A 144,179-nucleotide genomic window follows, 5' to 3' on the forward strand; every position below is an offset into this window, starting at 1 on the left:
ATGATGGGGCCTGCTGCCGTCTTGCCAAAGAGAGCAAGCAGCTCCTCAGTAGGCCAGCAGCATAAGGGGATGAGACAGAGTGAGAACGGCTAAAACAGAGGTACAGCGCATGTTCCAACGCAGGATACCGGAGGGCCCAATAATTTTAAACAATAAAAAAAAGACTTATCCTTTGCCCCACAGCGAACCCAACAGCTGTGCACGAACATGCACCAGACCGTTTGGGTTCAGCACAATCTCCATCATAAATTTCAGTGCCGACCTCCCAGCCTATTAACAAGCTCCGAAAGGAGTCATAAATTGGAGGCAAACGGGCTCCCCAGTCCCTCCCTACCACCAGCACTTTGAATATTGCAGACTGTCCCGGAGGCGTCGGGATCCAGACAGCCTCTGGGATCACAATTTTTAAATCACACCAACACCAGGTGTCGACCCCTCCAACATTTGAAAATCTGGCCCCAAGAGTCAAAGCGGCAACGCACTGTAAACTGTGATACTTTAAAAGTCAACACAGCCTCCCACAAATTAGCAAATGAACATGATGTGAGCACTCATTAATTCCAAGGCTACCACTGGGTTAAGGATGTCTTAAAGGTGCTGCTATACTCTCAAGGGGAAAAATGTTGGCCTTAACAAGGATCATTTTGACTTTGGGCATTGTCCTCTCAGGTGGATGCAGAAGATTCCAGGGCACTATTTCGAAAAAGAGCAGAAAGTTCGTCCCAGTGTCTTGGTCCAATATTTATCCCTCAACCACCATCACTAAAACAGATTATCTGGTCGTAATCTCATTGCCGTTTGTGGGAGCTTGCTGTGCGCACATTTCCTATAATACAACAATGATAACACTTCAATAGTATTTCATTGGCTGTGAAGTGCTTCGGATGTCCTGAGGTGGTGAAAGGGATTGTGTAAATACAAGTCTTTCTATCTATTGCTTTTCCTTCTGCTTTGTGTTGTTATTGGCAACTGTCAATGCTTTTCGCACTGGATTCTGCACCCTGAACGGTTTTGGTGAAGGTCACAATGGAAACCATGTCATCTCCAACATCGACCTGCACCCTCCAGCGCCGGCAGACCAGCATCTTCTTCAAGGCCCGTTGAAAATCCCGGTTGAGGAAGGCGTAGAGCAGGGGATTGATGGTGGAGTTGCAATATCCGAACCAGGTGATGACTTTAAATACACAGTTAATGGTGGTGCTGTTGAGCTGTGAGCCATGCACTGCGATGCTGATGTTGAATACAAAGTAGGGGAGCCAGCACAGTACAAAGACTGATATGATGATACTCATGGTCCTGGTGGCCTTGTGCTCCAGCTGTAGGTTGTCCTGCCGCCTGCTGTCGGGGTGATAGTGGAGGTCGAGCGCCTGCGACATGATCCGTACTGCCTTCAGGCGGGAAGCTCGGTATATGAAGAAGTACATGGTGCACATGATCAGGAAAGGGATATAAAAGGCCAGTGCGGAGGCCACAATCGCGAAGGTCCTGTTGGTGACAAACACGCACTCCCTGTTGCTGTCGACGTCCACACCCGGGATTTCATTCCAACCCTGCATCACTGGGAGAAATGAAATCATGGAGGAGTAGACCCAGATGGTAATGGTCATGGCAATGCACCTGCAGGAATGGAGGAAAAGTAAGCCGAGTATAGGAACGATCCATTAGGTCTCATTAGCACAGAGAGCTGTTTCAACATTAATAAACAGGATTTTTAAAAAAAGGTAAGCAAACTTTTGCTCAGCTGGTGTGACACCAGTTTCCAGGGATGGCCTCACACTGCCTGTCTAATGATATATACAAAGTGTAATGTTAACTTTGGTATGAAGCAGTTTTATTATATCAGCTTTGGCTCTGTTGGTGGCACTCTCACATTTAGATCAGAAAGTCATGGGTTCCAGTCTCACTCTCAAGATTTGATTTTATATGTAATCTAAACTGATGCTCCCAGTGCTAAAAAAAACAGCAAGTGATCATGAGATAATCTGAAAATCTGGTGCATTCAACTGTGTAGCCCTCCCTCAGTACTTCACTGAAGTGTCAACCTGGATTATGAACTTTCAATCTTCTGATTCAGAGGTGAGAGTGCTCCCAATTGAGCCACAGTTGTCCTCAATTGTACCCTGCCAAAAAAAATCTAGTCATTGTCAGTGTGCAGACCATGTTTGCCTAAAGTCATTGATCCTAAAAAAAAGTACTTAATTTTATGTGAAGTGCTTTGAGATGTTTCAACAGGAATAAAGATCCATATAAATGCAAGTATCTATTTTAACAGAGCAATCTAAATATTATACTCTCATTGAATGATGGGTCTATTGATTCCCAGTTCTGTTTTGTTTAATAGAAAAGAATTTTGAAAACAAAGAACAAAGAAAATTACAGCACAGGAACAGGCCCTTTGGCCCTCCAAGCCTGCACCGATCCAGATCCTCTATCTAAACATGTCGCCTATTTTCTAAGGGTCTGTATCTCTTTGCTTCCTGCCCATTCATGTATCTGTCTAGATACATCTTAAAAGACGCTATCGTGCCCGCGTCTACCACCTCTGCTGGCAATGCGTTCCAGGCACCCACCACCCTCCGCGTAAAGAACTTTCCACGCATATTCACCCTAAACTTTTCCCCTCTCACTTTGAACTCATGACCCCTAGTAATTGAATCCCCACTCCGGGAAAAAGCTTCTTGCTATCCACCCTGTCTATACCTCTCATGATTTTGTACACCTCAATCAGGTCCCCCCTCAACCTCCGTCTTTCGAATGAAAATAATCCTAATCTACTCAACCTCTCTTCATAGCTAGCGCCCTCCATACCAGGCAACATCCTGGTGAACCTCCTCTGCACCCTCTCCAAAGCATCTACATCCTTTTGGTAATGTGGCGACCAGAACTGCACGCAGTATTCCAAATGTGGCCGAACCAAAGTCTTATACAACTGTAACATGACCTGCCAACCCTTGTACTCAATACCCCGTCCGATGAAGGAAAGCATGCCGTATGCCTTCTTGACCACTCTATTGACCTGCGTTGCCAACTTCAGGGAACAATGGACCTGATCACCCAAATCTCTCTGTACATCAATTTTCCCCAGGACTTTTCTATTTACTGTATAGTTCACTCTTGAATTGGATCTTCCAAAATGCATCACCTCGCATTTGCCCTGATTGAACTCCATCTGCCATTTCTCTGCCCAACTCTCCAATCTATCTATATTCTGCTGTATTCTCTGACAGTCCCCTTCACTATCTGCTACTCCACCAATCTTAGTGTCATCTGCAAACTTGCTAATCAGACCACCTATACTTTCCTCCAAATCATTTATGAATGCCTCTTTATAGTGTCAAAGCATGAGATCTGATGACCCTTACCTTCCGCGGGACATACGTTTTGGGTAGTGATAAGGCGTAGCCACGGAACAGTAACGGTCCAAGCTGATGAAACAGAGCGTGACGATGGAGGCTGTGCAAAACATCACATCGAAGGAGATCCACACCTTGCAGAACAAACGGCCAAACATCCAGATCCCAGTCACTTCATAGATTATGCTGAACAAAGAAATAGATACCTTTAATCTAGGGTATTCAAAATTATGAAGAGTTTTGATAGAGTAAGTAATAAGAATGGCAGGAGTTGTCATTAACCAAAAGACACGGGGTTTAAGAAAATTGGTAAAAGAGCCAGAGGGAAGATAGAAACACAGGAAATCTTCTCTACGGTCTTCCTTATCAAATCATAGAATCATGGAGATTTATGGTACAGAAGGAGAGCATTCAGCCCATTGTGTCTGTGCTGGCTGAAAAAAAGCTATCCAGCCTAATCCCACTTTCCAGCTCTTGGTCAGTAGCCTTGTTAGTTATGGTACTTCAAATGCATATCCAAGTTTTATAAGTGTGACGAGAGTTTTTGTTTCAACCACCCTTTCAGTTACAGAAACACACCACTTTCTGGGTGAAAAAATTACTCTTCAACTCCCCTTATATCCTTCTACCAATTACTTGAAATCTGTGTTCCCGAGTTATTGACCTCTCTGCTAAAGGGAGTAGGTCTTTCCCATCCACTCTATCTGGGCCCGTCATAAATTTACGTACCTCAGTTAAATCTTCACTCAGCCTGCTCTGTTCTAAGGAAAACTACCCAGCCTATCCAATTTCTCCTCACAGCTAAAATTTGCCAATCCTGGCAACATCCTCTCCTCTGTACCCTCTCTAGTGTTATCACATCCTTCCCGTAATGCAGTGACCGGAATTGTACACAGTAGTCTGTGGCCTAACTGGTGTTTATACAGTTCTAGCATAATCTCCCTGCTCTTATATTCTATGCCTTTGCAATTGAAGAAAAGTACCCTGTATGCCTTCTTAACCACCTTTATCTACCTGTCCTGCTACCTTCAACAATCTGTGGATACACACTCCAATGTCCCTCTGTTCTTCTACATTTCTCAGTTTCCTACCATTTATTGTGTACACCCTTGCTTTGTTTACCCTCCCCAGATGCATTACCTCACATTCACCTGGACTGAATTAATTTTGCCATTTTTCTGCCCACATTGATATCTTACTGCAGGTTACAGCTGACATCCTCATGACTAAGCACGTGACCGATTTTTGTATCATCTGCAGACATCTTAATCATGGCCCCTACGATTAAGTCTAAAGATGAAGATTTTTTTATGCAGTGAGATGTTCTGATCTGGAATCTCTGAAATGGACTGCATGAAAGGATGTTGGAAGTAGATTTAATAGTAACTTTCAAAAGGGAAGTGGATGGAGAGTCATTTACGGCACAGAAGGAGGCCATTCAGCTCATCGAGTCCATGCCGGCTCTCCACAGAGTAATCCAGTCACTCCCACTCCCCTGCCTGACCCCATCGCCCTGCAAGTTTATTTCCTTCAGGCGACCAACCAATTTCCTTTGGAAATCATTGATTGTTTCTGCTTCCACTGCCTTCGTGGGTAGTGAGTTCCAGGTCATTACCACTCGCTGCATAAAAAAGTTCTTCCTCATATTACCCTGCATCTCTTGCCCAATACCTTTAATCTGTGTACCATCTGCTAATGGGAACAGTTTTTCCTCGTCTACCTTATCTAAACCTGTCATAATCTTGTACACCTCTATCAAATCTCCCCTCAATCTCCTTTGCTCCAAGGAAAACAACCCCAGCTTTTCCAACTAACTTTGTAGCTATCCCCAGAACCATTCTGGTAAATCTCCTCTGCAGCCTCTCAAGGACCCTGACATCCTTCCTAAAGTGTGGTGACTAGAACTGGACGCAATACTTTAGTTGGGGCCTAACCAGAGCTTTATAAAGGTTCAGCATAGCTTCCCTGTTTTTGTACCCAATGAATTTATGAAGCCCAAGCACCCATATGCATTGCTAACCACTCTCTCAGTATGCCCTGCCACTTTCAAAGATCAATGCACATGCACCCCAAGGTCCCTCTGTCCCTGCAAACTCTTTAGAACTGTACCATTAAGTATATATTGCCTCACCCTATCCCTTCGCCAAAATGCATCACCTCACACTTCTCTATTAAATTCCATCTGCCACTTGTCCGCCCATTCTGCTAACCTTCTAAGTCCTGTTGCAGGCAATTTGTACCTTCATCGCTGTTTGCCACTCCTCCAAGTTTGGTATCATCTGCAAATTTTGAAATTCTGTTCTGTATTCTAAGATCCAAGTCATATGTATATAATATTCTTGAAAAAAGAAAAAAATTGCAGGGCTATGGGGAGAGAGTGGTGGCGTGGGACTAACTGGATACCTCTTTCAAAGAGTTAGCACAAACACAATGGGCTGAATGGCCTTCATCTGTGCTGTATTAATCTGTTAATATTACCCCACCCCAAAGGAATCGACGTTGATATTAACATTGACACTCTACACACGCACTTACCTAAAGGGCATAACCAGACATGCCACCAACAGGTCTGCTGTCGCTAGGGAGAGGATGAACATGTAGGTCACTGTTCTCAGTCTCTTCTCCAAAGCAGGGCAGATAAACACCACCATGTTTCCCAGCAGTGTCACCAGGTCCACTGTTGTCAGCATTATCCCAACCAGCACCTCTTGGTGGGAGATCTGGATGTGGGAAGCATTCCCATCTCCAAGAGAAGCCAAAGGAAACAGGCTGTGGTTGGAAGAATTACCCACTTTCCAAAGAGAATTCATGATTCATTTTCTACAAACAAATTGGAGAAAGAAACACTTGAATAGAAAATTCATCCTGATATAAAACACAATTACAAGCAGAAATTAAGAAGCGACAACCTCATTGTTTACTATAATTATAACCCTAATACTATTAGTACTAATACATTGCTAATACACTATTGCCAATATTATAATTACTAATACACTTACTAATATTATTGATTATCTCAATAAAAGATGAATCAAAGCAATGTTTTACTTACCCTGATGTATAATCCAAAAAGCATATGAGGTGGTTTATTTGTGCTGCTAAAGTTATGTATAAAGGTAGTCAGGAATACAACCTCTGCTTAATGAACTGATCTCTGAGAGTGGTTGTGAAAATGAAATTCACTTGAAGAACTACATTACCACCTAAACCTGGGGTCCACTGAGCAAATTGAACAAGATAACATTAGAGTGGAGGAACATTTATAGAGCAGAGTATCGCAGGCAACCTGCTGTCTTCACCAATGAGAGTCAAACAGACAACAGGCAGTTATTTCCGTTCACACTTTAAAAGCAGCCCCCACCAATCAAGCGCTTAGGACGTCATTGCTTTAATAAAATTCACTTTGTGAACCTGAAATTGACAAAGCACAGATAGCAAGGCTGTAATGTAAAATGATCCGAATTGTGATTCACAGTGAAGAAGGAGCACAGCTGATCAGAGTGATGTTTTTTTAAAAGACACAGCCTTTGAAGAGACTGTGATTACTGAAATAGAAACTATATATTTGATATCCTGATGGTAAATTATTCCTGGATAAGTCTGGAGTCTTTTACTGTTCGGATCATGAACCCACACAGGAAACAATACAGCAACTGTTTTATTGATGGCACTTGAGAGATAAATATTAGCCAAGATGTCAGAACAACGCCTTTACTCTTCTCTGAAATACGGCCATGGAATCTTTTACGCCCATCTCCAACAGAGCGCTGACTCCACTGTACCGACCTATCAGCCTGAATGATGTGTTAGGGGGTGTTAAAGAAAGTCAAAAAGACTTACATTTCTATAGTGCCTTTCAAAACCTTAGGGTATCCCCAAGCACTTTACAACTAATGAAGTACTTTTTGAAATATCAGAAACACAGCAGCTGATTTGCGCACAGCAAGGTCCCACAAATAACAGATAATAACCAGATAATCTGCTTTTTAGCTGGGAAAACAGGCAAACACCTCTGCTCTGCTTCAAATCATGTCATGGGACCTTTTACATTCACCTGAGAGGACATACCAAAGACAGCATCTCGAACAGTACAGCACCCCCTCAGTACTGTACTGAAGTGACAGCCTGGATTATTTTCTTAAGTCTCTGGAATGGGGCTTCAACTCATACCTTTTAATTCAGATGCAAAGAGTGCTACTTCTGATCCAAGATTGACACTTAATAGGACACTTAAAGTGGAGTTATGAGTGGTGCTAGAGGGTGAGGTTCAAACACATAGAAGGAGCGAAAGCACAGGGACTGTTAGAATGTGAAGTCTAGTGGGGGAGTGGGGGGCAGCCTCATTAAGTGAGTGGCAGAGAAAGGCTGATCCAGAAGTAAGCCAGTTTCCGATCAGGAGGCTGATTTGTTCCGCCAAGGGAAGGCCATAATTGTATACGAGTGAATGAACATTTTGTGAGGTGAGAAGTGAAAGGAGCCTCACGAGGAGGGGATTGCAGGGTGAATGTGGAAGACAATGAAATGAAGATGAGGTTGAGAAGATTAGATCCGCAGGTGGAAAGGTCATCAGTAGAAGGGAATGAGACAATTGAGATGACGAGTGGAGTAAACCTGTGTTGTGTGCAGCGTAAGATACCCATTGCAGACAGTGAGCCATTTCAGTCAGGGTAAGAGCCTAAGTTGCAGAGGGAATGGAGTACAGTAGAGGTGTATTGCTGAGTGGGGCTTGGAAACAGGATGGTTGTGGAATAGTTATGGAGAGTTGGGTAAGGGAGTCAAATATAGGAAAAGGGAATTATTGAATAATGAATAAGAGGCAAAAAATTTTAAAAGACTGATAGAATGTCTCAAAAGGGATGGAATGCAAAGGGATAGAAGTTAAATTACAACTGTGCAAAGCACTGGTGAGACCCCATCTGGAATACTGCCTTCAGTTCTTGGCACCACACCTCAGGAAGGATATATTGGCCTTAGAGGGGAGTGCAGAGCAGATTCACCAGAATGATACTGGAGCTAGAAAAGTTAGATTACAGTTTGCATAGAGTTTGTATTCCCTTTGTATTGAAGGTTAAGGGATAATTTGAGGTTTTAAGCATGGTTTTATGATTTCATATTTGGGTAGATAGAGAGAAACTATTTCCTGTACTGGGAGGGTCCAGAACAAGGGGGTATAACCTTAAATTTAGAGCTAGGCTGTTCAGAGGTGATGTTAGAAAGCATTTCTTAACATGAAGTGTAACAGAAATCTGGAATTCACTCCCCTAAAATGATATTGAGGCTGGGGGTCAATCGATTTCTGTGAAGGAAGGATATTAAGGGTTACAGAATCAAGGCGGGTAGATAGATGGAGTTAAGGTACAGATCAGCCACAATCTAGTTGCATTCCACTTGAGCTGAATGGCCTACTCCTGTTCCTCTGAATGACTTAACATACTTGGGATCACGGATTAGAACAACAGAAAAGGATATTAACACCAATACATGTGAAGCTTGGTTAGCTTGCAATCAAATGAATGGAGTCTGGAAGTGTAAAGAACTGCAGGAACAATAAGATCAAGATATTGAGAAGCAGGGTGTCAGTGCAAGAGATATGGGGCTGGATTTTATTAGCGTGCCTTCCGACATGGAAATGTCGCTGCATAGCCCCTGCGATATTACATGCGGGGCTGATTTAAATAGAGGGGGCGGGGCAAGCAACGGCGTCCAGTGCTGGCGCCAGCGCAATTTTTAAAGGGCTTCAAGCCGATGTAAAATTTTAAAGGGACCAGCACATTAAATTTCAATAAAAACATTAAATTGAACATAAAAATGCTACTTCCGTCCCCCCAATGATCAAACAATAAATTTATTTCCCACTCCCCCACGAAAAACCATTTTTGAGTTACGACCTTTCAACCCCAAACTTTGCACTCTTTGCCCTTCAACCCCTTTCCACCATCCCCACACCCAATAAACAATGTTTTTCCCATTCCGCCACCCCTCCCACCCTGAAGATTTTGTTCCTCCCCCCTTCCCACCAGGTTCTTGCCTCAGAACTCCGTAAGGAGCTCTGAAGGCACGTGAGGTACGAACGGCAGCCGTAAAATTGGCATGGTACGGCCACCGCCGGCAGATAAGTGCATTTACATATAATTTAGGTTGATTTGAATATGTAGATGAAGGTCCAGCCGCCAAATTGCAGGGGAGGGGTGGGGGCCGCACCGAGGTCCCCCTGCTGCCGGTAATATGCGGCGGGCCCTTCTTGACGTTGAGGTCGAGGCAGGCCTCTCCCCGCAGAATTTTATGGCCCCCCCTCCCCCCCGCAACCCATGGCATCGAGGGGCTCGTAAAATCCAGCCCATGGTGCTGACATTTGAACGTTTACGAATAAACTAGATGGCACCTACACAAGAGTGTTGCTAAAAAGCCTTAGATATCAGTTGGAATGATCATATCCCCAATGCTATACCATATGGAAATTTAGACAGAATAACAACAGTAACTAAGCATAGAAGGCTGAAACTTGCTGGTCATTCCTTTAGCGCAAACAAAGGAATGGGTTTCAGAATTAAGGTTTTGAAATAAAAGGGGAGATTGACCTAGAATCAAGTACAATACTTAACTTGTACAGGAGACAGAAAGTTCTCCCATAGAGGGATTACCACTGTGCATGATGAATGAAGAAGTGTGGAGGAGAGTCATAGGACCACCGCCCACAGTCAACTGGTGAAGATGAAGTAAAATAGAGAAGGAATGGAAGACCAGAAGGAAGATAGGAAATGATGGAGCTTATCAGCCAATATGCAGATACAGTGGAGCAGAAGCAGGAAAGGTTTTAGCAAGAGTACTTGAGGTGCAAGATGATGGAGCAAATGCACGTTGTAAAGATTAGAAAATGGATACAATTTTTTCACGCACATACATAGATACCTTGGGATCTCCAGAAAAGTGCAAATCTAGCCATAGAGATAATTAAAATGTTACATTCTCATCTGCTTTTAAATCCCTCTGTGGCCTCGCCCTACCCAACTCTGTAAACTCCTCCAAACCTACAACCCTCCCACAACTCAGTAATCATTTCTTTTACAGATTATAAAGTTGCTTCTTGTTCTGCGAAGCTGAAATGAAATGGAAACTTTCGGTCTAATTTGCAGTCCATTGATTATAGCATTGAACTAGCATTTATCAGCAATATAGATTTGTTTCCATGTTCTTTGCATGAGATTGAGGTAATCACTGGTATTTTATTTTTTGTTAAGAAACAACAATGCTGTTCTTCGAAGATGGACCATAATGGATTCATTACCTACCAATATCTTGTTCTTTAACAGCTTCTGAATATACATGCTCTCTATGCACTGATGGTACCACTTCCAGCAAGTCTTTTATCTCAGAGCCCAATGCAGTTCTAGTGAACTGAACAGGCTTTATTAGTGTTGCTATCGTCAAAGGAAGCCTGTGGAATATGTTCCTCCCATTCCTAGCCATTAGTCTGATGGAGATCTTAATGTCATGGCGTATAGGTTGGAAGATTCAGTGAGGGAGCAGCTATGAAAGGTTACTGTTCATATATTCTATTCTAGTGACACCGGTCTAAGGTCAATATTAAGGGGTTGGATTTTCCGCCACTGTCTTGCCTGAAATCATACTGGATGACACGGGAAAGAGGGTGATATTCAACAGTGAGGCCCACCACTGAAATTCCTTCTCCCAGCCCATGCCGGAGCATCTGCAGACTGCCACCTCCTCACCCGCCCAACACCAAAGCCAAGTGGAAGAGAAGGAAAGAGATTGGCTACATTTTCCCCTCCTGTTAGTCTCTGTTCCCTTGGACCACCAGGATAGCGGTAGGAATGGACACAAATGGAGGGAAGGGCAATCAATAGTGGCCTCCTTACCATCCAAATACTTACCCTCTGAAGATCTCAGTCTTCACATAAGCCTTCAAAGAATGAATTGGGCCAGTCCCTGGGACCCTGTGGCCCCTTTAACATTTCCTCCCACTTCTGTTGCAACATCGCCTTTATTATCCTGAGGGGCACAGGCAGCGGGCTCCCACTTGCTGTTGGAGATCCCACCAATAGGCCATTAAGTGTACCTAATGGTCTCCAGTGCAAGAACCTGGTCTGGCAGCTGGACAGTAAGTGGAGATTTTAACATTTATTTTCAGGATATGGATATCCTGTACAAAGCTAGCTTTAGTTGCCCATCCCTAGTTGCCCGAGGGTGTGTCTTTGTGAACTGCTGCAACTCTTTATGGAGATTTGATACAACTATTTGGCTTGCTAGACCACTTCAGAAGGCAGATTGGAGTCAACCACATTTTTGTGAGACTGCAGTCATATATAGGCCAATTCTTTTCTTTTGGGCCTCCTTATCTCGAGAGACAATGGATACGCGCCTGGAGGTGGTCAGTGGTTTGTGAAGCAGCGCCTGGAGTGGCTATAAAGGCCAATTCTGGAGTGACAGGCTCTTCCACAGGTGCTGCAGAGAAATTTGTTTGTTGGGGCTGTTGCACAGGCCAATCCATGTAAGGATACCTACACCCTCCAGTATTTTACCAACATAACCTTACCATTCCTCACCAAACACTCCAAAGATCATGCCACGGAGCTGAGTGGTGAGGGAAAGCACATCAGCCACTCCAGCTGTGATTTTCTGTCAGTTCATTTTAGTGGGTAGAAAATAATGGACTGGGATGGCACAATTTGGAGAGAACAAAAATAGAAAATCTTCCTTCTAAAGTCTTTGAGTTCCCAGAGTAGTGACATGATCCAACAATCAGCTGTTATTACTTCAAACAGAAAACCCAATGAAGCAAGCTCTCAAGAGAAGGGGCAATGGTTGACAACAGGCAACTTTTACTGCCGAGCACAGTTCATTGTCACCTTGAATTAAACCTGGGATCTGTCTGGCCTGTATGAATCATCTAATCACTTCCTCGTAACCAAGGGAGTTAAGTAGGGGGGAATATAGAGAGTCCCAACCATCCCACATTGGGCATGGACAGCATAGATCTGCTTTTAATGGGGCTTTTTTGTTAGAAAAATTCAGATTATGGGCATTGAGACAGAAGTGTTTTAAATAATAAAAGGGTTGGACAGGGTGGATAGAAGCAGACGGTTTCTAGCAGTTGAGGGGTCTCGAATGAGGGGCCATGGATAAAGAATAAATATTTGAGATTTAGAATAGAGAACAGGAGAAACCTGCTCTCATAGAGTTGAGGGGATGTGGAGTTCACTTCAAGGGTCAGTGGTTGAGGCAGAAACTATGTCAATATTCAAGGTTAGATTGGACAAGTGGATGAAGGAAAAGGGAGTGAAGGTATATGAGAACAGGTTAGGTAAATGTAATGAGGACTATTTGCTTGCATGGAAGGTAAACACTAACATGGACTGGTTGGGCTGAATGGCCAGTGAAATTACAGTGTAGAATTCAGCACTGCTTGACAGTCCCACTTGGAGTGGCTGCAAGATTGCTGGCATAGGAACTGGTAACTGTCGTAGGAGAGGGTACTGTATGGAGGTTGAAAATAAATCATGGTGGTCAGCAGAGCAGAGACAATTATACTCAGTGTTCAACCTGACTGGGTGCCTTATACTGACATGGAAAAGTTCTCCATTTTCCAGCACTAAAATCACTTACAGTGATTAAATCATAAATTCAAAATAGTCACATAAGTTGGCAACAGCAGTCAAGGCTACTGTTCAATTTTGGTGGCCTGTCACAGACAAGCTGCAAAAGAGACTTACAAGACTAATCCCAAATATAAATGGTATGACTGATGATAAAAGATCAGAGACACCTGGGAGATGAAATTGGTCTTTAGTAGTAGCAAAAACCAGGCTCATATTGAATCACAGGCCCATTTTTGTTCCACCGTTTGTCTTCAATCTAAAAGAAAATTGGTGTAAGATGGGCCTGCGATTTGCTATAAGATCATTTCACACTGCTAGCATGGACCAATTTCATCTCTGATCTTTCATCCACATCCTTACCCTTCACATTTGGGACTAGTTTTGCTGCTTATTTGCACACTCTCTCTGTGATGGGTTACCAAAACTGAACACAAAATTTGAAGTTCAGTCTGAGCAGTGTCAGCAGTGGCTCAGTGGTTGTGCTCTTGCTTCTAACCCAGAAGATTGAAGATTCAAGCTCCATGTCAGAGACTTGAGCACATAATTTAGGTTAACACTTAAGTGCAATACTGAGGCAGTGCTGCAATGTCACTGTTCGGTGATTTCAGATGAGACGTCAACATACATACGAATTAGAAATAGGAGTAGGCCATTGACTCCTTCAAGCCTGCTCCTCTATTTGATAAGATCATGGCTAATCTGACTGTGGCCTCAACTCTACTTTCCTGTCTCCCTGCTATACCCTTAGACTCCCATGTCAATCAAGAATCTAACTGACTCAGCCTTAAAAATATTCAATGCTCCTGCCTCCACTGCTCTCTGGGAAAGAGAATTCCAAAGACTGACAACCCTCTGAGAGAAAAAAAATTCTCTGCATCTCCGTCTTAATTGGGAGGCGCCTAATTTTTAAACTGTGTCCCCTAATTCTAGTCTCTCCCACAAGGGGAAACATCCTCTCAGAATCCACACTGTCAAGTCCCCAATAAGGTCACCTCTCATTCTTCTAAACTCCAATGGATAAAGGCCTTTCCTCATAAGATTAACCCCTCATCCCAGGAATCAGTTGAGTGAACCTTTTCCAAATTGCTTTTAATGCAATTATATCCTTTCTTAAGTAAGGAGACGAAAACTGTACTCAATACTCCAGATGTGGTCTCACCAACGGGGTTTAGATTTTAGAGATACAGCACTGAAACAGGCCCTTCGGCCCACCGAGTCTGTGCCGACCATTAACCACCCATTTATACTAATCCTACACTAATCCCATATTCCTACCACATCCTCACCTGTCCCTATATTCCCCTACCACCTACCTATACTAGGGGTAATTTATAATGGCCAATTTACCTATCAACCTGCAAGTCTTTTGGCTGTGGGAGGAAACCGGAGCACCCGGAGAAAACCCACGCAGACACAGGGCGACTTGCAAACTCCACACAGGCAGTACCCAGAATTGAACCCGGGTCGCTGGAGCTGTGAGGCTGCGGTGCTAACCACTGCGCCACTGTGCCGCCCACTTCTGGACAATATTTATCCCTCAATCAACGTCACTAGAATCAGAATATTTTGTCATTTATTTCATTGTTAACTATGGTACCTTGCTGTGTGAAAATTGGCTGCTTTGTTTTGCCTGATTATAATAGTGATTACACTTCTAATGTACTTCATTCGCTTGGAAGCACTTTGGGATATCCTGAGACAGTGAAAAGTGCTGTAGAAATGTGAGCTCTTTCTTTCGCGGTACATCCTCAGCACACGCTCTGTGGAGGGAAATTGTCTCTCTTCCCCAGAATTCTCCTTGCGTTTCACATCGCTTCTGTACATATCTAGTCATTGAAAGTGAAGAGTCTCCTATTCTTCTCTGGCACTTAATCAAGTCTCCCATTGCTAACTTTAATCGTTGAGTATAATTTTCTTTTGACCTATGTGTAATACTGTATATTTACCAGAGACAGGGGTCCATGTCAGCCACTCAAGCCTCTCACTGTCATTGTTAACAATTGAAAATTGTTGCCAAGATAGTTCTTTTTAGTCATTAAAATTTGAATGCCAGGACAGCGAGCTGTATAATTTGTGAGGTAGCTTTTTGTGGTAGGGCTTTTAACCAACTGCTTGAACATTGCCACCTCTTCCAGCTGAACTCTGATAGAGTGAAAGCATTTCTATAGTTGCCAGGAGACACAATTCAGTCGCAATAACTGAAGGGAATCAGTCACTCAGAATGATTTATTAATGGTAATAAGACAGTGAGATGGGATTAAATCACAGATAGTCTATCCCCACAGTCCTATAGGATGAGCTTGCTGCTTTAATGTATTAGATTGAAATTGCATTGTGCCATGCTAGTAGAAAATGGCTAAATGCTTACTGTTATAGCATGCTTGCTTTTAAAGAAGGGTTTAGATAAGTGGATGATTTAGTTAAAATACCAGATGCAGGCCCTTCATATCTTCAATGCTATCTGGGCACATTTTAAATTCAATGTTTTTGTTGTGAAATGATTCATTGGGCATGCCGTCAGCTTGTGACTGAAAGGACGGGATTTGAAGTTATGGGTTGGGACCCCAATGCCAGGATCAAATGGGGGTCCCAACCCCACACTGTGTGGTGAACAGTCACCCAGCAGTGATTTTCCCTGAAATTGCCAATTAGTGGCCAGATTAGGGATGGTGGGTGGGCTCTCGAAGCTGGAGGGTTAATAGGAGACCCTCCAGCGTGGAAGGAGCTACAGCTTGTTGTTGTAGGTAAGGGAGAGGAGGATGCCTCCATATTGAGGTGCCCTCTCAGCAACTTTTAATACTTTTGAATTTAAAAATGGCCACAGCTGCCACAGGGTGGCCTGTGGTCAGGTAGGTGGGGAGGCCCTCAAGGTCTGCCTGGAGTGCTGGCCCCCAGTCTGCCTCCAGGAGGCCACCTCCAGGCAGCTAGCCTATTCCTGATGCTGCAGGGGCTCCGCAGGCTGACTGAAAAATTCCAGTCAACCTCGGATAATTGGCCTTAATGACCATAAATTTACCTGAATTGGCTACCCACCGGTTGCGGGTGGGTAGCACTTCCGCCCCCAATCTCACCTCCAGGAAAATGGCCCGGGCGGGATGGTGCCAGCAAACCGGCATGCCGGCCTACAGGAATTCTGCCCAAAGTTTCAAATGTAGGATTTTCCTTCATTGTTAGCTCTGACGAATTATCAATTTCATGGTAAAGATTTCATGTTGCACGAGGTGAGATGAGTGTGTCGTGTCAAAACTTTCAAAGGTGCATTAGAATCTAGAGTTCACCTCTGAGATCCTACATGTTTTGCTTCGCATTACATTTGGATTCTATGGATCAAATCAGATAGGATTGGATTGGATTGGATGTTTGGATTGAAATCACCCAAAATTAAGATCAAACTCACAGACGGAAATTTTAACCCTCAAAAACTAGTGGGTTTGGGTCGGTCGAAATGTAAAAATTTAAAAAATCTCACTTCCAAATTCAACCAACCTTGTACCCACCCACTTCCAGTTTTAAAAAAGGCGACACGGTGGGGCCAGGCAATTAATCCGTTCCCAGGAGATGGGTTATTCATTTAAATACTTTCATGAGGCTGTGTGCCTCAGATTTTATCTCTATTCCAAGTTAAATCCTGGATGTTTGGATTTCCTGGGCCTCGGGAAACCCATCAGCTAAAGGGAAGTTGCGTGGCAGAGTTAAGTGCATTTCTGACACTGCTGGTGGGTCAGGAGGTGCACAAGAGTTTCCTCCCAGCCCTTCAAGCTAACCAGCTTCTCCCCAGCAATTAGACCAGTCCCTCCTGCTGTGATTGTATCCCCTTTATCATGATAAAAAATCCATCCTCCATAATTGGATCATTGTCCCCTCATGAAACCCACCCCCCCCCCCAACACAATAGGACCCCCTCCACCTCCCATCACTGCCCTCGATTTGTTCACAAACTCCCAAGAGCACCCACTAACCCTACAAGCCACGCTGCCCTTGTGATCTCTATCCTAGCAACATGAATTTTCTTGCTACTAGGCTGTGGCCCTTTCTAGAGCCAGTGTTCTCAACCTTTCTGCTTCTGAGACCGCCCCCCCCACCTCCTAAGTTACAAAAATTCCACAGACCGCCTGTAACACAATTTTTTTTCCCTGTTTAAAAATAGTTAAAAACAGTTATGCAATTAAACACATTTATCTATTATTTTTGTTTTACCGATTAATATGCATCATGTTGCTGCGCTGAGCAACAATTCTGTTTTCGACGAGCACATACACATGCAATGTTTCCCTGGCTTAGTTTTCATTGCAGTCATTCCTGAAAATCCAGCTTTATATAAGTGGGTTTTACTAAATGAGCCCAACGCTTTCAGTGCTGCAGAAGAAACAGTGCTGTATTCATCGGAGCATTCACATCAATATGTCTCCAGCAGTGTTTCACTGAGCTTGGTCCGAGGGAGCTGTCTGGTGAATTGCCAGTGAGCTATTCTAACAGCTTTGCTGGAGCAGAGGGTGGCAGTTTAGGTTCAATAACCTCACTGGTGTGTAGCAGAGTCCTGGAAAATAAGGATTTGTTGAGTAGAACAGAAAATTGTGCTACCAGCTGTGGTTTGATTATGATAAAGTCAACGTTTCTTGGATGAAAGTATATAGAGCTCAAACATATCCATAGTTACCCCCCACTGTCACCGGAGCAGACTGACAAGGAAGGAGACCCTCCACAAGGCTGAATAGGTTGGCAGTGCAATTTCTGCTTTTTTAATAACAAAAAGGCATCAAACAGAAAGGAGAACACTTTAAAGTATAAAAAGTTTATGTTGAGACTGTTAGTGTAAGCTTTTTTTACAGTTGCAAAAAAAAAATCCCATCTAAACTTCCTGACTTTTCCCTCTTTTGCAGTACAATAATAATTTTAATGCAAAGCTCATGCATGAAAAAAATACATCTGCATTCTATCCTTTTCATACTTTTTTCTCCTTCATGGATGTGGGCATTGCTGGCAATGGCAGCATTTATTGCCCATCCCTAATTATCATTGAGAAGGCTGTGATGAGCTTCTTGAACTGCTGAAGTCCATGTAGTGAAGGTGAACATAAAAACATAAGAAAGAGAAGCAGGAGTAGGCCATTAGGCCCCTCAAGCCTTCTCTGCCATTCAATAAGATCATGGCTGATCTGATCGTAGCCTCAACTCCACTTTTCTGCCTGTCCCCCATAACCCTTGACTCCCTGTAGGTCAAAAATGTGTCTAACTCAGCCTTGAATATGTTCAATGACCCAGTCTCCTCTGCTCTCAGGCGAAGAGAATTCTAAAGATTAATGACTCTCTGAGAGAAGAAATTCTTCCTCATTTCCATCTTAAATGGGAGACGCCTTATTCTGAAACTATGCCCCTGGTTCTAGATACCCTGACGAGGAGAAATATCCTCTCAGCATCTACCCTGTCAAGCCCCCTCACAATCTTGTATGTTTCAATAAGATCACTCCCCATTCTTCTAAATTTCAATGTGTATAGGCCCAACCTGCTTAACCTTTCCTCATAACACAGCCTCTTCATCCCAGGAATCAGCCTAATGAACCTTCGATGAACTGTAAGCGTATATCTCCTTAAGTAAGGAGACCAAAACTCTATGCAGTACTCTAGATGTGGTCTCACCAATGACCTGTATAGTTGTAGCAAGATTTCCCTACTTTTATACTCCATCCCCCTTGCAATAAAGGCCAACATTCCATTTGCCTTCACAATCACTTGATGTACCTATATGCTGTTTGTGATTCATGTATGAGGACACCCAGATTCCTCTGTACCGCAGCATTCTGTGGTCTCTCTCCACTTAAATAATATTCTGCTTTTCTATTCTTCCTGTCAAAGAAGATAACCTCATATTTTCCCACATTATGCTTCATCTGCCAAATGTTTGCCCACTCAGTTAACCTATCTATCTCCCTTTGAAGACTCTCTGTGTCCTCCTCACAACTTGCTTCCCCACCTATCTTTGTATTGTCATCAAATTTGGCGACAATACTCTCTGTCCCTTCATCCAAGTCATGGATATAGATTGTAAATAGTTGAGGCCCCAGCACTGATCCCTGTGGGACTACACTAGTTACAGTTTGTCGACCTGAAAATGACCCATTTATCCCAACTTATTGTTTCCTGTTAGTTAATCAATCCTCTATCCATATTACCCCCAACACCATGAGCTCTTATCTTGTGTAGTAATCTTTTATGTAGCACCTTCTCGAATTCCTTTTGGAAATCCAATACACTACATCCACTGGTTCCCCTTTATCCACCCTGCTCGTTACATCCTCAAAGAACTCTAATACATTTTTCAACATGATCTGCCTTTCAGAAAACCATGTTGACTCTGCTCGATTGTATTATGAATGTCTAAATGTCCTGCTATTTAAACGTTAATGATGGATTCCAGCATTTTCTCAAATAGCAGATGTTAGGCTAACTGGCCTATAGTTTCCTGGTTTCTGTCTCCCTCCTTTCTTGAATAGGGGCATTACATTTGCAGCTTTCCAAGCTGCTGGGATTTTGCCAGAATTGAGGGAATTTTGGAAGATTACAACCAGTGCAGTCATCATCTCTACAGCTACTTCTTTTAAGACACTAGGATGCAAGCCATCAGGTCCTGTGGACTTGTCAGTCTTTAGTCCCATTAGTTTTCCTTGTACTTTTTCTCTAGTGATAATGATTGTTTTAAGGTCCACCCTCTCTTTTTCCCCTTGATTTTCTTCTATCGTTGGGATGCTTTTAGTGTCTTCTTGCTCAAAATCTCTGCCATTTCCTTGTTTCTCATGATTATTTCCTCAGTCTCATCCTCTCAGGAACCAAGATTTACTTTAGCTACTCTCTTCCTTTTTATATATGTACAGAAGCTCTTTCTGACTTTTTTATATTTCTTACTAGTTTACTCTCATATTCTAATTTCTCCCTTTTTTTAGCCATCCTTTTCTGGTTTCTAAAGTTTTCCCAATCTTCTGGCCTACCACTAATCTTTGCAGAATTGTACACCTTTTCTTTCTATTAGATACTATAACATTTTAAAATTAAAAATACATTTTCAAATCCTCTCTGGCCACAGGAGAGATACCTGAAGACTGGAGGACAGCAAATGTGGTGCCATTATTCAAGAAGGGTAGCAGGGATAAACCAGGTAATTACAGATCGGTGAGTTGGAAAAATATTGGAAAAAGTTCTGAGGGACAGGATTAATCTCCACTTAGAGAGGCAGGGATTAATCAGGGATAGTCAGCATGGCTGTGTCAAGGGGAGATCGTGTCAAACTAACTTAATTGAATTTTTCGAGGCGGTGTCTAGATGTGTAGATGAGGGTAAAGTAGTCTACATCTAAGGTCCCGTATGGGAGATTGGTGAAAACGGTAAGAACCCATGGGATCCATGGCAATTTGGCAAAGTGGATCCAAAATTGACTTAGTGGCAGGAGGCAGAGGGTGATGGTCGAGGGTTGTTTTTGCGAGTGGAAGCCTGTGACCAGTGGTGTACCGCAGGGATCAGTGCTGGGACAATTGCTGTTTGTAGTGTACATTAATGATTTAGACATGAATATAGGAGGTATGATCAGTAAGTTCACAGATGACACGAAAATTGGTGGTGTCGTAAATAGTGAGGAGGAATGCCTTAGATTACAGGACAATATAGATGGGCTGGTAAGATGGGCGGAGCAGTGGCAAATGGAATTTAATCTTGAGAAGTGTGAGGTGATGCATTTTGGGAGGACTAACAAGGCAAGGGAATATACAATGGATGGTAGGACCCTAGGAAGTACAGAGGGTCAGAGGGATCTTGGTGTACTTGTCCAAAGATCACTGAAGGCAGCTACACAGGTAGATAAGGTGGTTAGGAAGGCATATGGGATACTTGCCTTTATCAGCCGAGGCATAGAATATAAGAGCAGGGAGGTTATGATGGAGCTGTATGGAACACTGTTTGGGCCACAGCTGGAGTGCTGTGTACAGTTCTGGGCGCCACTCTATAGGGGGTATGTGATTGCACTGGAGGGGGCGCAGAAGAGATTCACCAGGATGTTGCCTGGGCTGGAGCATTTCAACAATGAAGAGAGACTGAAAAGGCTGGGGTTGTTTTCCTTGGAGCAGAGAAGGCTGGGGGGAGGGGGGTGGGGAGCGGGGGGGTGGGAGGGAACATGATTGAGGTATACAAAATTATGAGGGGCATTGATAGGTTAGATAGGAAGAAACTTTTTCCCTTAGTGGAGGGGTTGATAACCAGCATGCTTAGATTTAAAGTAAGGGGCAGGAGGTTTAGAGGGGATTTGAGGAGGGACTTTTTCACCCAGAGGGTGGTTGGAATCTGGAGCACACTGCCTGAAGGGGTGGTAGAGGCAGGAACCCTCACGACATTTAAGAAGTATTTAGATGAGCACTTGAAACACCATAGCATACAAGGCTACAGGCCAAGTGCTGGAAAATGGGATTAGAGTAGTTACGTGCTTGATGGTCGGCACAGATACGATGGGCCAAATGTCTTTTCCTGTGCTGCATAACTCTATGCCTCTATGACTCTACATACTATCCTAACTTCCTAACTTAGCCATGGATTTTTCATCCTTCGTGTGGACTCTCTATGGAATATATCTTTGTCAAAGTTATGAAATATCTCCTTAAATGTCTGCCACTGCTTATCTACCAACTTACCTTTTAAGCTATTTTCCTCGTCCACTTTAGCCAACTCTGTCTTCAAACCCTTGTAATTGCCTTTATTTAAGTTTGACACTAGTTTCAGACCCAAGTTTCTCACCTTCAAACTGAATGTGAAATTCTATTCTGTTATGATCACTTTTCCCAAGAGGATCCTTTATTATGAGATCATTAATTAATCCTGTCTCATGACACATTACCAAGCCTAAAATACCCTATTCTCTGGTTGGTTCCACAATGTATTGTTCGAAGAAACTGTCTTGAATACACTTTATGAATTCATTCTTAAGGCGACCATTGCCAATTTGATTTGTCCAAACTATATGAAGATTAAAATCTCCCACGATTATTGCAGTACCTTTCTTACAAGCTCCCATTATTTCTTGATTTATACTCTGTTATACAATGTAGCTACTGTTAGGTGACCTATAAACTACTCCCACCAGTGACTTCTTTCTCTTCCTTATCTCCACCTTAACTGATCCTACATCTCGATCTTCTGAAACAAGATCATTTCTCAGTACTGTCCTGATCTCATCATTTATTAACAGAGCTACTGCACCTAATTTTCTTTTCTTCCTATCCTTTTGAAATTTCAAAATACCCTTGAATATTCAGTTCCCAGCCTTGGTCACCTTGCAACCAAGGGTGGAATCTTATGTGTGCCGTGGTGTTCCCAATGGCGGTGCCAGAAGTTGTCATATTTTCCACTCCCACCGCAAATCCAGTTTCTCCATGTGATTTTGTATTTAAATCAGCCATGTGGCAACAGGCACAGGATACACATGGGATCATGTGATGGGGGCAACATTTCATTGGTGGAACCTGCTGTCACTGCCCCAAGCATTATGATGGCAACATTTATAAAACATTCTGTGCTTGCAGCCGCAAGGATTAGCAGCCTTCCTTTTATGTAAGTATCTTCAGACTAACGTAAAGCTTTTACTTCAATCAGAATGTTTTTGCCTCCCTTATTTTGTGAAAGTCACCACTAACTTCACATAATTTATTTTACCTGCGGCCAAAGTGAATGACATGGCAGCCAGTAGTCAGCGTCCCATCCAATGGTTCATTGATGCACCCCATCAAGGAAAGGTGAGAGGTCCTCTTCCCTGCAGATGGAGTCCGAAGACCCTCCCACCTCACCAAGGCCGCCTGGATGGAGGTAGCGAAGGAGGTCTCAAACCATGGGGTAACTCTTAGAACATGGGTGCAGTGCCACAAGCGAATCAGTGACTTGCTCAAATCAGTGAGAATAAAGGGTACTAGCGAGGCTGCTCCAATGATTTCTTCCATGTCTTTGTGTCTTTAAGGCACAGGGTATGCAAGGAATGCAGTGGAATGTGTGAGCAGCCTTTTACTATTTACTAAATTATGAAGATTGACATTGTTTATGTGATTGGATGTGCTGTGTGAGAGCCAATGCAGAATGAGTGATGTTGTTCTGAAGATGCAAAGATGCTTCTATCTTTTTTGTTAAGTTTTTTTGAGGACTCATTTAAATTGTGGAGATGAATTAATTGGAAGGCTGCAGATTTCATAAATGCTGGACTTTGCTTTATTGTTGACTGCGATGTTGTTTGAAAACAACCTTTGCTGGAAATCATGTGCTTTGGACCTCAGTAAACAACAGAAAAATTGGTGACCTGGGAAATATGTTTACAGAGAAGCCACTTGTCAAGGTTAATGGAGGTCAGGAGGTTGACTTTCTGTTTGGGGTTTGGATATTGTTTCCAGCTCATTTGGGGTGTGAACTGTTTTGAAGGTGTTTTGCCTACCAAGGAAAAAGAAACCACCCTGTTCACCTCTTTCTCTACCTCTTTGAAGAAACCCTGCAAAGATCCACTGTGGAAGAACTAAAATCCCTGGTGCTGCATCTCTCCTGAGAAGCTGTAAAAACCTGCCAGATTAATTCTCAACACCACCTGCAAAGAACTGCTTTAGAACAGATCCCAATGACCTGTCTCCATATACCCGGATGTCAGACCAAAAGGGACAACTGAATTTCTTCCATACCTTCTCTTTTTTCTTCAAGAATTAGCAAGTATTTGGCCAAATGTTTTGTCTTTTTTTATAACAGACCTCTGCAGAGAGAATTTCTGTATTTTTTTCTGTGTGTGGAGTGGGGGGGGAGTTTTAAAAGAGAACTTTCATATTTCAATCTGTGTGTTAATGCTTTGCATCGTTAATGGATAAGTCTTGTTTTATAATAAACTGATCATTTTGTTGTTTATTAAAGAAACCTGGTTGGTGTATTTTATTCTGGGATAAAGTGTAGAATATATGATTGACCGCATCGGAAACTGGGTATACATTTAAATATATATTGTGACCTGTGGAGAAGTGGAACTAGAAATGACAGTGCACTCCTTCCACCTTGGTCGTAACAATGTTAATGCATGTATGCAATGGGTGTGATGCATCATTTGCTATGTCATTAAATATGCACTGTCTGTTGCAGAATAAACAAGACCACAACCAGTGTCAGCATGCTAAAATGGGAGGAGGGGCACCTAACATAAGGCTGCTGACCCTGGCTGTGGAAAAGGCTTCGGAGATTGTGAGAGAGGAGGGAGACAGGGCGAGTGGAGATGGTGAGGCAGGAGCCACAAGGCGTTAGCATGATGTGTCATCTCTGCTCTTGCAGGCATATGTGGAAACTGAAGGAAATTGTTTGAACTCATGTGAAGCACATGCTTAAAGTGCCTTTGTTTGTGTTTCCACTGCAGATGCCTGCACCCAATTCACAGAACACCATGTGGCCCAAGAATCCTCCTCTGGGGGGAAGAAAAACACATGAACATACGAATAAGGAGCAGGAGTAGGCCACTCAGCTCCTCGAGCCTGTTCCACCATTCAGTAAGATCATGGCTGATCAGATTGTAACCTCAACTCCACATTCCCGCCTACCTTCTGCAATTCATGCACTAGGGCACAATCTCTCACTATTTAGATAATATGCATCTTTTTTATTCTTCCTGCCAAAATGGATAAAAATATTTAAAGACTCTGCTTCCACTGCCTTTTGAGGAAGAGAATTCCAAAGACTCACAACCCTCTGAGAGGAAACATTTCTCCTCATCTCTGTCTTAAATGGGTGATCCCTTATTTTTAAACAGTGACCCCTAGTTCTAGATTCTCCCACAAGGGGAAACATCCTTTCCACATCCACCCTGTCAAGACCCCACAGAATCTTATATGTTTCAATCAAGTTGCCTCTTACTCTGCTAAACTCCAGTGGATACAATTCTAGACTTCCAACCTTTCCTCATAAGACAACCCACCCATTCCAGGTATTAGTCTAGTAAACCTTCCCTGAACTGCTCCGAAGCATTTACATCCTTCCTTAAATAAGGAGACCAGTACTGTACACAGTACTCCAGATGTGGTCTCACCAATGCCCTGTATAGCTGAAGCATAACCTCCCTACTTTTATATGCAATTCCCCTCGCATTCTGTTAGCCTTCTTAATTACTTGCTGTACTTGCATACTAACCTTCTGCAATTCATGCACTAGGGCACAAACTCTCACTATTTAGATCATATGCATCTTTTTTATTCATCCTGCCAAAATGGATAATTTCACCCAGAGGGTGCACCGTCAATCACATCTTCTTCCACCTCCGCCAGCGCAGATACATCCACGCGGTCCGTGGGAGGTGGGGGGGTTTATGATTAGAATCTGGGTCACAAACTGGTGAGCATGACACAGTCACGTCCCAGAAGCTGACAGCGCCTGTGCCAGCCGGGTCCCCTAAGAACTGGGGACCAGGGCCCTGCTCATCCCCACACTCATGATGATCCTCTGTTTGTTGCTATGAGAAGTCTGCTGGTTGTGCAGCAAAGCCATGTGGAAAATATGTTGGAGATGCCCGAGGTCATTCGTGGCTTTGCGCATGCCATGGAGGAGTCCATGTAAGCCATGACATCTGCCATGTCTCAGACATTTGAGCATATGGCTTCCTCAGTCAAGAGTTTGGTGAGCTCCGTGGTGAGTCTGGTTGACCACTCGAGCCATATGCGATCTGACCTGTACTCCATCACTGTTGCCATGAGCTCCATACAACAGAGTCTAAGCGAGAGGGGGATGACGAACCTGGACCTCCCACCAGTTGCTCCTTCCCCTCAGGAAGACAGGTAGGTGCTATCGTGCGAACAGTTGGAGGAGAAGAGAGTGCCAGCTGCTCCGGAGTCTTCCTCTCAGGACACTACCAGGGTAAACGGCGTCTCATCCTCCCCCCCACCCCGCCCCCTCTTGACCCCTTACCACCAGCAGGCGAGCACATGGGAAAAACTAAAGCACCATTGCTGCAGACCCCCAGTGGGATGGAAACATCAAGGCCCCGTTCCTCCAGAGGACGCCCGCCATGGTCATCCACAGCAACAGGGCAGTGTACTGAGCAGACTGTCTCCACCTCAGCTGCTCATGTCAGGGTAGCACCTAGATGTTGTGGCAAAAAAAGAAAATTGAAACAATTTTGATCATAAAGGTGGAGCAGGTGATGTACAAATTGTCACGATTGCAAAAATGTATTAAAACATTTTTATTCCATGCAAAATTGGATCCACTCTCGATAATGTTTTGCTTGGTTACAGATGAATACTGTTACGAGTTTTGTTTTTGTATCGAAAACTTAGAATTCTGTGTGTTTTTAAAAACTGAGGAAAGGATTTTTCTCTGTGGACATTGATTACTGAAACTTGGTGGGTTTGAACTGAGTGAAATACACAGACTGTAAGGCACCTGTTTCCAAACAACTCAGCAGCGGAATGACAGGTCAAGATTTATTGTTGTCATGTGACTTGATTGTTGAAATTAGTTTCAGTTCTGGATTGTGAAAAAAACCCAGTGAGTTGGACAAGGAGCAGGCAGTTGAAATCTGGATGTGATTTGCCTGGAGACTGGAGAGAAGACCTTTTTCCAGAAAGGAAGACTTACATCTCTTGAAAGGAAATCCTGCATTTGCAATATGGCTGTGATCTGCCTGGAGAGAGAAAAAAGACCCAGGAAAAAAAAAGAGTCACTTCTCTCTAGAGGAAGACTGTTTTTTAGAGAAGAAACCCCTGTATGTCAGAGGTAGCAGGTTCCTATTGCCTCCAGTCTTTGAAGAATCACTGCCTTAAGAATGGTTCCTGTTGCCTCCTGTGTTTTGAGAGATCCTGAAATCTCAAGAAAGCTTCTACTGCTAGACTGCTACTTCAAAACCCAAGCACAAATGTGAGGGAATGCATTTTGGAAGGTCTAATGCAGGTGGGACGTATACAGTAAATGGCAGAACCCAGTATTGACAGGCAGAGAGATCTGGGCGTACAGGTCCACAGGTCACCGAAAGTGGCAACGCAGGTGGATAAGGTAGTCAAGAAGGCATACGGCATGCTTGCCTTCATCGGCCGGGGCATAGAGTATAAAAATTGGCAAGTCATGCTGCAGCTATACAGAACTTTAGTTAGGCCGCACTTAGAATATTGCGTGCAATTCTGGTCGCCACACTACCAGAAGGACGTGGAGGCTTTGGAGAGAGTACAGAAGAGGTTTACCAGGATGTTGCCTGGTCTGGAGGGCATTAGCTATGAGGAGAGGTTGGATAAACTCGGATTGTTTTCACTGGAACGACGGAGGTGGAGGGGCGACATGATAGAGGTTTACAAAGTTATGAGCGGCATGGACAGAGTGGATAGTCAGAAGCTTTTTCCCAGGGTGGAAGAGTCATTTACTAGGGGACATAGGTTTAAGGTGCCAGGGGCAAAGTTTAGAGGGGATGTGCGAGGCAAGTTCTTTACACAGAGGGTGGTGAGTGCCTGGAACTTGCTGCCGGGGGAGGTGGTGGAAGCAGGTACGATAGCGACGATTAAGAGGCATCTTGACAAATACATGAATAGGATGGGAATAGAGGGATACGGTCCCCGGAAGTGCAGAAGGTTTTAGTTTAGGCAGGCATCACGATTGGCGCAGGCTTGGAGGGCTGAATGGCCTGTTCCTGTGCTGTACTGTTCTTTGTTCTTTGTTCTTTGTTCAGACCTGTTGCTACACCTGCTGGAAGACCTGTGTGACGCCTGCTGCAGTTAATTTGCAGTGAACACTTACCCATCACAGACTGTACATCAACCTCGCCTGTAGAGAAGTCGTGTGGCACTCGACTATTCGACTCTGGGACACGTCACTGCACCGAAAACATCCTACCAGAACGTGATAAACTCAATCATTTCATTTTTTTTCCTTTTCATTCCTAAGAAACAGCTGTAAACCAAAAAATCCTTTTCCACAGTTATCCTTTTTTAATGTATGTGTGTATGCATATGGGTTAAGGAAATAAGGAGTTTTTCATAGAAACAGATTTATCTCATTCGTAGTTAAGACTTATAGAGGGTGATGATATTGGCATCGTGCATGTGCTGTGTTTCCGTTCCCTCATCCCAGCACAGGCAAAGCAGTTCATGGAGTGCTGAGAGTACAGCAGGCTTGGCACTCTTGATTATTTCAGGGGTAATGCCATCCTTCCTGGGGGCTTTTCCATTGGCAAGAGGATCAATGGCTTCACTGAGTTCCGATTTTGTTGGCTGTTCATCCAACTCATCCATAACTGGCAGAGACTGGGCTGCATTGAGGGCGGTGATTGCAACAACTACCGTGGAATCTCCCTGCTCAGCACAGTGGAGAAAGTCTTCACTCGAGTCATTTTAAACAGACTCCAGAAGCTGGCTGAGCGTGTCTATCCTGAGGTACAGTGTGGCTTTCGAACAGACAGATCCACCATTGACATGCTGTTCTCCCTTCGCCAGCTACAGGAGAAATACCACGAACAACAGATGCCCCTCTACATTGCTTTCATAGATCACACCAAAGCCGTTGACCTCGTCAGCAGATGTGGTCTCTTCAGACTACTAGTAAAGATCGGATGTCCACCAAAGCTACTAAGTATCATCACCTCATTCCATGACAATATGAAAGGCAAAATTCAGCATAGTGGTGCCTCATCAGACTCCTTTCCTATCCTGAGTGGCGTGAAACAGGGCTGTGTTCTCACACCTACACTGTTTGGTATCTTCTTCCCCTCATCAGAGAACTCCTCTTTGCTGACGATGCTGCATTAACATCCCACACAGAGGAGTGTCTGCAGAGACTCATCGACAGGATTGCAGCTGCATTCAACGAATTTGGCCTAACCATCAGCCTCAAGAAAACGAACCAAAACAAGAAATGCTGGATTCACTCAGCAGGTCTGGCAGCATCTGTGGAAAGAGAAGCAGAGTTAACGTTTCGGGTCAGTGACCCTTCTTCGGAACTTCGGAGTTCCGAAGAAGGGTCACTGACCCGAAACGTTAACTCTGCTTCTCTTTCCACAGATGCTGCCAGACCTGCTGAGTGAATCCAGCATTTCTTGTTTTTGTTTCAGATTTCCAGCATCCGCAGTATTTTGCTTTTATTCAAGAAAACGAACATTGTGGGACAGGACGTCAGAAATGCTCCATCCCTCAATATCGGCGATCACGCTCTGGAAGTGTTTCAAGAGTTCACCTACCTAGGCTCAACTATCACCAGTAACCTGTCTTTCGATACAGAAATCAACAAGCGCATGGGAAAGGCGGCCACTGCTATGTCCAGACTGGCCAAGAGAGTGTGGGAAAATGGCGCACTGACACGGAACACAAAAGTCTGAGTGTATCAAGCCCGTGTCCTCAGTACCTTGCTCTATGGCAGCGAGGCCTGGACAACTTATGTCAGCCAAAAGCGACACCTCAATTCATTCCATCTTCGCTGCCTCCGGAGAATCCTTGGCATCAGGTGGCAGGACCGTATCTCCAACGCAGAAGTCCTCAAGGCGGCCAACATCTCCAGCATATACACCCCACTGAACCAGCGGCACTTGAGATGGCTTGGCCATGTGAGCTGCATTGAAGATGGCAGGGTCCCCAAGGACACATTGTGCAGCGAGCTCGTCACTGGTGTCAGACCCACCGGCTGTCCATGTCTCCGCTTTAAAGACATCTGCAAATGCAACATGAAGTCCTGTGGCATTGACCACAAGTCGTGGGAGTCAGTTGCCAGTGATCGCCAGAGCTGGCAGACAGCCATAAAGGCGGAGCTAAAGAGTGGCGATTCGAAGAGACTTAGCTGTTGGCAGGAAAAAAGACAGAAGCGCAAGGAGAGAGCCAACTGTCCAACAGCCCCAACAAACATTTTTATCTGCAGCACCTGTGGAAAAGTCCGTCACTCTAGAATTGGCCTTTATAGCCACTCCAGGCGCTGCTTCACAAACCAGTGACCACCTCTAGGTGCTTACCCATTGTCTCTCGAGACAAAGAGGCCAAAGAATGTTAAGACTTATTATTTCTTTTCTAATAAATAGTTATTGTTGTTGTTGTTTAAAGAAATCTGGTTTGGTGTTCTTTATTCTGGGGGACAAATAGAGTGTCTAATTTGGCTATTCTTTGGTAGGTGGAAAATGTTCTTGATATGTTGTGACCTGTGGAGTAGTGGGACTGAAGTAACAGTGCATTACTCCCGCCTTGGTCGTTACGATACAAAGAGGTTTTTTGGAGGCCTATGGCAGGAATGCAATGGCACTTGCAAAGCAGCTCAGGAAATGTCCAGTGTCCATATCTCACTGGAATTTAAGCCTTCACTCTTCAATGATGGCTGTTTTCCTATTGATGTTGAATAACTTTTTCCAATACTGTTATGTCTTACTTTTGTTTTCTATGGTCATAACTTAACGGTGCTTGCAGTGGTGTGTCCTCGCATTCAGCATAGCTCATAGATGATTTCGAATGCCAATCATGTGGAAGTGCAGCAATGCTTTGTTAAGATTGCAGAGATAAATAAGATCTCATGCAAAAGGGAATTTCTGCAGGGAATAGTTATGTTTCTCTTCCCAACGTTCCTTGATGATGTGGCTTATTGTTGGCTGAAACATGCATAAATGAGTTTCTCCCTGATGTCCCTTTGCATGCCTCTCCATTACCCTCATATCGATAACAGCATCAATGTCATTGTTGTCCTCTTCGTCACCTTCTTCATAGTCATCCTCATCTGAGGAGGATTGGTGTTCCTCCTGTTTCTCTGCCTGCAGAATGTTACCGCATCTAATTGCAAGGCTATGCAAGGCACAGTGGAAAAAATTATTCGTGACACCCTCTGTGGCGCATGCTGAAGAGCCCCTTCAGACTGATCAAGGCAACAGAATCGCATTTTCAGCATGCCAATGGTATGTCAATGATGGCTGTGGTAGATGCGTGAATGACATTGTACCTCTCTTCAACAGCTCTTTGGAGATGATGCACTGGTGTCATCAACAATGTACAAAGGGGGTAACCCTTTTAACCCAGGATCCATCCATCCACTTTAGCTGGTTCCTCGAAAACTGCTGGCAGCTGAGAGTTCCTCAAAATGTAGGAGTCATGACAGTGCTCTCGGAAACGTGCACAAACATGCATGATTCATTTCCAGTGGTTGAAAACCAGTTGTACGTTTAAAGAATGGAAGCCTTTGCAATTTACAAAGACAGCAGGCTGGCCCCAGGGAGCTCCAATGGCCACATGAGTACTGTTGATCACCCCTTGCACTCTAGAGATTAGATTTTTTAGATTAGATTAGAGATACAGCACTGAAACAGGCCCTTTGGCCCACCGAGTCTGTGCCGAACATCAACCACCCATTTATACCAATCCTACACTAATCCCATATTCCTACCAAACATCCCCACCTGTCCCTATATTTCCCTACCACCTACCTATACTAGTGACAATTTATAATGGCCAATTTACCTATCAACCTGCAAGTCTTTTGGCTTGTGGGAGGAAACCGGAGCACCCGGAGAAAACCCACGCAGACACAGGGAGAACTTGCAAACTCCACACAGGCAGTACCCGGAATCGAACCCGGGTCCCTGGAGCTGTGAGGCTGCGGTGTTAACCACTGCGCCACTGTGCCGCCCCTAGAGAAGCCAGTGATGGCTACAGAATTTGCTGCCTGGCTGTCCTTGTCTACAGGTAAGTAGATGAAATCATTGGCACATTGAAAAAGGGCATTGGTCACCTTTTTGTTGCACCTGTCAGTCGCAGACTGCAAGATGCCACATATGTCTCTCATGGATCCCTGGAAGGAGGCACTGGAGAAAAAATTGAGTGCAGCAGTCACCTTGAGGGCAACTGACATGGGATTCCCACCGAAGCCAAGTCATGCTGCAGGATCCTACAAATTTGTGTAACCATTTCACACAACATCCTGAGGCATCTCTGGCATTGCCTCTCTGACATTTGAAGGTAATTTGTCCTTGTCCTGAGGATGTGATGACATGTCAGTGCTGGTCTTTGATAAGACCATTCCTTGATTTTATCATTCGGAGCGTCCTCACATTCCTGTTCGGTCTGTTGCTGGCGCTCAGGCATCGTGAGTTGAGGGAAAAGAACTCTCCTTATGCTCTCCCTTTCTTCTTCTTACCATGGTACTAGACAATTTGGGTGCATGAGTCTCATTTCGCTGTGGCTTTTCTGAACAATAAATAAAAAGAGTGGCAATTCAGCCCTCTGTTGCTCGTGAGCTGAAACAGCGAGACAATGAACCTTATATCTGCCTTCAAATTGCAGCCAGGTCGAAGACAACACCCACTGTCATTTGTCTCCTCCCACTCACCTTGCAATCCTTGAGTGTCCATGTGATTCCCATTATCGTTGGAGAAGATAGTCCGTGTGGAATTTAGGGAAAGTCTTTCCACCTTCCAACCTCCTCCTGCAACCTTCCAGCTTGAACTCACCCAATGTTACTGTTTCCCTTCCCTCCGTTACCATTGAGCCTCCCCCCATTACTGTGCACAGTGTAATCATCAATGTATTCATGCCACCCCTCCCCCCGTTCCTACTCCCGTTACTACCGACATGCCGACTCCTACCCTTGAACTTCCTCACATTGAACTGACCATTGTCACTGAGTCCCATTCCCCTCCATATGAAGAGTTGACTACCTACCCATTAGTCTTGACCTTTCCCCCCTCCAGAATCCATTTGCCTCTATTGACTGTGATCATTCCCGCTGCTCACCAGTACCCTTAATTTGCCCCACAGCTCCCCCACATCGACAGTGCTCATCCCTCCTTTTATGCCCTTGCCAAATATCTTCACACTGTGCTGATCTAATCCACCCATCGCCCCCGCAGCTGACAACATGCAGCTTCACCATCAACATCAATCACTCAACAACCTGGATGCTCCACCCTCCCCTGCTCCTTGATGCACATTATCAACTCCAACCTTCCCTCCCCGACTACTCTACCCTGCTCCTCCATGTGGCCCCCAGCCATGCTGTCGCTGCCATCCCCTGAGATGATTACTCTTTCCTGGTGCCAAGCCTGGAGGCAAACATCCATTCCAATGCTGGCGTTAGTTTAGCGGATGAGTTAAATAAAAGAAGAGCACAGACCCGAGACTTGACTGCACAAATCCGACTTCATAAACCAGGTGGCACGGGAATATCGTTCATTGTTCACTTAATCCGGCAGGTAGGACTAAATTGTAACTATGCGTATGGTAATGAGCATTCATTTTATTTAAATGAATGCAAAGCTGCAATCTGTCACTGTACTTGGGGAACCACGGAACGCCGAAAACCCACTGCCGACTTAATTCCTCTAAAATATCCTGCCGTCAGAAATATGAAAAAACACCTCCCACTTAGTTATATCATCTCACATGCCACCAAATCCACCGTGATGGACTGCATAAATTCCACCCCCCGTCAAGCCTCTGTAATGGCTGTTATATCATATCCATTCATTTCTATTTGTCCCACCAATTCACCTATTTTCTGACGAATGCTGCCATGCATGCAGATAAAGAGCCTTTAATTCTGTCTTATTAGCATTTTTCCAACACTAATCCTATTTGCTACTGCAAACTAATGTTTGTACACCCTGTCCTTCCCACCCACATTGCTGCTAGGGAGGGAGTTCCAAGACTTTGACCCAGCGACAGTGAAGGAACAGTTATATAGTTCCAAGTCAGAATGGTGTGTAACTTGAAGGGAAACTTGTAGCTGGTGGTTTTCCATGCGTCTGCTGCCCTTGTTCTTCTAGGTGGTAAAGGTCACTGCTGTGGGTCCACCTTAACAGGCTGTAAGTGAAGGCCACAGGATCACAGAATTGTTACAGCATAGATGGAGGCCATTCGGCCCATGGGGCAGAATATTGTTTTCAGCAGCAATATTTCACACGGTGGCTCATTTAAATGGAGGGCACAGAAGGCCGCCCCCGATGATATAAAGGGGGCAGCTGCACCATCCCGGGCACCACCGGCATCCAGCGGCACCACACAGGTGCCAGTGCCATTTTTAAAGGGCTTCAAGCCATTACCGGCATTTGTAATATTTAAAGATGTTGCAACAATTAAAAGTGGAAATGAAATGTAAATGTAAATTTGAAACCCCTGTTCACCCACCCCCCCGCCCCCCCACTGAGTAAACAGTAAATCAAATGACCTTTCAAGCCAAAAAAAAACACCTTTTGCTATGCCAAACTTTCAGCGCTCAACTTCAGCACCTTTGACCCTCAACCCCTTCCCACCATCCCCACGACCAATCGGAACGGTTTTCATCACTCTCCCTGCCCCCCTTGACCTGAAAATGTCAGTCTTCCTCCTCCCCCCAACAGTGTTATGCCTCGGACCTCTGTACCTAGATCCGAAGGCATGGGAGTTCTGGTGACCAGCCAGAATATCGGGATGGGACAGCCATCAGGTTAAGCCAAGTTAATTTGCATTAATTTAATTTGATTTTAATATTAAAATGAAGGCCCTGCCGTCAAGTGGCGTGGGGTGGGGGGGGTGTGGGGTGTGGCCGTACTGAGGCCTTGTGCCACCGGGAAAATGTGGCGGGGCCTTCCCAGCGTCGCGGGTTGTGGCGAGCCTCTCCTGGAAGAATTTTCTGGGCTCCCTCCGCCACGGCCCCCTGATGCCGAGGGGCTCATAAGATCCAGCCATCATGCCTGCATCGACTCTCTGAATGAGCAATTCACTTAGTGCCATTCCCCGCTTTTTCCCCATTACCTTGCACATTCTTCCTTTTCAGAGAACTATCTAATTCCCTTTTGAATGCCTCGATTGAACCTGCCTCCACCATACTTTCTGGCAGTGCATCCAGTTCCTAATTATTTGCTGTGTGAAAATGTTTTCCTCATGTTGTCATTGCTTCTTTTGCCAATTGCCTTAAATCTGTGCCCTCTCGTTCTTGATCCTTGCAGGAGTGGGAACAGTTTTTCCCTATCAACTCTATCTATGATTTTGAATACCTCTATCCAATCTCCTCTTAGCCTTCTCTTCTCCAAGAAAAACAGTCCCAACTTCTCCAATATATCTTTGTAAATGATGTTCCTCATTCCTAAAACCATTCTCGTGAATCTTTTCTGCACTCTCTCCAATGCCTTCACATCTTTCCTAAAGTGTGGCACGCAGAACTGGATGCAATACTCAAGCTGCAGCCGAACCAGTGTTTTATACAAGTTTAACATAACCTCCTTGCTCTTGTACTCTATGTCCCTATTAATAAAGCCCAGGATACCGTATGCTTGTTAATTGATCTCTCAACCAATCCTGACACCTTCAATGACTAATGTACATATACACCCAGGCTGCTCTGCTCCTGCACCCCTTTAGAATTGCACCCTTAATTTTGTATAGTCTCTCCATGTTCTTCCTACCAAAATAAATAATTTCACACTTCACATTGAACTTCATCTGCCACTTGTCCGCCCATTCCTCAACTTGTCTATGTCCTTTTGAAATTCTACGCTATCCTCCTCACAGTTCACAATGCTTCCAGGTTTTGTATCATCCATATCACTGGAGGAAGTGATGTTGCGTCACACATGATCAGGAAGTCGTGGGTGTTTCCCAACAGAGTAAGATGTGAATAGATGTGCTCATGTAGTAGCTGTGTGTGTATATATGTATATATATATATATATATGTGTGTGTGTTCCAGTTAAGTTATAATTAAAACCCACGTATTCTTCTGATATTAATTCTAGTTCTGTGAATCTTACAATAGTTCACATACCAAAGGAACAAGTAATATTACAGTTGTGGGTCTGGATAGTGCTGTTGAAGGAGCCTTGGCAAGTTGATGCAGTGCATCTTGTAGATGGTACGCACCCCTGTCATTGTAGTTCAGGGAGTGAATGTTGAAGGTAGTGGATGGGGTGCTGATCAACAAGCTGCTTTGTCCTGGATGGTGTCAGGCTTCTTGAATATTATTGGAGCTGCACTCATCCAGTCAAATGAAGAGTATTCCATCACACTCCTGGCTTATGCCTTGGAGATGGTGGAAAGTCTTTGGGGAGACAAGAGGTGAAATACTAGCTGCAGAATAACCAGCCTCTGACCTGCTCTTGTTGAATAGCTGCAAATGGAACTGAACACTGTGCAATCATTAGTGAGCATCCTCACTTCAAACCTTATGATGCAGAGAAGGTCGTTAATGAAATAGCTGAAGATGGCTGCCCAGATGAATTGCTGCAGCAATATCCTGTAGCTGAGATGATTGGCCTACAACAACCACAACCACCTTCCTTTCTGCTAGATGTGACTCCAGCCAGTGAAGAGCTTTCCACTGATTCCCATTGACCTCAATTTTACTAGGGTTTCCTGATGCCACCCTCAGTCAAATGCTGCCTTGATGTCAAGGGCAGTCACTTTCAGCTCACCTCTGGAATCCAGTTTTTTTTACATGTTTGGACAAAGGCTGTAATGAGCTTTGAGCCAAATGGTCCAGGCAGAACTCAAACTGAGCATCGGTGTGCAGGTTGTTGGTGAGTAAGTGCCACTTGATAGCACTGTCAATGGCACCTTCCATCACTTTGCTGACAAGTAAAGAGTAGAATGATGGGGCCGTAATTGGCCAAATTAAATTTATCCTGTTTCTTGTGGGTAGGACATCTCTGGGAAATTTTGCACTTTTTCAGGTAGACTGACATGGACAATAACCTTTGTCTAAAGAGGAAGGTAATTATAACTTTCCTTTCAGCTAAAATTTCCTCTCACTCATTTCAATCTGAAATAGCAACAATGTGTCCACAATCACATGCTCCTACTTTCTGAAATTTTCATTGGACCAGCTTGACCATAAATCACAAGACATTGCCCTTCCCAAACCATTCTCTTTATTCTCTCCATTAGTCAGTCATTTCCGGTATTTCTCTCATGCCAACTGGGATGGCAGTGTCTTAAGGTCATGACCTGAGGAAAAAGCAGTGGTGGGGCATGGAATCTGATGCTTGAACCTTCTTGTTTGAGTTAGGATGGGGTGGAGAACAGTGAGGGAAGATTGGGAATGACTGTATGAGTTCAGAGGAGGCTGGCATCTCTGTAACTGCTTAGAATTGGCCGTGGGGAGTTTTCAAAATAACTTCCAGCGAGTAGTATGGATTTTATGGATATATGATTGAACATTAAAGGCGCTATATAGACACAAGTTGCTGTTACTGTTTGGAATTGATCGCACAGAGAATAAATCAGGACTGATAACATCAGTAATTTTAAGAGCAAATGGAACAAGGATTTGTGGAGAAAATCAATGCAGGCCAATGGGCAATGAACTGTGACTGTGTCTTTGAACTTTAGGGTCACCTAGATAACCAAAATGGTCTTTTCCAGTTCTATGATCCTTGGTTTTAGCTAGCATTTCTAAGCCTAGGCAGCATTTTATAAACACTTGAACTAGACTCAGCGTTCATTTTCTGATTGCAGTTCTGCTTGAACCATTTTGGGAATCATTCAACTAATTTGGTATGAGGTGCTGCAGTGCAGCCTGCTGACAGAGAATTAGTACTGCATGAAGAAGACAGTGCAAAATCCTGCATGTCACAACAGTCAGTTAGTTTATGTTCTTCCAGAAGCGGTTTTAGCTTCTGGAATAGGTGAGCAATTCTCTCCAACGTTTCTAATCACTAAACAAAGCAGTGTGGCTTACAAAGCATTTTGAAGTAGCAGGAATTCTCTCTTGATGGATAGATGATTGAAATAAAGCATATACCAGAAGGCTACAGGTTCACTGACGCAAGACTAGATCAGTAAATCGGGCACCCCAAAGTGCTTTACAGCCAATGAAGTATATTTAAAATAGAGTCACTCTCGTAATGTAGGATACGTAGCAGGCAATTTATGCACAGCAAACAGCAATGTTGTAATGACCCAGATAATCTGTTTTTGTGATTTTGATTGAGGGATAAATTCATTGTTCTTCTTTAAATACAGCCATGGAATCTTTAGTGGGGGCAGACAGGCCAATTTGATATCTCATCCAAAATGCAGCATCTCCAACTGCACTGAAGTGGCAGCATTGATTTTCATGTTTTAAAACTCAGAGTAGGAATTAAACCCACCACTTTCGGATTCAGAAGCAAGGCAGCTACCAACTCAGCTATAATGGACACCTAGCCACCACTGATCCTAGGCTATCAGGAGAAAAATTAGCCCAGAGATCCTTCTCCTGGCTGCAGTCCAGCCCCCATTGCTCAGTGCATGAGTGTAAGTTTGGGACAGAGCCTGGATTGGGCTTCAGTGTGGCGCCCTTTATGTTTGAACAGTCACATCAAGTGAAGCAAGTTGTGGGAGGGCATTGGAGACCCACTCAACTAATTTTTAAAAAATTCTTCCATGGGATGGGGCATCGCTGGCAATCCTTAATTGCCCTTGAGAAGGTTGTGGTGCATTGCTGCAGTCCATTTGGTGTAGTTACCTCTAAAGTGCTGTCGGGAAGGGAATTCTAGGAACAGTGAAGGAACGGTGATATAGTTTCAAGTCAGGATGGTGTGTGGCTAGGAGGGGAACCTGCAGGTGGTGGTGTTCCCATGCAGTTGCTGTCCTTATCCTTCTAGGTAGTAGAGGTCCAGGTTTGGAAGGTGCTATTGAAGGAGCCTTGGTGAGTTGCTGCAGTGTATCTTGCATATGGTACACACTGCTGCCACTGTACATTGGTGGTGGAGAGAGTGAATGTTTAATTTAGTGGATGGGATGCCGATCAAGCGGATTTCTTTGTTCTGGATGGTGTCAAGCTCTTGAGTGTTGTTGGAGACGCACTCATCCAGGCAAATGCAGAGTATTCCATCACACTCCTGACTTGTGCCTTGTGGATGGTGGACGGGCTTTGGGGAGTCAGGAGGTGAGTTACTCGCCACAGAATTCCTAGCCTCTGACCTGCTCTTTTAGTCATAATATTTAGAGGGAAAAACCCTTTAGAGGGAAAAGAGGGAAAAACATAATTGACCTCGTCCTCACCAATCTGCCTGTCACAGTTGCATCTGTCCATGACAGTATTGATAGGAGTGACCACAGCCCTTGTAGAGACAAAGTCCCATCTTCACACTGAGGATACCCTCCATCGTGTTGTGTAGCACTACCATCATGCTAAATGGGATAGATTTCAAACAGATCTAGCAATGCAAAAATGGGCATCCATGAAGTGCTGTGGATCATTAGCAGCAGCAGAATTGTACTCAACCACAATCTGCAATCTCATGGATTGGCATATCCCCTACTCTACCATTAACATCAAGTCAGGGTATAACCTTGGTTCAATGAAAAGTACAGGAGGGCATGCCAGGAGCAGCAACAGGCAAACCTAAAAATGAGGTGTCAACCTGGTGAAGCGACAACACAGGACTACTTGCATGTCAAACAGCATAAGCAGCATGCGATAGACAGAACTAAGTGATCCCACAACCAACAGATCAGATCTAAGCTCTGCAATCCTGCCATATTCAGTCATGAATGGTGGTGGAAAATTAAACAACTAACTGGAGGAGGTGGCTCCACAAATATCCCCATGCTCAATAGTGGGGGAGCCCAGCACATCAGTGCAAAAGATAAGGCTGAAGCATTTGCAACAATCTTCAGCCAGAATTGACGAGTTGATGATTCATCTCAGCCTCCTCCTGAGGTCCCCAGCATCACAGATGTCAGTCTTCAGCCAATTCGATTCACTCCACATGATATCAGGAAATGACTGAAGGCACTGGATACTGCAAAGGCTATGGGCCCTGACAACATTCCAGCAATAGTACTGAAGACTTGTGCTCCAGAACTTGCCGAGCTAGCTAAGCTGTTCCAGTACAGCTACAACACTGAAATCTACCTGGAAATGTGAAAAATTGCCCAGGTATGTCCTGTACACAAAAAGCAGGACAAATCCAACCCGGCCAATTACCGTCCCATCAGTCTATTCTTAATCATCAGTAAAGTGATGGAAGGTGGCGTCAACAATGCTATCAAGCAACACTTGCTCAGCAATAACCTGCTCACTGACGCTCAGTTTGGGTTCTGCCAGGGCCACTCAGCTCCTGACCTCATTATAGCCTTGGTTCAAACATGGACAAGACAGCTGAACTCAAGAGGTGAGGTGAGAGTGACTGCCCTTGACATCAAGGCAGCATTTGACCGAGTATGGCATCAAGGAGCCCTAGCAAAACTGGAGTCAATGGGAATCGGGAGGGGGGGGGGGAACCCTCCGCCTGTTGGAGTCATACCTAGCACAAAGGAAGATGGTTGTGGTTGTTGGAGGTCAATCATCTGAGCTCCAGGACATCACTGCAGGAGTTCCTCAGGGTAGTGTCCTAGGCCCAACCATCTTCAGTTGCTTCATCAATGACCTTCCTTTAATCATATGGTAAAAAGTGTGACTGTTCAGCGATGATTGCACAATGTTCAGCACCATTCATGACTCCTCAGATACTGAAGCAGTCCATGTAGAAAATGCAGCAAGACCTGGACAATATCCAGGCTTGGGCTGGTAAGTGGCAAGTAACATTTGCACCACACAAGTGCCAGGCAGTGACTATCTCAAACAAGAGAGAATCTCTTGACATCTCCCCTTGACATTCAATGGCATTACAATCCCTGAATCCCCCAAGATCAACATCCTAGGGGTTACCATTAACCAGAAACTTGACTCGGCCATATTAATCCTGTGACTACAAGAGCAAGTCTGAGTCTGGAAATTCTGTGGTGAGTGATGATCCTCCTGACTCTCCAAAGCCTGCCCGCCATCTACAAGGCACAAGTCAGGAGAGTGATGGAATATTGTCCACTTGCCTGAATGGGTGAAGCTCCAACAGCACTCAAGAAGCTCAACACCATCCAGGACAAAGCAGCCCGCTTGATTAGCACCCCATCCACAAACATTCACCCCCTCCACCACCGATGCACAGTGGCAACAGTGTATACCATCTATAAGATGCACTGCAGCAACGCACCAATGCTCCTTAGACAGCACCTTCTAAACCTGCAACCTCTACCACCTGGAAGGACAAGGGCAGCAGATGCATGGAAACACCACCACCTGTAAGTTCCCCTCCAAGCCACACACCATCCTGAATCAAAATCCTGGAACTCCCTCCCTAACAGCACTGTGCATGTACCTACCCCAAATGGACTGCAGCGGTTCAAGAAGGCGGCTCACCACCACCTTCTCAACGGCAATTAGGGATGGGTAATAAATGCTGACCTAGCCTGCGACGCCCACATCCCATGAACAAATAAAAAAAAATAGCTGGTTCAGTTAGGTTTCTAGTCGATGTTAATCCCAGGATGTTGATAGTGTGGGATTCAGCGATGGTAATGCCATTGAATATCAAGGAGAGATGGTTAGATTCTTTCTTGTTTGAGATGGTCATTGTCTGGCACATTTGTGGTGCGAATGTTACTTGCAACTTATCAGCCCAAGCCTGAATGTTGTTCAGGTCTTGCTACATATGGACACAGACTGCTTCAGTATCTGAAGAGTTGCGAATGGTACTGAACATTGTGCAATCATCAGCGAACTTCTGACATCTTACCTTATGATTGAGGGAAGGTCTTCGATGAAGCAGCTGAAGATGGTTGGGCCTAGGACATTACCTTGAAGAATTCCTGCAGCAATGTCCTGAGATGGGATTGGTGTCCAACAACCACAGCCATCTTCCTTTGTGCTAGGTATGACTCCAACCAGTGGAGAGTTTTCCCCCTGATTCCCATTGACTTCAATTTTGCCTGGGCTCCTTGATCCCACATTTGGTCAAATGCTGTTTTGATATCAAGGGCAGTCACTCTTACCTTCTCTCAGCAAAGGATGATTACAGTTAATGTTATATTTAAACTGAAGAAAAGCAAGTTCCCAAATAAATGCACAGTCACATAAAGACTCAGACCACTTTTATTTCAATATTCTTCCTTTACAAATTGTGATTCAATTCAATCCTTTAAATATTCATACCATAAACACTGAATACGACAAAAATCCCAATTCCCTTTACAAAATACACAGCTCATTTTTCCTCCCAAATCTGACACACTGCTTTCATTGGCTTTTGCAGCACCTTATTGAATGTTAGCACCTTTGACACCTTGAAAGCAATGCATGGAAGGTTTCAATTATTACGATTCAGAATCCGAATCTGCTGTTTACTACAAATGTGCCTTTTATACCAAATGCCACAGGTTATGTTACATCTGTTGAACCCTCTCAGATAAAGTGAAGGTAATATTGTATTAGACAATCATAGAATGGTTACAGCACAGAACGAGGCCATTAGACCCATCAGGTCCACGCTGGAATTACAAACAATTACAGCCCAGAAGTAGATATGGCCGACAGCGGAGCATTGGGGCTTTAGACAAGGTGTTAGTCCATTTAAAATAAACAGACTTAGAGTTATGTTAAAATAACAAACAGTATAGCAACATTTGGATAAAATGAAGGATGTGCATTTATATAAGTGACTTTTACAACCTCTGGATGTTCCAAAGATTTTCACAGCCAATGCAGTAATTCTGAAGTGTGGTCACTATTGTAATGTAGGAAATGCGACATCCAATTTTGTGCACAGCAAGCTCCCACAATCAGCAATGAAATAATGACCCAATTATCTGTATTATTGATACTGATTGAGGGATTGGCCCAGACACCAGGGAAAACTATTATGTTTTTTTTTTAATAGTGCCGTGGGATCTTTTATGTCCATCTGCGAGGGCAGGCTGTTTAACATGTTTGTCAAAAGAGAGCACCTCCGACAGTGCAGCACCCTCTCGGCACAGTATCGTGCTGTCATTCGGGAAGTGGGTCCTAAACTAACACCCTTCTGCCTCCGAGGTGAGAAGACTAACGTGGAGTTACTGATGTAAAAAAAAGCCCAGCAGGCATCAAAAATGGGATGGTGCATGAGATCTGTCTGATTAATAAAGTGACTGTTTATACAGACCTCAGACATTTGCTCTTTAGTGCAATGTTCAGGCACTAGGATTGCCCTCAATGACCTATGCTCCTTGTTTACTCCCCAAGTTATTATAATTTTCTCTACTATTTTCCCCACTTCATTCCTGAAGGTGCTGCCCATTGCTAGGATATCAGTTTGGGCAACAAAAAGATATTCTTGAGTATGTAACTGAGGGGCCTTATGCTTGTTCTAGATTCCTTTTAAAAACGGTGTTTCTGACACCTGCCGCACTCAGGAATTTTCAGCGGCCTTCAAACATAGGTAAAGTTCTGCAAAATTTAAAAAAATCTTCCTGTGGACACAATCACCCCTTCCCAAACACATCTGAGGGACCCTGCCAAAAAGGCAAACTAGGAAAATTGAAATCTTGGCTCGGGCAAACTGCCTGTGGAGGCCCGAGGATCAAGGATCCATTTCCATGGATTCTCAGGCCTCTCGGTTCAGGTACAGGCTGGCTGTGAACCGCCAGGGCCCCAAAAGCAGGTGCAGCCCGCAACATCCTCCGAAAGGTTGAACGGTTTACTGACCAGCACAGTCTCAGCTCACAGTTGAAAAAGGGCCAGTTAGGTTAGGTGCCCAGTGCCTGTCGAGACCATAACCCCATTAAGGAGTCAGTACCTCCAGGAGAGGAGTGGTAAAAATATTAATGAATTCACCAAAAATACAATGAATATATTTTTCATATTGGTGTTCAGAGCCTCGGAATCATTTTTTTCCTTATTACACTGTGCACTCTTACTCTAGGATTAGAATAGCAGCAAATTAATCATTTGTGCAATCTTTCCATTGTGCTATTTTAAAGCAGCATGCATTTACAACAACAACAATCTGCATTTACATAGCACCTATTACATAATAAAACATCCGAAGGTGCTTCACAGGAGCGCAATCAGACCAAAGCAGAGGCTAAGAAGGATATATTAGGACGGGAAAGATGTAGGTTTTCAGGAGCATCTTAAAGGAGGAGAATGAGGTAGAGTGCTTTAGCAAAGGAATTCCAGAGCTTCGAGTCTAGACGGCTGAAGACATGGCTGTCAATGTTGGAGTGGAGTAAGTTGTGGATATGCAAGAGGCCAGAATTGGAGGAATGTTAAGATCTTGGAGTGTCGGAGGACTGGAGGAAGTTACAGAGATAGTGAAGGTTAAGATTATAAGGGATTTCAACACAGAATGAGAATTTTTAATTCGAGACATTGGTGGACTGGGAACTAATGTAGGTTGCGAGCAGAGGGGTGATGGGTAAATGAAACATGGTGCGGGATAGGATAAGGGCAGCTGAGTTTTGGATGAACTCATGTTTATAGTTGGAGGCAGGCACGCCAGTAGAGCATTAGAATAGTCAAGTTTGGAGGTAACATTATTTTTACAACTGTGCATTATTTTAATGGTGCTGTTCATTCCAGTGATTGCTTTTATAAAGGCTGTGTCAGATTTAGGGAGACAAACAAATCATCTGACCTGGATTGAAACGGATGCAGATGGGTTAAATCATCTGACCCCATGTTGCTATTGGGACATGGATCAGCGGCCTTCTCCAAAAACTCCTGGAGCTGGAGCTCTAAATTGTTGTCAAAGGGGGAAAGGGCTTCAAAACAGAACACCAAAGGTGGATAAAATGAGCCTCAGTATTCAGCAAACAAGGCAATGATTGGTGGAAATGCAAGCAGATCTTCTGTCCCTAGGGAGATTGCCAAATGATGCCTAACAATCCAAGAGGTGATCAGCATTTTGCCCTTCTGGGTTCAAGGTCCACTATGTCCTAAGAATAAAGTGCCTTGAGAACTCCTCATTTAATCACTTTTTTATACTAACATGCTAGTTCTGTTGCTGTGAATTAATATTTACAAGGTCCCTTACGCCGAAAATTCAGGAAATCACTGCCACAGGATGTCATATCAGAGTTATATTTAGGTGGACCCAAAAAGAGCTTGTGAAGATATGAAATGGAGTGAACGGATCGCAGAGCATGTTATTTTGGCTCAGTTGTTGGCTTTTGGATCAGTGGGTATGGATTTGAGGCTCACATCTAGGCTTGAGCTCACCTAGGTTAACATTACAGTGCGATGCTGAGAGATGCAATGTCAAACCATTAACCTGTTTTGGAGAGTTTGGTAAAGATCCCATGGCACCACTGAAGGAAGGGTAGCTTCTCCTACTGTCCTGGCCAACATTCATCCCTCAACCAGCAGCACCAAAATGCAGGTTAACTGCTTATTCAGCTTAAGGCTGCAGAATATTGCTGGGTCAAAATGGCTGCCCTGCTTGGCTAACATAACAGCAAATCTGAAGTTCTTTGGGTAATTTCAACATGTGGTACCATATAAATGGAAACATTATTAATATTTGCACGGCATTAACTACAAAATCTAATTGTGAGCGTTGTATCAAAATGTTTTTCCACATTAATGAACTTTAATGTAAGCCTTGGTATTAAACACATAACCAAACAAATACCGGAAATCTGCAAGGAGATTATTTATGAATTAGGATTTCTCATTCATGATAGTAAAGGACCACATCAGAAAGTTATGTTACTGAGAGACGGGTTAATTAACAGTCAGATTTAGTTACACAAAGGGTAATTTTTACATTCACTGGTTGGCTGGTAATCTGTTGAAGCAGAGAGAAAGTGCTTTATAGAACCGTCCAGGCAGTGAAAGTGAAAATTATGTCCACTGTACTCTGAGGATGTTTGGATTAGCAGACCTCAGGTTTTTGTATTCTATCTAGAGTAGTTAGCAGTATCTTCATCTCCATCGGCTTCTCTAGCACTTCACCCTTCCATATGCCACGTTGGCACCAAGAAAAATATAGAAAGTCTTCAAATAAAAGCCTCTACGTCTATATAAAGTACAAAACATGTCCACATTATAACAATATATTCAAACAGACTATTAGAACTGGACTGCTTAATGAAATGTCACCTAGGAAAGGTGAATGTTAAGGAAGCATTTGTTGTTGTCAACATTTTCAAAGGACTGCAGAGTACTCCAAGAAAGAAAGGAACTCACTTGGGGCAATGTATATTAAGTTTGGTGTGACTCCGACTCTCCGAGTGGAGACTCGTTTGAAGGAATCAGAGGTTTGAGTAAGCAATTTGGCACGTCCGATCCGCAGCTCTCCCAATATTCCAGCTGTTTATTTTAATAAGGAGGACTATTGGGAGCACCGTGAATCAGGCCCTTCATTTCCGACTCTCTGATCTCTGTCAAGCAAGATTCCATGATGGAAGTAGAGTCTCGCAAAATCAACATACAAGTCTCTTTCCTCTATTGTAAAAGAAGTGATTGCTTTTCCAATGGTTGTTCTGTTCCACTGTCCATCTCCTTGAATAGACAATCTCTGGCTGTGATTGGTTGCTTGTCAACTTGCTTGTAAACATCTGAAGACTCTTAGATGGGAGTCAGTTGCAACAGGTCCAGGAGTGTGTAACTGCACTGTGTGTTATAACTTAAGTACTGAACTTATTTGTGTGAAATTTTTTCAACCGTTAAGGATCAATGGAGTGGGTGGGGGTGGTAATTGGCTTTGGGCAGTAGCACAGAATGGGCAATGTCGAAGCAACAGCCTGTTTTACACCCTGCCCATTGAATTTGATGGATGAAAATTGGGTGGGATATAAAACAGGCTGCTGATTGTCTATGACCTTATTTGTAGTACCCACCAAGTTAAATTCCATCCCCAATGCCTCAACTAATAATGAAGAACAAGGGAATTCCATATACACACAGATAAATCATCATAATTAACATCACACAGTGTCATTTCACCACACACGTTATTCCAAATGTGGAAACAAATCACAGCTGGTGTTATAGAGATAAGGAATCAGCATGTTTGCCAGTGTGAGTCATTGCATCAGGAAACAAGGTTCTGGGAGCAGTAGCAGAAGTGAACCGAGGTTACTGCTCATTAGTTTGCTCAGCGTATAACATGAAAACTCTTAATGGAGGCCCTAAAGTATCAAAAATTGCAACCTCTTGTCTCAATTCTTTCTGGGATGTCTTTTCTCATGACAAGTGTTGTTGCTGGCATTGATCCGATTCAACACAAATCAATACAAACCTACCAAAAGCAAAAGTGTACAATAATGCACGTTCCTTATGGTTAGTAATTACTGTTGGGGATGAATATTGATGGAGGGATTTTTGCTGCACCCACTACAGGAAACTGTGTGTGAAGGGTTCAGGAGTCGGAGATGGGTCTACAATGCCTTAGTCCTGGGCCCGGAGTTAGGTATTCCCCTTGGACGAGACGCAGAAAATTAGGCCCAAAAGTGCACCCAATGTTGCATCCATTTTTCTCTGATTCTCTAACCCTCCCTGCGTGGTGAATGTACCGTAGCTAATTCATGTGATATTCCGCCCACAGTTTCAATCAAGGTGTCAATCCATTTACTTCAAAGGGGTGGAGTTAGTGTCAAAAATCTCTGCTTTTCTAGTAGAGTGATGTCACATGAGTGAATTTGGTGCTCATCTGCTGATACTGTCAGCGATCATTTCTAGCCTTGTATCTTTTTATTTTGAAATAGGAAAGGACAGTATCATTAGCAGCTGTGTAGAATTTCTACTTCACTGCAATTAACAGTACTGCTTTTAATATTAGAGGACAGTAGAGCTGCCAAACCTCCAAGTATGTCCTGCAGTTTCCAGGAATTAATGATTATGCTCCTGGACACTGCTGCAAGCAACTCAGGGAAGGAAAAAAAGGCATTCAATAAATTGTGTTTTTTTCTCATTTTCTTTGAACACTTTTGTTTATTAGTTCTAAAAGATATTGGAATTAATGGGGAGAATGTCTGTGCAACTGGGTTGGGCAGTTGGAGGCAGTAGGTCATCTGATGAAACCTTCAGTGGTACGGCCACCAGAGTTGGCAACACAAGTGGGTGGATGTTTAGTAGAATCATGCGGCATTTCTCCATCCGCCATTTTAACAAGGCCATTAACCCATCCAATTTGAACAGGATAACATGTCTGTTAAATCAACAGGGGGAATTGTGGGGTGAATTGCAGCAAGGATTCTTCCACTAATATAGCAGTCACTTCCAGCAACACTTCCAGATCGTAATGCAAAGAGCAAATGTCACCTGAAGACTTTCAGAAACATACTTGCACTGTCTGTGTCGGGGAGGGGGAGGGGCCACAGTAGGAGGGTGTGCGGGGTGATGGTGGGGGAAGCGAAATAAAGATCAACTCTGCAAACTTTGAACAATGTCAAGGAAACTAGAGGAATCTTGATCTGGTGCTACAGCTGTGTGACATCCAGCACAGGTAATCTGTTTAATATGGGAGACGAGGCCCCAGCTGAAATTTCCTCCAAGTAGGCGATGGTAGGGTTGTCGCAGGCTGCCTTCACCTTCATCTGTGAAGATTTCTCACTGCAGCTTGCACCCTCCCGTGTTTCTGTCTTGTCAGAACAAATACAGTGGTCTGTGCAGCAGAGGGCAGCATTGGTTATGACACGGTCCATAGGCTTCAAGGAGTGCATCCAGATCGGGAGGAAGTCCCACGACTGGAGTTTCTTAGGCAGATAGCTGGGGCTGCGAGTTTGCAAGACATTGGTGATGCCTATGAAGATCAGTATGCCCACAAAGGGGGCACCTACTCCTATCAGAACCTGCCAGCCAGCCATGGAGAGGCCAAAGATAAGCGAGGGGAGCAGAAGGAAGCAGATGATCAGATATAAAACAGCAAACCAGCGGTACTTGGCAGTTCGTTCTCCCAAGGTCTTTGCCATGCGGATGGGGAAGCGGGTGATTGGAAGTGGGTACCACAGTATTATCCCAGCGATATTGAAAAAAAAATGGGAAAGGGAAATCTGCAAAAAGAAAGAGTTTGAATGTAAATAGGAGCTCATCATTATTTAGGCAAAGACACCTCAAGCTGACCCAAGATTGGCACACTGCAAGATCCTTTTCAGGATGAAGGAAGACTGCAAATGTTGGAAATATAACAAGCCAATTAGCAACTGTAAAGAGCAATGACAGGTTAGTGTTTCTGGTGTAGGAACATAAGAATTGCTAGATGAAAAAAACCATGGTCTGTCAAGTTATCCTTTTAGAGCTCTGGATATAATAGCAATGGAATTGTTGACTAACCAGAGCAATCAAGTTCAATCAATCAGTCTACAACAGACCCAGACATGGGGGCTGGAATTTCCCAGGCCTTTTGGTGATGGGCTGGGAGATGGGAATGCTGACGAAATGACCCAGGAAGGCATCGGGGGCGGTGGGGGGTTGGGGGGGGTGGAAGGTGCTTGGTGTCTTCCCACCACCTTGTCATTTTGTCAGCAGTGGTAAGTTGGCAGATTGGTCACCAATAGAGCCATTTAAGTGGCCAATTAAGGGCCTCTTCCCCTCTCCATGGGCATTTTACCCACCTGCCGCATGGGGAGAACACCCAGTGAACCCTGGTGGCCTCCCAGCAGGTTTCAGGTGGGAGAGGGCCCTCCTTTAAGGGTACTCCATGGTCCACAGAAGGGTTCCCCCCTGGGAGGCAATGGCTTCCCTCGCAGCAACAGCGCCGCTGGCGCTCAGCAAACCCCATCCCCAATTGTCAGGGCCTGTCTGCCTGGCCCCGGAGTCCCCCAATCCCACTTACCTCTCTTCGATGGTGCCCGGCCATTAAGGCGCCCTCTCCCTGCAGCTGCAACCTCAGCAATGGCCACCGCTAGCGGTGTCACTGCTGAGGCTGCTGAGCTGCTGGCCCTCTGATTGGGCTGGCAGCTCATGGGGTCAGTCTGCCATTCTTAATTGCACGGTGGCACTTAATTGGCCACTGCCAACAATATGCCTCCCCAGGTCCCGCCTCTCCTGCCTCAACAAAATTCAGCCCGGGGTCTAATTTTGTCTCAGTTAAAATCTTGATAGATCAACTGCTTCTGCCAGCAAGAGGTTGAAGGCAAATTCTTTCTCGTTTTCTACAAACAAGTTCGTTACTCCCCCTAAATAACAACCCCAGCGGCTTTACTTCAAAATGCAATGGATGTGCACCCGAACTATTAACCAGTCTTTTCACAGAATCACACATATATAGAATTGTTACAGCGCAGAAGGAGGTCATTCAGCCCATCGTGTCTGCACCAACTCTTCTAATGAGCATTTCACCTAGTGCCACTCCCCCTGCCTTCTCCCCATAACCTTGCACATCCTTCCTTTTCATATAACAGTCTAATTCCTTTTTGAATGGTTCAATTGAACTTGCCTCCACCACACTCTCAGGCAGTGCATTCCAGACCTCAACCACACGCTACGTGAAATTTTTTTTACCTCATGTCGCTTTTGCGTCTTTTGCCAATTACTTTAAATCTATGCCCTCTCGTTCTCGATCCTTTCAAAAGTGGGAACAGTTTCTCTCTATCTACTCTGTCCAGACCCCTCATGATTTTGAATACTTTTATTAAATCTCTTCTCAGCCGTCTCCTCCAAGGAAAACAGTCCCAACTTCTCCAATCTATCTTCATAGCTGAAGTTCCTCATACCTGGAATCAATCTCATTAAATTTTCCTGCACCCTCTCTAACGCCTTTACATTCTTCCTAAAGCGCTGTGCCCAGAGCTGGATGCAGTACTCCAGCTGAGGCCGAACTAGTGGCTTATACAAGTTCAACATAAGCAATAAAGCCTCGGATACTTTATCCGTATGCTTTATTAGTTGCACTCTCAACCTGTCCTGCCATCTTCAATGACTTCTGTACATATACACCCAGGTCCCTCTGCTCCTGCACCCCCTTTAGAATTGTACCCTTTATTTATATTGTCTCTCCATGTTATTCCTACCAAAATGTATCACTTCACATTTCTCCGCATTGAACTTCATCTGGCACCTGTCCTCCCATTCCACCATTTTGTGCAGATCAAGGTCCCACCATCCCCAGTGAGTTAAAGGACAAGATGTTCTGTTTTAATGGTGTTAGTTGAGAGATAAATGTTGGCCAGGATGCTGGCAGAATTTCTATATCTAATTTTAAAAAGAAGACAGGGCTTTGATTGAATATCTCATCTGAGAGAAGGTCCCTCCAGCATGCAGCACCGCCTGACTGCTGCACTGAAGTATCAACCTGCATTGTGTTTAGTTTCTAGAGTGGGGCTGAATCCACAGCCTTCTGTCCTAGAGGCAAGAGTGTTACTGACTGGGCCACAGCTGAAGAAGGGTCACTGACCCGAAACGTTAACTCTGCTTCTCTTTTCACAGATGCTGCCAGACCTGCTGAGTGGTTCCAGCATTTCTTGTTTTTATTATGATAGGGTGGCTTGTTGCCCAAGTTTCACAGTTTCATGTGAACAGACCCAAAGACAATAAAAGTTAATGTTCCTGAGAAAATCAGCTGGATAACATTTGCTCCATCGATCAAACATTTTTCAAGGACACCCCCCATGCTTCTCTTCACTGGGCTCAACGGCTTGCTTTTTTCATTCAACTCTGCAATGTTTTACATCAACTGATCCTTTATAATTGATCAGTTTGCAGATGCAAGACGACATCAGCAAAATGAGTGAGGTACTGAAGGTCTCACATTTGGCCCTCAGTCTGGTCTGCGTTAGCTGCCAGAGCCAATGAAAAAGAAAGGAACTCAAATTGGCCTCAGAACTCTTTATGCAGGGAGCATCTAAATTAACTGGGCTTTCTGCTCTATTGGCTATTTGCTATTGGCTTCTGCTGGAAATTGAGTGTGTTGGAACATGGTGCAATGGGCCTCCATGGTTTGTTATGATCCTGTAGTTTTTTTTCGGGAAGAATGTGGTGTCCCTTTAAGGCTGGGAAAAGGAGCTGCACTGCTTTAAGGCAGCAGGCTCCAGAAGCTGAGTCAAAGAATGCATTTTCATTGCCCTGGGATACAGCCATTCGGAGACTGCGATTCAAAGAGTGCATTCTCGTTACCTTGGATATAGCTGCTTAGACTGAATCTTAAGAGATACGTTGGTTACAATTTAATTTTGAACTGCCTTATAGTGACAACAGCTTGTACTAATTGAGGACAGACAGACCGCTGTGTGTTAGCACCTGAAAGGAGAAACAGACCATTTCAACTGAATGAAGAGAATTTAGTCTGTTTATTTATTATTCTCTTTCAAAATTCTAAAAATTCAAGTCAAAACAGAGATCTCTGAGAATTTCAACTGAAGGAAGGGAAGTTAGACTTTTTATCCATCAAAAATCCTAAAGCCAAATTGATTCATTAAAAAGTGTTTGCAAGTTGTCAATTGTAGAAATTCATCGCTGGAGAAGGAAAGCAACAATTTCAACTTCTGGATTAAACTATGGACTGTTCTACTGTTAAGAATCTTTTTTTCCATCGAACGGTTGTGAGAACTTCAAGCAACCTTGGACTGATTCACATCCGGCAGGAGCATAAATTTGCGAGAACTCTATTATTTTCTTTTTTAAATGTTGTTTATATCTTAGTAGTGTTTAAGAATTTAGTTTTTCGATTTAAACTGTTAATTTGTTGATTTAAAGACACCTGGTTTGGTTAGCTTCTTTCGGGGGTTAATAGACGGTACAATTTGGCTGGGTCTTTCTTTAATTTGGAAAGTTTAAAAATGATATGTTCGGTGATCTGTGGAGATACGGGATCGAATTAATAGTGTGTTTCTCCCACCACAATCAGAATTGTATGCTTTGATTGGGGGCTTTGACTGGAGCGGTCAGTTGTAACAGGTTAAATACCTGCAAAGAGCACTGGCGAGTTGTACATGCGGAGATGGGCACTTGGATTAGGTGCCAGAGGGCTGCCAGTGCTCTGTGCAGCCATGCCCCAGTCCAGGGTAAGCACTCCAGGAAAGAAGGAGGGAAAAAGGGAGGGAAAATTGAATGAAAAATGTAAACTTCAGGTAGTCCTTTATGTATTTCCACATTTATATTCATTATCAAATACAAACAGCTAGAACTTATTGAGAAAGGTTTGGTTTTACCTGGAAAGCACTTGGTAACATATCACCAGGGCTGGCCAAAGCTGCCAAGACTGCAGTGGTGGTGGTGCCGATATTAGATCCCAAGGTCAAAGGGTAGGCACGTTCAATGCTGATCACCCCAATACCTAGGCAACAAGAAACAACACCGCAGTTAGGCCCAATTCAACACAACCTAACTGATCAACCGGTACAGACAGCAACTATTAGCTGATCAGGTATTTAAAGTATTCAAGCCAAGAAGCCTTGGTGCTCAGTAATTTAAGATCTGAGGTCAGGATTTGCCACAGGAGTTATATTGATTGTCCAGTGAAACTCCAGTAGGCCAGGCAGAAGATTTGCTCTGGGAACCATTCTAGCAACGGACTGATTTCCACCTAACAACTCCAGGATCCTCCGTTGCAAGTGATGGGGAATGCAGAATAATTTGCCAAACTGAAGCTCATGCTGTATACAAGGAAATGCCATGCCTTCCTGGAGTCCAGGATTGCTTTGGTGTACGAGGAAGGGGATTTAAATTTTAAAGGTCTGCAACAGTGTGGAATCATTCTCAGGAAGATCGAATCATCTCCCAAGCCTGCAAATTTAAAAATGTTCTGTCCTTTTCATGGCCTAGAGCCTCAGAATGCTGTAGCAAGGAGCCGAAATAAGCTCAGAAATAAAAAAAATTCTGAGCTCAGAAATAAAAAAAATAGGCAGCCACATTACTAGGAGTGTACTATAGACCCCTAAATAGTGAGAGGGAGATAAAAGAACAAATATGTTGGCAAATTTCTGAGTGCAAAAATAGTTGGGGATTTCAACTACCCCAATATCAACTGGGTTACAAATTGTGTGAAGGGCACTGAGGGCACAAAATTCTTGAACTGCATTCAAGAGAACATTTTTAGCCAGCACGTAACAAGCCCAATAGGAGGGGGAGCAATTCTAGATTTAGTCTTCAGAAATGAAACTGGGCAAGTGGATGAAGTAACAGTGGGTGAACCTTTTGAAGATAGTGACATTAATACAGTTAGATTTAGCATTATTTTGGAAAAGCTGAGGGGTGATCTGGCAAAAGTGGACTGGATACTGCTACTGGAAGGAAAATCAGTGGCAAACTAGTGGGAGGCATTCAAAAGCGAGATTCTACAGGCACAGCGTTGACATGTCCTCACAAAGAAAAAGGGTGGAACTGCCAAATTTAGAGCCTCTGGTTTATCTAGAAGCACACAGAGTAAGATAAAGCAGAAAAAGAAAGCTTATGACAGAACAAAAACTTAATATTTTAGAAACCGAAAGGAGCACAGAAAGTGCAGGGGTGAAGTAAAAAAGGAAATTAGGAAAGCAAAGAGATGACATGAAAAATATTGGCATGTAAAATCAAGTAAAACCCAAAGATGTATTATCAGTACATTAAGGGCAAGAGGATAACTAAAGAAAGGGTAGGGTGTATCAGAAATGTACAAGGTAACTTATGCGTGGATGCAGAAGATGTAGGCAGGGTTCTTAATTAATACTTTGTCTTTCTCTTCACAAAGGAGAGGGATGATGCAGACATTGTAGTTAAAGAAAAGTGTGAAATATTAGATACGATAAGCATAATGAGAGAGGAAGTACTGGAGGATCTGGCATCCTTGAAAATGGATAAATTACCAGGGCTGGATGGATTTTATCCCAGGCTGTTAAAGGAAGCCATGGAGGAAATAACGGATGCTCTGAGGTTAATTTTCAAACCCTCACTAGATACAGGCGAGGCACCAGACGATTGGAAGTCTGCGAAAATTGTACCATTGTTTAAAAAGGGTGCGAGGGATAGGCCAAATAATTATAGGCCGGTCAGTCTGACCTCGGTGGTGGGCAAATTATTAGAATCAATTCTGAGAGAGAGGATAAACTATCACTTAGAAAAGCATGGATTAATCAGGGTTAGTCAGCATGGATTTGTTAAGGGAAGTTTGTGTCTTACCAACTTAAATGATTTTTTTGAGGAAGTAACAAGGAGGATTGATGAGGGTAGTGCAGTGGATGTAGTCAATATGGATTTTAGTAAGGCATTTGACAAGGTCCCACATGGCAGACTGGTCAAAATAATAAAATGTCCATGGGATACAGAGGAATGTGGCAAGTTGGATCCAAAATTGACTCAGTGACAGGAAACAAAGGGTAATGGCCGACGGATGTTTTTGCAAACAGAACACGGTTACCAGTGGCATTCCACAGGGCTCAGTGTTGGGTCCCTTGCTGGTTGTGGTATATAGTAATGATTTGGACTTAAATATGCGAGGCATGATTGGGAAATTTGCAGATGACACAAAAATTGGCTGTGTGGTTGATAGTGAAGAGGATAGCTGTAGACTCCAGAATGATGTCAATGGTTTGGTTGAGCGGGTGGAAAAGTGGCAAATGGAATTCAATCCAGAGAAGTGTGAGATAATGCAATTGGGGAGGGCAAACAAAGCAAGGAAATACACAACAAATGGGAGGATATTGAGAGGGGTAGAGGAATTGAGAGACCTTGGAGTGCATGTCCACAGGTCGCTAAAGGTAGCAGGACAATTAGATAAAGTGGTGAAGAAGGCATGTGGAATGTTTTCCTTTATTGGCCAAGGTATAGAATTCAAAAGCAGGGATGTAATGTTGGAACTGTACAAAACACTAGTTAGGACACAGTTGGAGTATTGCGTACAGTTCTAGTCACCACATGACAGGCAGACATATTTGCTGTGTAGAGAGCACAGAGGAGATTTACAAGAAGGCTGCATTTGCTGACAATGCAACCACTAGGTGGCACAGTACTTGCACATGCGCAAATGAAGCCTCTTCCACTGGAACGTTAGTGTCTGCGACGGTCAGGCAGCTGCCAGGATTAAAGATGGCACTGCTCAGTTTATCCCAGGAAACGCTTATGGCTAGATCGTTCTAGCAAACTAACCTTACATTAAGTTGGATGGAAGCCCAGTAATATACTAGTATGTGGTATAGGATACTAACTGTAATCCTCAGAGCCATTTAATATTCCAGTAATCCTATTAAATACAAAAGGAATTCAATGATTGAATTTCCACGTTCTGATACTTTTGGGAGATAGTGAATTGGCACCCCGATTGATGGAGAAGAAAGTGGAGCAGAGTATAAAATGTGCTGCCAATTCATTATCCACATTTTATATGACTGACCAGGACTGATATCACCCGAATGCAACTACTAGCTCCGACCCCCTGGCCCCCTTCGGCAACTCGCTTTCTCTCCTTCCTCCCTCCTCCCCATTGGCCACATCCCCCCCTCAGCCGCTCATTCCAGACCTCGCTGCTCCCCCTCACTCCCCTGCCTGATTGTTCCCCACTCCTCGCTTCGCACCACCCTGATCTCCAGCCGTTCATTTCCCATTCCCCCGCCCCTTCCAGCCACTAGTTATAGGCCGCACCGCTTCCCTCCTCTAGGCCAGTCACTCCCATGTTTTATCATTCTCCACGCGTCACCCGAAGAAGCAAGGCGGGCCACAAGGAGTGACTGGGCGACGTAGGAGCTAGAGGCCGAGAGGACGGATGCGGCGTGGCCTAGTGCTAGCGACGAGGTGGGGGTGGGGAGCAAGTGGCCGGACAGCAGGGTGGCAAGGGGAGTGAGGAAGCGGGAGCGAGCAGCTGGAGAACCGGGTGGTAAGGAGCGGGGAATAATCGGTCAGGGGAGTGGGAGGGAGCAGCGAGGTCTGGAGCGAGCGACTGAGGGTGGGAAGCGTCGAGGGCTGGAGCGAGTTGCCAAGGGGGGAGAGTGGCTAGTGGGGCAGGAGCGAGTGACGGCGATCGAGTTTCAGCTGCAAAGTCTCCCATTCAGCCGGTCCCTCCAGCTGAGTGGAGGCACTCACAAAAGGGTTCAGAACGAGTAATCGAAAACAAGGCCCAGAACTGTGAGTGCCCACAGTGTGGAGGAAGAACCCCTCTACAAGAATGCGTTTGGCCACAATTGCACCCCCTTTGAGCCTGCCTCTCTCTGATACTGGCATTTGAACAAGACCCTGATAGCCCTCCAACCTCCTGCCGAGAGGCCGCCTCCAAAGGACTGCTAGGCTCCCGACAAAGAAATGGGCGGGAGGCCCATGCAACCTTGTATCACTCTCTGAAAATGGTCCTTAATTGTGGCCTAATTACCTTGATTGCCTGCCTGTCTCCATTGAGGGAGTTGCCGACTCCGGTGGCAGCCCATCCCTAGGAAGCTCACCCAAAGGTGGGACTATGTCGGGGCACCATCCCAAAAGGGTTTTCCTTCACTTTCTTGGAACTCCCTCCTCCAAATCTGCCTCTATGGGGTCGAGAAAATTCACCCTATAGAATACTAAAGTATGGAAGTTATGCTGAATTGCTATAAATCATTAGTTGAGCATCAACTACAGTAGTGCATCAAATTCTGGTCAGGAAGAATGTCAAGGCCTTGGAGTGGATGAAGATGAGATTCACCAGAATGATACAAGTGATGAAGAAATAGTTACGTGGAGAGACTAGAGAAGCTGGGATTTCTCTCCTTAGAGCATTTCCTGCCACCTTCAAAGATTTGTGTATGTGAACCCTAACAAGCCCCTAGGTCTCTCTGTTCCTTCACCCTCTTTAAAATTGTACCAGGGTTAATGGGAGATTTATAGACCTGTTCAGAATTCTGAAGAATTTGAAGAGAGTAAATAAGGAGAAATTGCTTCTACAGGAGGGTTGATAACCAGAGGACACCGATGTAAGATAGTTGGCAAAAGAATTGGGGGAAGATGAGGGGAAATTGTTTTTACTCAGCGAGTTGTTATGATCTGGAACTCACTACCTGAAAGGGTTGTGGAAGCAGATTCAATAGTAACTTTCAAAAGGGAATTGGATATATAATTGAAAAGGAAGAAAATCGCAGTGAGTGTGAATATCTCGGTCAAAAAGCTGGCACAGGCACGATGGGCCCAATGACCTCCTCTGTGCTGTAATTCTATGATCCTTACTACTGTTTATCGATTGGCTACCAGAATGCCACCTTGACTAGCTGCTGGTGAACTTACCGATGAGGGGAGTGATGGCAGAAGTAAACACTGAGCTGCTTTGGACAACAAAAGTAATGCCAGCTCCCACCACCATGGCAAGATACCCAGCCAACCAACCAAATGGATATGGGAAATCTGAAATCAAACAGAGGAGATGGCATGAAATAGGTTCTATCTACAATCATTCAGAATATCAGACTTTCCTGAATTACCTCAGCTTATTGCAATGCCTGTCAATACCTGGAGGCTCCTCAGACAGCGTCGAGTCTCAATAACTAATTGTTTTCCACTGATAATAACTGGAAATTTCCTCATAACCAGGCCAGTTATCTTCTATTGTAAATCAGCTATGCAGAATATGTTTTTCATTTTTAGTTCGCGGGATGTAGATGTCACTGGCAAAGCCAGCATTTATTGTCTCTCCCTAGTTGCCCTTGAGAAGGTGATGATGAGCCTTCTTCTTGAACTGCTGTAAACCCTAAGGTGATAGTCTTCCCACAATAGCATTTATTTCCATCATGCTTTGGGACGTCAATGCTGTTAGCAGGTTTGGCATTTATTGCCCATCCTTAGTTGCCTTTGAGAAGGTGTGGTGGGTCTACTTCTTGAACCGCTGCACTCCTTATGGTGATAGGCATCCCACAGCACTGTTCGGTAGGAAGTTCCAGGATTTGGACCCAGTGACGAAGTTAGGTAGTGAATTGACGTGACACATTTTCAGGCTATTTCACACATTTCTGCTCAGTTACTATTAATTTGACACCAGAATGGCAGTGTGAGAACCTGGATTTCTTGAGGTCCTATGCATGTGGCCTTATTGACTACCAAGTGTTGGGTGGATGGGGTTGGGACAATTGGAGTGAATGGGCTGAATTGCTCTGGTTGTTAAATGGAGGGATATTCTGTTCTTTTAAATATGATTACAATGACTCTATATGTAATGGCCGGAGCAATTCTTGCTCACATGTATGATCTTTTGTCCCTAATGATTGAAGTTCAGCTTGATGCAAACAGCCACCCTTTTCATTTGGCAAAGCAACTTCACAGGTCACACTCCTCATTCATTAATAATGTTAGCTCTTAGTGGGAGACAAGCACAGAAGAGATATAAAAACATTCTTCGCCAATATCAGAAAAAGCTGTAGGACGTTTCTGTCCCACTGCTACAATTTTCTTAATCTCCTGGTAATGAGGATTGACACCTGAGTATTGTTTAAATTGGCCTTGTTCCTTGGCTTCTGAGCCTTACCTGTGAAGATTGTTATGGGATGTTTGGATCGGTGAACAGTTCATGACGAAGAGGTGCATGATCTGTTTGTTAAGATGCTAAACTGCGATATTCTCAGCTCAGTTCTGATTAGGCAAAGAGCAAAGTATCGCAGATGCTGGAAATCTGAAATAAAAGCAGAAACTGCTGGAAACACTCAGTAGGTCAGTCAGCATCGGTGGAGAGTGGATGGTAGAGTTAATGCTTCAGAACTTTGTTATCTGTTTGGACGAAGGGTTATCAATCTGAAATGTCAACTCTACTTTCCTCTCTCCACATGTGCTGCCTGATCTGCTGTGTGTTTCCTGTTTTTATTCCACTTTAAATTAGGCTTGCTAAACTTCTGCTCAGAAGAAATGGCAATGCTTGACTATTTATATTAACTGGTCACCTGGCACAAAAAAATCCATTGAAGGCTCCAATAATCACACCAGGGAACTCAATTCCTTAACCACCATCAGCAACTTACCAGTGTTAATGACTTTTTTGATGGCTTTAGCAACCTGTCCTCTCAGCATACCATTCAGCAGCTTGACAATCAGTACCAGGCACGTGCAGAGAACCACCAGGGAGCCCGCCAGTAGGATCAGGCCCACCACTAGATCGGACATGGTGGAGTTCACAAACAAATGGTTACCTGGAATTGAGGCATAAATGTTGGAGGATCAAGAAATCATTCACAATTATGGCAAGTGTTTCCTGCACTGATGAAAGATGGAGGACTTACTGAGCGATGCCATCCCCAACTCTTGTCAATCAAATGACCCATTTCCCATTCTGTGACTACAACTGCTGAATGGCACAGGTAGTCCCACCATTGTCTAACTAAAGATGTTTTAGTTCACACATATAGACACACACAGAAGACCAGATCAGGAGTGGGCCTGGAAATCTTGCAATCTGATGCAGAGGGCAGGCCAAGTCAGTCAATGCTGAGTCAGTCCCTTTTGTCAGTGTGCTTGAATCATAGTGCTATTTCTGCATCTCAGCACACAGTGTGCTGAAACACTAAACTATCAGTATGTCTTCAATCAAAATATCATCATTCAACAAGAAATAATGAAAAGAACAACTTATTTCTTCTTCCTTCCTACATGCTTACAATTAACCTATATGGCTTCTTTCTTTTTCTGTCTGGGTTTCTTCTTCTATTTTGATTAGCTTGTCTCTGCTCTCTCAAGATCTCAGACTATGACAACCCTAAACGTCAACTTTGACTACCAACTCCACTTAATGGGTGGGGCTGTGAAATTGATCGATTAGTCTTAATCAAAGACATTGACTCACTTTGTCTACTGGTGGATTCTGTGACACCGGCAAGCTTCGAGTTTCTTTGCGACCTGCACTTTCTTTCTGACTTTCACTTGGGAGTGTAGGAACTTGGACTATAGGAGGTTTCTCATGCTCTCCCTTTGTCAGATTTCCGAAACACATATTTCTCCTTATCACCTTGGTGGTTTTTCACATGGCCTTTTGACCAACACTGAACTCTCGAAGTTTGATACCTCGAGTATCATGACTCAACTTCACTCTGTTTTGCTTTTCCCTTATTTGGCCATTGACATCAGGCTTAAGCAAACAGTTGGGTTTAGTTGTGCTTGTAATAGTAGCATTGTAGGGCATTCTAGAGAAAGTCTTAGAATCTGGTAAAGGTTAACTAACAACTCTATTATTTTCTGTTACTATATACACTCTGCAAGCCACCTAAGCTAGCATCCTTCATGTTATAGTGATAGGAGATTCTATCGCAAGGGGCACAGATAGGCATTTCTGTGGCCGCAAACATGACTCCAAGATGGTATGTTGACTCCCTGGTGCAAGGGTCAAGGATGTCACGGAGCAGCTGCAGGACATTCTGAAGGGGGAAGGTAAACAATCAGAGGTCATGGTTGAAATAGGTACCAACAACATAGCTAGGAAGAGGGATGAGGTCCTACAACAAGAATTTAGGGAGCTAGGTAGCAGATTAAAAAGCAGGACCTCAAAGGTTGTAATCTCTGGATTACTCCCAGTGCCAAGTACTCGTGAGTATAAGAATAGGAGGATAGAGCAGATGAATGCATGGCTAAAGAGATGGTGCAGGAGGGAGGGCTTTAGTTTCCTGCATCACTGAGTCTGTTTTTGGCGAAGGTGGGACCGGTACAAATCTGACAGGTTACACCTGAACCGGAATGGGACCAACATCCTTGCAGGGAGGTTTCCCAGTGCTGTTGGGTGGGGTTAAACTAATTTGGCAGGGGGGTGGGATACAAAGTGGAGGTACAGTAAGGGGTGATGCACAGCTAAACATAGAAGAGAAACTAAGTCAGTCTGGAAGGTAGAGCAAATATAGACCTGTTAAGGCACAAGTGAATAATGCAAGGCTGGATTGCATCTATTTTAACGCAAGGAGTCTTATAAGTAAGGCAGATGAATTGAGGGCATTGATTAACACGTGGGAATATGATATTATTGCTATCACATGGTTGAGGGAAGGGCAGAACTGGCAGCTTAATATTCCAGGGTATAAAATCTTCAGGTGTGACGGGCGGGGGGGGGAGTGGTGAAGGGGGGGGATGTGGGCGTGTAAAAAAGGAAGTGACATTGCCAAGGAGTCAATTACTGCAGTGAGGAGGGATGATATCTTAGAAGGTTCCTCAAATGAGGCCATATGGGTAGAACTTGAGTGGCGCAGTGGTTAGCACCGCAGCCTCACAATTCCAGCAACCCACGTTCAGTTCTGGGTACTACCTGTGTGGAGTTTGCAAGTTCCATCTGTGACCGTGTGGGTTTCTGCCAGATGCTCCAGTTTCCTCCCACAGCCAAAGACTTGCAGGTTGATAGGTAAATTGGCCATTGTAAATTGCCCCTAGTGTAGGTAGGTGGTAGGAAAATGGTGGGGATGTGGTAGGGAATATGGGATTAATGCAGGATTAGTATAAACGTTTGGTTGTTGGTTGGCACAGAATGGGCTGAAGGGCCTGTTTCAGTGCTGCATCTCTAAATAAATAAACTTAAAAACAAAAAGGGGGCAATCACTTTGCTGGGAGTGTACTACAGGCCTCCAAACAGTCAGGGAGAGATAGAGGGACAGATATGTAGGCAAATCTCAGAGAGGTGTAAAAATAGTAGGGTAATAATAGTAGGGGATTTCAACTTCCCCAATATTAACTGGGATAGTCCTAGTAAAAAAGGCTTAGAGGGGGCGGAACTCTTAAAGTGCATCCAGGAGAGCTTTTTGAGGCAGCAAGTAGAAAGTCCTACAAGAGAAGGGGCGGTACTGGACCTAATCTTAGAGAATGAAGCTGGAAAAGTGGTAGAATTGTCAGTGGGGGAGCATTTCAGGGATAGTCACCAAACTTTAAGATTTAAGGCAGTTATGGAAAAGGACAAAGATGGACCGGAAATAAAGGTACTGAATTGGGGGAAGGCCGATTTCAATATGATAAAACAGGATCTGGCCAAAGTGGACTGGAAGCAGCTACTTGGGACAAGTGGGAGTCATTCAAAAAGGAAATAGTGAGAGTTCAGGGCCAACATGGTCCCAGAAAGGTGAAGGGTAGGACCAACAAGTCAAGGGAACCCTGGATGTCAAGGGATATAGAGGATTAGATAAGGGAAATAAAGGAGGCTTATGGCAGATTCAGAAGGCTGAATACAGTGGAGGCCCTAAAGTAGTATAGCAAGTGTAGGGGGGGTAATTAAAAAAGTAATTAGGTGAGTGAAGAGGGGCATGAAAAACACTAAATGCTGGAAATACTCAGCAGGTCTGGCAGCAGCTGTGGAGAGGGAAGCAGAATTAATGTTTCAGGCCAGTGAACAGTTCTGATGAAGGGAGATTGGTCAAGAAGGTAAGATCCCATGGGGTCCAGGGCAATTTGGCAAATTGGATCCAAAATTGCCTTCGTGGCAGGAGGCAGAGGGTGATGGTCGAGGGTTGTTTTTGCGATTGGAAGCCTGTGACCAGTGGTGTACCGCAGGGATCGGTGCTGGGACCCTTGCTGTTTGTAGTGTACATTAATAATTTAGATGTGAATATAGGAGGTATGATCAGTAAGTTTGCAGATGACACAAAAATTGGTGGTGTCGTAAATAGTGAGGTGGATAGCCTTAGATTACAGGATGATATAGATGGACTGGTAAAATGGGCAGAGCAGTGGCAAATGGAATTTAATCCTGAGACGTGTGAGGTGATGCATTTTGGGAGGACTAACAAGGCAAGGGAATATACAACAGATGGTAGGACCCTAGAAAGTACAGAGGATCAGAGGGATCTTGGTGTACTTGTCCATAGAACACTGAAGGCAGCAGCACAGGTAGATAAGGTGGTTAGGAAGGCATATGGGATACTTGCCTTTATTAGCCGAGGCAGAGAATATAAGAGCAGGGAGGTTATGATGGAGCTGTATAAAATGCTAGTTAGGCCACAGCTGGAATACTGTGTACAGTTCTGGTTGCCATACAATAGGAAGGATGTGATTGCACTGGAGAGGGTGCAGAGGAGATTCACCAGGATGTTGCCTGGGCTGGAGCATTTTAGCTATGAAGAGAGACTGCATAGCTAGGGTTGTTTTCCTTAGAGCAGAGAAGGCTGAAGGTGGAAATGATTGGTGGACACAAAATTATGAGGCACACAGATAGGGTAAATAGGAAGAAACTTTTTCCCTTAGTGGAGGTGTTAATAACTAGGGGCATAGATTTAAGGTAAAGGGCAGAAGGTTTAGAAGGGATTTGAGGATTTTTTTTTTACCCAGAGGGTGGTTGGAATCTGGAATACAGTGCCTGAAGGGGTGGTAGAGGCAGGAACCCTCACAATTTTTAAGAAATATTTAAATGAGCACTTGAAATGCCATAGCATACAAGGCTACGGGCCAAGTGCTGGAAAATGGGATTAGAATAGACAGACTTGATGGCTGTCATGGACACGGTGGGCCAAAGGGCCTGTTTCTGTGCTGTATAACTCTATGACTCTATGCTGCCATACCTTCTTCTTCTCAAGCCTATCTCAGGTGACTGTTACATCATTATTCGTACAGTGGGAGGGGTCTCTCTCATGTCTTCAGTATTAATCCTTTACAACCTTATACTACATCTCCCCACCATGTCTTCATTCAAAATTTTTCCAAACATATATATATTTATGTCTTCTCTACTACTCTCTCTCCCCCAGGTCTCTGATTTTATAGATTCAGTCTTATCGGAGGTTTGGCAACTCTCCGTGATCTGGTTGTAATCTGTCTGGGATGATCAGTAGTCTTCATAGGAAGTCTGGGTTGCTGTCTTGGTTTCTCATTTCTACAGGCTGTAGTATTTCATTCGGTTTGAGTTTGTTCATCTTCATTTGCATCTTTCAAATGGATTACTGACTGTTGCTTTTGAGGAATTGGAATTTTATTCCCCAATTCCTTCGTATGTTCCTTTCATTCATTCGTATGACATAAGATCGCTGATAGTCCTCATGATTATTGTACCTTCTCGTTCCAGGTCATGGATGTAAACTTCTTGACCATTGCTTAACTTGGGTAAGCTTCTCACTCAAAATCTCCTATTGCAATTCCGGGTTTCTTTCCTTCTGTAGGAATTTTCTCTTTCTTGAACTTTCTCGTAGTCTTGCGTCTTCAATCCAGGAATTAATTGTTGAAGCAATACTGGAAGCTGTGTTCTTAACTTCCTTCCCATTAGTAATTCTGCTGGTGATAATCCACACAGCAGTGGCATCGAACAATAAACTAGGAGTGAGATAGGAAGATCTTCATTTTTCCTGAGTAAAGATTTTGTGGTTCTCATGCGTTGTTCTGCCTCGCCATTGATCTGTGAATACCTTGGTGAGCTTGTAAGATGCTGAAAGCCCATCTTCATGGCAAACTGGGTAAAACATTTGTTCGCAAACTGTTGTTTGTTGTCTGATAATATTTCATCCGGAATGCCATGTGTCATGAAGATGTCCATAAGGATTCTGATAACTACCTCGGTGGTCGTAGAATGTAATCATCGGACTTCTATCCACATGAAATGTAGTCAATAATGATGATATATGACTTCCCATCAAGCATAAATAAATCCATGCCAAGCCTTTGCCAAGGTCTAGTTGGACATTGGGTAGTCAACAGCAGTTCATGCTGTCCTGACCTCTGTATCACACATGTCTGACAGTTGTTGATCATGGTCTTGATATTCTTAGATACCCCAGGCCACCATACCGAAGATTGTTCCCCGCTCTGCACTTGGTTATACACAAATGGCCTTGGTGTAATAATCGATACAAGGTATCGGATCTCATTGAAGTAGGAGTAACAATTATGTCATTGTAAACTAATAAGTCAGCAATTATGGTAAAGTATTGCCTATACTCATGGAACGTCTTCATTGTTCTCCCTCCTGGACTTTCTTGTGGCCACACATGTTGACAATATTATCTAATGCGAATGCACTCTGCATCATTCTTCTGTGCTTGTCATATTTCTCGCAACTTCTGTGTGCTTGCTGGCCAACTTTGTGCTGTGCGTTGTGAGTATGACTCTATGTCACATACGAAATTCACGTCTTCCTGTGATGGATGATCTATGGTTGCCCTTGATAGCGCATCGGCTGACGATTGGAAGGAATTGTTTACCTTTGTTTGCTTGACTTCGGCTACCTTTTCAATCAACTGCAGTTGTAAGCATGCATTCCTGCTCAGAAAAGAAAATTCTTGCTTGTGTAAGACATACCAGTTGTCTGCCTCTTTGCTGAAGAGTTGCTTGGAGTTCGCCTTTTACTCGCAGTTGTGTCCCTCCTGGACCATGCAACTGTATATCTGTCAGTTGTAGGTAATGTCTCTTCCCAAGGCTCTTGGTCAGACAATGCTGTGATGCTTGCCCCTGTGCATAGCTTAAAATTCGTGAGGTGTCCATTCACGTAGATGTCTGCTGACCAGAAATCTTGGTCTGGATTACTGATTTCTCCGAAGACCTCTCCTGGTTCTTTCTCTTGTGGATATTGCTGTACTTAATTCAATGCCGTTTGCGTGAAGGTATTCTGCTTTGTACCTTTAAGCAAAGACATTTTGCTGTGGCACATCTTCCCATAGTGTCCAGTTTTTCCATAATTACTTGCTGGGCACTGCTATTGCCTGTGGGGTCTTCTTGGCTCCACAACGTTGACACGGTTTTCCTATATCATGCACCTTCTCACCTGTATGTTTTTTCAGTTCCTCAAAGTGTTTCCCTGGCTTTGGTTTAATCAGTTGGACGGACATTGGACTCCTTCTCATCCAAGGCTTGTCTTCTGCTCGTAGGATGTCCCTATTCTGTTTGCGAACTTCACCTGTCTTACAATTTGAATGGTCTTTTCCAGTGTAAGGTCTTCCTTGGATTGCAACAGGTCTGACAAGGATTCATCCGCTTTGCCGACGACTATCCTGTCTCAGATTAGTCCTGCCTTTAATTTGTTGTATTTGCAACCTTCAACTAATCTATACAGGCCATTAATATAGGAGTCTACAGATTTGCCAATCATCTGTGCCCACTTATTAAATTTGGCTCTTGCCAAGATTTTATTGATATGAAGATTTAACTATTTACCAAAGGTTTGGAGTATCTCTTTGAATTTATTGGTAGCCTCGTTGATCCCTTGTCACAGAATTACGTCATCCGCAACCACACCTACTGAATACAGGAGAATGTTCACTTGTTCCACTTCAGATTTTGTATAGAGTTGCAAAGCAATTCTTCACCTTAGGAACCTTTTTTCTCCATGATAACCAATTTTGTATCTGATTGGGTCCCTCTTGATTCTGGAAACTCGCAGGCATTCCCAATTTTAGCTCCATATTGCTTTCTTAATAGACTTTGTAGAGTGTTTCCCTTTATTTAAGAAATTCTGCTTGTTTGTTTTTTTCATGCTTACTTGCCTTAATGGAGGAGTCCCTGCTGTTTTGGGGGGGGTTTCCCATGGTCTTCAGGAGTTCCCGAGCTTTTTGGGGGTTTCCTGCTCTTCACCCTTGCGTTCAGCCCTAGTGAAGGATTACGTTTTTCCCCATTTTTTCCCCCAAGCATGATGCCTTAAGAAAATTAAAGTAATCCCCGACTATTGGTATTGTTGGATTCTACTTGCAGGCCACCACACTTTTCTTCTGTGATGCAGTCTGTATTTGACTCACCACAGCTGCCGAGCTCTTCACAGCCTCTTCTGCAGGTAAATAGTTTTCTTACCGTACCCGGCCAGTATTTATCTTTAAATTTATTTGTTGTTCACCTGGTGTTTCTTCCAAAGGTAAGGAGATCTTCAAATTCTTCTGGTCGCTTTCACTGTTGTTGCAATGTTGGGTTTAGTTGGTTTGTATTTGTAGCATTGTAGGGTGTTCTAGAGAAAGTTTTAGACTCTGGTAAAGGTTAATTAACAACTCTATTATTTACAGTTACTATATTCACTCTCCACAAGCCACCTAAGGCTAGCATCCTTCGTGCTGCTATACCTTCTTCTTCTCAAGCCTATCTCAGGTGACTGTTACATCATCGCTTGTACAGTGAGGGGTGTTTCTCTCACTCTCTTTGGTATTAAACCTTTACAACCTTATACTACACAAAATAAACCTTGTTTTAGGAGCGTGTTTAAACACTCACTCGTAAGGTGAGAAACTTGTTGTAGACTGTGGGGTTATTCTGTAAAAGAACAGAAAATTGTCTAGCCTGTGTTGGAGAAACATGGAAATTACTGCCTAGCTTATCAGCTAGCAAATACTTCTGCAAAGACCTCTTCACAATTTGTACACTTCTTTCTGCAGCACCATTCGATGCTGGGTCATATGGTGGAATTAGAGTGTGTTTGACTCCATTACTATTCAGAAATATTTCAAACTCTTCTGACATAAACTATGAACCATTATTTGACACCAACACCTTTGGCAACCCATAAATTGCAAACCAACTTCTGAATACCTCAATAGCTTTGACACTTGTCATACTGGGCACAGACTCAACATTTATCCATCTGTTATAGCTATCAATCAAAACAAAATACTCTACCTTCCACTTCAAAGAGGTTGATGTACTAGTTCACACAGTTTTCTTGTGTTTGACCATGGAATGATAGGAACCTTGGTTGGATCATTTCTCATTCTAACATACAAAAGTACGAATTTGGAGCATAAGTCGGCCATTTGGCCCCTCTAGCCTGCTCCGCCATTCAATAAGATCATGGCTGATCTGTTTGTGTCTTGAATTCCACACTCCCATCTACCCCGATAACCTTTGATTCCCTTGCCGAACAAGATTTTATCTACTTCTGCCTGAAAAATATTCGATGACCCCACCTCCACCACCTTCTGAGGCAAAGAGTTCCAAAGTTGCACAACCCTCTGAGAGAAGAAATTTCTACTCATCTCTCTCCTAAATGGGCGACCCCTAATTTTAAAACAGTGTCCCCTAGTTCTAGACTCACCCACAAGAGGAAACATCCCCTCCACATCCACCCTTTCAAGACCGTTCAGGATCTTATAAACTTCAATCCAGTCTCCCCTGGCTCTTCTAAACTGCAGTGAAAAGAAGCCCAGTCTGTCCAACCTTTCCACATAAGACAACCCGCTCATTCCAGGTATCAATCTAGTAAACCTCCTCTGAACCACCTCCAACGCATTTACATTCTTCCTTAAATAAGGATGTCAAAACTGCATACAGTATTTAAGATGTGGTCTCACCAATGCCCTGTATAACTGAAGCATAATATCCTTACTTTTATTTTCAATTCTTCTCGTAATAAAGGATAGCATTCCATTATCTTTCTTTATTACTTGCTGTATCCGCATACTAACTTTTTGTGACTCATGCACAAGAATATCTAGATCCCACTGCACCCCAGAATTCTGCAGTCATTCTCCATTTAAGAAATACTCTGCTTTTTTATTCTTCCTGCCAACGTGAACAACTTCACATTTTCCCACATTATGCTCCATCTGCCAGATTTTTGCCCACTCACTCAACCTGTCTATTTAGGTCTGAAGCTCCTTATGTCCTCTTCACAATATACTTTCCTACCTAGTTTTGTGTAATCTGCAAATTTAGGTACCATGCCATTGCTCCCCTCATGTAACTCATTAATATAAATTGTAACAAGTTGAAGCCCCAGAACAGACCCCTACGGGACTCCATTCATCGCATCTTGCCACTCAGAAAAGGACCACTTATGCATACTCTCTGTTTTCTGCCAACTAGCCGATCTTCTATCCATTCTAATATGTTGCTCTTTGCATCATGAGCGCCTCCTTTGCACAATAACCTTTTATGTGGCACCTTGTCAAATGCCTTCTGGAAGTCCAAGTATAATGCGTCAACAGGCTCCCCTTTATTCACAGCACATGTTACGCTTTTAAAGAACTCCAACAAATTGGTTAAATATAACTTCCCTTTCACAAAACCATGCTGACAATTCCCGATTACCTTGAGTTTCTAAGTGCCCAGCTATAACCTCCTTAATGATCAATTCTAACACCTTCCCATGACAGACATCAAGCTAACTGGCCTATAGTTACCTGTTTTCTGCCTTGCCCCACTTCTTGAATAGAGGGGTTATATCTGCTACTTTCCAGCCTGATGAAAACTTTCCAGAATCTAGCAACTTTTGAAAAATTAGCATCTACTACCTCATTAGCCACCTCTTGTAGGACACACTTCTGAGACACACTTTGCAACTTTTCACCAACTCTTCAATATCTCGATCTACCTTTGGATACCAAAAATGGCTTCTTGCTACTGCTTTCATATGGACTATCCCTGTGTGCTCTTTATGAAGTTTCTCTAACAATCTCTAAACTTAGGTGGAATAATGACTGTTAAACCCCATATGAGACAGCCTTGATCTACACTCAGTTCATTTCTACATGTGAAATACTCCTGCAATTTCTTATCATCACACTATTTAGTCCAGCCATTCATGACATAATTAAGTACTTTACTGATCACCACATCCTTACAAGTTTCTTCACTGATTTCTCTGGCAGACACTGGCATGTCATTTGTGTATGCAAAGTAATTCACTGGTAACTCATTGAATTAAAATGAATCAGTCTTCACAGGAAATCTCAAAAGAACACCCCGATTTGCATGGTCTGCGGACTTACAGTATTTAATATTGTACTGATGGACCATCAAAATCAATGCCAACTCTGAAGCTGTGCCTACGCTAGAGATGGTACCCCCATCTTTGAACGAAATATGATCGTAAGGGCCTGGAGTTCAGTTGACAAATTGAACTTCCTACCGTACAGGTATTTATGTAACACCATATATGCTCGCTAATGCCTCTTTCTCAACTTGTGAGTAATTTTGCTCTGACTTCATTAAAGTATGTGAAGCATATGCTACAGGCTTCTCCACATCATCATCCATTATGTGAGATAACACCACACCTATCTCCTGTGTTGAGGCATCGCACACTAAAACTAATTTTTTCTTGGGATCATAATGGGTCAAAACAGCATCACCAGTCAGTACTTTCTTCACTTCTTCAACTGCTTTCTGGCATTCCACAGACCACTCCCAATTGATTCCATCTTTGAGCAGTTGATACAATGGAGTCAATGCATTAACTAATTTGAGGATGAACTTTGAACAATACACAACAATTTCTATGAATGTTCTAAGTTCTTTGTTCACTGGTCTCTTTGCTTTCAAAATTCCCTCAAACTTCTCCTGCATTGGGTGGATATCCTCACTATCTATCTTGTGACCCAAATATGTTACACCTGACACCATGAAGTAACACTTGTGCTTTTTAGCTTTTATGCCATACTCTTGAAGTCAATCTAGGACTTTGTTCAGCCTTACAATGTGCTCTTGCTCTGTCTTCCTGCTAATTAAAATGTCATTGAAGAAACAGCACACTCCTTTCATCCCACTTAGTAACTGATACATGATGCTCTGGTACACTGCGGGAGCAGTAGACACCTTTCATACTAGTGCATCCTATTGTGTGTATGAATGGTAAGCAATTCCTTGCACTTGTCAGTTAATTCTAATCACAAATATGCATTTATTGGATCTATCTTACTAAACACCTTCCCATTTACTAAATTAGAAAACAAAACATCATGAGTAGGCAGTGAGTAATTATCATTTTCAATTACCTTATTTACCATTTGTTTATAATCTTTACAAATCTGAACAAGTCTGTCCACATTTTGAACTATCACAATGGGTGCGGCCAATTCACTGGTCTTCACTTTTTTAATTGCCCCTGTCTTTTTCTAATCTATACAGCTGTTTAATTACTGCTTTTAAGTGTGCACTGGCCTAGCTTTTCAAAATGTCAGTTCTACATTGTCCTTTATCTTGCCTTTGGCCTTGTGATGCCCAATTTTATCTTTTGTTCCTCCTTGCTCAAAGACCACTTTGCGCTCCCTTAGCACTTCCTTAATGTCAGAAGTACTCTTACTGATCTCTACTGTAAATAACTTGGCACAGTTTAGCTGTATTTTCTTAAGCCAATTCCTTCCCATCAGGGAGACTTTGTTCCCTACTACTACTACCAATGGCAAATAATAGCATGCATCATCGTATTCCAACCAAACACTAACTTCACCTAACACAGGAATACTGTTAGAATCATTAGTCAATTTCACACCAGCTTTGTGGAAAGTGACTTAGGGACTTCATGTACTCTTCTTCCGAAATAATAGACATAGCTACAGCTGTATAAACGATGAAAGTAAGTTGTGAATCTCTGACTTGCATTTTTACCGTGGGCACTGGATTTATATCTTCATCCCTTTTACTCTCATCTTCCATGTGCTGTTTGTCTAGTTCTCTGACTGAGTACAACTCTTGATCTTTCTGCTCAATAACATCAACTTCTGTTTCCATATCTATCATATGTGCATTCAAGGACTTCCAGGCTCCTGAACTAACTTTAGATCTACTATGCCCTTGATCTGATGCAATTCTGCAACCTGGGGATTTACCACAACCTGGAGCATTACTGTTTCCTCTACTCCTGCATGCTGTCTGGTTATGATGGACTTTCCCACTGTAGCACTTTGACAAGAAATGGTACCTGATCCATGATGCTCTGTCACACTGCGGGTGGCTACCATGGCAATGTTGGCATCTAAATTTCTAACTTTGAGTCTGTGAACTTGGCTGCTGTGGCCTGGTTCCTGCTGAAATTCGACGGACCTCCCCTACTGGCACAGAGAAAAAACTTCCTTGCAATCTGCAACTATCTCTACCTTCCATTTCCATGGCTGTGGCCTCATCACAGGCCTCCTTCCATATCAGCTATTGCCTTTACTCAAAAGCTTGGCCTGGACTTTACTGTCATTTAGACCTCCAATAAACATGTCTCTAAGATTGACTTCTAAGTTCATGCCATACCCAAAGTGGCAAAGAGTTTCTTTAATTCGAGAATATAATCTGCAATAGATTCACTTGGAAACTGCTTCCTTTCATGGAATGCAATTCTCAGTGTAATTTCATTCTTATTTGTGCTATAATATATGTCCAGAATCTCATTAATTTCAGAATAGTCCATAGTACTGGGCTCTTGGGGGCAACATTGGTTAGACGCCATCTTAAAAACATCTGGCCCCATAATGGTGAGGAAAACATTTACTTTATCATCATCTCCAATTTTATCTTCTTTCAGCCAAATGTGCAACCTTCGTTCATAAATACACTAGTCCTCTTTGTTAGGGTTGAATTCCCCCATTGTCCCAAAATATGTCTTCAGTGCTACTTTTTTTCAATTATGTCCCACACTGACCCACACTGAATTGTATCTGAACACAATGTGCACACACACAGGGCAATCTTTCAAATTGCCCCAAACTTCCTCAAAATCAACTTTGGGAGTTCCTAAATGTGTGTCACAATGTTCTTCACTCCACAATTTTTCAAAGGAAAAGTAAATAAAGAATTTTGTCCCATCCTTATCAACGTCTTTCCACTGTGTATTTCATTGAATAAGACTAACATGTGGACTCACGGCAGGCTGCCATTATTGGACTAACTTTATTTATACCTCCCCAAAAGAGAATTCAGCTGAGAGGGCAGTATTACAAACTGCCCAGCCATTACAATATACTACAGCAACCCTGAGTTTTCCTCTCTGATTTCAGCATCTCAACAGTGAACTGGGTAAAATCAGTTAACTCAGCATAGACCCGTGATCAGAACATTGTCTCTTCCACTCTGTAAAGCTCAGTAATACACTGGGTAGTACACTCTCCCACTTTACCTTCGGAGGCATCTAGAGGATGGATTTCACCTAGTGCATGATGAAGATGTTGCTAACACTCAAAATCTCATCGTTCTGCTCCATAGATACCCCTATGAAGTCAACAGAATCATAGCAAGCATATATAATATAGACAAGCTTGTATGTGTGTATATGCATGTGTGTATATATATGTGTTTATATGCATGTATTTGTGTGTGCTTATGTATGCAAATGTACATTTTTTTTTATTCGTTCATGGGATGTGGGTGCCACTGGCTAGGCCAGCATTTATTGCTCAAGCCTAATTGCCCTTGAACTGAGCAGCCATTTCAGAGGGCATTTTAAGAGTCAACCACATTGCTGTGGATCTGGAGTCACATGTAGGCCAGACCGGATAAGGATGGCAGATTTCCTTCCCTAAAGGATATTAGTGAACCAGATGGGTTTTTACAACAATCGACAATGTTTTCATGGTCACACTAGACGGGCTTTTTAATTCCAGATTTATTAACTCAAATTTCAAATTTCACCATCTGCCGTGGTGAGATTTGAACCCACGTCCTGACAGCATTAGCCTGGGCCTCTGGGCTACCAGTTCAGTGACATTACCACGACGTCATCACCTCCCCCTTTATGTCTGCATATATGGGCTGACTTTTACTCACCTTCCAGCATTGGAGATTGTGACGGGGGGGACTGGAAAATTCTTCCGGGAGAGGGCCGCCACAACTCCCGACGCTGAGAAGGCCCCACAGCATTTTACCTGCGGCGGTGGGGCCTTCATTTCAATATGTCAATAAAGGTTAATGCGTGCAAATAAACTTACCTGGTCCCAACGGCCGTCCCACGTCAATATTCCAGTGGCCGGCCGGATCTCCTGCACCTTCGGTTATCCGCACGGGCATCCGAGGTGTGACACTGGCGGGGAGGGGGGAGCAGTGAAATTCTCAGGGCAGTGGGGGGGAGTGGTGAAAACAGATTCAATTAGCTGAGGGGATGGTGGGAAGGGGTTGAAGGGGGAGGATTGCAAAGTTTGGAGTTGAAAGGTTGGGACCGGCAAAAATGGTTTTCCGGGGGCGAGAGGGAAATAAATATATTGTTTCATTATTGCGGGGGTGGAAGAGGGGCTTTAATGTATGATGAAATGATTTTACAAGGAGGAGGTGTTATCAATTTTGGAAAGTGTGAAAATAGATAAGTCCCCTGGGCCAGATGGGATTTATCCTAGGATTCTCTGGGAAGCTAGGGAGGAGATTGCAGAGCCTTTGTCCTTGATCTTTATGTCGTCATTGTCGACAGAAATAGTGGCGGATGACTGGAGGATAGCAAATGTTGTCCCCTTGTTCAAGAAGGGGAGTAGAGACAGCCCTGGTAATTATAGACCTGTGAGCCTTACTTCGGTTGTGGGTAAAATGTTGGAAAAGGTTATAAGAGACAGGATTTATAATCATCTTGAAAAGAATAAGTTCATTAGCGATAGTCAGCACGGTTTTGTGACGGGTAGGTCGTGCCTCACAAACCTTATTGAGTTTTTCGAGAAGGTGACCAAACAGGTGGATGAAGGTAAAACAGTGGATGTGGTGTATATGGATTTCAGTAAGGCGTTTGATAAGGTTCCCCATGGTAGGCTATTGCAGAAAATACAGAAGTATGGGGTTGAAGGTGATTTGGAGCTTTGGATCAGAAATTGGCTAGCTGAAAGAAGACAGAGGGTGGTGGTTGATGGCAAATGTTCATCCTGGAGTTTAGTTACTAGTGGTGTACCGCAAGGATCTGTTTTGGGGCCACTGCTGTTTGTCATTTTTATAAATGACCTGGAAGAGGGTGTAGAAGGGTGGGTTAGTAAATTTGCGGAAGACAATAAGGTAGGTGGAGTTGTGGATAGTGCCAAAGGATGTTGTAGGGTACAGAGGGACATAGATAGGCTGCAGAGCTGGGCTGAGAGATGGCAAATGGAGTTTAATGCGGAAAAGTGCGAGGTGATTCACTTTGGAAGGAGTAACAGGAATGCAGAGTACTGGGCTAATGGGAAGATTCTTGGTAGTGTAGATGAACAGAGAGATCTTGGTGTCCAAGTGCATAAATCCCTGAAGGTTGCTACCCAGGTTAATAGGGCTGTTAAGAAGGCATATGGTGTGTTAGCTTTTATTAGTAGGGGGATCGAGTTTCGGAGCCACGAGGTCATGCTGCAGCTGTACAAAACTCTGGTGAGACCGCACCTGGAGTATTGCGTGCAGTTCTGGTCACCGCATTATAGGAAGGATGTGGAAGCTATGGAAAGGGTGCAGAGGAGATTTACTAGGATGTTGCCTGGTATGGAGGGAAGGTCTTACGAGGAAAGGCTGAGGGACTTGAGGTTGTTTTCGTTGGAGTGAAGGAGGAGGAGAGGTGACTTAATAGAGACATATAAGATAATCAGAGGGTTGGATAGGGTGGATAGTGAGAGTCTTTTTCCTCGGATGGTGATGGCAAACACGAGGGGACATAGCTTTAAGTTGAGGGGTGATAGATATAGGACAGATGTCAGAGGTAGTTTCTTTACTCAGAGAGTAGTAGGGGCGTGGAACGCCCTGCCTGCAACAGTAGTAGACTCGCCAACTTTAAGGGCATTTAACGGGTCATTGGATAGACATATGGATGAAAATGGAATAGTGTAGGTCAGATGGTTTCACAGGTCGGCGCAACATCGAGGGCCGAAGGGCCTGTACTGCGCTGTAATATTCTAATTCTAAAAAAAAAGGTGATGGTGACTTTAAAAATGCAAATAATCTGTCAAGGCGTGAAGCCCTTTAAAAATGACACCGGCGCCTGCGCGGTGGCGTCGGAAGCCATTGCCAGGGAGAGCGCGGCCGCCCCCTCTACATCATTGAGGGCTGCCGCTCCGGCCCCTCCATTTAAATGAGACCCCGCTTGAAGTATTGCAGGGGCTCAGTGACGGCAGATCTGCGCGTGCTCATAAAATTCAGCCCTATGTGTGTGAATATGCACATTGGTTGAAATGTATTAAACCATATTGTGACATGTTAAGGCACTAAACAAATGCAAAAATTCTTTAACATTACTTAACAACTTGATCAACAAAACCACTGTGTGTTCCTTCTAAGTAAAGTATACGTTTGCTTTACTATGTAAACCAGCATCGCATTCCAATAACTGTTTTCACACTTACATTTCTCAAAGTTTTCTTCATATGTTCTATTGACTAAAGTCCAAGTGTAGTTCATATCTTGCCAGCACGATTCAGGTGATGTGCACTTCTCCAGACTGTCTACAGTGATGTTGTCCTGTAGCTTTAAACAAGAGTTAGTTAGCAGCACAAACCAAGAATTCTGCAATAGGCTATCGTAACAATTGGGTTCAAGGTGGTTTCAACTTCATTGCAAGTTAGATATGGATGAGGAAACCCATTCAGCTCATCCATCCAGAATGATCCAATACAACATTCAGCTTCCACTTCAAAGGATTGCAAATATTTTGTCCCTACCCAGGATCCATTCCATGCGTTGATCACTCTTTATGTGAAGAAGAGGTCCCTGACATCAATTCTAAATTTGCCCTGTGTTAGTTTATGTTATCTCTTGTTCCAGAATTTTGACCCAGCGATGATGAAAGAATGGTGAATTATTTCCAGGTCAGGATAATGTGTGACTTGGAGGGAACTTACTTGAAATTCCCTCACTAATCCTGCTCCATCTCTCTACTTCTTTCTCCTCCATAAAGATCCAGTTTAAAACCCAATTCAACCAAGCTTTTGGTCACCCCATTTAATTTCATTTTGGGCTTGTCTGTTTTTCCTTGTGCCTCTATGACATGTCTTGGGATGTTTTTCTGTGTCAAGGTCACTATATAAATGCAAGTAGCTACAATCCCTATGCCATTAACATTGCTCCTGCTTTAGTTCTGGCCTATCACGTGGTCAGTTTAGTCTGCCTCCTGTTATGACCGAGATTGAAGGAATGAACTGTCTTTCTCTAGTTCCACTGGTCACAACGTATGTTTAAATATTTTACCCAGTTACCGATATGGCCAATTATATACTTTATCCATATTAGTTTCAGAATAAAAATCTGCCATCCAGGTTTCTTTAATAAACAACAATATTATTGACTTATTATAAAACAAACTTATTCAATAAACATGCAAAGCTTATTAACACACAGTTTGAAATATGAAAGTATAAATTATACCCTTCTAAAATAAGCTTAACACGTACACACATGTACACACACACACCAGCTATAGGGAAGAAAATAAAGAAAAAAACTGGCTCTGCAGAGATTAACTTTTAAAAAATACTTTGGCAAGATATTGTCAATTCTTGAAGAACAAGGATAAGATATGGAATGTTCCAAATGGCCTTTGATCTGGCATCCGGGTACACCCGGCTGTCACTGGGATCTTTCTGGAGCTGTTCTATTTCAGAGATGTCTAAGAGTAGTCTTGCAGGCTTTTCAGGAAGATTACTGCCTCAGTGGTTTCAGCTATCACACTGAATTCTCAGAAGATTTTCCAAAACAGGTGGAAAAGACTGAGTTGGGTAGCTTCTCTCTTAGCAGGCTGCACACCAACTGAACATTTAAACAGTCCAAGCCAAATCAAAAAGCCTCAACTCCTGACAACCATAAACCTAGACAAGTGACTTCTCTGTAAACAACTCCAATAGCCAGCAAGGCTCCTTATGTTTATTTTAGCACTTCATTGTCTCTTCCAGTAAGTGTTTTTTTTTAAATCCGAAGTGTCCTTCCAGTAACCCTTTTGAAAAAAAACATATCCAGGCATCTCCTTGGTCTTTCAACACGAGTCCTCAAAAAAATATTAATAACGGAAGCACCTTCATGACACTCCCTTCAAAGTAATATTAGAAAAGACCTAAAGCTGAAGCAGAATTTGTCATTTCTCAGTGCCTCAGATAACATCCTTACCTGTACAATCCTCTTGATGCACCATATCTTCACGAGACTCCTATTCCGGAAACTTTCATCCCCAATCGCGATTGCAGTGATTACAGATTTATCAACCTAAAAAAGTTAAAGAAAGAAGGAATATAGATATTTTTCTGAAATATTCTAGCAATTTAACTTGCTACTCATGCATCATTGTAGCATTGCTCATGGTGAGTAAGAGAATACAGATTTTATTCGTCAATGTCCTGTGAGTTGTTGGGTGCAGTTTGGAGCTGAGTTTACTAGGTGATCTCCTGAGATGTTGTTGGATGCTGTGGAAAGGCAACTTTACTAATTAAGCTCCCATGGTGTAGCGAAGTAAGCTTTTAGTTATGTACCAGGAAAACAAACAGCAATCACTATTTAGCAATTCCATTCAGCTACTGGACATATCCTCCACCTTCATAAAATCTCACTCCAGTCTTCTAAAATATTAAGCAAAGTTATGAAACAAGAGATGAACAAAGCACATAATTCTATATTTCATGTATGCATTTTCCCACCTTATTCCTTGAGTGAACAACTTTTTTTAAAGGTTACCCTTAAACTAAGCTCATTCTTTTGAAAATAACTTTTAAATATTGGGCAGTGATTATTTTCCTTTACTATCTTGTCACAGTGGTGGAAAAATGAATCTAAACTGTTCCTTGAAATTTCAAATCAATTTCTCTTTTGTTCAGCTTGAAACAAACTCTTTGGGCTGAAATTCATTCTCCCATCGCCGGGAGAAATTTATTTACAGTGTAGTGGGGGTGGGAGTGGGGGCGTAGGTGGGTATGGGGTTAAACGGCGTAGTTTCTGTGCAGGTCTGGCAGCCTTTTAAAAATGGCGCCAGCGCCTGGTAGCAGGTGAAAAAATAGCGGCCCGCACACATGAGCCGTGTGCCACCAAGCTGCTTCGATCCAGCATGCCCGTTTAAATACACAAGGCGGGCCACCTCCCCCCCCCCCCACCAATCACCTAGTGGGGGCGGCCTTAGCGATACTGTGAACATCGTCAGCTGCTTCTGCGCTGGCGCTGGCACATTTTTAAAGAAAATGTACAGAAACTATAGAGTTGAACCCTGTTACCCTCCCCCCCACTATACTGTAAATACATTTCTGACCCGTACCTCCCCAGTACAATGAAAATAAATGGCCGCCCCGTTCCCCCACCCGTTCCCCCCTTCCCTACCTCGGTGGCACCAGCTTACCCTCACCGGGAAAATGAAGGCACATGAGTGCCAGCTGTCACACGGAAGATCATGGACAGCTGGTAAGATCACAGTGAATGGCATTAAAATGTATTAATTTCCTTTATTTAAATATTTCATAGAATAGAATAGTTATTGCACAGAAGGAGGCCATAAGGCCCATCATGTCTGTGCCAGCTCTCTGCAAGAGCAAATCACCCAGTCCCATTCCCCTGCCTTTTCCCCATAGCCCTGCACATATCTTCAGATAATTATCCAATTCTCTTTTGAAAGTCACCATTGAATCTGCCTCCATCCCACCCTCAGGCAGTACATTCCTGATGCAACCAATCACTGCCTAAAAGCTTTTCTTCATGAAAACCTCTGGTTCTTTTGCCAATCATTTTAAATCTGTGTCCTCTGGTTCTCGACCATCCTGCCAATGGGAACAGTTTCTCTCTCTCTATTCTGTCCAGGCCCCTCATGATTTTGAACACCTCGATCAAATCTCCTCTCAACCTTCACTAAGAGAACAGCCCCAGCTTCACTAATATATCTTCATAACTGAAGTCTCTCATCCCTGGAACCATGCTCATACATCTTTTCTGCACCCTCTCTAATTCCTTCACATCCTTTCTGAAGTATGGTGCCCAGAATTGGACACGGTACTCCAGTTTTATAAAGGCTCACCATATGTTCCTTGCTTCTGTACATGCATTTATTTATAAAGCCCAGGATCTCATATGACTTTTAACCACTTTCACAAAATGCCATGACACCTTCAAGGATTTGTGCACATATACCCCAGGTCCCTCTGCTCTTGAGCCCCTTTTAGAATTGTATCTTTTATTTTATATTGCCTCTTCTCGTTCTTTCTACTGAAATGTATCACTTCACACATCTCTGCATTAAATTTCATCTGCCACATGTCCGCCCAACCTCTCTATGTCCTCGACGTCTATCACTATTCTCCTCACAATTCACAAAACTTCCAAGTTTTGTGCCATCTGCAGATTTTGAAATTGTGCCCCGTACACTATGACACCAGGTCATTAATATAGATCAAGAAAAGCAGTGGTCCTAATACTGAACCCTGGGAAACCCCACTATATACCTTCCTCCAGTCCGAGAAAAAACTGTTCACCACTATTCTTTGTTGCCTGTCACTCATGCAACTCAGTATCCATGCTGCCAATGTCGATTTTATTCTGTGGCCTTCAACTTTGCCAACAAGCCTGTTACATGGCACTTCATCAAATGCCTTTTGAATGTCCATGTACACATCAACTGCATTACCCCCATCAACCGTCTTTGTTATTTCATCAAAAACCCAATCAAATTAAACATGATTTGCCATTGACAAATCTGTTCTGGCTTTCCTTAATTAATCCACATTTGTCCAAGTGACTGTTAGTCCGGGGCAATATTATCATTTCTAAAAGCTTTCCCACCACCAAGGTTAAACTTAATTGCTGGGCTTATCCTTAGACTGTCCTTTGAACAAAGGTATAACATTTGCAATTCTCCAGTCCTCTGGCAACACTACTTTAGCTAAAGAGAACTGGAAGATTATGGCCAGTGCCTTTGCAATTTTCACCCTTAATACCCTCAGTATTCACGGATGCATCCGATCTGGTTCTGATGACTTACCAACTTTAAGTACTGCAGCCTATCTGATACCTCCTCTTTGCTAATTTTTAGCTGATCCAATGTCTCTGCTACCTCCTCTTTCACTACCACTTTGGCAGCACCTTGTTCCCTGGTAAAGAAAGATGCAAAGAACTCACTTAATACCTCAGCCATGCCTTCTGTCTCTATGCGTAAATCCCCTTTTTGGTCGCTAATTGGCCCCACTCCTTTTTACCAACCTTTTACTATTTATATGCATATAAAAGACTTTTGGATTCCCTTTTATTTTGGCTGCCACTCTCTTCTCATGCTCTTCCTTTGCTGCTGCTTTTCTTTTTTGACTTCCCCACTGAACTTTCTGTATTCAGCCTGCTTCTCACTTACATTATCAACCTGACATCTGTCATTCACACCCTTTGTCCATTTCATTTTACACTATATCTCTTTTGTCATCCAGGGAGCTCTGGCTTTGTTTGTCCTAACTTTTCCTCTCATGGGACAGCAACGCAACTATACGCAAGCTATCTCCTCTTTAAAGGCAGACCATTGTTTAATTACAGTGGGCCACAACAGAGCCTTGACACCTCCAGGAAGATCGGGCCTAGCAAGCCTGGCATCGGGATCCTGGCCTTTGAAGAACAGCTGTTTTTATATCAGGGAAAGAGATACCAGAAACATCTTGGATTTTGATCATCTGACCACAAACATTTTAAACACACCTGTCATTATACACAAAGTGAACCAATTGTACAACATTGCTTAAGTTTGAATTATTCCCCATTCCAGCCTGTAATTAACAAAACTTGCAATATTCTGTTGTAACATTCTAATGGAATAACATAGGTACAGGAATCTGAACAGCAGTTGTTGTTTTTTTATTCTTTTAGTGCAGAGAATCAAATGAAATGTGCAGCACAGTAACAGGCCATTTGGCCCAACTGGTTCATTCCAGTGCCTTATGTACTGTGACTGGACTGCCATTAGTTTGAGACTAAACAAAATGCAAATTATTATCGTACTCGCTATACACGGTAAAAGAAATAAATGCCATTAAAAGGATAACTGCTGTCCCTACCTGTATAATGTAGTCAGTAAATGGATCTGTAATGATACCAAGGAGGTTTGGTGCATCCTTTCCTGTCTGGATTTTAAAGCTACCCACCACGACTTTAGTGAGTCGATACAAGAAGCCGCTGGCCACCTCGATTGGCAGCAGCACCAGCACAGAGAGCCAATTGAAGCAATCATGGACAGTGGCACCTGCGAAAGCCCTGTAATTAATTTAAAACATATGTGGCAATGTAGAACGACTTGAATGATTTTTGTTTTAGAAAGAAACTTGAACGATCAGTTTGAATGACAGATGGTTCGCAGATGGCTCATTGATAGATCTGGAAGACCCCAATTCTGAGTCTCTGGTCTGTCCTGATCCCAGCCACAATGGTGAGGCAATTTGCTTCAGGGCTGCTAGATTAGAGTGGAGATCAGCCAAAATTTCCATGTCCTGATTGTTATCTAATGATCCCTGCTGAAAGTCAGACGCAGTCTTTGTTGAGGACAGGATCAGGATTGGCTGGGATGCCCACACCCTCTGCCACCAACCACCCTCCCCCACCGTCTGCCCCACATAGTTAAAATGCCCACTAATACTCAAGACTTTGGAGCCTTAATGGACTGCAAATCATGAGCTGGGTTCACGTGCAGTTTCACGCTGCGAGGGTGGGAATTGGAAACTTGAAGGAGGGTCAATTGGGAAATACATTGGAAAACAGCCAGGACCTTGGGGATCATTCCCCTGTATGAGTCAGTGTTCGCAGGACAGATAGGGAGAACCGTGATGGTGAAAACAGAATAAGCAGGTTTACTGGTTGAATCAATAGTTACTAAATAGTCAAAGCTAATTACTCACTGATTTTCACATTGCAACATGTTCTTTTACTGCTAGCATTCTAGGATGGATATCTGGTCCATGTTTTTGACTTAGATAGTTACAAATGAGTTAGATAAACATAGCAGTAGAAAAAGGCCACAAAATCACCTTCTAAGAATAAATCCTTATTTTCCATGTCTGCCCCCATGAGCCTTTGTTTGACAGCTCACACCTCACTACACAGCTAGGCTGTGTCTTAGCATTGATATATGTGCTGCTCTGTGCGGAGGCACAATTTCTTGACATAAGACAATGGAAAATCTAAAGGCCCTTCTTTTGATCATTGCACCAGTAGATAGTATGAGCATTGAAGACAATGTAGCATGAGATTAAATTATAAATCCTGACCAGGACTGAGCTCATTGAACCTCATGGACACAAGCCTACTCAGATCCCAGATGCTTTGGAAAGAACCCAAGCCCAATGACTTGTAATTGCTGCAACATAATTAATGGACTATCTTACCGTTTGAATTCATTTCTATCTCCTGCTTGCATTAGGGCCACAATAGTATTTGTTACTGAAGTTCCAATATTGGATCCCATGATAATGGGAATTGCAGAACGTACTCCCAGTACTGGAAAAGCAAAGATATAAGTTGAGTGCTTGTATTCAGCATACTGCAGATGTAGAACTTGATAAATAACATTACAAATGAGCATAAATTTCTCCATTGTAATCCTGATCCATTGGAATGCTTCTGACATTATCTGTTGGCATATATTAATTTATCTTAGCACTATCAGATTATCTGTCTGATGCAGTTATATCTCACAATGTCAAGTCATGTAAGGTCAGAATTAGGTTGGATGCCAGGTGATGGTTCTTTTCCAAGATTAGTGGATGTCTGGACCAGGCTACCGACGCATGCGGTGGATGCCGATTCACTGAATTCTTTCAAGCAAGAGCTGGACTTGTTTCTGGCTGAGGTGGAGCTCACATCGTACAAAAGGGAAGTAATTTACATCATTAATGAGTGGTATTGCTGTGACAGACTAGTTTTGATTGCCAAAAGGGGTCGGAGAGGAATTTCCCAGATTTTTTTGCCTTGGGTATTTATCTCGTTTTTTGTCTCGCCCAGGAGAGCATGTTGCATTTGGTTGCGTGGGGAAGTGTGTATATTGTGATGCAAAAGGCATTGCGTGTGAGAGTCTGGATGGACCAGCAAGTCATTTCCTTTATGCATCTATCGGGTGTATGTATTATGTTACGATCAGGTGAGAAAGTGATCTAGGGTCCCCTTTAAGCCTTCACTTGGTCTTACTGTAACAGGGTTTTATTTTTAAACACACTGTGTTTTTAGCTCCACCTTGGTGAATCCTTGTTCGTTGCTTTCCAATTATAAGGCAAAGAAACCAGCACAAACAGGTTTTCTGAGGTTTAAAGAAGAAAAGTTGAAATGTATGAAACTTGAACTTAAACTCTAATTCGGTTGATGCCTACGGATACATGACACACCCATGTTAGCATGCATACGCAATACACACATGCAAATAGAGACAGAAAAGAGCGGGAGAAAAATAATATGGAAAAGTTTGAGGCAGTATCTGAAGAGTCTTTTATGTTTCTTTGAGCTCACTGTAGAGTTCTTGATTGGAGGTAATTCTTGCTTGTCGTTGGGGCCCAGTATTCTTCTTAAACCATGTTCGCGGTGGGAGACTTTTCTCTCTTGGGATTCATGTGTCTTCAGTGGATTCAGAGGCTTGTGAGAAAGACGGGAAGAAGACAGGAGAAATCTTCTCAGTCCTTGAGCAAACAGTCTTTCTAGTTCAAACTCCCTGTGGCCAGTTCAAAAAACCTGGAACAGCCAGATAGTTATGTGACCAGCTGGTCTAACCAGTCCTGGAGTGTATCACCTTAGCAGTCTCTGGAATGCACCTCTTACACACAATACCTGGTGATCAAGGTCCATTGTGGGTTGAATATGTCAGGGAATAGTCCTTTGTCCTTTCAAGCACTGTCTGTTACATGCAAATGCCTTTTCCAGCCATGGCTGATCTGTTTAACAAGTCCTTTCCTTGCTCCAGCAACAGTTTAAAATCAATATTTATGACAAAATTAATGTGCCTCATTCTTGGCAGATGGGGGCCTAGCATGACACCTCCACACCTAGCGGAATGAAATGCGAGTTGAGAAAATGCATTTCATTAAAAGGGTTGAGAGAAAATATAAGATACAGAAAAAAAATGCATTTCTCTCATTCATTCACAAATCCTAAAACTTATTAAACTTGCCCCATTTGGCATCTCAATAAACATGTGCTTCTTTGGGGAAGGTTTTCTTCAGTTTGCCCATTTCCATAGCTGTCTAGGGTCTTTGAGATGGTTAGGTTTAATTCGCCTTGAGTTGGAATTTTTTTTTTCAGGAGAGTCAGTAGTGGGCAGGTCTATCCTGAACTCTCTTTCAGTGTTTTGCTGAGTGAGGCAAAGGCTTTTAACTTCTGTGGATGGATGGCTGCTTTTTATCTTTTTTTTTATTCATGGGATGTGGGCGTCACTGGCTATGCCAGCATTTATTGCCCATCCCTAATTGCCCTTGAGAAGGTGGTGGTGAGCTGCCTTCTTGAATCGCTGCAGTCCATTTGGGGTAGGTAGACCCACAGTGCTGTTAGGAAGAGAGTTCCAGGATTTTGACCCAGCGACAGTGAAGGAACGGCGATATAGTTCCAAGTCAGGATGGTGTGTGATTTGGAGGGGAACTTGCAGGTGGTGGTGTTCCCATGTATTTGCTGCTCTTGTCCTTCTAGTTGGTAGAGGTCGCAGGTTTGGAAGGTGCTGTCTAAGGAGCCTTGGTGCGTTGCTGCAGTGCATCTTGTAGATGGTACACACTGCTGCTGCTGTGCGTCGGTGGTGGAGGGAGTGAATGTTTGTAGATGGGGTGCCAATCAAGTGGGCTTCTTTGTCCTGGATGGTGTCGAGCTTTTTGAGTGTTGTTGGAGCTGCACCCATCCAGGCAAGTGGAGAGTATTCCATCACATTCCTGACTTGTGCCTTGTAGATGATGGACAGGCTTTGGGGGGTCAGGAGGTGAGTTACTCGCCTCAGGATTCTGGTCAATGGTAGCCCCTAGGATGTTGATAGTGGGGGATTCAGCGATGGTAATGCCGTTGAATGTCAAGGGGAGATGGTTAGATTCTCTCTTATTGGAGATGGTCATTGTCTGGCACTTGTGTGGCGCGACTGTTACTTGCCACTTATCAGCCCAAGCCTGGATATTGTGCAGGTCTTGCTGCATTTCTACATGGACTGCTTCAGTATCTGAGGAGTCACGAATGGTGCTGAACATTGTGCAATCATCAGCGAACATCCCCACTTCTGACCTTATGATTGAAGGAAGGTCATTGATGAAGCAGCTGAAGATGGTTGGGCCGAGGACACTACCCTGAGGAACTCCTGCAGTGATGTCCTGGAGCTCAGATGATTGACCTCCAACAACCACAACCATCTTCCTTTGCGCTCGGTATGACTCCAGCCAGTGGAGGGTTTTCCCCCTGATTCCCATTGACCTCAGTTTTGCTAGGGCTCCTTGATGTCATACTCAGTCAAATGCTGCCTTGATGTCAAGGGCAGTCACTCTCACCTCACCTCTTGAGTTCAGCTCTTTTGTCCATGTTTGAACCAAGGCTGTAATGAGGTCAGGAGCTGAGTGGCCCTGGCGGAACCCAAACTGTGTGTCACTGAGCAGGTTATTGCTAAGGAAGTGCCGCTTGATGGCACTGTTGATGACACTTTCCATCACTTTACTGATGATTGAGAGTAGGCTGACGGGGCGGTAATTGGCCGGGTTGGACTTGTCCTGCTTTTTGTGTACAGGACATACCTGGGCAATTTTCCACATTGCCGGGTAGATGCCAGTGTTGTAGCTGTACTGGAACAGCTTGGCTAGGGGCGCGGCAAGTTCTGGAGCACAGGTCTTCAGTACTATTGCCAGAATATTGTCAGGGCCCATAGCCTTTGCAGTATCCAGTGCCTTCAGTTGTTTCTTGATATTACGCGGTGAATCGAATTGGCTGAAGTCTGGCATCTCTGATGCTGGGGACTTCAGGAGGAGGCTGAGATGGATCATCATCTCGGCACTTCTGGCTGAATATCTGACTGAGTGGGAGGATACTTTGCGAATCTCCCCTTTGTTCTCTGGGACACTCCTAATTGCAGTATTTGTGCAGACTCTACTGCAATCCCCTGTGGCACTTCGACTATGTGTGGCATCACCCCCACGGTTTCTCTGCCCCCTAGAGGTCTTTCTTTGTCTCTGCAGGTTCCTGTAACTGTTGTTCGCAACTCTGGTGCAGTGCTTCTAGTGTCTGCATTTACGTAGGAGGATGTTGGGTCCAACTTTTCACATTTTTCAGGTTTGGATGACCAGACTGTAGGGGTTGTTATCTGGGATTCCTCCCGGACTTCCTTTAACCTGTCCTTTTGGTCACTTTTTCCCCTTCCATGTCTAACCTTTTGCCAGCCTTGTGCCTACTTGTCCCCTTTTGATCTCAGTAGGGGGACTTTACAGTTCACCAGTCCTCTGCTGGAGGGTCTTACGGGTGCAGGTTTCACTGTAGGTTGGGGTTTCTCCTCAACCTGGCACATGTGGCAACTCCTGCAATACTCCACCATATCTTTGTGGCGTATTGGCCAGTCAAACTGCTGTATTATGCGAACTTTGTTCTTTTGTATACCGGTATGTACAGCCATTGTAGTCTCGTGGGCCCTTCTTAATATTTCTCTCCGGTACCTCTGCGGCACCACTAGCTGGTAAACTATTGCCCAGTGCTTGCTCTCAGGTCTGTGAGGAGAACTCCATTTCCACATTAGTACCTCATTCTTTAAATAGTAGCAATCAGGGATTCCGTCTGCTTCACTTTCAGATGGGCAGTCTGTGTTAACTCTTACAATACTGGGTCGACTTGCTGAACCCAGCCTACGGAAAATTCATTTAATTCATTCCCTGGGTCTCCTAACTTTCCAAAGAAAGTCTCAGACAGTCAGACCTGGTCATCTGCCTGCAGTGCTAATTCAGTCTCCTCTGGGGGAGCTGGTTTGATCATGGCCTGATCCACTACACATTCAGGGAAACTACAGGGGTCCGTCTCCTGCCACAGTCCTGTCTCTCTGACCTCCCGCGGTCTTTCTTTGACTACTGGGGGTGGGGGCGGGGAGGCTACCACCTTAACCCCTGCCAGATCATTACCTAGGAGCAGGTCAACCCTGTCCACAGGCAAACTAGGGACAATCCCTACGGTCGCCAGTCCCGAAACTAGGTCAGACTCTAGTTGTACCCGGTGTACAGGTACAGGCATACACTGCCCTCCAATACCATTCAGCACCATTCTGGTGTTCACTGCACTCTCTGGGAGGAAAGTCAGGCCCTTTCCCAGTAAAAGGGATCTAGTGGCCCCTGTGTCCCTGGGAATCACTATGGGCTTGCTTGCTCCACTCGAGGAGTATAGGGTTACTTTCCCTTCAGACACAAAACACTGATAACCTTCAGAAATCCTATTAAATTTTCCTGCAGTTGCAGCTGTGAGCTTCCTGGGTCTCACTCTTACTGCAGTTTGTTCTGTTTTGCTTTCCTTCAGGGTCCTGTCTTCACTGAGCGGGTGTGCCCTGATTAAACCTACAAGTTTTCCCTTTAGTTTCCAGCAGTCAGTTTTTAAATGCTCTGCTTTATTACATGGAAGCACACAGGTCTTCGGGTCTCAGTCTTGCTCACAGCACCTTCCTTTTTGGCGAGAGGAGGGCCCCTTGTGTCTCCTGCTTTCCTTTCTTTCCCAGGACTGCTTGGTCTCCTGTCACCTTCCCACCCTTTGTCCTTTTCGGATCTGTGGGGGTGACTAGGAAACGTTCTCCCCTGGGAAACCGACTTATAAATTAAAGCAAACTAAATGGCCAGAGCAGCCGCTTGCCAGGCTCTCTGGACCTGCTGCTCCTCTACATGGGTCTTTATGGAGATTGGGAGAGAGTGTTTAAATTCCTCTAACAGAATTACTTCTCTGAGATTCTCATAGCTGAGCTGTACTTTAAGATCCCTCAGCCACTGGTCAAAATCCAGCTGCTTACCTCTTTCAAACTCCAGATAAGTTTGATTAGCTTGCTTCTTGAGGGTTCTAAACTTTTAGTGATAGGCTTTGGGTACTAATTCATATGCCCCGAGGATAGCATTTTTGGTCAGTTCATAACTGGATGAACTCTAGCAACAGGGAATAAATCTCCTGGGTTTTTCTAGTTCGCTTGCTTTGTAATAAAAGGGGCCAGGTCTCAGCTGGCTATTTTAGCTGCCTTGCCAGTTTCTCAAAGGACACAAAAAGTCTTCTACATCTTCCTCATTGAATTTTGGAATTAATTGAGCTAGCTTTATCAATTCTGTACCCAGCCCTGAATCACGCTCCTCCATATTGGCCATGCTTTCACTCTGTTGCCCCCTAGTTAACTCAAGCCACTTCAGCTCCCTTTCTTTGCATTCCTTTCAGAATATTCTTTCTCTCTCTCTCATTCCTTCTCCTGTCTTTCTTTTTTTTCAGGATCCTTCTGGAAGGCTCTTTCTTTCTCCGACTCCTGCCTCTCTCTTTTTCCTGCCTCTCTCTTTCTCTTTTCCTGTCTTCTAATTCAAGTTTCCTTTGTTCCAATTGTATGTTTGCTAGCAGTACCCTGTCTGGGTCTACTTCTAACAATGCTTCTGATTCTTCAGATTCAAGGGAAAAATGGTTGGCCTCGATCCTTAGGAGTTCAGACTTCCTAGCCTTGCCACGTACAGTTATCCCACACTGCTTAGCCATTTTCCTCAACTCCTCCATAGACAGTGCTTTTAACATATCCCAAGTTACTTCACCCTGGCTTGGAGAGCTACTAGCTTCAGTTGCAGACATGTTAGTATTTAAGCACACACAACCCACAAGAAAACCTGTATTGAAATCTTGCTCTTTTTTTGCTTGGAACAATTTGGCTTTCCACTTCCAATTTCTCTCGTTTGTCTCCGGATTCTGGACGCTAACACCCAAATTTCTGTTACAATCATGTGAGAAAGAGGTCTAGATTTCCCTTTCAGCCTTCACCTGGTCTTACTGTAACAGGATTTTATTTTTAAGCACACTGTGTTTTTAGCTCCCCCTTACTTCTGGAGATGGCGGTGTCCAGGGTGGTGGATGCGTAAGGCTGGGAGAGGAATTCACCGCAGAGAGAGGGTGAACGGCTGGCAATCCGGGAAAGAAATGCTGATGAAGACTCTGCCAATGGACCAAGCTTGGCCAAATGGACAGGAAGGCCACATGGCCGTGTTCGGGGAGCCCGTCCACAGCGATGATCAGGAGGAAGAGCGGCCACATGGTCCCGGCAGCGGCTCCCGCTCACTCGGCGACTCCGCGCTGTTTCCACACAAACTTCCCCCACAACTCCGGCTCGGCTCCCGGATCCCGATCCCAGTTGCAGGACATCATTGTCAAAGGGACAATGGTGGGAGCTGATGAAATGTTTGAGTACCTGCACCCCCTCCCCCACCCCCCTCACACCCCCTTCCCAGCTCCCCCCTCGCACCATCTTCCCCTCGCACCCCCTTCCCCTGCACCCCTCTCCCCTACCCCCTGCATCCCCATTCCCAGCTCCCCCTCGCACCCCCTTCCCTCCACCCCTTCTCACCGCACCCCTCCTCCTCGCACCCCCTCCCTCCTGCACCCCCTTCCCTCCTTCCCCCCCATCTCCTCCCACCGGCATCCACCTACCCCTGTATAGGGGCCCTAACAACCCCACTGCCTTGTGGGTGTCTCGGGAGAGACCAAGGCTAAGGGAGTAAACCCTAACAGAAAATCCGGAGCGGAACCCCGAAGGCGGTCATGTGTCACCTTTGGCATGTTTCCGGCAGTTCCTGCAGCCACGCTCTGCACTCCTTTGGACCCCACCAGGAAGGCCGAGAGGGGGGTTTTGACGCTTGGGCAACTCTCAACCTCCATACATCCGCCCAGGCATGCGCCATGGAGAGGTTACTCCATAGTCGCCTCACAGCGACCAAATCAACACGGAAGGCAGCAGTTATGGGTTATAAGTCCAGCTCAATTGGCATAGAGATTGGGCGCCACGGGTTGCCTTTGTCGGTGCGAGAGGTCATCACATCTCATTGGACAGCTACCACCCGCCTCAAACCAGGCAGGCCCCAGTCAGTAAGGTTCTGTCCCGCCACAGTCCACCTGCTTCAATGGGTGCTTGGAGCTCAGGGTCATTGCCCGACAAGTGGACTGTAAGACCGCACCAAACAGCATGACCAAAAAAGGAAAGAAGGTACCAGCCCTTTGTTTTGCAAGCTGGAACATCAGAACTATGTGTCCTGGCCTGTCGGAAGACCTTACACAAATCAACGATTCTCAGAAGACTGCCATCATTAACAACGAGCTCAGTAGACTCAATGTGGACATTGCAGCACATCAGGAGACACGCCTCCCTACGAGCGGATCTCTAAGAGAGCAAGACTATACCTTCTTCTGGCAGGGTAGGGATCCTGAAGAACCAAGACAGCATGGAGTGGGCTTCGCCATCAGAAACTCCTTGCTCATCATGATAGAGCCACCCTCAAATGGCTCGGAATGCATACTGTCCATCCAACTGTTCACCGCCTCTGGTCCAGTACACCTACTCAGCATCTATGCTCCAACACTCTGCTCCCCACCTGAAGTTAAAGACCAGTTCAACGAGGAACTCCATAACATCATTAGTAGCATCCCCAACACCGAACACCTGTTCCTGCTGGGGGACTTTAACGCCAGGGTTGGGGCCGACCATGACTCATGGCCCTCCTGCCTTGGGCGCTATGGCATTGGTAGGATGAATGAGAATGGACAGAGACTGCTTGAGTTGTGTACCTATCATAACCTCTGCATCACCAACTCATTGTTTCACACTAAACCCTGTCACCAGATTTCTTGGAGGCACCCAAGATCACGTTGCTGGCACCAGTTGGACCTCATCGTCACAAGGCGAGCCTCTTTAAACAATGTTCAAATCACACGCAGCTTCCACAGTGCGGACTGCGACACCGACCACTCCCTGGTGTGCAGCAAGGTTAGCCTCAAATCAAAGAAGCTGCATCACTCCAAGCAGAAGGGCTGCACGCGCATCAACACTAGCAGAATTTCTCATCCACAGCTGTTACATAGGTTTCTAAATCCACTTGAAAAAACCCTTCAAAACACTCCCACAGGGGATGCAGAGACCAATTGGGCCCACATCAGAGACACCATCTATGACTCAGCAATGACCAGCTATGGCAAACGTGTGAAGCGGAATGCAGACTGGTTTCAATCTCACATTGAAGAGCTGGACCCTGTCATAGCCGCTAAGCGCATTACACTGCTGAACTACAAGAAAGCCCCCAGCGTGTTAACATCCGTAGCACTTAAAGCAGCCAGAAGCGCTGCACAAAGAACAGCCAGGCACTGCGCAAATGACTACTGGCAACACCTATGCAGTCATATTCAGCTGGCCTCCGACACCAGAAATATCACAGGAATGTATGATGGCATTCAGAGAGCTTTTGGACCAACCATCAAGAAGATCGCCGCCCCCCCACCGTCAAATCAAAATCAGGGGACACAATCACTGACCAACGCAAGCAAATGGACCGCTGGGTGGAACACTACCTCGAACTGTACTCCAGGGAAAATGTTGTCACTGAGACCGCCCTCAATACAGCCCAGTTTTTGCCAGTCATGGATGAGCTGGACATACAGCCAACAAAATCGGAACTCAGTGATGCTATTCATTCTCTAGCCAGCGGAAAAGTCCCTGGGAAGGACGGCATTACTCCTGAAATCATCAAGAGTGCCAAGCCTGCTATACTTTCAGCACTGCACGAACTACTTTGCCTGTGCTGGGACGAGGGAGCAGTACCATAGGACATGCGCAATGCCAATATCATCACCCTCTATAAGAACGAGGGTGACCGCAGTGAGTGCAACAACTACCGTGGAATCTCCCTGCTCAGCATAGTGGGGGAAGTCTCCGCTTGAGTCGCTTTAAACAGGCTCCAGAAGCTGGCTGAGCGTGTCTACCCTGAGGCACAGAGTGGCTTTCGAGCAGAGAGATCCACCATTGACATGCTGTTCTCCCTTCGCCAGCTACCGGAGAAATGCCATGAACAACAGATGCCCCTCTACGTTGCTTTCATTGATCTCACCAAAGCTTCTGGCCTCGTCAGCAGACGTGGTCTCTTCAGACTAATAGAAAAGATTGGATGCCCACCAAAGCTACAAAGTATCATCACCTCATTCCATGACAATATGAAAGGCACAATTCAGCATAGCGGGGCCTCATCAGACCACTTTCCTATCCTAGTGGCGTGAAACAGGGCTGTGTTCTCGCACCTACACTGTTTGGGATCTTCTTCTCTCTGCTGCTCTCACATGCGTTCAAGTCTTCAGAAGAAGGAATTTTCCTCCACACAAGATCAGGTGGCAGGTTGTTCAACCTTGCTCGTCTAAGAGTTAAGACCAAAGTACAGAACCTTAGTTAGGCCACACTTAGAATATTGCGTGCAATTCTGGTCGCCACACTACCAGAAGGACATGGAGGCTTTGGAGAGGGTACAGAGGAGGTTTACCAGGATGTTGCCTGGTCTGGAGGGCATTAGCTATGAGGAGAGGTTGGAAAAACTCGGATTGTTTTCACTGGAACGACGAAGGTGGAGGGGCGACATGATAGAGGTTTATAAAGTTATGAGTGGCATGGACAGAGTGGATAGCCAGAAGCTTTTTCCCAGGGTGGAAGAGTCAGTTACTAGGGGACATAGGTTTAAGGTGCGAGGGGCAAAGTTTAGAGGGGATGTGCGAGGCAAGTTTTTACACAGAGGGTGGTGAGTGCCTGGAACTTGCTGCCAGGGGAGGTGGTGGAAACAGATACGATAGCGACGTTTAAGAGACATCTTGACAAATATATGAATAGGAAGGGAATAGAGGGATATGGGCCCCGGAAGTGCAGAAGGTGTTAGTTTTGGCAGGCATCAAGATCGGCGCAGACTTGGAGGGCCAAATGGCCTGTTCCTGTGCTGTACTGTTCTTTGTTCTTTGTACCTAAAGTCCTCATCAGGGAACTCCTCTTTGCTGACGATGCTGCATTAACATCTCACACTGAAGAGTGTCTGCAGAGACTCAGCGATAGGATTGCGGCTGCCCGCACCGAATTTGGCCTAAACATCAGCCTCAAGAAAACGAGCATCATGTCACAGGATGTCAGAAATGCCCCATCCATAAATATCAGCGACCACACTCTGGAAGTGGTTCAAGAGTTCACCTACCTAGGCTCAACTATCACCAGTAACCTGTCTCTCGATGCAGAATTCAACAAGCGCATGGGAAAGGCTTCCTCTGCTATGTCCAGACTGGCCAAGAGGGTGTGGGAAAATGGCACACTGACACAAAACACAAAAGTCCAAGTGTATCAAGCCTGTGTCCTCAGTACCTTGCTCTACGGCAACGAGGCCTGGACAACGTACGTCAGCGACGTCTCAATTCATTTCATCTTCGCTGCCTCCAGAGAATCCTTGGCATCAGGTGGCAGGACCGTATCTCCAACACAGAATTCCTCGAGGCGGCCAACATCCCCAACATATGCACCCTACTAAGCCAGCGGCGCCTCAGATGGCTTGGCCATGTGAGCCGCATGGAAGATGGCAGGATCCCCAAGGACGCATTGTACAGCGAGTTCGTCACTGGTATCAGACCCACCGGCCATCCTTGTCTCTGCTTTAAAGCCGTCTGCAAACGCGACATGAAGTCCTGTGACATTGACCACAAGTCGTGGGAGTCAGTTGCTAGCGATCGCCAGAGCTGGCGGGCAACCATGAAGGCAGGGCTAAAGCGTGGCGAGTCGAAGAGGCTTAGCAGTTGACAGGAAAAAAGACAGAAGCGCAAGGAGAGAGCCAACTGTGTAACAGCCCCGACAACCAATTTTATCTGCAGCACCTGTGGAAGAGTCTGTCACTCTATAATTGGCCTTAATAGCCACTCCAGGCGCTGCTTCACAAACCACTGACCACCTCCAGGCGCTTACCCATTGTCTCTCGAGACAAGGAGGCCAAAGATAAGGTGAATCCCTATTCACCACTTTCCGATTATAAGGCAAAGAAACCAGAACAAACAGGTTTTCTGAGGTTTAAAGAAGAAAAGTTGAAATTTATTAAACTTGATCTTAAACTCTATTTCGGTTGAAGCCAACGGATACACAACGTGCCCACTCTCGCATGCATACACAATACACACATGCAAATAGAGACAGAAAAGAGCAGAAGGAAAATAAAGTGGAAATGTTTGAGGCACTATCTGAAGAGTTTTTGTTACGATTCTTCATGCTCACTGTGGAGTCCTTGATTATAGGTAGACCTTGCTTTTCGTTGGGGCCCAGCATTCTTCTCAAACCTTGTTCACTGTGGGAAACTTTTCTTTCTTGGGTTCATGTGTCTTCAGTGGATTCAGAGGCTTGTGAGAAAGAAATGGGAGAAGACAGGAGAGACCTTCTCAGTCTAGGAGCAAACAGTCTTGCATACGAACATAAAAACGAATTAGCAGCAGGAGTAGGCCACTCGGCCCTTCGAGCCTGCTCCGCCATTCAGTAAGTTCATGGCTGAACTGATTACTCCACATTTCCACCTACCTCCGATAACCTTCCACCCCCTTGCTTATCAAGAATCTATCTACCTCTACCTTAAAAATATTCTGCTACCACCCTCCTTTGAGAAAGAAAATTCCAAAACTCACGACCCTATGAGAGAAAAAAATTCTCCTCATCTCTATCTTAAATGGACGCCCCCTTATTTTTAAACAGTGACTCCTAGTTCTAGATTCTTCCACAAGGGGAAACATCCTTTCCACATTCACCCTGTCAAGACCCCTCAGGATCTTATATGTTTCACTCAAGTTGCCTCTACTCTTTCTAAATTCCAGCGGATACAATCCTAGCCTGTCTAATCAACCCTCCCATTCCAGGTATTTGTCTAGTAAACCTTCTCTGTACTACCTCCAATGCATTTACATCCTTCCTAAATAAGGAGACCAGTACTGTACACAGTACTCCAGATGTGGTCTCACCAATGCCCTGTATAGCTGAAGCATAACCTCCCTACTTTGTATTCAATTCCCCTTGCGATAAATGATAACATTCTATTAGCTTTCCTAATTACCCACTGTATCTGCATACTAACATTTTGCGATTAATGCACTAGGACACCCAGATCCCTCTGAATCTCAGAGCTCTGCAATCTCTCACCATTTAGATAATATGCTTCTTTTTCACACTTTCCCACATTATACTCTATTTGCCAGGTCTTTGCCCACTCACTTAATCTATCTAGATCTATTTGTGTCTCTTATGTCCTCTTCACAAGTTACTTTCCTACTCATCTTTGTGTCATCAGCAAATGTAGCAACCATACCTTCGGTCCCTTCATCCAAGTCATTTATCTAAATTGTAAAAGGTTGAGGCGCCAGCACAGATCCCTGTGGCACACTATTGGTTACATCTTGCCAACTAGAAAATGCCCCATTTATGCCTGCTCTCTGTTTCCTGTTAGCTCGCCAAGCTTCTATCCAAAAAACCTGGAACTGCCAGTTAATCATGTGACCAGCTGGTCTAACCAGTCCTGGATTGTATCACCTTTGCAGTCTCTGGAATGCTCCTCTTACACAAAATACCTCATGATCAAGGTCCATTTTGGATTGGATGTGTCAGGGAATGGTCCTTTGTCCTTCCAAGCACTGTCTGTTAATATGCAAGTGTCTTTTCCAGCCACGGCTGATCTGTTTAACAAGTCCTTTACTCACTCCAGCAACAGTTTAAAATCAATGTTCATGACAAAATTAATGTGCCTTATTCTTGGCAGGTGGGGGCCGAGCATGACAATTATCACAGTACAATTCTTTTAGCATTGTTTATTTTATTCTTCTTGGGAAACCTAAAGGAAGAGCCAAGACCCACATCACAAGAAACCACCAAGGGCTGGCAAGAGAAAAGCGTAGATTCAACAATCCCACTCTGCAGCGCTGGTTGTCTGACCTGATCTCGCTCTCTCTCTTTCTTTCTCTCTCTCTTCAAACACAGCCCCCTCACTGGGAACTTGGGTTCGGTGAGGATGAAGTAATCCTGGAAGTCCTGGTGAGGTGACAGCAGGTTTGGGTTTTAACAGCCTGTAGATTGTAGGAGGAAGGGAAGAATGAGTGAGGTAAGGAGCTCCGCAGTACTGAGGTCCAAGGAAAGAAAGGGGTAGAAATTCGTCTTGGGTGCCAGCTAGTTTTATACTTTGTCCGAGTTTCTTATCCGTTGAAGTCCAAGACGAATTTATAGCCCAATACATCGGAGCTGATGAGTCACAATTTCAGCAAGATTTCATTGGCATGCTAAGACTAAAGATTCGATATTCCTCTACAATATGGGAAGTTTCAAGGACTCATCCAAACTTTTTACTAGAACCCTTGGTTAAAGCTAGGCAAGCAACAGACCTGTGCCTTAGAAATCTTAGATAGACAAACATGCACAAATTCATATGATAGAAACATTTATATTTTTACAAAGCACCAAGTCAAAACCTGATCATCACGGGGTAATCTGACCAAAGCTAAGACATGGCAAGATAATTCAAGAAGAACTTAAACATATTTGAGGTCAGCCAGTTGAAAGCAAATCCAACAATAGCCACCAACTTTCATTTATATAGTGCCTTCAACGTGAAAAATTTGCTTCACAGAGGCAATATACACTCCACCGGAAAACCACACGATCTCCTGGGAGAGACGAGAAAGTAGATAAAAACCCAGGCCAATACAGGGGGGAGAAAATTGGAAAAATTGACAGCAAGACAAAGAAGTAGATAGTAGGAAGATTGACCAAAAGCTTGATTGAAGAGATAGGTTTTAAAAACGGTCTTAAAGGAGGGGGAGAGAAGTGGAGCGGTGGAAATGTTTAGAAAGGAATTTCTAGAACAGGCGGCCTAGACAGCTGAAGACACAGTCACCAATGAAGGGAAGGAGGATGTCCAAAACTCAGTCAGAGGAACAGAGAAGTCATGAAGGATGGGATATTGGGGAGAGGGGTAGGGCAGTCGGAGGCTACAGACATGGAAAGGCAAAAAAAATACCTAAAAGGATTTAAACATAAAGATGAGAGTTTTAAATTGGAAGTGTTAGGTGACCAAACATGGTCTGGAATATGATATGGGCTGAAGTCTTTTGGATGAGCTGAAATTTACGGAGGGTGGAGAATAGGAGACCAGCGAGGAGACCATTAGAATAGTCAAGTTTGGAGGTAGCAAAAGGAGTTGATGGGCTTAAACAGGGGCAGATGTGTATGATGTTATCAAGGTGGAAGTGGACGACCTTTGTGCTTGAGAGGATATGGGGTCCATAGCTCAGCTCAGGATCGAATAGTTCACCGAGATTGCAAATATTCTGGTTCAGTTGTGGACAATAGTTTAGGGCGGGTGCAGGTGAAATCAGTAACAATGGTATGGAATTTGTAGTGGAGGCTGAAGACGATGGCTTTAGTCTTCCCTAAATATTCCTTGCCTCATTATTTTAATGTAGGCATGAACCGTTTGTTTTAATCAGTTATAGCCTCTGCTAAAATAGCACACTGAGCAATATCGTCCATGCACTAATATCACCAGCCATCAATTCTAGGCCTGTTTAATCTTCCGGTCCCAATTTCCCACTACCCTTGATGTCTTTAAGTTACTGGTTGGAGAAAACATAAGAGCTGACATTTTGTTGTGAATCTCCTCTTCAATAACACCATGAAATTCTGCTCCAGTAGCACCGTGAATGGGCAATCAGCAGCTGTGGGCAGCATCCCCAAATCTTGGAATCACCAGATGGGAACTGGGAATGATGAGGGGCAAGCTAAACAAAACTTCTGTTCTCAGGCCATCATTGGCAAGTAGATTATGGCATAGAAGCAACAAAAGTAAGTTTTAAAATATTTGTATGTGTGCAGATGTCTCTTTTTCTGATGTTCTCCCAATGGTCATGTCATCAAAATCACCATTTGAAGGCCTAGATACATTATGATTTTCAGTAATGGTTTTCATGGCTGATAATGATTGAATTTGAGCCAAGAGATCACTATCTTCCTCGTTCTGCCTTTATTTCTTGTGCTTTCTTGATCTTCCTGTAGACTGGACTGGTTTACTTACATCCTGATGATACCATGCTGACAATGATGGACGTTGATGTACTCGAGCTTTGGACCAGGACAGTGACCAAGATTCCCACCACAAGTCCAGCCACAGGATTAGACAGGATTGCATTGTCTTTAAAAATGTCACCAGCCACCTTGCCTGAAAGACAGAGAGCTCATTGGCACAAGCCCAGCAAGATATTAACACACATGTCTGTCGTGTAATGCTGGTTAATTTAAGTTATCTCTAATGCTTTGTGTGTTACAATGGCCTTATCCACTTTTTGAAAAGAGACGGCTTCAAGATGACCTATCTCAGAGATGTTGGAGTAGAAATTGGGATACATTGTGCCCATTTCTGCAGTGTAAGTTGCGACAATGTTGAAAATACTGGCCCCTTTAATTAGCCAGGGCATACTTCAGAGTTAATAGAGAGCAGGTTGCTTCTGGAGAGGGAGGGGGAGAGGGAGAGGGAGAGGGTATTTGTACTGAACTGTGGATAGAGAATACAATAGTTGTGGATCATAAACTGTCTGCTGCTTCCTGATTTTGGTGAATGGATGTTTACCAATTAATCAAGTTGGGCCCAATACTGACAAATTTAGCAGTGGGAGGACCTCTGTTCAATCTCTGTGTGCCTTTGGGCTGCTGCCAAGATTCATAGGCCCATAATTTAGGCATCTTGGGCAGCTGCCTGAAACAGGAAGGTATTCAATCCCAGAGGGGATTGTTTCTCTGAGGTGGGGACAAATGGGGGGAAAGCAGTCATTTTTAAAATCTTTCATTTTCAGCCTGTTAAGGATGCCTGGCTCTTCCAATCAGGGTGACATGGATTTACTCTGATTCCTCATCAACTCTTTCAGGAGGGGATTCTCTGTGGAGCCTCTATAGATGTCTTTGCCTGTTCCTGGGATTTGATACAGGGCCCATGTCCTCTCCTGGAGATAGCCAGGAATCCCATTTGATCACACTTCTGGCATTGGACTAGGGCATGGTCTTTTATCCTTCCAAGCACTGTCTGTTAGTATGCAAGTATCTTTTCCAGTCACGACTGATCTGTTTAAAAGTTCTTTCCTCGCTCCAGCAGTGTGGCTTCCAGGCCTGGCGGAGGCAGGCTCGCCCCTGACTTTTCAGCCAGTGAGCAGGGCCACCACCTCAATGTAAAATTCCGGTTAGAATTCCGGATCACCTTTATCCTTTGTATGAAAGAATGCTTGCTAATTTTCCTCCCAAAACGGCCCGCTCTAATTTTATGATTATGTTCTTCTTTCCTGAATCCCCCATGGAAGAAATAGTTTCTCTGTATCTAAGCTATCAAATCCTTTTAACATTTTATACACATTGCATTATTTCCAGCTTCTTTCAGGTACTTTGAAAATGATTGTCAACAATGACCATCTTCACTTTGTCCCCCATAAATTTTAACTGCAGCTGCAAAGAAATTGAAATGAAGATTTTTGAATGAAACATCTAGTACCTCCAGCAAGTTGAAAGGCTGCACTGAGAACATCGAGAGAGCACACAAACATGTAGAGAAAGCTAAAGAGGAGCAGCATCTTCATCATCGAGCTCAGAATAGATTTCACTTTCCCTTTTGCATCCAGTTCTGAAAAACAAACAGACTTCTCAGTTTTTTGTCAGTTGTGTCAAAAATTTACTTTATTGTTGACTTGACTCAGCAATTCTAAATGTTTGATGTCAGCTCCATGTGTTCATTTGTGCTTATTCAGAATATAATAAAGGACACAGCAGCAACTTCATCACCATCAGATAGCTTCATCATTCCGGGTCTGACGCTTCCAGCTGGCGAGTCTATTTACCCACAATGTAGCCATTACCATTTTCATTCTGCTATTTCCATACTGGAGCCATGTCTGATTCAATGCTTTGTTTGCTAGAACCTTTGATTTTTAAGTTCTTGCCTAGCTAACCTGTGTTACTGGACTAGTAATCCAGAGGTTGAGGCTAATAATCTAGAGGACAGGAGCTCAAATACTACCCTGGAAGTTTTGAGACTTTTGAATTCAGTTTATAAAAAAAAAAGAATAAAAAGTTAGGATCAGTTGTTGTGGTGAATGTTGTGCCTCTTCATTTTTTGGGTTCAGTGCTAAGGGCTTTCTTATCCATCACTTTTCAAGTGTGCACTTTAATCTGTCCTTTAGGTTTACAGAATCTGACTGACCCACTGTGTATATCCAGCGTATTCTATGTGCTCTTATTAAGTGACCATTAATTTTGCATCAGAACTAATTTTGTGCTGTATGTGCTCACGCACTGGAGCCTCTCCCTTTGGGAGTGCATGATTGCACAAGTGGTCCTATTAGCCAGCACTGATCGACAATTCGTGGTTGCACGTCCATCAGCAAAATAACTACAAAAAAGAAACAAACTCCAAGTTCAGGAATTATGTTCCCTTGAGTTGAAAGCACTCACTTACCTCTCCATTGAGGCACATTGGAATTGTCCAGCTTGGAGAATGTCCAGGCCATAGCTGAATGTGTGTCAATCTCAAACTTGTCCATGTTGTCCACCAGGTTGACTGTTGAGCCTGGGCAGAGGTACCCATGATCCGAGTGTGGAACTCCTCCGACCACAGGGAGAGGGTATGGTTTAGTCCCAGCGACCCCGTTCATACCTGCCATATTTGAACGACACAGTGATAATTGTTTCACTTTGTATTAAACCAGTTGCTTCTCCTTCCGGTGTAGTGTAGCACTCGGAGGGCTGCTAGCTCCCAGCCCCTAGAATTTCTATTCTTTCATTTAAATAGATTGGAAAATTAGGGACTGCAGACTGACAATTTCCTGAACAGCACCCCCTGAAAGTAACTAGCAGCTTCCAGTTCGGGAGGTGAAGAGGCGGATATGAGCCCTTATACAAGTAAAGAATGCATAAGAACAAGTTAAAGACTCCTACTAGTGATTCAACAAGCTTTTCAGTGCTTAGTTGAGCCATAGAGTTAGATCTGCCCTCTCAGGTGGACTTAATAGATCCCCTGGCACTACTTCAAAGAAGGGCAGCGGGTTCTCCCTGATGTCCTGTTAATATTTGTCCCTCAATCAATACCACCAAACAGATTTTCTGTTCTTTATCTTATTGCTGTTTGTGAGAGATTAGCGTGTAGAAATTGGTTGCCTTGTTTCCTAGATTACTTCACACTTCAAAAGTGCTTCATTGGCTGTAAATTATGTCAGGAAGTCCTGAGGACATGAAAGACGCTATATAAATGTACGTCATTATCTTTTTCATTTTAGGGAGGGGAAAATTTGCCAGGTTTCCTACTCCTGACCACTATTCCACCTCAACTCAATTCCCATTGACAGTCCTGCCCTGACCTACCTCTTGACGGGGACTCAGGCATGAATGAATGAATGTACAGCTGATGAGTGGAGCTGCCACTTCAAAATGACAGCAATTTTTAGATATAAATGAAATTCCCATGCTCGCCCAATGAACTTAAGTTCTGAGGGACCTCCGTGATCCAATAGTTCATTGTATGGTTGATAGTGAGGAAGATAGCTGTAGACTGCAGAAAGATGTCAATGGACTGGTCAGATGGGCAGAAAAGTGGCAAATGGAACTCAGTCCAGAGAAGAGTGGGACTAGGTATTTGGAGAGGCCAAACAAGGCAGGGAATACACAATAATGGTTAGAATTCTGAGCAGTGTGGAGTAACAGAGGGACTTTGGAGTGCATGTGCTCCGATCCCTGAAGGTAGCAGGACATTTAGTTAAGGCAGTTCGAAAGCATATGGGATACTTTCCTTTATTAGCTGAGCCATGGAATATAAGAGCTGTGAGGTTATGCTGGAACTGTATAAAACACTAGGTAGGCCACAGCTGAAGAATTGTACTGTTCTGGTCACCATATTGCAGGAAGAATGAGATTGCACTAGAAGAACTTCAAAAGAGATTTATCAGGATGTTGCCAGGAATGGAGAACTTTAGTTATGAGGAAAGATTGGATAGGCTGGGGTTGTTTTCTTTGGAACACAGGAGGTTGAGGAGAGATTTAATTGCAGTGTATAAAATTATGGGGGGCCTAGATAGAGTGGTTAGGAAGGACCTATTTCTCTGAGGAAAGAGCTCAATAACCAGGAGGTATAGATTTCAAGTAATTGGTAGAAAGATTAGAGGGGAGCTGAGGAGAAACTTTTTCACCCAGAGGGTGGTGGGGGCTTGGAACTCACTGCCTAAAAGGGTAGTGGAAACTTTCATCACATTTAAAAAGTATTCGGGTAATCTCTTGAAGTACCGTAACCTACAGGGCTATGACCCAAGTGCTGGAAAGTTGGATTAGGCTGGATAATTTGTTTTTCATCCAGCAGAGACACAATGGGCTGAATGGCTTCCTTGGGTGCTATAAATTTCTATGAGTTTGCAGGTTAGCAGCTACATGTAAATCCCTGAACCACTGGCCTTGGGACAAGGCTATGTGGCCCAGATCAGCAAAACAGCAGGTAATAACTGGCTTTCTTTCTCTTTTTCTATCCACTTTGAAGTGGGAGCATGAAGTGTGAAGGACATACACTAAATACAAGACTTTTATCATTATATGTAGAGTTGCATAGAATCTACAAGACAGAAACAGGCTATTTGTCCAACCAAAACAATGCCAATGTTTCTACACACAATCTAGTTACCTCTTCCCACACTGGTCCTGTATCCCTCTATTCCATTCTTATAGAAGCTTAAATTGCTTTGCACCATTGCATAATCTGACACGTCTTATATATACTCATACTTAGAGTTTCATGTCTTAGATATTGTTTATGAATGTTATAGCAGAAAAGGGTCCTCAATAACTATGAGCACCCACTAGAGGTGAGTACCATTGATAATTGCACACGACAGTCGGGGGGAGTCAGGTGCACCCCCACTTGGAAGGGGGAGAGGACCATGGTGCACCCTCCTGGGACTGGCTGGACTGGCTCCGGGATGTGACGCCATCACGCTCCAAGGCTGCACAGTAAAGAAGGGCATGTCATTGTCTGAGAAACATTACTCTCAAGACCTGCCCAATAAAGAAGCAACTGCAATTATACCAGAAACGTCTCTCCCAGTCCACATTCTGCAAGGAATCAAGTTGCTGGCAGGGTATCCCATAATAATTCTAAAAAAAAGGAAATTTGCAGGAATTCCTCAGCTGTCGAAGCAAAGTAAATGTATATCATATTGTATGGGATATTTACTATGTATATTGTATGGGATATATATCATATTGTATGGGATATTTATGACGTATAATGTATGGGATGTATATCATATTGTCTGGTATATTTATTATGTATATTGTATGGGATGTATATCATTAATATGGTATGGAATGTACATCCTGCATATTGTATGTAATACATATTATGTAAATGCAATGGGTGTATATAATGCATATGGTGTGGAATGTGTATCCTGCATTTTGTATGTAATGTATATTATGGATATTGTATGGGATGCCTATTATGACTGTAGCAGCTATGTTTCAGTTGGTAGCTCTCTTGCCTCTGAGTTAGAGGGTGAGGCGAGGAGAGTGATCAGCTCCCACTTCAGAGACTTGAGCACAAAACCTAGTCAGGCACTCCAATGCAGTACTGAGGGAGTGCTGCATTGTCTTTCAGATGAGATGTTAAACTGAGGCCCTGTCTGACCTTTCGGGTGGACATAAAATATCCCATGGTACTGTTTCAAACAAGAGCAGGGAAGTTTTCCTTGGTGATCGAGGAAATATTTATTCCTCAACTGAAATTACAAAAACAGATGATCTGGGCATTATTACATTGCTGTATGTGAGATCTTGCTGTGCACAGATTGATGGCTGCATCTCCCTACATTACAACAGTGAGTACACTTTGAAAGTTGCCTGTAAAATGCTTTAGGGCATCTGAGTTTGTGAAAAGTGCTATATAAACATTCTTTCGTTTACTCACTTTGATTTTGTGGAACCTTGCTGTGCAAACAAGTCAATCTTCAAAATAGTAGAAGTCCCTGGAAGTCTTCTCTGGTGTAAATGCCTGCCCTCACACAAGGCCAGAGCCACTGACCCAAATTCCAGGTCGGAGGACTCTTACATAGCAGGAGACGGCTGCTGCAGTCTGCACTGATCTTCCCTTCTAATGCAAAACAGAATCTTTATGGAGCAAAATGCGCCAAAGGAAAATACCTTTTTTACAACTTTTTAACTCCCACTGGAACTACAGAAAAGATCATTGATCCCCTCTCTTACGAACAAATGAATTAGGAGTGGGAGTAGGCCACTCGGTCCCTCGAGCCTGCTCCACCATTCAATATGATCATGGCTGATCTGATTGTAACCTGAACACATTCCCACCAACCCCCGATAACTTTTCACCCCTTTGCTTATCAAGAATCTATCTACATCTGCCTTAAAAATATTCAAAGACTCTGCTTCCACCGCCTTTTGTGGACAAGAGTTCCAAAGACTCACCACCCTCTGAGAGAAAACATTTCTCGTCTCTGTCCTAAATGGGTGACTCCTTATTTTTAAACAGTGACCCCTAGTTCTAGATTCTCCACAAGGGAAACATTCTTTCCACATCCACTCTGTCAAGACCCCCTCAGAATCTAACATATTTCTTCAGGATCAATTACCTTACTCTAGCGAAGATCTGGGACCTATTAAAGGGACTCACACCAAGTCGTAATTGGCATAACTTCCTCTCAGACCTTTCAAGGGCATTGAAGGAGAAATGTCCTTTGGAAACCCAGGAACTCTTTACAAAATTGCCCCTTGATGGGGTGGGAGGGAAGGCTGACATGAATGCCAGTTTTCACACAGCAAGCTCCCACAAACAGCAATGTATTAATGATGAGAATCTGTTTTATTGAGGTTGGTTGAGAGATAAACATTGACCAGGACACCAGGTGGCACTCCCCTGCTCTTTTTCAAATAGTGGCAGAGGATCTTTTACATCCACCTGAGTTGTCTGATGGTTGGCATTTAACATTTTCTTTTTATCCTTTCATGGGATGTGGGTGTCACTGGCAAGGCCAGCATTTGTTGCCCATCCCTAATTGCCCTTGAACAACTGAGTTGTTTGTTAGGCCACTTCAGAGGGCAGTCAAGAGTCAACCACATTGCTGTGGGTCTGGAGTTACATGTAGGCCAGGCTGGGTAAGGACAGCAAATTTCCTTCCCAAAAGGGCATTAGTGAATCAGATGGGTTTTTGCAACAATGGTTTCATGGTGCCAGTACTGAGACTAGCATTCAATTCCAGATCTTCTTTAATAATTATTTGAATTTAAATTCCTCCATCTGCTGTCGTGAGATTTGAGCCTATGTCCCCAGGACATTAGCCTGGGCCTCTGGATTATTAGTCCAATGACATTACCACTACACCAGCATCTATTTCATCCAAAAGACAACACCTCAGACTGTGCAACACTCTCCCAGTAGTGCACTGGAGTGCCAGTCTAGATGATATGCTCAAGTCCCTAGAGTGGGATATGAAACCACAGACTTCCATCTCAGAAGTGAGAGTGCGACCACTGAGCCCAGCAGTGATGATGAAAGCCATTAACAAATCTCCAGGGAACCCTGTAGTAGAACTTAGATGCTGCCTCCTGCTTTGAGACTGCCACAGAATGGCTAAACATTCATTAGGATCAACTCTCTAAATGGATGAACCAAAGAAAAAGAGACAGATTTCCTTAACCCACTGTGTGCTGATAGTTACTCTCTCCAAGGCAACACTAGCCCTGCCTGGACGCATTTTGCATGACTTCCAAAATAATGTTGAGCATGAATAAGAAGGAACAAGTTGTCCGTTGAACAGTATAAGATGCTGCTCTCTGGAAAGAACAGGCCATCCTGCCTCAACGTAATCCAAATGTATCCAAAATTTAGATTGTTCAGAATACCTGAATTTTCAACCCAATCAGACGTATTCAGCTTTTTATATTTTGGTGCTCTGTCTCTGCTTGGATACTTAGTTGGGTTGTGACTGAGTGGCTAAGGGCTTGTGATGGTCACAATGGCTAGAATAAATGATGATGCTGCTTTATTCTGCTTTCTTCAGAGCAGAAAATGATCATGCAGTTACAATTCCAGAATTAAAGAATAAAGAATTAATTTCAACAATACCTCTAGCAAATGCATGAGATATGTTAAAATTTAAAGCCAGTGTCTGGTTCTACTCTACCTCTGTAACCCATCCAGTGTTATGTTCTCTTTCATGCCCTCTGGTCTTCTTGCTTCATGTGCATCTCTGTTCCACCACTGAGGGTACAGCCTTCAGCTGCCTTATGCCCATTCTCTGAAATGTCTTCCCTAAATGCGCTCAGCTTTCTTCCTTTCGACCCACCCTAAAACGTCTTCTCAAAATACACCTTTAACCAAAAATCCAGTCTTCTCTTGACTCCCACATGGGCTTTACATCTGCTTCTTTCCTGCCCCTCCACAAAGCACCTTGGGATTATTTTTCTATGTTAGTCACAGGCTTTTTATGATATTTCACTTCAGAAATAGTCACACAACTTAAAGAGATATTTAAAATATCTGTCTAAATAAATAAGTATATCAGAACATAAATCATTAATGTCCAATGATGTTAATATGATTTTACTCAGTATAATGTAACCTTTTTTAAAAGGCACCTGTACAGGGAGGCTGCTAATAAGAACTGATCAGGCAAAAGGAACCTCAAAATTACATTCAGGATACAGATATACTGGAAGATTAATTGTCCAGGTTGTTTTCCACACAGTCTGAATTTTGAATGATGTTTAATTGATTATTCTCCAGTCAACACACAGCTGTTTAAGCACAGTTAATTTCTTCAGCATATGTTAGCTTATCTTCTTTGAATGAATTGAACTCAATTATTTATCTATTAAATCATTATGTTAAAATAGCACAGATGGGGTCTTGAAAATGTGTTAAAAGGCGTTCAGTAAAAATATTGCCCATGATTAAAGAAAATTTAATCCAATACTACAATGACATCTTGAATTTTAATAATGTGAGTGATTTATTTATTTTCTTTCATTTGACTTTATTCAAATAAAAAGGGGGAAATAAATACACATTTATGACAATATTTGAACTACTTCAATTCAAATACAAACAACATTAGCAATCAAATTTGCAAATTATAGATTCATTGTCACTCTAATATATGCTTGTGCCTTACCTGATATTGGAACAGATTTCCACGCACAAATTCTCACATTCAAACAGTTGACCCAATTTAAGAAGAAAGAATTTCAACACTTGTTTTTTATACTCAGAACAAGAGAGCAAAGTCTGCTCCGCCAAACTCACAGAGCGTGCACCTGCAATAACTAATCACTGCTTAAGAAGCTGGACATTCTTAATTAATGATCAACTTTTGATAGAGAAAGTGCTGACACTGAAGGACCTGGAATTTTGTATTCAACTAAATCACAGTTCAGACATGAATAATGCAACTTGTCTAATTCGGTAACGTCGCCTAGATGGGCAGAAGCAACATGACGTATTTGGTTGTTACTGAGGAAAAGTTTGTTAGCTGACAATTGGAACACACACAGGGGATATTTAACTCTCCGTAGTTTGTGGGAAAGGAAGAGAGGCAGTTAAAATGGAGTGGTTCCACTTCCTGATTCATTCCCAGTTTAGCACTGTTGGTTTTGACAGTGAATAAGCACAAATTAGGGTCCCATAACTTACAGGGGAGTCAGTTGACATTTTAACCCGCTCATAAATTGGCCTTACAGCATTAAGTCAACATCAAGCTCTCTCAGGTATAGCACAGCAAACGTTCCTTCCACTCTGTCCCAACAATGTGCCTCAGCCCAAGAATAACACCCCTTCTTGCACTGGAGGGACCTTTCCCAACAACAGTCATTGTGTGGCCTTCCTGAGTGAGTCCAAATCCATTATCTTGGTCATATTAGCAGGTAGACAGGCAGAGGAGGTTTTTGACCCTATCAGTCTTAAACTCCAATCAATCTTGTGTTTTACATCGGTTTATATATTGGTAATTACATCAATTGTCTGTTGTAAATTTGGCAGAAGAACTGTACACACTCTGAAAGTCCTTTGCCATGGTATTTGGAGGAGCGTGTAGAGTCCTTACCCCATGCACACATAGACGTAGATGTCATTATAGACAGCAATTTTACAAATTTTCAGTGGAAAGGATTGTTGGCTAGGACACCATGGGCTAACAATTGTTTTGTGCTGTTATTTGGGCATGGGGTAGTGATTCGCAATCTGCCCGCATCCCTTGAGATGGAAATGGGCAGCACGCAAATTTGGTGCTGCCATCCCATTTACCTCATTGTAGCGTAGGACCAAGTGACTGCCTCTGCAGTCAGCAGAGCTGAACAGTGTTTGCTGACAGCATGTGGTGCAACCAGCCTTCTGTTCTTCAAGACAATCTGTCCCTGCTATAAGAAAGCTGCACTGCAGGACAGGAGGCTGCTGCTGAATACTATTGCTGCACAGGGTGGAGAGAGGACTCCAGGGTCATGGATGCAGCACTGGAAGCATTAATGGTGGAGGAGGAAAGGAGGAGGGATACCATGGTTTCACAGGGTGCCAGGAAGTCCTCCTGGACAAACCTCAGAAGGGACTGGGAGCAGGTGGCCATAGTGGCCAGTTCCAGTCATCTAGACTCGAGGACCTGGCAGCAGTGCAAAGTGAAGTCCAATGATCTCACGTAGATGGTCACTGTCTGTGAATACATCTTCACATGACATCTCCTACCCACCACAGCACCAACCCCTCACACTGCTCAACGCAGCACACCTCCATTACTCAGCCATCAGCTGGCAGTCAAGACTCAGGCCCTAACATCCAGATATGCCACCTCATCCTCACACATTTACCAATGCTGCCAACCTCACATTGATCTCAAACAACCTAAACATACCTCCAGAAATTCAGCTACACCAGGTACATCACCCAAACACAGTGCAACACAATCATTGACATTCTGCCCTCCCTCATGCAGGGCAAGGTGATACACAATAGAAGGCAGCAAAGCAGAGCTTGTGGGATCAAGGGCACCTGCATCTCCTGAGCCCTGTGGAGAGATGTGACAAGGCCTGTGGTATCTGGTGTGGCTGAGAAAATTCAGCATGATGATTTGTTTCTGCCTTCTGCCCTTTCTCAACTCCCAGTTGGCCCTCATCCTGCTATCTGTCATGATAAGCAAGCCGCTGATGGTGTGACTCTGAACCTGTATGGCACTGCACTTCCCTCAATCTAACCTTTCCCTCCAGATTTTCTGTTTTCAGACACCCAAGAACTGATACCTGACCTAGGAGGAGGAGAGAAAGCAAAAACACATCACTGATAAAAAGAGATTTCACACTTGCAGCCATATCAGATTCTGGCACTGCATGTACCTTAAAGGCTAGTATAGACTTGTGATCAGTATGTGGTGAGTCACCAGGCATGAGTGGGCGGCAGCAAGACTGGGATAATGGATGGCTAATGTGCCAGCTCACAAGAGGGTGAAGTTGCAGATAAGTTCTGCTAGAGGGAACTCAGATGAGGACCTCGATGGGGCGGCATAAAACAGAATGCTGAGAAAAATACACACAGAGGTTCTGGGTGTGTTGGCTGGCCTGTCAGACAGACTCCTGCCACTGTCAAGGAGCATGGAAGAGCCAGGCACCAACTTGGCAGAGAGTATTATGCAGAACTTGCCCTCTCTGCAGCCTCTGCTTCAACTCTCTGTTGTGCTGTACCCAAAGGCACTGCCACTGCAGCCCCCATACCTGCTGCAGCCTTTGTGTGGATAGGTCAACTAATCCTATACCCTCCCTGTGAGGATGCAGCAATACTCCATGGGGAGGCAGTAGCATAGTGGTATTGTCACTGGACTAGTAACCCAGAGACCCAGGGTATTGCTCTGGGGACATGGATTCAAATCCCACCACAGCAGAAGGTGGAATTTGAATTCAATTAATAAATCTGGAATTAAAAAAAAAGCTAGTCTAATGATGGCCATGAAACCATTGTCGATTGTTGTAAAAACCCATCTGGTTCACTAATGTCCATTAGGGAAGGAAATTTGCTGTCCTTACCTGGTCTGGCCTACACGTGACTCCAGACCCACAGCAATGTGGTTGACTCTTACATGCTCTCCGAAATGGCCTAGCAAGCCACTCAGTTGTATCTAACCATTACAAAGTCAATAGCACTGTGGGTGTACCTACCGCACATGGACTGCAGCAGTTCAAGAAGGCAGCTCACCACCACCTTCTCAAGGGCAATAAGGGATGGGCAATAAATGCTGGCCTGGCCAGCAATGCCCACATCCCATGAATGAATTTTAAAAAAACACTCCCTGTTAAATCGAGGAACACCTCCAAAAAACTCCAGAGAACCTTCAGACACTTTGCAATAGCAAGACTTCTTCAAAATCGCCTTAACTGCAAGTTGGCTGCCTGGCCCTTTAAGTAATGTTCGTGCAAGGTCCAACTTGAAGCTGAACACTTTTTCTTTTGTGAGAGACGTGTGAATTTGTTGCATAGATCTGCGGAGTGTAAATTTGGTAAATGGGCATCAAACAGTTAGGCTGTGTGATGTCTTGAAAAGATGCATTCGATTGCTTTCTGCACTCATAGGGGACCCTATGTGAGTGCCATCCTTTAGATGATGCTCAATGTGGCAGAAATGGCTGGTGGCGTAGTGCACACCCCAACAGTGGGTTCAGCTTTAATAGTGCCACTCCCAGCGGTGCTACTAATCCAAATTTCCCATGATCCTTTACCCTCAACTTGAATAAGACCTTGATTTAATGTTTCATCCCAAAGGTGGTAAACTTTGAAATGTTGCATTCCTTCAGTGCTGCATTCAAGAGGGCTTGATAGGCTGAATGGTCTCCTTTGGTGCTGAATGATTCGATGATGAAACCAAGTCTTGAAAAAATTAAAGAAAATTTCAGCATCAGACAGAATGAAGCAGAGGCAAATGGTGTCGATGGTCAGAAAGTGGCCTTAACAATAGACTAGATATTAGCTTTGAAGCTCAGCTGAGAGTCAAACAGGATGTTGAGGTTGACAGCTTGCAGATTCGATCTGAGTTAACAGCTGGGTGCAGACTGAATCTAATCCCCAGATGTCACATTACTTGTAGGATTTAATAAAGATCTTCCTGTCCCTTTTATACATTGAGTTAGTCGAGGACATGATGTCGGATGGGATGCTAGCTGTGATGAAATCATGAAAGGAAGGAGTTGAGTGTCATCAGTTTATATATGGAGGCTGACTCCATGTTTGTGAATAAAGTTTTGAGGGACAGTGAACAGATGACTAAATGAACCAAAGATGCAGCCTGGAGATGACCGAATACAGGCATGGGAAAAGATGAACAGGCTGTGATAGGACAGGTATAGGATGGAACCAGGAGAGGGTAGAGTCAAAGGTGGTTAACGGAAAAATATGGTAGAGGAGGAAGGAATGTATCAGTAGCTGAAAGGAAGCCAGAAAGGGCTATGCCATGGTTGCAACCACACCAAATATTATTTGTGAATTTGATCAGATAATCTCTGTGTGCTGAAAAAAGAGGAGACAAGACTTGAAAGACTCAAACAGAGTGAGCATGGACCAAGATGATGACTTGGGTTGAGTTTGGTGGAAAAGAACTAGTGAAAGGTCAATTGAGGGCTGATGGAGAGCAACCAACATTTGAATTGGTCTTCCAGGTAACACTATGAAGAAATAACCTTACATTCCTGAAAGGTACTGTTGGATGATATAATGGAGGAAATGTAGGTTTTTCTTTTCCCTAGATGGCTGAGGCAAGATTGGCTGTCTAGCATTCTTCATTTGCATTTCTTTCAAGATCACGTGATATGATTCATTGGGCTAAAGATTTGTCACCTGGGCATTAAACTTGGTTTGTGCATTGGCCACCCATTATAGAAATTGCCTCATTTTAATTCCTATTACCTCTGTCATAAAAATTTTGGGTTAAAGTCCCATTGCAGAAGAGCACCTAATCCAAGTTGACACTTCAGTGTAGTATTGAGGGAGCACTGCATTGTCAGAGGTGTTGTTCTTCAGATGAGATGCTAAACTGAGGCTGTGTCCACCCTTTCATGTGGATGTATAAGATCCCAAACAGGATGTTCAGTGAAGAGAATGGTAGATCTTCCCAGTATCTAGGTCATTATTTATCCCTCAACCAACATAACTGAAACAGAGGACTGAATTTTAACTTAAAAAACAGGAACATTTGGGACAGATGGGGAAGTTTAAGTATCAAAAATCTGTTTCCACACCCAAAACCCGCCTCCAACCTGCTCATTTCTGGCTTTAACTGAGGTTAGAAGGTGGGCAGACAACCAACCCGATCCAAGCAATTAAAACTCCATATCGTATGGGAGATTTCCTGAATATTGGGTTCTCTCCCAGTCTTCTGACTGATCCGGTCGCTATTGGCCAGGTCACTGAAAATTCTGGCCAGACAATCTGGTCATTATCACATTGCTGTTTGTGGGACATTGCTGTACACAAATTCACTTCTATATTTCCTGCATTACAATAGTGACTGTACTTCAAAATTACTTCATTGGCTATAAAGCACTTTGGGACTTCCTCAGGTACTAAAAAGCTTTACATAAATTCAAGCTTTTCTTTTTAATGATCTACGGTCTGTATAGAATCCACAAACAATGCATGAGTATAAACTCTCCTAATTAAACCATTAAAAATGCAAACTCTTCTCATTGCATCACCTCTGAGGTAGGCTGTGACATCAATTAGCATTAATTATGCCAATTACACATTAGAGGATGGGTAGTGTGCTGGGTTGTAGCACAGCATGAAGCTAAAAGCCATTCAAATTAGAGAGTTTGGAAGGTTATAAATGATCTTAGTTGGTCAGCTGTCCTTTTCCCCCTAATTTAGCAGTTTATTCATATGAAAGTGCTCATTGAAAGCATCCTGACTTTATCCGTCCACCATTGGTGCGTTCAGCTGCCAAGGTCCTAAGCTCTGGAATTTCCTGCCTAAACCATTCTATCTCTCTCTCCTTCTTTAAGATGCTCCTTGGAACCTATCTCTTTGTCTACATTTTTGATTACCTGTCCAAATATCTACTTATTTGTCTGGGCTGGATTTTATGCAGTTGAAGTGGGTGCTGACTCTGGGCCAGAAAGGTGAGGGGAACACTGCCTCGAGTGTTTTGGGGACCCCTGGCTGCATTTTACATTGCACAGATAATTAACTGTCCAGTGCTGGGGTCCCCATCCCTTTAAGGACGGGGATCCAGACTCCAAGAGCTGCTAGCCAGCCAGAGGTCTGGCAGCTCAGTAGCCCCAGCAGTGCCACTGGGAGCAATGGCCAATGCTGGTACTGCAATAGGCCTGGGACCAGGAGCAGTGCTGGAGACCTTCATGTATAATATGGCAATATGTAGATCCCATTTTGTTTCATGACACTTTACAATCAATGATTTGATGGTGCGTACCATTTTCTCTGCTAGGCCATTCAAGCTAGGGTAATGCAGTGAAGAAGTGATATGGTTTACACCTCATCTCCTGCATATGTCTTAGAATGGCTTGGCAATTTATTGCGAACCATTGTTCGATAATATCTCCTCTGGGAGACTAAACAAGCTGAAAATTGCACTAATGGTATTGGCAACTGATGCGCTCGAAGTGTCCCTTAATTGGCTTATTACCGGAAATTTAGAGTAGTAATCGGTGATCAACAAGTAATCATCACCTTTGATTGAGAAGAGATTGGTGACTGTTCTTGACCAAGGAGTGGCTCTTTGTGCTGGTATGGTTGGTGCTGCTGGCATCACATAACTTTATCACTCACTCAATGCCACTGTTGATACCCAGCTCGTTGACAGTCTCACACGCAAGTATTCTAGACTTCTCAACACCCATATGGCCATTATGTACCTGTGAGACAATGTCAGGGTGAAGCGTCTGCTGAATTATCACTTGCCTGCCTTTGAAGATAACACCGCTAGAAATGCCCAACTCATCCCCATATGACCAGAAAATTCTGAGCTCCGCAGGAACCACTTGTCTGTTGTCAAGCTATCCTCTAACAATGATTTGCCATAGAGTATTCAAGACTGGGTATTTTGAGGTTTCTTTCCATAATTCTTCATGCTTCTTCTGCCCGAAATGCATCAAATCTGTCGGATATGCATCCTCTATCTTGCTGTCAACCTCTTCAACCTGGATGTCTAGTGGAACATCTTCTCACTTTCTGGGATTAGGTAGTCTGATTAAAGTGTCAGAGGTCACCATGAGAATCCCTGGCTTGTATTTGACTTCATAGCCATATCCTTGCACTTTTATCAACAACCTTTGCAGCCAAGGAGATGCATTTGTGAGCAGCTTTTGCCAGATCATTGCTAATGGCTATGATCTGTTTCAACTACAAAGTGTTTCCGGAAGAGATAACTGTGAAACCTTGTGATTATGAACACCAGTGCTAGTGTTTGTCCTTTCTATATTAGAATAATTGGCCTGTGTGTGGGATAAGCTTTTTGAACTGAAAGTGATTGGACATCTGTCCTGCAACAAGCATGCTCCCAGGTCATTTTGTGAGGCATCTACTTCAAGAATGGTATCCTTGTTGGAATCATAGTGTTGCAAACATACATCCATTGAAAATGACTGCTTCAACAAATCGAGTGCATGCTGGTGTCCCTCGTGTCATAGAAATGGTGTTTCCTTTCTGAGGAGTTCCCGCAGAATTAAAGATTTGTTGGAGAAATTTGAAATGTAAGGAGCGAAGAAATTGAAGAGCCTGAGACACCTTTGCAAGTCTTCTTTGTCTTGTGGGATTGGCATGGGCTGAATATCCTCTACCTTTCTGGTATCCAGTCTAATGTCTGTGTCTGAATAAATAGAGCCAAAGAAGTTAATGTGTCTGTGGAGAGAGAAGCAGAGTTAATGTTTCAGGTCTTTGACCTTTTATCAGAACTGCCAGATAACACAAAAGATGAAATGAGACTGCGGAGAAGAACAGCTTTAAGATAAGGTGAGGTGGTGCTTCTGTTTGCTGTGGCTTGTTCAGTTCTCTGGGTAACTGACAATTGAATTAAAAATAATTATCTGCCACGTATTTAAATTCAAGCTAAGAAATTTCATTTCTTTGTGGGAAGAATATGATCAGCTTGATCAGAAGTTGGGGCAGAATTCGTAACTGTCAGGTACCTGGTCCATTTGTTCAGCAGTGGTAAATTCTGATGGAGGGGTGGTCAGACACCCTCCTAAGCCATGATCTCAGTTTGGGATGGGGTGGGGTGTGTCTGGATGGCATTTGAAGGCCCTCAGAATCCTGCTCAGATATGCCAGATAAGGCCCAGTAGTACTGTCACTTCCAGGAAGCATATCTTTTACATTTGTTGGAGGTTAGTTTGTTTCGTGCCCTCAAAATGATAATTCGAAAAGCAATTTGTATCAACCATGCGATATTTGCATCAAATTAAACTTGGTACAGGGATCTGAACTGCAGCTGTGTATTTAGAACTTCTTATATACAGTGTACTGGCTTTAAAGTGGTAGCCACTGACTAAAAATAGACAAAACATCTTGTGGGCCTGTTGAGTTGGGGATAGAACTTCCACCTGCTACTTTGGCCCTGCCATAAAGCCATCCTAAATCCTAGGAATGGGATCATTATCATAATGGGGGTGTCCGTCCATGCACAACAAGGACTCCCATCCAGTGGAGAAGTCAGAATCCTGGAGTGGCACCCTGCCTCTCAAACAGAAGGAGCCATTGGCCGGTCACAACAAGTAAATAAAGAACGGGGTTGCCTACGTTCACTCTCTATGGGTGGCAGTACTGTTAGGTCTTACAGTGGTGCGGCTGTTAGGATTGGTAAGGGGCAGTCCAGGAATACAGACATGACATGCTCTAATCCCAAAATGTGGTCATGGCACAGGAGGGTGGACAGAAATGAGTGTTCTTTCTGTTATGATCCTGTTAGGGACTGATAACTTTTCAAAAGAGAAAGTCGAATTCCCATTAATTACACCACAAGACTTCATGTTTTAAACAAAAATTTTACTGTACAAGAGTTAAACAAAGCAAAACACAACTAACTTAACACTGCAATTTGGAAGCACTTATATTTTAAACTTAAAATCTCAACAGAACATAAAGATGTATACTTCAATCTCTAAATCTCAGCAGAACACTCCTATTCGACTGTTACTTCCACCCCAAGAATTTCCTATAAGTTTTCCTGGGACCAATACTAAGTAACACAGCTCTTAGGAATTCACTTTGACTTCCTTAATTTCTCAGCAGCCTTCTGAGGTATGACATCACCTCCCGAATCTGGATTTCCCAGCTTGAGCACTTGCCTACCTCAAAACAGAAACACCCCTGGTTCCTGATAGCATCTTTGCTCCTAAGTCCAGCTGACCCCCAAAACGAACAGCTTTCCAAAAGCCAACCTGAAGCTAACTTACTGACTGTGTCAGCAAGCACACTGATCAAAAACCCAACAAGCATCCCCTGTATCATCTATCACCATAAAATAGTGGTACATATGGGATGTCCCAGATAGCAATTTAAACTAATTATTTCCAACTCCAAATCTTCTCTTTGATTCCTGATATTCACATGAATAATTGATATTGCTAACAATGACAGAACAAATTCTCCTAGACTTTCTGGTTCCAACTAAACAAGACCACTTGTGCTTTTATGGCTCTCGCCTCTCTAACTCTGGCTCTGTAAGCACACATGGCAAGATTTTTTAAAAATTTTAAATATTCTGCTTGTTGTGGGAAATCATATGAATTATTTAAACACCTGACTGAGGTAGCTGCAGACAAACCATCTCCATCAACAAGTTTAAGAGGCGTTCCTATTGTGTAGGGTCTTTACACTTTCCATTATGACCTTACTAAATAAACATGGACTACCCTTTGATTTATAACTACCCTAGGCTTGTTTGCCAGCTTCTCAAACCAGGTGTTTTCATTTGTCTTGCATTAGAAAAAATCAATTCCCAAATTAAAAGTTACCTCTAGAAATTAACACAAACCATAAGCCAGGTGATTGTAACATCCCGGCATCAGAATTTGCCGCTGTTGAATGAATGAGGCAGCAAAATGGAATATCCCAATTCTACCCAAACTTCTGGTCCTTCTGCTGACTCTTTGCTAAGAAGGAGCAGAATTTCAGAACTATCATTTTTTCCACAATAGGAATGATTATGGGAGGGTATTTTTATTTTAATGTTTTCTGAACTGTATTTCTTATAACTGACATCAGGAGGACAGATGTTAGAGCTGCTGCAATGGTTTCAGAAAACCTTGACAAAGAGAGGGAAAATGCAGGCAGCGGTCCCACTCTTAAGTGATATATACCCATCACCATTGGAACGTACATGCGCCTGGATGTCAAGTGAGGGAAGAACTGCCCTTGGTTGGGATCTCCCCAGTTGTCGAAAGGCCTACAATGGTGGCATTGATCACTATACAGATTTTTAGACCCTTTTGTGCCTCTATTTGAAGGAAAGATCTGTGCCTCAAGACATGCGTGACGCACATACAAAAACAAGGGGAATTGCAGTGACTGCAACAATTACTGAGGCACCTCTTTGCTAAGTATTATGGGGAAGGCTTTTACTCACATTGCTCTGACAAGATTGCAGACCCTAGCATCATGCATCTATCCTGACTCTCAGTGCAGCCTCAGAGCCAGCAGATCAACAGTCAACATGATTTTCTCACTTCGGCAGTTACAGGAGAAGTGCCGTGAACAGCGCATACCACTCTAGAAAACCTTCATAGACCTCAGCAAGGCCTTCGATCTTGTCAACAGAGACAGACTCTTCAAACTGCTGTGGAAAATAGGCTGCCATCCTGGTCTCCTGGGTATCATTGCTTCTTTCCACAAGAACATGCATAGTTTTGTCAGTTACAATGGAGCAGCATCAGATGCTGTCAAGGTCAGCAGCGGGGTAAAGCAGGGCTGGGTCCTGGCACCAACTCTCTTTGGCGTATTCTTCTCTATGCTGCTATTGTGCACTTCTTTAACTCAAATGTGGGTGTCCACCTGTATACCAGAGCTGACAGCAAGCTGTTCCACTTGGCACGACTGCGCGCCAAGACCAAAGTGTGTAAAGTCCTAGTTGCTGTTTACTGATGATGCTGCACTGACATCCCATAATGAAATTCACTTGCAGCAACTTGTAGATTGGTTTCCTCAGGACTGCAAGGAGTTTGGACTGTAATCAGCATCAGGTAGACCAAAGTCATGGGACAGGACGTAGAGACTACACATTCCATCAACATCAACAACCTCACAATGGAGTTCGTTTACATCTTCACTACCTCGGATCAATAATCATCAGCAATCTGTCCCTTGATGCCGAAATCAGCACCAGGATTGCCAAAGCTGCAGCTGTCATGTCAAAGTTGAGAAGGTGAGTGTAGACCCACAGCAAACTAGCCAAAAACACAAAGCTTTGTGTGTACTAGGCTTGTCTTCTCAGCACACCCACGTTTACTGTAGCGAAGCATGGACAACTTATGCAAGCTCAGAAAAATGGCTGAACAGCTTCCATCTTCGCTGCCTCAGATGAATATTGGGCATCTCCTGGCAGGACAGAGTGCCGAATACAGAAGTACACCAGCGTGCAGGGATCCTCAGCATGTTTGCCCTCGTGAGTCAGAGGCAATTCCATTGGCTGGGTCATGTGAGCCGAATGGATGACAGCCACATCCCCAAAGACATGCCCTATGGTGAGCTTGCCATCGGCACAAGACTAACAGGTCGCCCATGTCTGTGATACAAAGTTGCCTGCAAACGAGACCTTACGTTGACTGGCATCAGTGTCAATGCACGGGAAGTCCTTGCTGCTGACTGCAGTGCCTGGACCCAAGCAGTCAGGAAAGGCATGGAAAAAGCAGAGGACAAAAGAAATGACCAGATGTTAGAAAAGAGAGCCCGACAGAAGGAAAAAGCATCAGTCAACCTTGGGCCAATATTATTCATCCGTGCCAGGTGTGGAAGGGATTGCCACTCACGAATCAGCCTCCTGAGCCTCAACAGATGTTGTTCAATCCAGAAGTGATGTACACCCCGGGCACAGTTCATCGTCTCCCGAGATAGATGAATGCCATCAATATTGACCTGATTGGCTTTTACTGCACTGCATTGAATGTGGTGTACAAGGCCCAAAAATTCACTGACCACAAGATGATCTGCAAGATTCAGAAGTTATATGTAATAGTTCAACCCGAGAAAGTGCATACTAATGTGGGCCTTCTTAGAATGAATTACAACAACTTCCATTTAGATATTGCCTTTAACATAATGAATCATCCCAAGGTGCTTCTTAGAAGCATTATCAATAAAATTTGAAACTAAGCTGCCACATATTATGGCACATGACAAAAATTTGGTCAAAGAGGTAGGTTTTAAGGAACATCTTAAAGGAGGAGGGAGAAGTAGAGAAGCAAATTGATGTAGGAATTCCAGAGCTTATGACCTAGGCAACACAAGGCACAACTGCCAATGGTGAAGTGATGAAAATTAGGGGTGCTTAGGAGCCCAAATTGGAGAAGCACGAGATTTCAGGTGGTTGTAGGGCTGGAGGAGATTACAGAGATAGAGAAGAGTGAGGCCATGGAGCAATTTGAAATCCAAGGTTAGAATTTTAAAATCAAGGTGTTGCCAGACTGTGAGCCAATGTAGGTCAGCAAGCACAGGAGTAATGGGTGAATGGTACTTGTTGTGATATGAGTTGATTTGGAAAGATACATTGAATGCAATATTGGAGGACTTCCAGTCACTGCGGGACCACACCCCAGTGTGAATCAGCACCTTTGAGGGAGGGAGCTTGGAATAAAAGGAAAAAGCAAAGCGAAACATGAAAGTTATTATTACCTGAGGCACTCCTAGGACTGAGTGAAATTAACAACTTGTCCCAGGTCTGCACACCTGAATATTTTAACAACGAAGAACTATTGAATCATAAAATAAATCAACTTTCTGTTCTCTTCCATAAGTGGTATAAACGTGATCATGAGTTAGTCTGCTAGGCACAAGATCTCCCCTTCTTGCTGTATAAGCAGTACTTTGGCATGGATCCTTGGCATTTTTCCAGTAGGGCTGGTTTCTCCTGCTCATTCCAACATCTCATGATAAGACTTTTGTATAATTAGCTGGTGTCGGTTGAATGTTCAAAGCACATTGCCTGAAAGGTGCCTGCTCGAATTTTGAGACAGACAAAAGAAAGAAAGCTTTGCATTTATATAGCACCTTTCATGACCTCACAACATCCCATTGCTTTACAACCAATGAAGCACTATTTGAAGTGTAGTCACTGTTGTAAGTTCAGAAACACAGCATGTTTTGCTCTATTTCTTGATTATAATGACCCTAAATCAAATGACTTTGGACAGTCTCATTACACAGACTTGAGCTCACAGCTGAAATCCAGGAATTAATAGCAAATTTATCACTTCATTTTATTCCCTTCCTTGCTGATGAACATTTTCAGAGTTTATGGGAGGAGTTTTAACTACGAGGTGGGAAAGAAGCCAGTGAACACTTGGATTATCAGGGAGTTGCAGTGGGAGGCCAAGCTGAATTTAGCAGCCGGGCCATATTAACATGTCACTGGCTGACTTGCTAACCAAGACTACTGGAGAGTCATTGGGAAGTGGCAGCCTGGCCAATAAAATCAGGCAGCTTAGAGTCAAGATAAAAGGAAGAACTGCCTTTCATGAGCAAAAGTACTTTTGAAGTATTGTTGTAATATGTTGTAATGTAGGAAACAGAGCAGCCAATTTATGCACAGTAAGATGGCACAAACTGCACCAGCTAAAGACCAGATAATCTGTTGTTTAGTGATGCTGGCTGAGAGATAAATATTGGCCATGTCAGCAAGAATAACTCCAATTTTCTTCTTCACAATAGTGCTGTGAGACCTGATACATTACTGGGTTTGTATTAATAGCATTGTAGGGTGTTCTAGAGAAAGTCTTAGACTCCGATAAAGGTTAACTAACAACTCTTTATTACTTACAGTTAATATATACACTCTCCACAAGCCACCTAAGCTAGCATCCTTTGTGCTGCTATATCTTCTCCATCCTATCTTATGTGAGTGCTACATCATTGCTTGTACAGTGAGAGGGGTGTATCTCACTGTCTTCGGTATTAACCCTTTACATCCTTATACTACAGGACCTTTTACATCCACCTGAGAGGGTAGACAGGGCCTTGGTTTAACAGATCATCTAAAGAAAGCACTTTCAACAGTACAGCACTCCCTGAATAATGCACCGAAGTGTCAAGCTGGATTATGTGCCCAAGCCTCTGGAGTGGGGCTTGAACCTACAAACCTCTAACTCAGAAACAAGAGTGCTGCCCACTGAGTCTGAGCAAGGATAGGGATGTGGGGATTAGGTGTTCAGGAACAGTCAGTGGTTTAGAAGGAGTCAGAATCCAAGGGAGGCCTACACTTTCCTAGTGGGACCAAAGGAGCACACCTGTTCCTCCAGGGGCCCTCAAACGAAATAAAGACACTTACCTTAAGTGGCCTCTTCTGGTGATCAGAAAATCTACAGTGACTTTCCTGCTTGGGCCAAGGTTAAAATGGCAACTGGTTTCCAGTAATGTTACCGGGACCCAATCTGCATATTTAATGATGGACCCCACCAGCTTTAAGTGGGTGCCCTTGCCACCTGCAATTTAAAATTGCAGTCGGGGGATTGGGGCAGGAGGGGGAAGTGAATATTTTACCCATTAGTGTCAAAATATTTTCTCCCCAAGTTTAGTAACCATATTGAAAGGAATGTTTCCATTATTCCTTCCCTGTCTTGTTTGCCAATCTTCCCTCAGTGTCTTGACTGCATGCCACCTCTTCAATTGCCAAAGTGTTGTCAATGGGCTGTCTCCAAAATAAGCCAGGTGGTAATGCCATCCTGGTGATGGGAATTTTTAAATGGCTTATTCAGGGTAGCAGAAAGGATCATTAGTGACACAAGAGTTCAGGATTTTAACTGTTGGGCTAGGGAGGTACTGAAAGAGGTCAGGAGTTTCTGGGAAACTTGATGGCAAATATCTTGAGGCACATTAATGTATCTCCACACAGCTGAACTGAGTGGCATTAACAGAAACATGAGACCAAGATGCCTGCCCACACTTTTGGATGAGGAATAGACCAAGTTAAAAACAATGGAACCTGATCCTTAGGATTGAAATCAGGAGAAACTAAGTCTAAGAAGTTTTGCAACTCGTGATGCCACAAAGCTAGCAGGTCAGCCATGTGATCTTCCTTCTTTTGCGCTGTATACCAGGAGATGGCAGCTCAAAAATTCTGTCCTGTCCTCTCAACAGTTTTTCTCAACATAGGGGTGTTTAACTTTGATGTTGGTGTAAAATGGGTGATATTGAATTGGCCGCACATTATACATCCAAACGATTTTCCCTTCCATTGATTTCAATGGCAAAATTAGACCCACATAGTCAGACATGCTCCCTTCCTCAATGCTACCACCAACTGCAACCAAAATGTCTCCACAAACAACTGAGAAAGAGGCAGAGTGTCTTTCCTTACTTTAATTTACATTTTTTTAAAAAGTTGAATTTGAAAGCAAACAGTATTTGAGGGAAAAGATTAGGAGGGGAGGAGGAGAGTAGTTTAGGGGTGTATTTATGGCCTAGTGCATGCAAGTAAAGACTTGTGTTCTCAGGAGAGCTGCCATGATGTCTTCACTTTAAAGTATTTCACCATGACTTTTCTCTTTCATCCAGAAAGGCAAGTCCCTGAGTAGCTCCTGAGATGACAAGGCTTTCTTCTGCAGTCAGAGCTATGGCATGTAGCTGGTTTCCCAGGAGCGGAGCACTGGTATAGAGAGGCCCAGTCAACATCCAAAGTAATAATTGAACACACCACTGCCAAATGCACTTCAGGTACCTAGATTGACCTGGAGATGCCCTACAATATAGTCCAGCTGCTGCACAACTTTATTTTACAATTAGCCCTTATAGAACCAGAGCAAGATAAGAATTCTTATTAAGTAATGTTGCTGTGATCTGGAATGCACTGTCTGAAAGGGTGGTGGAAACAGATTCAATATAACTTTCCAAAGGAAATTTGTTCCTAGTAGAGAGAGTTCCAGATTTCCACCATCCTTTGTGTGAACAAATGCTTCCTGATTTCACTCCTAAATGGCTTAGCTGTAATTTTAAGATCATGTCCTCTTGTTCTTGATACCTGCAACAGAGAAAATAGCTTATCTGTATCTACCCCTATTGAATCCTTTTATCATTTCACACACCTCAATTAGATCAATGCTTAACCATCTAAACTCAAGGAAAAAAGCCAAAAGCAAAATACTGTGGATGCTGGAAATATGAAATAAAAACAGAATGCTGGAAATACACTGTAGGTCTGGACAGAGAAACAGAGTTAAAATTTTAGGTGAGTGACCCTTCATTGGAACTGGTAAAAGTTAGAAATATAATAGGCTTTAAGCAGGTTAAACAGGGGAGGGTGCAAAAAGGCCAAAAGGGAAGGTCTGTGATAGGGTGGAAGTCAGGAGAAATTAAATGAGAAAAGAGTTAGTGGGGCAGAGCCAAAGGGAATAATAATGGTACAAGTAAAGGGACAAAAGATGCATCCAGAGGAGGTGTGAATGGCAGAATAAAAGCAAAGTTTATTCAACCCAACCTGTCATTATTTAACCCTTTCAGCCCAATCTGGCGAATTTGTACTGTACCCTTCCTGAAGTTTGGTGCCTAAAACTGAATTTGGTCTCTAATAGGGGCCTGACCAATGTCTGCACAATTGAAGCATCACTTCCTCACTTATTATGTTCCAGTTTAATTCAGATAAATTCTGACCTTCTTTCAAAGTGCCAGCACAGCCATGATGAACCGAATGGCCTCTTTCTGTGCCGTATGATTCGGTTACACTCTTTGATTTCGCTTTATACTTTTGCACTTGTTTTTAGTGATTTGTGTACTTGGACACCTAAAATCCCTTTGGTTCTCCACAGCTCCTACTCTCTCTGCATTAAGAAAATATTTGTCTCTCAGATCCAAAGTGCGTTCAGTCATATCTTCCCACAGTGATCTCCACTTGCCATAGTTTTTCCCCACTCAGTCAATAAATGCAGTTTTGCCCACATCGTGAGATTAAATAATAAAACTTTATTTCTTGTGAGGTTGTCAATGTTCTGAGATGAAAGACACAACTAAACTCATCTTTCTCTTCTGCAATTGTTACTGAATATTTAAAACTCTAACTATCTAATAACAGATAATCAAACAGACCTCAGAATAATAAAGGTTTGGATAGTACAGTTTTAATAACATGGCATCAACTTAATGTTCTTGTCAAACTGCGTGGACACAGATTGCAAAAGCACTTTATGTTTCCACCCTTTTATTGCTTCAAGGTTAAGCTAAGGTCTCTGTAATTGGTGAACACTGGCTTAAGTTGCAGAACAAATTGCAGCTTAAGTGATACCTATTTAAAAGCTTTGGATGTTTGAAAGTTCTTTCCAAATTGACATTTAATCTCTCTATTGCAGACACAACCAGTTTCTCTATCCTGCAGAAATGTCCAGGGGAATAGAATGTCACCTTGTCATTTGTGATTGTATTTTGTTGGAATGCTAGGTATGGGCTCAGTATTGCACACTCAACTCTGAGTTAGAAGGTTGTGTATTCCAGTCCCACATCAAAGAATTGAGCACAAAATCTAGGCTGACATCCCAGTGCAGTAATAAGGGAATGCTGTACTGTCAAAGGTGTCATCTTTTGGTTGAGAGGTTAAATCGAGGCCTGGCCTATTCTATCAGATAGATGTAGAAAGTCCCAGGCTATTATTTTGAAGGGAGGGCAAGTTTTTCCGAGTATCAGCGTCAATCAACATTACTGAAACAAGCTATCTGGTCATTCACTCATTGCTGTGTGTAGGGCCTACTTGTTCACAAATTGTCTGCTGCATTTCCTATATTACAACAATGACTATACTTCAGTGGTTGTAAAACACTAAAGTGATGAAAGGTGCTATAGAAATGCAAGTCTCCTTTTTTAACCACCACAACTTTCATAGTGGCAAATAAGAAATGGATGGTAGTTGTCTTTATATTTAAGATCAAAAGGGAATAGAAAGCAAATAAAGGCCCATTCAGCCTCTTCCTTTCTCACACACAACAAGCAGTCTCCCCTGTTACAGTTTTCACCTATGTACATTTCTCTGATCTCCACATCCAAAACATGCATCTAAGTCATACAAGGGATGATTCCTTCACACTCCTTGACATTACAGTGGCTCATCAAATCAATTATGAGCCTGCCTACTTCTGGCATATGAACAGAGGATAGAATGGGACCAGCTAGTCCATCAACCTTGTCCTATCCCACATGGTGCAAACTACTCACACTATTAAGCCAGTTCGACTCCACCCCAATTTTCTCCACATAAACTCCTGGGAGAAACAAATAAAGAACAGCAAGGAAAAGTCTTGGGCCAATTTAGAAAAAAGAAGATTCTGGGAATTTCCTCTCCGACACCTGTAGGTGATTAAGCAAGTTCAAGGAGACTGGTACAACTACCTCCATGAACTAATCTACATTCTGTAACATGAGATGTTGTCAACTAGCAGGAACCTGTCCAGTTCTCTTTAAGATACTGGGAGTGAATCCACACCCAAGCTTTTTTCACTGAGCAGTCAACTCTTTGTACTTGACTCCTGGGGCAGGATTTTCCCTGCGGGCTGTAGGACCCCACCGTCAGGCTCAAACAGGGGTCAGAAGCCCGCACTGGGTGGGAATCAGTCACTTATCTATGAATTTCCCCAAATTGGCCAATTAATGGCCAGAGGGAAGCTTGCCTTCCAATTAAGGATCGAGGGCAGGCTCTGAAAGCTGGAGAGCCAATTGGAGGCCTTCCAGCTTGGAAGAATCAGCAGAATGCCTTTGCAGATAAGTGATGGAGAGGGCGTCCCAAAAGGGTAGCCTGCAACTGTAACTGAGCCCAGGCAGGTGGAGGTGGAGGGGTGCCTCTAAGCCTGCCTGAAGTGCTGGCCCCCTGGTCTGCTGCTGGGAGACCAGCTCAATGCAGTTGCATTGTCCTCCGCCACCTATGGGGACACTGCCACTTCCAAGCAGTTTTGCATTGACCCAAAAGTCACAGGGACCAATCTCAGTGGGAAAGTTGCATGTGAAGGCAACACTGGGATTGCAAACCAGCACCACAGGGTTGTAGCCAACTCCAAGGTAGCAATGTGGCTTCCCATGCGAAGTCGGAGTCAGATGCAACATGTTTTTCTGGTACAAAAGACATTCAGTAATCATGCTCAGCAATTGCGTGTATTTGAAGATAGAAGCCAAATAAACAATGGGGTATTCGCCTCATGGGACAGGCATACCCAGAGTGCAGCCCATGATGTTAGAACTTATTTAGACAACAGCTTTCTCCAAAGCTGAACCTTTTCAGATTGGGAAAATAAAATCTTTGATAGACTTTGTAAAGGGACAAAATCACATTGCATAATACTCATAATAAAAATTGTAGTCATTTCTCCACTGGTTATCTGAAATCATCAACCTCTTTTTGCATCTTCTGATAATGTGGTGAAAAGACCAACTGCCCAGATTTACTGGTCGAAATTTTTCTACTTTGTCAATCATGCCTTCTAAAATATGTTCCCACTTTTTAAAAAAAAACTTCAACTAATTTTGGTTGAGATTCAGGATTTTTCTGTAGTGGAGGATCAGTCAGCATCATTTTACAGAGTTGGAATGAGCTTTCACACTCTTGAATCGACTTTCTTATGATTTCCCTTTTCTAGGTGTTGGAGGGTGAGAACAAAGGGGGTCGTAGACTGAAACTTAAACCTTGGTCTGACTGTAAAAGGGGAAGTAAAAGATTGATAAGGATATACTTATCAGGAAAGATTGAAGAGGCTGGAGCTCTTTTCTAGAAAAGAGAAGGCTGAGTAGTGCACCGATAGAGACCTTTAGATTTATGAATGTATTTGATAGGGTAGTGTTACGGCCGACCGCTCCTGTCAAAGTCTCCAATCAAAATATATGATTCTGACTGTGGTGGGAGAGATGCACTGATAATTCAATCTTGTCGCTCCACAGATCGCCTAACATATCATTTAAAAACTTTCCAAATTAAAGAAATACCCAACCAAATTGTACCATCTATTAACCCCCGAATGAGGCTAACCAAACCAGGTGTCTTTCAATAAACAAATTAACTCTTTAATTAGAAGAACTAAGTTCTTAAACACTATGAAGATATAAACAACATTTAAATAGAAAAAAATTAGAGTCCTTGCGAACTTACAGTCCAATGTTGCTTGAAGTCCTCACAGGATGTTCCTCAAAGTCCTCACAGAATGTTGCTTTCCTTCTCCAGCGAATTTCAACAATTAATGACTTGCAAACACTTTCAACAGAATCAATCTGACTTTAGAGTTTTTGAGGGAAAAAAGATTGTCACAGTCTAACTTCTCTTTCTTAAATTTAAATTAACAGAGATCTCTGTTTTGGCTTGATGTTTTAGAATTTTGAGAGATAATAATTAAACAGACTAAAATCCTATTCCTTCTGTTTAAATGGCTGAGAGCTCATTCTCAGGTGTGCTCATCACAGCTGTCTGTGTCTTCCGTCTGTGTGTTGGTTAGAACAAACTGTCTTCCTAACAGCCAGTTCAAAACTGAATTGTGACAATTGTATCACATCAGGCTCACTCCCAGTGGCTATTTCTATAGTAACAAGAATGCACCCTTTGAATCACAGTTTCCAAATGGCTGTTTCTAAGGCAACAAAAATGCATCTTCCTATAACTCCTAAGGCTTGTCGGCTCTTAAAGCAATTCTGATCCCTTGCAAGACTTAAAGGCAAAGCGCATATTCCGAAAAAAAAAACTACAGGACCATGACAGTAGACATAGAGGAAGATGTTTCCACTTGTGGGGAATCTAAAACCAGGGGCCATAAGTAAGAGATAGTCACCAATTAAACCAATAGGGAATACAGGAGAAATTATTTTACCCAGAGAATGTAGAACTCGCTACCACAAGGAGAAGTTGAGGCAAATAGCATAGATGCATTTAATGGAAGCTCAGTAAGCACATGAGGGAGAAAGAAATGGAAGGATATGCTGATAGAGTTAGGTGAAGATAAGTGCGAGAAGGCTAGTATGGAGCACAACATTGGCATAGACCTGTAGACTGAATGGTCTGTCTCTGGCCTGTACATTCTATGTAATTGAGAAGTTCTTCAAACTCACTGCTCAAGAGTTATCAAAGTACAGAAAAAAATTGGACAAATCTATGATATGCTCCCTGCCAACATGTGAAACTTGAGCCTTGTGGATATATTTGAAGCTAAGAACTTATATTTCAGTTCAGGAAGAATTCTGTATCTGGGTGTCATCCATTTTGGACCAAAAATGATTAGATCCTAGTCGTATTTACATGGTGAAAAGCTTGGAACAGTGGAAAGAGATTCAGTGGTCCATCTGCACAGATCATTAAAATTAAGTAGTCAGGTAAAAAAAAATGATCAAGAAAGATCATGGAATGTTAGCTATTTTAACTTGAGGGCTAGAATATACTACAGCTGTAGATAGCCCTGATTAGACCACATCTGAAGTACATTACTGGGCACTGCGCCTTAGAAAGGATATATCGGCCTTGGAAAGAAATTCTCATTCACGCAATAAGTGGTAGAAGTGTGCAACTCTCTGCCACAAATAGCAGTAGATGTTAGCTCAATGAAAATTTTAAAATAGCTTTTTTCTAGTCTAGAATATTTAGGGGAGATGGAGTCAAGGCAGGAGAATGGAGTTAGGATTGTACGAATCTGTAACTTTGAGTGAAATTTGTAGTTGAGATTTCTGAGGCTATCCAACCCAGGAGCATCAATAGTTTAAATGAAATATGGAAAGCTATGTTGCACACAGGTATACAGAAAACTGACCAAATCTGACCAGCATGCATTGTGAAAACCAAAAAGGCATTTCGAACTAAAGTAACCTGTTAACAGCTACAAGCTGTTTTCATTACAGTCACTGGTGAAAAATTACTTTAAGGCCATGGAATGTTTAGCAACAAGCAGAAAAGTTGTAAAAATCAAATCGAAACCAATAAACAGACATACTTCCAATCTATGTTTTGCTTTGATGTCAGTTTAGAACTTTGGAGAAGCTTCACATTCACAAAAACATGGAGTTAAGGGGCCAGGTTTTTAAAGTCAATTGGTGCAAGAGACATTGCATGTGCAATTTAAAGATAGCGTTCTCGGAGGTCGGCACCAGGTCCCTCCACCTCCGGAAAACAATGCCATCTTTAAAGGGATACCAGAAGGGCGGGAGCAGCAACACTGCATGTCTCTGATTAAGTGCCTGTTGAGCTCATTAAGGAGCTCATTAACAGGGTGGTCGGCAGCAATTTTGAATTTTTAAAGGAAGGGAACTGGGAGAATGCCATGTCTGGACTTCGGCAAAGTTTAGGAGACATGAACAATGTGGCGGGCCATGAGGCCGATGGAAGGTCTGATTGAAATAATGCAGAGGCACAAAATAAAGCTCAGCTGTTTAAAAAGTGCCACAGAGTAGCTATTGCTGGAACTGGAAGATTTGTTTTTCTCAGTGGTGAGTGGTAGGAATCTTGAGCTTATTGGCATCACTTGGGCAGGTGGGGTTGGCAGGTGAATGCAGTGCTGAGAAGGTTTAGATGGGAGCAGGCTTCTCTGACATTGGACAGAGCAGCCAGGATGAGCTGTAGCAGATGCAACAGACAGCAGGAGGCTAGATGAGCACAGCGGGGGGGCTGAAAGGGGAAGAAGGCACTACCCAAGACATTGGGTCTATTCCCCAAGAGTCAGCTACCAGCAAATGACAGAGCGCCAGTGCCGTAAGAGGCTGCGCCTATCCAAGTAGATGGTCTCGGACCTTTGTGTTATGATTCACAATGACCGGAGGCCTCACAGCCCCCATAGCAGCCTGCTGTCAAGGTCACTGTTGCTCTGCATTTCTATGCAACCAGGTAATTCCAGGGATCAGCTGCAGACCTAGGTAGCATCTTGCAGTTGGCATCTCATCATGCTATTAGGCAGGTCACGGATGCTGTATTCAGGAGGACGAGAGACTACATCCACTTTGACATAGATAGGCCTGCACAGGCACTGAGGGTATTGGGTTTGACCATCGCTGGATTCCCTAGGTGAAGGGAATTATTGATTGTGCCCATGTGGCCAACAAGGCACCCAGTCACTGGCCAGTGAGATCCATCAACAGGAAGGGCTTCCACTCCCTCAACGTCCAACTGGTCCGTGACCACAACAAGAGCTTCCTCCATATTTGTGCTCGTTTTCCGGGCAGCTGCCATGACAGATTTCTAAATACCAACGACATAAAGGGATATGGGGGAAATGTGGGAAAAAGGTGTTGAAGTGGATGATCAGCCATGATCATAGTGAATGGCGGAGCAGGCTCGATGGGCTGTATGGCCTACACCTGCTCCTATGTTCCTATCCTCCACCAGTCCAGGCTGCCTTGAATCTTCACTCCATCCCAAAAGTGCATGGATGGATCCAAGGGGACAGGGACATCCCTTGAAGATCTGGCTACTGACCCATCTACAGAAACCCCAGACAGAGACACAGAGGCAATACAACCAATGCCAACTGCTCAGCAGGCCAACCACTGAACAGGCATTCGAGCTTCTGAAGATGCAATTATGGTGACTGGACCAGTTGGGTGGTGTCTGCAAGGTTGTCTGTCATTGTAGTGGTCTGCTGTGCTCTCCATAATATGGCCCTTCAGAGATATGTGGACCTTGAGAACAGTGAGGCCCTGGAAAGAGACAGCTCATCGGGGAAGGAGCAGGAGGTTAGAGAGGAGGAAGAATTCAGGGTGGAGGTGATAACACTGAACAGTGAGGTGCCCTTGCTGCATGATCAGGTGACCTGGTCCTGCCACCTTCTGGGAAGAGGGACTCTATCCTCTCCATCATTGCCTGCAGCATTAGCTTCAGGTTGCCATTGATGAAGCAACTGTTTGCCCTGTTCCTGGTACCAGGCCTTCAGCTCCCCTGTGACATCTCACTTCCCTCTGGGTCACTGGAAGGCAGATCTTTTCCTCAGGACAACCAATGACCTCAGTGATGGCTGCCATTGGAGTCTATATGAGTCCTACAATTGATCTGACCCACCTCCATTCTTAGCCCCACTGACTCTAATTGGCCAGGAAACCCATCTCCAAACCAATTAAGGGCTAACCCATTTGAAAATCTGAAGCTGAATTAGTTTCAGGTTTCTGACACAAAACCAGACCCGGTTCCTGTTTCCCACCTCCTAGCATAAATCCAGCCCATACCTTCTGGAAACACAAAGCTAAGAGATTGAAATGACTGAACATGTTTTTAAAAAATGTGAATTTAGCTGGCCTAAGTGGTCCAAAGTGTTTTGAAAAGCTGCAAGAGAGTGACACAAACTGACATTGATGATGTTGTTATGTCTGTTTTTGTTATGTTTACGCCAGCTTTCTGGATATTTTTATATATATATCTGATTTATCTCAGAGCAATGCAGATATCTCACTTGTATTAAATCACCAACTGGTTTATTTACAGTACTTTAAATATCTCAGCACTACAAGATCTCAGTACAATGTCTTCTTCAGAAGAGTCGCTGTTTTTCTGTAGAACATTCCAGGTCTATCTCTTTTTAGTTTCAGTTTCAAACTCTTAAGCTCCACCCTTAGGCTTAAGCAATTAATTACAGTGAACATAGATAAGTGGACAGATTAATACAATCAAACCCGAATCAATCAAACACTACATTTTCCCCACCTTTAACTAAAGACATTATTTTTGAATTAAAATATTCGAAACATGAAACATATATGCATGAATTTATTTCTTAGCATTCAATTTGTCTGTTTTCTCTAAGTACAGAAATAGTATTTGAGATAGGAAGAGGTCTTAGATCTGCAAGTAGATTTACGAATTTAAGGTTGTGGATCTGTTTGATCAGCTTGTTGAGGCGGATGATTGATATCACTCATAGGAAAAGGAAATGTATCCTCTTAAACACTGTCCTCAAAATATCCTGGTCTGCTCCCTCTCAAACTTAGAAACATAGAAAATAGGAGCAGGAGTAGGCCATTCGGCCCTTCGAGCCTGCTCCGCCATTCATTATAATCATGGCAGATCATCCAACTCAGTAGCCTGTTCCCGCTTTCACCCCATACCCTTTGCTCCCTTTAGACCCAAAAGCTATATCTAACTCCTTCTTGAAAACATACAATGTTTTGGCCTTAACTGCTTTCTGTGGGGATGAATTTCACAGGCTCACCACTCTCTGGGTGAAGATCTGAAAGGTACCCAGTCCCACATCTCACTCACCCAGCCCCACATTCCACTCACCCAGCCCCACATCCCACTCAGCCAGTCCGATATCCCACTCACCCAGTCCCACCTCTCACTCACCCAGTCCCACATCCCACCCATCCAGCTCCACATCCCACATCCCACTCACTCAGTCCCCTCAAGCATATCGCATTCCCCTTGGTGTCATCCAACAGATAAGCATTGGTACCTAGCAAACACTTAGCCTGCTTTGGACCTGATACTAATGAAGCAAGCTTGTGGTCGCAATTCGGCTGTTTGATTCAAACCCAATCTCCAACTTTAAATTGTGGTTCCCTTACACCTTTAAGTCAAAGTATCCTTTTGCTTTACCTTGTTGCTTTGTGATTTCTTCTGCTTCCGCTCTGACATTCTCATTAACTAGCGATGATGGCTTAAGAATGGTCAATGGCATGTGAAAGTTACGGCCTATCATAAGTTTGGCTGGTGTCCTTGGAGAGTGTGCAGGCTTTACTCCAGCTGCTTTCATTCTGTAACTTAGAAAGTCAATCTCGGGTGTCTAAATATGCATTTGTCCTTGTTGAGCATCAAACGTGTTTTGCTAGTCTAGAGAGCAAAATAATAATAAGTGATAAGTGTTGATCATCTTCAGCTTTGTCTCTTCCATGGACAATGATGTCATCAAGTAGGTTGAGGGTCCCCTCAACATCTGACAAGACTGAAGAAACAATGTTCTGGAATGTACTTGGTGCTGAAATTAGTCCATATGGCATTCCGTGGTACTGAAACACACCTTCATGGGTAACAAAAGCTATAAGATATTGGCATTGTTCTGCTAGAGGTATCTGAAGATAATTCTATTGCATATCAAGCTTTGTAAAGACCATTGTCATAAGAGTTTTGTTTTCTCTAAAAAAAAAACTCAGAGGTCTGTGTGCCTTTAAGACCTTTTGCTATTTTCTGTGAACAGTGACTGCAAGAAATTGTGGTATTTGAAGTGCAGGCTGCAGGGCAACTTGTATCCAATCAACCTGAAGGATTTATGGCAGTCTTATGTTTTGGATTGTTGGAGGCTTTCAGTTTCATTTTTTGGCAGTGTAAAAGAGACCAGGGTTGCTGTGAGCAGCAAAAGGGGTTACTGCTGGAGACTGGCCAGGAATACAGCCCAGAGAAAAGTCTTTCTCTTGAAGAATAATTCCCGCATCAAGTAAATTCTAATTGCTTCATAAAGTCAAAAGAACTTTGAGGGAGTTGCAAATCTACTATATAGGAGCTAAAACTCTTGTTGCTGTTTATGCCTGAAGAGAGGAAAAGACCCAGAGAAAAGAGGAATTGCTACATTCTGTAGAGAAACACTGCTTTTGGAGAAAGGAAACCTGTGTTTCTGGTGTGGCAGGTTGTTGTTGCCTCCAATCAAGAATCCCTGCCTCGAGAGTGAGTTCTATAGTTGCTGTGCTCTGTGGAGAAGGCTCCTTTGCTGAGAGTATGTCCTGTTGACTTTTGTGTTTTTGGAAGTTCCTGAACTCTCAAGAAACTTTCTACTGTTATACTGCAATAATGTGAGGTTATCCACTTTGGCAGGAGGAATAGATGTGCAGAATATTTCTTAAATGGTAAGAGGTAAGAAAGTGTAGATGTACAAAGGGACCTGGGTGTCCTTGTCAATAAGCCACTGAAAGCTAACATGCCTGTGTAGCAAGCAATTAGGAAGGCTAATGGTATGTTAGCCTTGATTGCAAGAAGATTTGAGTACAGAAGCAGTGAAGTCTTGCTTCAATTGTATAGAATCTTGGTTAGATCACACCTGGAGTACTGTGAGCACTCTTGGTCCCCTTACCTTAGGAAGGATATTATTTCCATAGAGGGAGTGCAATGAAGGTTCACCAGACTTGTTCCCGGGATGGCAGGACTGTCCTATGAAGAAAGATTGGGGAAACTGGGCCTGTATTCTCGAGAGTTTCAAAGAATGAAAGGTGATCTCATTGAAACCTATAAAATACTTAAAGGGATAGACAGGGTAGATGCAGCGAAGATGTTTCCTCTGGGGAGTTTAGAACCAGGGGACACAATTTCAAAATAAAAGAGAAGCCACTTAGGACAGAGATGAGGAGAAATTTCTTTACTCAGAGGGTTGTGAATCTTTGGAATTCTCTACCCCAGAGGGCTGTGGAAGCTCAGTCATTGAGTATGTTTAAAGCAGATATTAAAAGATTTCAAAATACAAATGACATAAGGGATATGAGGATAGTGTGGGAAAAAGGCATTGAAGTGGATGATCAGCCATGATCTTATCGAATGGCGGGGCACGCTCGATGGGCTGAATGGCCTATTCCTGCTCCTATGTTCCTACTGCTATTTTAAAATGTAAATAGGCCTGATGTTACAACCTGTTGCCGAAAGAGCTGTGAGAGGCCTGTGGTAGACAAACTACCTTGAATGCCTACCCACCACAGACTGTATATTAATTTCACCTAGAGACTTTGAGTGGCATCTGACTATTCAACTCTGGGACACTTCACCAATTCAGAAACAGCCCACCAGGACTTACAGCCCAGTTATTTTATTATCCCTAAGAAACTGTTATAAAATCAATATAACCATTTCCCCGGTAAAATGTTGGTAATTGAATGTATGTGTGTGCATGAGGGTTAGGAAGATTAAGGAGTTATAAAATATTTTCATACATACAGATTCATTGTTATCATTTAAAACTTGGTTTATTAATGAATAGTTAGTTTTGTTGTTGTTTAAAGAAACTAGTTTGGCGTGCTTTATTCTGGGGATAAATAAAGTGGTTAATTTGGCTATTTTTCCAATAGATGGGAAACTTTACTAATATGCTTTACTAACATCATCACCCTCTATAAAAACAAAGGTGACCGCGGTGACTGCAACAACTACCGTGGAATCTCCCTGCTCAGCATAGTGGGGAAAGTCTTTGCTCGAGTCGCTCTGAACAGGCTCCAGAAGCTGGCCGAGCGCGTCTACCCTGAGGCACAGTGTGGCTTTCGTGCAGAGAGATCGACTATTGACATGCTGTTCTCCCTTCGTCAGATACAGGAGAAATGCCGTGAACAACAGATGCCCCTCTACATTGCTTTCATTGATCTCACCAAAGCCTTTGACCTCGTCAGCAGACGTGGTCTCTTCAGACTACTAGAAAAGATCGGATGTCCACCAAAGCTACTAAGTATCATCACCTCATTCCATGACAATATGAAAGGCACAATTCAACATGGTGGCTCCTCATCAGAGCCCTTTCCTATCCTGAGTGGTGTGAAACAGGGCTGTGTTCTCGCACCCACACTTTTTGGGATTTTCTTCTCCCTGCTGCTTTCACATGCGTTCAAATCCTCTGAAGAAGGAATTTTCCTCCACACAAGATCAGGGGGCAGGTTGTTCAACCTTGCCCGTCTAAGAGCGAAGTCCAAAGTACGGAAAGTCCTCATCAGAGAACTCCTCTTTGCTGATGATGCTGCTTTAACATCTCACACTGAAGAATGCCTGCAGAGTCTCATCGACAGGTTTGCGTCTGCCTGCAATGAATTTGGCCTAACCATCAGCCTCAAGAAAACGAACATCATGGGGCAGGATATCAGAAATGCTCCATCCATCAATATTGGCGACCACGCTCTGGAAGTGGTTCAAGAGTTCACCTACCTAGGCTCAACTATCACCAGTAACCTGTCTCTAGATGCAGAAATCAACAAGCGCATGGGTAAGGCTTCCACTGCTATGTCCAGACTGGCCAAGAGAGTGTGGGAAAATGGCGCACTGACACGGAACACAAAAGTCCGAGTGTATCAGGCCTGTGTCCTCAGTACCTTGCTCTACGGCAGCGAGGCCTGGACAACGTATGCCAGCCAAGAGCGACGTCTCAATTCATTCCATCTTCGCTGCCTTCGGAGAATACTTGGCATCAGGTGGCAGGACTATATCTCCAACACAGAAGTCCTTGAAGCGGCCAACACCCCCAGCTTATACACACTACTGAGTCAGCGGCGCTTGAGATGGCTTGGCCATGTGAGCCGCATGGAAGATGGCAGGATCCCCAAAGACACATTGTACAGCGAGCTCGCCACTGGTATCAGACCCACCGGCCGTCCATGTCTCCGTTATAAAGACGTCTGCAAACGCGACATGAAATCGTGTGACATTGATCACAAGTCGTGGGAGTCAGTTGCCAGCATTCGCCAGAGCTGGCGGGCAGCCATAAAGACAGGGCTAAATTGTGGCGAGTCGAAGAGACTTAGTAGTTGGCAGGAAAAAAGACAGAGGCGCAAGGGGAGAGCCAACTGTGCAACAGCCCCAACAAACAAATTTCTCTGCAGCACCTGTGGAAGAGCCTGTCACTCCAGAATTGGCCTTTATAGCCACTCCAGGCGCTGCTTCACAAACCACTGACCACCTCCAGGCGCGTATCCATTGTCTCTCGAGATAAGGAGGCCCAAAAGAAAAGATGCTTTACTAATAGTACCTGTGGAGTTGTGGGACTGAATTAACAGTGCATTACTCCCACCTTGGTTGTAACACTGTGGAATCATGAAATGATGTTGACCCTTGTTGGATTATAGAAAGTGGATACATGGCTGGTGAGATATTTTTATTGACTGCCTTAAGGTCAATGCATAGTCTAAGTTTGCCATTTTTGGTCGTGCAATGACTAGATTTGATATCCACAGCGTTGAATCAATTTGCTCAATGATACTGTCTGCTTCTAGTTGTTTCAGCTCCTGCAACACTTCGGCACAGATTGCAAATGGCAACCGTCTCAAATTTTGTGAAACTGGTCGAATTGATGTGTCAATGCGAGGAGCATGATCGTACACCTTGATCTCCCTAAATCCACTAAATAAGCAAGGATACTGGCGTGTATAGTCTACATTATCTATCCCATTATCCCAGGTGGTCTCATGGGGTCTTCAAGTTTGAATCCAAACCTATCGAAAAGGTTTACCCCATAAGGTTTAGGCCTTTAGTTACATAGAAAGTGAACCTGTCTAGGGTGACGTTTTTGTCGTATACTGGAACTGTGATCATCCCCGAAACTGGAATGATAGTGACGTCATAAGCTTGATGATTGTCTGTTGCAGGAGTGAGAGAGAATTGTGAAAAATACCGATGGTGGAGTTTGTCACTCAAAATAAATACTTTCGCGCCAACATCAATAAGAAGTGACACTGAGATGCCTGCGATCTCGAGTGAGCACTCCTTAAAATGACCTGGTGCTTTACATTTTGTGATGGTAAATATATGTTGTACCTCACTCTCAGGAAGAGATGTTTCCCCCTTGTTGAATTGATGAAGTCTTTTTCTTTGATGACCTGCATATCTTTGCAAAATGGTTCCACTTCAAATATGAGTTACACTTTTTTCCTCTTTTGGACACGGCATTGTGACTCAATGAGTATTTCCACAATGTGGGCACAGCTTATAAGGTAACTGGCAGTGATGAGGCATATTTTGATGAGGTTGCTGAGGTCTTCTTGTTCATAACCCTTGCACTGAAGCTGGTTCGGTAAGCTGTGTCTGCAGCCCTGAGTCTAAGGGTGCATGTGTGTGTAACCTCTTTGAATCTAACATAGCTGATTCAATCGAACTGTAAGGTTATGGGTTTTTCCAAGATTAGATCATCATCCTCCATGAGGAGATGTTCCTTAATTTGTGAAATTGAAGTCTTTTTAATTAAATAGTCACAAATTAGTTTGTTGGTTAGTGTGCCAAATTTACATGCAGGCACCAATTGCTGCAATGCTGTCACATATTGTTTAATGGGCTCACCATGTCTCTGGGATCTCTGTCAGAATGCGCATCACTTCATCATCACACTTTTATTTGGCCTGATGTATTTTTTGAGGGCACTTACCGCCGTATCAAGTGTCGATGTATCTTCTGTGAGCTGCTCGAATATGCGCTGGCCTTCTGCTCCGAGACAATGTACAAGTATCACTTTCTTGCGATTTGCTGCTACATCGGGCCTGTTCATCTCCCTAGTGAGCAAGTAGATCTTGAACTCCAAAATCCATCTTTTCCAGCACAAGGGAGGATTTCCCACCATTGAAAAAAATGGTTCTGGAGCAGATAACATTAAATTTTGAGGAATCATCCTCATAGCCATGCTTTTGTTATGTTTACACTGGGTTGCTGGATATTATATATATCAGGTTAATTTCAGAGCAACGCAGATATTACACTCGTATTAAATCACCAATTGATTTATTTAAAGTACTTTAAAATATCTCAGCCCTGCAAGATCTCAGTACAATGTCTTCTTCAGAACAGTCTTTGTTTTCCTGTAGAACATTCTAGGTCTGTCTCTTTTTAGTTTCCGTTTCAAATTCTTAAGCTCCACCCATAGGTTCAAGCAATCAAGCACCGTGAACACAGATAAGTGGACTACTAAAAAAAATCAAACCCAGATCAATCAAACACTACAGATGTCAGAGTTTGTCTTCTTTTGAAATTCAGAGAAATGAACAACAAGAAGCTATGGATTTTTATATGCTTTATCAGATCAACTCTATCTTTAATTAGCAACAACTTGTAAGAAGTCAGTAATTTGAGGGAGTCTGATTGTTCAATTATCTTTTGGTTGTAAAATGTGTGTGTGACCAGGAAAGAAAGCTGCTATTGTGTTCACTGATAAAGATCTTGAAGGCATATGTAACATCCACAGGGGTGTTGAAGTTACTGAAGGAAATGTAACCATATGCTCATCGTCAAGGCTGTCTCTAATATCATAGTTTGAACAACAAATTAGATGCCTCATTGGACAATTGTAGCTTAAAGTGGATTTTGAAAGGACGGTACAATCTTGTCAATAAAACATCCTCCCCACCTTAGATAGAAAGATATAAAAATTGTTGTAAAGAGTGATTCGGTGCTACAGCCAAGCAACTTATTCAGTTGCTGAAGAAACATTCCAGTAATAGCTGTAAATCATGAGGTGGAAGGAAGAGAGGAACTTGCTGAAATTGCTATCACCAGGGAAGCCATACTGTGCAAACTGATGGAGCTGCAGGCTGACAAGTCCCCGGGTCCTGATGGGCTTCATCCTAAGGTCTTAAAAGAGGTGGCTAATGAGGTAGAAGATGCATTGGTGTTAATTTTTCAAAATTCGCTAGATTCTGGAAAGGTTCCATCTGGAAAGTATCTGGAAAGCAGCAAATATAACCCCTCTATTCAAGAAGGGGGGAGGCAGAAAACAGGTAACTATATGCCAGGTAGCATGATGTCTATCATGGGGGAGGTGTTAGAATCGATCATTAAGGAGGCTATAGCTGGACACTTAGAAAAACTCAAGGTTATTGGGAATAGCCAGCATGGTTTTGTGAAAGGGAAATCATGTTTAACCAATTTATTGGAGTTCTTTGAAGAAGTAACTTGCACTGTGGACAAAGGAGAGCCCGTTGACATACTGTACTTGGCTTTCCAGAAGGCATTTGACAAGGTGCCACATAAAAGGTTATTGCACAAAGTAGGAGCTCATGGTGTAGGGGGTAACATATTAGCATGGATAGAAGATTGGCTGGCTGGCAGAAAACAGAGTATGCATAAATGGGTCCTTTTTCTGATTACCAGGATATGATTGGAGTCCTGCAGGGGTCTGTGCTGGGGCCTCAACTTTTTACAATTTATATCAATGACTTAGATGAGGGGAGCGATGGCATGTTTGCTAAATTTGCAGATGACACAAAGATAGGTAGGAAAGTATGTTGTGAAGAGGACATAAGAAGCTTGCAGACTGATATAGATAGGTTGAGTGAGTGGCCAAAAATCTGGCAGATTGAGTATAATGTGGGAAAATGTGAAGTTGTTCACTTTGGCAGGAAGAATAAAAAAGCAGAGTATTACTTAAACTGAAAATGACTGCAGAATTCCGAAATGCAGAGGGATCTCGATGCTCTAGTGCATGTGTCACAAAAAGTTAGTATGCAGGTACAGCAAGTAATAAAGAAGGCTAATAGAATGTAATCCTTTATTATGAAAGGAATTGAAAATAAAAGTAAGGATGTAATGCTTCAGTTATACAGGGCATTGGTGAGACCACATCTTGGACACTGTGTGCAGTTTTGGTCTCCTTATTTAGGAAAGGATGTAAACACGTTGGAGGCGGTTCAGAGGAGGTTTACGAGATTGATAACTGGAATGAGCAGGTTGTCAAATGAGGAAAGGTTGGACAGACTGGGCTTATTTTCACTGGGGTTTAGAAGAGTGAGGGGAGACTTGATTGAAGTATGTAAGATCCTGAATGGTCTTGACAGGGTGGATGTGGAAAGGATGTTTCCTTTTGTGATTGAGTCTAGAACTAGGGGGCACAGTTTTAAAATTAGGGGTCGCCCTTTTAGGACAGATATGAGGAGAAATTTTTTTCTTTCAGAGGGTTGTGCGACTTTGGAACTCTCTGCTTCAGAAGGTGGAGGAGGCGGGGTCATTGAATATTTTTCAGGCGAAGGTAGATAGATTCATGTTAGGCAAGGGAATCAAAGGTTATCGGGGTAGATGGGAGTGGGAATTTGAGACACAATAGATCAGCCATGATCTTATTGAATGGCGGAGGAGCAGAATGGCCTACTTCTGCTCCTAATTTGTATGGTCGTATCATATGTTTAATGGGTTTTCCATCCAAAGGCTTCACATTCATCTCCCTGGCTGCATCCCTTGCATCTCCTGGACCTTCAAGGGTAACAAAAGCAAAATCCCTTGACTTATTTGTTTCCCGATCTTTCATCAGCAGGACTTCTACTATTCTTCCATAATTGCCAAACACTGCTTCGTGTCTTTTCATTTGTTTCAGTCTTCGGACCATCAATGAAGAGTTTTCCAGATGATCTGCTGCCACCTTGCGTAACATCTGTAAGGCTAAACAAGCTTTCTTACTGAGTAGCGAAACAGGCTTGTTTCCTAATATATTGGGTTTTGGAACAGTGTTGTTTCTGTATGTTAAAGTTGTTTGTATTTCTCCTGCAACCTACAGCTGAATTCCTCCTGGGCTGTATGATTTCTTGCTGGTTTTCCTAACCCTTTCCTTCCTCAGCCAAAGTGTTTGGTCAGACAGGATAGAAGCTGCTGCTCCTGTATCTAACTTGAAATTGGTTTTATTTTCCCCCACTATGATTTCTGCTTGCCAGCAATCATCCTTTTAATCTTGCATTTCTCCAAGGAAGGGAGTGTTGATATTTGTCTTTCCTTTATTTCTCCTCTATCTTTTTACTCATCTGCAGCGTTTGTTTTCTGCTGTGACAGACATGCTGAAAGTACCCCCTTTTCTTGCACCAGAAACATTCAGCTTCCCGAGCTGGGCAATTTTCTTGCCGGTGCCACTCCCGGCCACACCTACTGCAATTCAGTGTTGCTGCCTGTCGGTGTCTTTCCCACCTCTCAAGCTTTCTGGCGCCATTACACTCTGTCTTTTCTATGGACTTAACTGATTGCAGAATTCTTGAGGTTGGACTCTCCAATCCCCCCGAACAAGTCATCGATCAAACTTTCGGATGTCTGATTGCCTGCTCAATAGAATGGCTTATTTCAAAGTCAAATCCTCTTTTGACTGAAGCTGGTCTGACAGCGCTTCATCTATAACCTCGACTACTGTTCTGTCCCAGATCAGTTCCTCTCACAGTCACAATCCTCAACTACTTTATACAGATCATTAGTAAATGAATCGATACTTTCACCAACCTACTGGTGTGTTTGTTGAACTTAGCTTTTCCGCAATTACGTTCTTTCTGATCTGAAAGTATCCCTCCAATGCTTTAATCACGTCACCATACGGGGTTTCTTTTTCGTCGATCCCCAGGGTAGTCAGAATGTCATCAGCACTGTCTCCCATAGCGTAAAACAAAACACTAACTTGTTCTTTGTCCAGTCGTGCCACTAAACCCGACTCGGAACGGTATCTGTCGAATCTTCGAATCCATCTCAGCCACAGTTCAGCCTGGTTGCTCCCCTGCTGCTCACTCGAAGGTCTCTGGAAATGGTATCAACTTTTCCATGTTTTTCCTCAATGTTTTTGATTTCTTCTGTTTTCTATGCTACAAAAGTCACTTTTACCGCTGCCACCATATACTATTTTGTCAGTGTGCCATTGATATTGAACGTGGATAGTAGACTTTGGGTCAAAGTAACAGGGGTTTATTTACAGGGCTCCTATCTCCAATGTATTTACATGAACACTGAGCAACACGAGGTTCAGACTCATGACATCACATCCTATGATGTCTACCCAGCAACAACTTATGTCCATTCTACTACATTCACTACCTCATTCTTTGTAATGAAAACAAACTGACAATGAATACCTTTTCATTTGCTCTGAAAAAAAATAACTTTGTCTAAATTGACCATCAAGAAAATTCATTTTGACTAAATTGACCATCAAGACTATATCACATCTCTTTTCCAACCATCATCTCAGATGCTGAGGCTGTATGTACTTTAAAGGTAACTTAGAGGTGGGTTTAGCATGTGGTGAGACACTGGGCCTACAGCCAGGGGGAAAGGGGAACGCAGGTGCCAAGTCATTGGAGGGTGAGGTTGCACATGAGTTCTGCTGTAGAGGACTCAACTGAGGACTTCGATGTGGAGGTTTCTTGTAAAACACTGACAGATATGCACAATGAAATGCCTGGTGCATTGGCAGGCCTGCGTGGAATATTGGATGGTTTGATTGTTAAAGTTGGTTAGGATGCTTGATTTGTGATAGTTTTATTTTAGTATTGTGGTCAAGCTGTGATGGTCAGTAACAGAGGGAAGGAAAGATGTGAGACTGTTGACCAATGGGGAATTGGGGTTGCGTTCCCTAGCATCGCAGTCAGATGAGCCAATCACGGACAGCGTGGTGGGAAAGGGAACG

At 43.6% G+C, this 144,179-nt stretch overlaps 2 protein-coding genes across 7 annotated transcripts; both read right to left on the reverse strand.

The window, feature by feature from the left end:
• Nucleotides 1-959: 959 nt before the first annotated feature.
• Nucleotides 960-6,043, reverse strand: LOC137375687 (histamine H2 receptor-like). Its single transcript, XM_068043074.1, has 5 exons — nucleotides 5,889-6,043; nucleotides 5,564-5,661; nucleotides 4,553-4,643; nucleotides 3,363-3,539; nucleotides 960-1,617 (listed from the first exon to the last, which is right to left on the reverse strand). The coding sequence occupies exons 1-5, from the start codon at nucleotides 6,041-6,043 to the stop codon at nucleotides 960-962; spliced, it is 1,179 nt and encodes a 392-aa protein (XP_067899175.1).
• Nucleotides 6,044-6,122: 79 nt separating this feature from the next.
• Nucleotides 6,123-108,276, reverse strand: LOC137375789 (sodium-dependent phosphate transport protein 2A-like). 6 transcript variants are annotated; one of them, XM_068043243.1, is made up of 13 exons: nucleotides 108,169-108,261; nucleotides 103,854-103,983; nucleotides 101,460-101,657; nucleotides 100,500-100,628; nucleotides 99,039-99,182; nucleotides 83,352-83,463; nucleotides 82,032-82,227; nucleotides 78,136-78,231; nucleotides 76,383-76,503; nucleotides 59,514-59,681; nucleotides 57,796-57,912; nucleotides 52,791-52,915; nucleotides 6,123-6,173 (listed from the first exon to the last, which is right to left on the reverse strand). In XM_068043243.1, the coding sequence occupies exons 2-13, from the start codon at nucleotides 103,969-103,971 to the stop codon at nucleotides 6,138-6,140; spliced, it is 1,560 nt and encodes a 519-aa protein (XP_067899344.1). In that variant the 5' UTR covers nucleotides 103,972-103,983; nucleotides 108,169-108,261; the 3' UTR covers nucleotides 6,123-6,137. The 6 variants fall into 6 exon arrangements, with proteins under 6 accessions (XP_067899344.1, XP_067899340.1, XP_067899339.1 ...); XM_068043239.1 differs by lacking the exons at nucleotides 6,123-6,173; nucleotides 103,854-103,983 and adding exons at nucleotides 41,802-48,695; nucleotides 104,946-105,128 and having other exon boundaries at nucleotides 108,169-108,276; XM_068043238.1 differs by lacking the exon at nucleotides 6,123-6,173 and adding an exon at nucleotides 41,802-48,695 and having other exon boundaries at nucleotides 76,383-76,497; nucleotides 108,169-108,264.
• Between the last annotated feature and the right edge of the window lie 35,903 nt (nucleotides 108,277-144,179).

Source organism: Heterodontus francisci, chromosome 12 (genome assembly GCF_036365525.1).
Source record: "Heterodontus francisci isolate sHetFra1 chromosome 12, sHetFra1.hap1, whole genome shotgun sequence".
Lineage (NCBI taxonomy): Eukaryota > Metazoa > Chordata > Chondrichthyes > Heterodontiformes > Heterodontidae > Heterodontus > Heterodontus francisci.

Bases quoted from the DNA above. Each gene is read 5' to 3' on its own strand.
- LOC137375687 (XM_068043074.1), bottom strand. From the start codon at position 6,043: ATGCTGACAACAGTGGACCTGGTGACACTGCTGGGAAACATGGTGGTG. The intron at 4,644-5,563 runs GTTAGCAGAATG...CTTCATCTTTAG, and splicing joins CCTGCAACAGGACTTAGAAG to ACTTAATCGTAGGGGCCATG. The intron at 3,540-4,552 runs GTAAGATATCAA...TTCTTTGTTCAG, and splicing joins GATGTCAGCTGTAACCTGCA to CATAATCTATGAAGTGACTG.
- LOC137375789 (XM_068043237.1), bottom strand. From the start codon at position 103,971: ATGGCGTCACATCCCGGAGCCAGTCCAGCCAGTCCCAGGAGGGTGCAC. The intron at 83,464-99,038 runs GTAAGTAAACCA...TTGCTTTTCCAG, and splicing joins CAGCATGGTATCATCAGGAT to TACTGGGAGTACGTTCTGCA. The intron at 59,682-76,382 runs GTAAGTGTGAAA...CCTCAATTCCAG, and splicing joins TGAAGAAAACTTTGAGAAAT to GTAACCATTTGTTTGTGAAC.